At 56.5% G+C, this 135995-nt stretch overlaps 12 protein-coding genes across 20 annotated transcripts; 7 read left to right on the plus strand and 5 right to left on the minus strand.

The window, feature by feature from the left end:
- The first annotated feature begins 1881 nt into the window (after positions 1-1881).
- SBK2 (SH3 domain binding kinase family member 2) lies at positions 1882-8805 on the plus strand. Its single transcript, XM_082677120.1, has 4 exons — positions 1882-1980; positions 2794-3054; positions 5130-5332; positions 6802-8805. The coding sequence occupies exons 2-4, from the start codon at positions 2832-2834 to the stop codon at positions 7390-7392; spliced, it is 1017 nt and encodes a 338-aa protein (XP_082533246.1). The 5' UTR covers positions 1882-1980; positions 2794-2831; the 3' UTR covers positions 7393-8805.
- Positions 8806-15551: 6746 nt separating this feature from the next.
- On the minus strand, positions 15552-39608 carry SSC5D (scavenger receptor cysteine rich family member with 5 domains). Its single transcript, XM_082677312.1, has 14 exons — positions 39570-39608; positions 39090-39116; positions 38459-38767; positions 37642-37761; positions 37339-37452; positions 36685-36993; positions 34569-34886; positions 34174-34350; positions 31276-31593; positions 28505-29077; positions 28108-28422; positions 27783-27950; positions 20540-20704; positions 15552-17463 (listed from the first exon to the last, which is right to left on the minus strand). Exons 1-14 carry the CDS (start codon positions 39592-39594, stop codon positions 15641-15643), a joined length of 4761 nt encoding a protein of 1586 aa, XP_082533438.1. The 5' UTR covers positions 39595-39608; the 3' UTR covers positions 15552-15640.
- Positions 39609-40287: 679 nt separating this feature from the next.
- NAT14 (N-acetyltransferase 14 (putative)) lies at positions 40288-43211 on the minus strand. The gene is made up of 3 exons (XM_082677472.1): positions 43161-43211; positions 42650-42765; positions 40288-41772 (listed from the first exon to the last, which is right to left on the minus strand). Exons 2-3 carry the CDS (start codon positions 42719-42721, stop codon positions 41224-41226), a joined length of 621 nt encoding a protein of 206 aa, XP_082533598.1. The 5' UTR covers positions 42722-42765; positions 43161-43211; the 3' UTR covers positions 40288-41223.
- Positions 43212-44014: 803 nt separating this feature from the next.
- Positions 44015-51174, minus strand: ZNF628 (zinc finger protein 628). Its single transcript, XM_082677931.1, has 2 exons — positions 51044-51174; positions 44015-47279 (listed from the first exon to the last, which is right to left on the minus strand). Exon 2 carries the CDS (start codon positions 47272-47274, stop codon positions 44101-44103), a length of 3174 nt encoding a protein of 1057 aa, XP_082534057.1. The 5' UTR covers positions 47275-47279; positions 51044-51174; the 3' UTR covers positions 44015-44100.
- Positions 51175-62822: 11648 nt separating this feature from the next.
- Positions 62823-69434, plus strand: LOC309836341 (uncharacterized protein C19orf85; the record flags this gene model as incomplete). The annotated part of the gene is given in 5 exon segments (XM_082676307.1): positions 62823-62832; positions 62835-63022; positions 68992-69337; positions 69340-69368; positions 69372-69434. Coding segments are annotated over 5 exon segments (636 nt in total).
- Positions 69435-70886: 1452 nt separating this feature from the next.
- On the plus strand, positions 70887-77800 carry ISOC2 (isochorismatase domain containing 2). 6 transcript variants are annotated; one of them, XM_082676221.1, is made up of 7 exons: positions 70901-70990; positions 74242-74285; positions 74579-74734; positions 74857-75066; positions 75382-75452; positions 75612-75729; positions 77386-77800. In XM_082676221.1, the coding sequence occupies exons 3-7, from the start codon at positions 74600-74602 to the stop codon at positions 77464-77466; spliced, it is 615 nt and encodes a 204-aa protein (XP_082532347.1). In that variant the 5' UTR covers positions 70901-70990; positions 74242-74285; positions 74579-74599; the 3' UTR covers positions 77467-77800. The 6 variants fall into 6 exon arrangements, with proteins under 6 accessions (XP_082532345.1, XP_082532347.1, XP_082532342.1 ...); XM_082676216.1 differs by having other exon boundaries at positions 70902-70990; positions 74597-74734; positions 75359-75452; XM_082676220.1 differs by having other exon boundaries at positions 70902-70990; positions 74597-74734.
- A 5-nt stretch (positions 77801-77805) lies between these two features.
- Positions 77806-90792, plus strand: SHISA7 (shisa family member 7; the record flags this gene model as incomplete). 2 transcript variants are annotated; one of them, XM_082676214.1, is made up of 6 exons in its annotated part: positions 77806-78163; positions 84142-84851; positions 86346-86500; positions 88052-88117; positions 88573-88722; positions 90146-90792. In XM_082676214.1, the coding sequence occupies 5 exons, from the start codon at positions 84172-84174 to the stop codon at positions 90790-90792; spliced, it is 1698 nt and encodes a 565-aa protein (XP_082532340.1). The 2 variants fall into 2 exon arrangements, with proteins under 2 accessions (XP_082532340.1, XP_082532339.1); XM_082676213.1 differs by lacking the exons at positions 77806-78163; positions 88052-88117 and having other exon boundaries at positions 84172-84851.
- A 14077-nt stretch (positions 90793-104869) lies between these two features.
- On the plus strand, positions 104870-109719 carry UBE2S (ubiquitin conjugating enzyme E2 S). The gene is made up of 4 exons (XM_082676215.1): positions 104870-105080; positions 105692-105839; positions 107184-107374; positions 109258-109719. The coding sequence occupies exons 1-4, from the start codon at positions 105078-105080 to the stop codon at positions 109585-109587; spliced, it is 672 nt and encodes a 223-aa protein (XP_082532341.1). The 5' UTR covers positions 104870-105077; the 3' UTR covers positions 109588-109719.
- Positions 109720-117606: 7887 nt separating this feature from the next.
- Positions 117607-120395, minus strand: RPL28 (ribosomal protein L28). 2 transcript variants are annotated; one of them, XM_082676125.1, is made up of 5 exons: positions 120342-120395; positions 119920-120008; positions 119701-119824; positions 117952-118070; positions 117607-117738 (listed from the first exon to the last, which is right to left on the minus strand). In XM_082676125.1, exons 2-5 carry the CDS (start codon positions 119998-120000, stop codon positions 117649-117651), a joined length of 414 nt encoding a protein of 137 aa, XP_082532251.1. In that variant the 5' UTR covers positions 120001-120008; positions 120342-120395; the 3' UTR covers positions 117607-117648. The 2 variants fall into 2 exon arrangements, with proteins under 2 accessions (XP_082532251.1, XP_082532252.1); XM_082676126.1 differs by lacking the exon at positions 120342-120395 and adding an exon at positions 120174-120312.
- A 1386-nt stretch (positions 120396-121781) lies between these two features.
- TMEM238 (transmembrane protein 238) lies at positions 121782-124928 on the plus strand. The gene is made up of 2 exons (XM_082676670.1): positions 121782-122394; positions 124796-124928. The coding sequence occupies exon 1, from the start codon at positions 121851-121853 to the stop codon at positions 122385-122387; it is 537 nt and encodes a 178-aa protein (XP_082532796.1). The 5' UTR covers positions 121782-121850; the 3' UTR covers positions 122388-122394; positions 124796-124928.
- Positions 124929-125784: 856 nt separating this feature from the next.
- On the minus strand, positions 125785-127166 carry TMEM190 (transmembrane protein 190; the record flags this gene model as incomplete). 2 transcript variants are annotated; one of them, XM_082676971.1, is made up of 5 exons in its annotated part: positions 125785-126045; positions 126136-126220; positions 126301-126426; positions 126983-127018; positions 127109-127166. In XM_082676971.1, the coding sequence occupies 5 exons, from the start codon at positions 127164-127166 to the stop codon at positions 125847-125849; spliced, it is 504 nt and encodes a 167-aa protein (XP_082533097.1). In that variant the 3' UTR covers positions 125785-125846. The 2 variants fall into 2 exon arrangements, with proteins under 2 accessions (XP_082533097.1, XP_082533096.1); XM_082676970.1 differs by having other exon boundaries at positions 126983-127166.
- Positions 127167-131424: 4258 nt separating this feature from the next.
- On the plus strand, positions 131425-134875 carry IL11 (interleukin 11; the record flags this gene model as incomplete). Its single annotated transcript, XM_082677032.1, has 5 exons — positions 131425-131446; positions 132895-133067; positions 133237-133323; positions 133448-133609; positions 134595-134875. 5 exons carry the CDS (start codon positions 131425-131427, stop codon positions 134763-134765), a joined length of 615 nt encoding a protein of 204 aa, XP_082533158.1. The 3' UTR covers positions 134766-134875.
- Between the last annotated feature and the right edge of the window lie 1120 nt (positions 134876-135995).

The raw sequence follows: 135995 nt of genomic DNA on the forward strand, positions 1-135995 counted from the left end.
CCTGCAAGGCAGGGGCTGCGTGGATCCCATGCCGCATGCCCCGCACCCAGCACGGCCACGGGGGCCTGCTTCTTTCTGGGGAATCTGTCTTACGTGCTTTCTAGATTTAAAAACGTGAGTTCACTCCATACGACGGGGTGTCCTGAATTGGACCCTGGGGCAGGTAAAGGCTGTTGATGGACATGGGAAGCATCTAGCGTTTGACTGACGGTTACTGTCTACATTTGGACAAATGCACCGATGGCTGGGTGAGGGACTCACCTGGCAGAGAGCTTGGTGAGGCGACATGGGAGCTCAAAGCAGCTGTCCTGCACATCTAAAAATGATTCTGAAATAAAAAGTAAATTTAAAAAGAATCAAGTGAGTTCACATTGATCATCTCGCTCTAAACCTGAGGGGGTGGGTGCAACCCTCCGGGACCCCACCCCTGCCTCCTCCTTCAGCCCTGGGAGTCCCTGCCTGCCCCCCGCCCAACTTTGAAGTCTGCAGACTCATAACTGGGACTCCCCTCCCTTCTTCCCCTCCCTTCAGGGCCTTCACTTCCCAGTTGCTGCACCACCTGCTCCCCCTCTGCTCCGAGTCTGAGGTCATTTCTCACTGCATCATTCTGGAATCTTGTTGTCTCATCCTTTCCCCACACAGGACCCCATGTCTCCTCCCCCGGACGCCCCTTACCAAACACTTGTGTCAGACCTGTCAGTGGGGCACTAATGGGGCAGCTGGCTGGGGTCAAGGCAGGGGCAAGCTGGAGAAATGATTTCATCCTCTACAGGGGACCAGGACTCCTGGATCTGAGGGGGGAGAGGCTGGGGGCCTGGACCCCTGGATCTGAGGGGGGAGGGGCTGGGGCCCGGACCCATGGGTCTGAGGGGAGAGGGGCTGGGGGTCTGGACCCCAGTGTCTGAGGGAGGAGGGGCTGGGGATCTGGACCCCTGGGTCTGAGGGAGGAGGGGCTGGGGGTCTGGACCCCAGGGTCTGAGGGAGGAGGGGCTGGGGGCCTACACCCCAGGGTCTGAGGGAGGAGGGGCTGGGGGCCCGGACTCCTGGGTCTGAGGGGGGAGGGGCTGGGGGCCCAGACCCCTGGGTCTGAGGGAGGAGGGGCTGGGGGCCCGGACTCCTGGGTCTGAGGGAGGAGGGGCTGGGGGCCCGGACTCCTGGGTCTGAGAGGGGAGGGGCTGGGGGCCCGGACTCCTGGGTCTGAGAGGGGAGGGGCTGGGGGCCCGGACCCCTGGGTCTGAGGGAGGAGGGGCTGGGGGCCCGGACCCCTGGGTCTGAGGGAGGAGGGGCTGGGGGCCCGGACTCCTGGGTCTGAGGGGGGAGGGGCTGGGGGCCCAGACCCCTGGGTCTGAGGGAGGAGGGGCTGGGGGCCCGGACTCCTGGGTCTGAGGGAGGAGGGGCTGGGGGCCCGGACTCCTGGGTCTGAGAGGGGAGGGGCTGGGGGCCCGGACTCCTGGGTCTGAGAGGGGAGGGGCTGGGGGCCCGGACCCCTGGGTCTGAGGGAGGAGGGGCTGGGGGCCCGGACTCCTGGGTCTGAGGGAGGAGGGGCTGGGGGCTGGACCCCTGGGTCTGAGGGAGGAGGGGCTGGGGGCCCGGACTCCTGGGTCTGAGGGAGGAGGGGCTGGGGGCCCGGACCCCTGGGTCTGAGGGAGGAGGGGCTGGGGGCCCGGACTCCTGGGTCTGAGAGGGGAGGGGCTGGGGGCCCGGACCCCTGGGTCTGAGGGAGGAGGGTCTGGGGTCTGGTCTGAAGAGGGAGGACTGACTTCCTGGCCTGGGATATCTGTCTGGCCAGAGCCAGTTCTGGGAGACAACGCACGATGTCGCTCTCCCCATGAGGTTCAAGGGGCGAGGCCTGGGGCGGGGCTACGACCCCCTAGGTGGGGGCGGGGTCTTGCTGCAGGGCAGGCCTCTGCTGGCCTGGGCTCTGAGTGCTGGGCACTGACCACAGCGAGCAGCCGAAGGGTCAGGCAAGCCTTGGAGAAGGTGAGGTCCGGAGGTTGGAGCCCGGGTCAGGAGGAGGCAAGGGTCAGACCGCCTGAGGTGGGCCTGAGGGTGAAGCTGTGCAGGTGGTCAGAGTCCTGGGTTCTTTGGAGGATCAGGGGCTAATTACAGACCTTGAGACTGTGGAGTGGTTGAGTGTCAGGGACACAGAGTCTTGGGGGGGGGTCCCAAGATGTGTGAGTTACATAAGGTCGTGGCAGAGGGGTCGGCTGGGTGTCTGGACCCCTGGGTCTGAGGGAGGAGGACCTGGGGGCCTGGACCCCTGGGCTTGAGTGGGGAGGGGCTGGGGCTATTGAGTTGGACCCCAGACCACTTAAGGGCTTGGTGATCATCCCCGAGTGCTTGCTCCCACCCAGGCCCCAGGCGTCCCCCGGGCCCTGGTGTGAGCCGCCCACCCTGCACAGGCCCTGGGGGCAGAGAGCACCTGTTTACTCTTGGGAGGCTGAGGCTGCTCACCCACCCCCAGGGCCCAAGCCTGTTTGCTTTGGAAACAGGTGGGGGGTGTCTCGAGTTATCTGGTTCATCTTTCATCCTCAGGCCATCAGGTGGCGCAGGGATGTGGGGGTGGGGTGTGGGACATCTGTGCCCTCAGACTTGACCTCACCCCAACCCGAGACTGGTCTCCCCACTCCCAAGACGCCTCTAAGAAGAAGGGAAAATGAGTCACGATGGCCTGAGACAATCAGCTTCCACCCTCCTCCTCAGATCCAGGAGTCCAGGTCCCCAGCCCCTCCTGCCCTGGCCCCTGGTCTGGCAGGACCAAAGTCCTGGTCACCCTCTCTTCTGCCCTTGCAGAGACGCCTGGGAAGCCATCAGAGGAGAAACAGGTGGAAATGGAGATGGGGGCTGTGGAGAACGGTGCTGGGGAGGACCTGGGGGGCCTCACGGCAGAGGAGCTGCGGCAGGGCCAGGAAGCGGCCCTGGCACTGGAGGACATGACGGCGCTGAGCGCCCAGACCCTGGTCCAGGCCGAGGTGGATGAGCTCTACCAGCACGTGCGTCCCCTGGGCCAGGGTCGCTTTGGCCGGGTCCTGCTGGTCACCCACCGTCAGAAAGGTACAAAGGCCTGGGGACAGAGGCGGGGGGCAGTGGTGTGGGCCCAGGCAGAAGCTAGCCAAGGCTGAGGAGTCTGTAAACCTCAATCAAGTCCTGCCTCTGCCCCTTCCAGGCTGTGTGTTCTTAGTAACTCCCCTACCCTCTCCGAACCTCAGCCTCCTCCTTTGAAAACGTGGGTGATGATTCCTTCTCTGAAAGAACTGTGGGCCTCCTCCCCTCCCTGAGGAAATGTTGGTAGCTCTAGTTGCTGGGGACAATGGGGAGGAAGACAGAGCCCCCTCTCATGGCCCTCACACGTGGCCGGCTTGGTGGTCATCGTGGCAGTGACGCAGAGCCATGCTGTCTGCCAGGCACTTAGCAAGGCCAGCACACGGTGGTTGTGCACCCCAACCCCAATCTGGTCGTCCCCTTCCAAGGAGACTGGAGGGCTCAGCCCTGTCCAGGGGGCTGCTGGGCCCCCAAGGAGGAGTCTGAGCCAGCCCAGCCTTCAGGGAGCTCCCAGCACGAATGGGGAGAGGGTGTGTTAGGTTCCTATGATTGTCATAACGAAGTACCACAGACTAGGGGGGGCTCACAGTTCTGGAGGCGGGAGTCCGAGATCAAGGTGCCAGCACGGTTGGTTTCTCCTGAGGCCTCTCTCCTCGGCTTGCAGACGGCCACCTTCTCCTTGTGTCCTCACACCGTCTCCCCTGTGTGCATGTCTGTGTCCAAATTTCCTCTTCTTATAAGGACACCAGTCATACTGGACTAAGGACCACCCCAATGATCTCATTTTACCTCTTTCAAGACCCTCTCTCCAGGGAATTCCCTGGCGGTCCAGTGGTTAGGATTCTGCGCTTTCACTGCCACGGGCCTGGGTTCAATCCCTGGATGGGGTACTAAGATCCCGCAAGCCGTGTGGCGGCCAAATACAGTCATATTGTGTGATACTGCAGGGTGAGAACTTTAACATATGAATTTCGCAGTGGGGAGTGGTGGGGGGAGGGACACAAGGCAGCCCATAACAGAAAAAGATGCAAAAAGATGCAGACCTGGGTCCTCACAGAACTTGGAGGCCATAATGGGGAAGAGAGGGTTTGTAAGGGGGCCTCTTCCAGGTCCTCAAAATTGAAGGCAGTTGTGCTTGATGGTGGGAATTCAGAGCATTGTTGATAAACAGAAGAGGCACTGCTGCACCCAGTTGGGGAGGGGAGGGGAATGGTTAGCATTTTAGGTAAGGACGTGACCCTCCCCCATCACACACAGCCTCTTGGGCAAGGTTGGGCCCTGGCAGCTGGTGACTCAAAAATTGAACAAACCATATGCTATTTGTCTTTCTCTGTCTGACTTACCTCACTCAGTATGACAATCTCTAGGTCCATCCACGTTGCTGCACATGGCACGATTTCATTCTTTTTTATGGCTTGAGGAATACTCCATCCTGTGTTTATCCATTCATTTGTCAATGGGCATTTAGGTGGCTTCCATGTCTTGGCTATTGTAAATAGTTCAGCTATGAACATTGGGGTGCATGTATCTGAATGGAGTCTTTACCAGATATATGCCCAGGAGTAGGATTGCAGGATCACATGATAACTCTATTTTCAGTTTTTTAAGGACCGTAATGGAAAAGAAAAAAACAAAAATTGGAGAAACCAGAGTTTCTGCCTCCTGGGAGCTTACATTCTAGGAAGTTGTTTCCACGTGTGGCAAAATTCACAATAATTCCTTAGTGGGGTCTAATACCCAGTTCAGGGTATCTTTTCCCCAGTTGCCTCAAACATGGCTTTTTGGCATGGGTTTGCTGGAACGAGGGGCCCAATAAAATTATTGGAAGTTCTGAGTTCGGTTTTCGTGGTACCATTCTACCTGCTCCAAGACAGCAGAGTAGGAACTCACTAAATACTATTATCATTGTTATTATTATTATCATTACCACTGGTGTTGTTTCAGTGGCCACGCTGTTCTAGGGCAGGCTTGGCAGGGGGCAGGCAGTGGAGGGGGTATGGGCGGCATATGGGAGAGAGTCCAGGCTGAGGGACAGCAGGGCTGGCCCTAGGCTCATGCACCTCTCACCTCTGTCCCTGCTCCGTCAGGCACAACCTTTGCCCTGAAGCAGCTCCCGAAGGCCTCCACCACCCTCCGAGGCTTCCTGTATGAGTTCTGTGTGGGCCTCTCCCTGGGCTCGCACTCGGCCATCGTGGCGACCTACGGCATTGGCGTGGAGTCAGTCGACTCCTACAGCTTCCTGACCGAGCCTGTCCTGCATGGAGATCTCATCGCCTTCATCCAGCCCAAGGTGGGTCAGCCTCCCATGGCTCAGGGGGTGCCACGTGGATGCCCCTACCCAACCTGGGCCTCAGGAATCACACTCACTGCATGGTGACTCAGGTAGCCCTGCAGAGGCCTCATTGGGCCCGCAGGTCTTGTGGAATTGTGAGGTCTCTAAGGAGTTCATGGCCGCCACGGAACCAACACTGCACCCTACTGGGGTTCACCAGGGCCCACAGGGCTCACACCAGGGCCCACGGGGCTCACACCAGGGCCCACGGGGCTCACGCCAGGCCTCACGGGGCTCACACCAGGACCCACGGGGCTCACACCAGGCACCGTGGGGCTCACACCAGGGCCCATGGGGCTCACACCAGGCCCCATGGGGCTCACACCAGGCCTCACGGGGCTCACACCAGGCCTCACAGGGCTCACACCAGGCCTCACGGAGCTCACACAAGCCCCCACGGGGCTCACACCAGGACCCACGGGGCTCACACCAGGGCTCACACCAGGCCTCACGGGGCTCACACCAGGGCCCACGGGGCTCACACCAGGCCTCACGGGGCTCACACCAGGGCCCACTGGGCTCACGCCAGGCCTCACGGGGCTCACGCCAGGGCCCACGGGGCTCACACGAGGGCCCACGGGGCTCACGCCAGGGCCCACAGGGCTCACACCAGGCACCGTGGGGCTCACACCATGCCTCATGGGGCTCACACCAGGGCCCACGGGGTTCACACCAGGCCTCATGGGGCTCACACCAGGGCCCACGGGGCTCACACCAGGCCTCACGGGGCTCACACCAGGGCCCACGGGGCTCACACCAGGCCCACGGGGCTCACACCAGGCCTCACGGGGCTCACACCAGGGCCCACGGGGCTCACACCAGGGCCACGGGGCTCACACCAGGCCCCACGGGGCTCACACCAGGGCCCACGGGGCTCACACCGGGGCCACGGGGCTCACACCAGGCCTCACGGGGCTCACACCAGGACCCACGGGGCTAACACCAGGCCTCACGGGGCTCACACCAGGGCCCACGGGGCTCACACCAGGGCCACGGGGCTCACACCAGGCCCCACGGGGCTCACACCAGGGCCCACGGGGCTCACACCAGGCCTCACGGGGCTCACGCCAGGCCCCACGGGGCTCACGCCAGGCCTCACGGGGCTCACACCAGGGCCCACGGGGCTCACACCAGGGCTCACACCAGGCCTCACGGGGCTCACGCCAGGACCCATGGGGCTCACACGAGGGCCCACGGGGCTCACACCAGGGCCCATGGGGCTCACACCAGGGCCCATGGGGCTCACACCAGGCCTCACGGGGCTCACACCAGGCCTCACGGGGCTCATACCAGGCCTCACCAGAGCCACCCTCTTTGGGGCCCTCCATCCCCTGGGCCTGGTCCCCGGGGCCGAGGACAAGCGCTATGGCCCCGTTCCCTTCTGGCTGGCAGGCAGGGTGGTGGACCCTGACACCTGTCACCCACAGGTGGGCCTCCTGCAGCCAGCAGCCCAGCGCTGTGCGGCCCAGCTGGCCTCAGCCCTGGAGCACATCCACTCCCGCGGCCTGGTGTACCGGGACCTCAAGCCGGAGAACGTGCTGGTGTGCGACCCAGCCTGCCGGTGGGTCAAGCTGACCGACTTCGGCCACACGCGGCCCCGCGGGACCCTGCTGCGCCTGGTGGGGCCGCCCATACCCTACACGGCCCCAGAGCTCTGTGGCCCCCCGCCCCTCCCCGAGGGCCTGCCCATCCAGCCCGCCCTGGACGCTTGGGCACTGGGCGTCCTGCTCTTCTGCCTTCTCACTGGCTACTTCCCCTGGGACCAGCCCCTGGTGGAGGCCGACCCCTTCTATGAGGACTACGTCATCTGGCAGGCCTCAGGCCAGCCCCAGGCCCGTCCTCAGCCCTGGCTTGGCCTGACGCCCGTGGCAGACGCTCTCCTGTGGGGGCTGCTGGACCCTCACCCCCGAAGGAGAAGCCCCGTGAGCTCCATCCGGGACTACCTGGGGCGGCCCTGGAGGCAGCGGGAGGGGGAGGCCGAGGAGGTGCCCCAGGGGGAGAAGGGGGACCCAGAGTGAGAAGCACGGGGGCAGCCCGGGCCCAGCCCGGCCTGGGGAGGCTCCGGAAGGCAACCCCAGCCCCCATCCTGAGGTCTCCTCCGCATTCATGGGTGGCGGCTGGCTGCTCTGCTGTCTGTTGGTCTCTGTCTCATGATTTTCCCCTTTCTGTCCTTAATTCCCACGTCGGGGCATCTGTCTGCTGCCTTGGTCCGGGGGAAGGGGGTCTCCGAGAGCACCCCGTGTCTGTCCACACCTGCCCCATCTTCCCCGGGCCTTGGCACCCGCTGCTCCCTTTGCCTGCGGTGCTCTGGGTGCTTTCCCGCACCTCCTGCCAAGCTGTCTCAGCCAGGCCGCCCCTCACCACCGCAGGACACTACAGCCTGCACTCCCAGCCCCCTACTCTTGCTCCGCTCCCCTTTCCTCTGTGACACTCACTCCCTTCCAGCCGGACAATTTATCTATTCGTAGTGGTTATTCTGTGTGCCCGGCTGGAATGCGGGCTCCCGGGGGCCCAGGATCTCAGCCTGTCCTGCTCTCTGACGGATGCCACGTAGAAGGGGTCATCCTGCCCCGTGTAGGTGGTCCACAGATGCTTATTCAGTAAACGGACCCCCTGGTTTTGCACGGCCTCCCTCCGTGTATGCCTGTCTTCCTGCCCTTGTCTTTTCTGTTTTGCTGGGTTCCGCTCCCTGCCTAACTCCCTCTTCCTCCCCACATGCTGGGCCCACGCCCTCTCGATAATGTGCTTTGTCTCTCTGTCACCCCAACCGCTCTCTGCAAATAAAGTGCATCTGGCACTTAGGTCCCCGTGACGCTGTCGGTCTGGCAGTGTGGGAAAGAGAAGGCCGGCGTGTGCGTGCCTGTGTGCCCTGGAGGGCATGTTGTGGAGGAGAGACAGAGACAGAGAGAAACGGAGAGACAGACAGAGGCAGAAAGAATGGCAGACAGTGGTCCCACCGGGCGCTCCTGTGAGGTGCTGGCTCCGCGTGTGCGTTTGTGGTGTCCCTGGGAGTGTGTCAGCACTGTTTGCACCTACCCTGCACACATATGTGTGAGAAGGAGAGGGATTAGCCGCCAGAGCTGGAAAGTGTCCAGCTGTTCTCAGGTGGGTAGGAACTTGAGCGTGTATTTCTGGGTATTTGTGTGTCCATGAGTGTCTGAGCCCACGTGTGTGTGTAAACAATGGTGTGTGTTTGTGTGTGTGGGAGAGAGAGAGACATGAGGGTTTGAATGCAGATGACATGAGTGCGTGGGCTTTGTGTGTCTACAAGCGTCTGAGCCCCCGTGTGCTCATGTAATCGTGTGACTGCCTGGGTGAGGGGAGAAAATAGAGTCTGCGTGCATCTCACTGTGTGCAGTGAGATGCTTGCGTGTCTGTGAGGCCTTGGGCCTGCATGTGGTGTGTGTGTGTGTGTGTGTGTGTGTGTGTGTAGCAGGGGGAAGACAAGTCACAGGCGCGGCTGCCAGTTACCAGCTGGGCCCTCCTCTCCTTCACACCCACCCGCCCCGCCACCCGTCACCCTGGCCCCTTCTTGGCAGCCGCCCTGTTTGCAAACACTCTCTCTTCCTCTCTGTGCCCTCCTTGGCCGCCCGCCTAGAGAATGGCTACAACTCAGGGCTGGATCATATGTCATCCTCTCCCTGGCCCTGCACCCCCCAGGGCCCCTGCTGTGGCCACCAAGGTGTTGCCTGGAGGGGAGGGGTGTGGTGGAGGCAGCCTGTGTGGAGTGACCCCAAGGATCCTTTCAATCTAAGTTCAGTCCAGAGACCTGGGGACATGGGCCCCTGTCCCGGGCAATCCAGGTGAGCTTCCTGGAGTAGGGGGAGAATAAGATGGTGGGTGCAGTAGGGGGAGCACGAGCGGGACCTCCTGCCACCTCACCCGTGAATCTGAAATAACCCAAGCAATTAGGCCAAGAATGTGTCCCAAAAAAGTTGGAGGTGGCTGGGGGGTGGGGTGGGGCTGAGGGGCGGGGGAGTGGAGAGAAGTAGGGTCTGGGGGGGAAGTGCACAGAGGGTGCTAATTGGTGGCATCAGCTGGGGATACACCGGGAGGTGATAATGACCCAGCGATGGGCCCCCGCAGGAGGGCTGGAGGAAGAGACAGGAGTGGATGAGGTGGTGCTAATTTAGCGTTACTTAATGACAAGACACATAATACTAATCGTAATACTTTACTCGAGTGAAGCCGCTTACCCCTCAAGCAGCTCCCAGCAGGTGGCACGTCCTGAACTCGCTGGAAGGGGTCCCTTAGATCCTCCCCCCTTCAGGGGTGGACACAGGTGGTCCAGAGCAGCCGAGGTGCCTGCCTGAGGTCACACAGAACGTTGGGCAGAGGGAGGATTCAAATCCAGGCCAGCTCTTCAACTGTCCAAGGTCCATGCTCGATCTTCATTCCCCGACCAGAGGTCGAACCTGCGCCCCCTGCATTGGAAGTGCAGAGTCTTAACAGCTGGACCGCCAGGGGAGTCCCAAGCTCTATGCTCTTAAACTGTAGGAGTGTCCTGTGGCCGTCAGGACCTGGGGGAGGGGTCTTGAGGGGACTGGGGGCCTGAGCACACGTGTGTGAGTGTGGATGTGAGTGTGACAGAGTAAGGATGAGTGTGAGTATGTGGGTGTGTGTTGCTGAGGTGGCCACCCCTCCCTTGGAGGAGATGCGAGTTGGGACACCTACATGAAAGGAAGGTCGAAAAGCTTTTGGACCCAGGCAAGGGCCGTAGTGGAAAGGCAGACAGTAACATGTGCTGGCAAGGAGGTGGAGAAGTTGGAGCCCTCCTATGGGGCTGGTAGAATGTAAAAGATGGGGCAGTTGTTTTGGAAGACCGCCTGGCAGTTCCTCAAAATGTTAATTAACCATGGAGCTACGATATGGCCCGGCAATTCTGCTCCTAGGTAAATGCCCATGAGAAATAAAAACATGCCTCCACACAAATGTTCACGGCAACATTGCTCACAATAGCGAGAGTGGGAACAACCCAAATGTCAAGCCACTAACAAAGGGATAAAAGAAATGTGGTCTAGGGAATTCCCTGGTGGTCCAGTGGTTAGGACTCCACGCTTTCACTGCTGAGGGCCCAGGGTCAATCCCTAGTTGGGGAGCTAAGATTTCATAAGTCGCGTGGTGCAGAAAAAAAAAAGAAATGTGGTCTATCTATCCAGTGGAGTATTACTGAACCATAAAAAGGGAGGAAGCACTGACACATGCTACATCATGGATGAACCTCAAAAACCCAGAGCCAGTCACAGAAGATGACCTACTGTAGGATTCTGTGTATCCACAGAGGAAGAAAGATTAGTGATTGCCAGGGGAAATGGGGAGTGACTGACTGCTCATGGGTACAGGCTTGCTTTTTAGGGGTGGCGATAGTGGTGGAAAAGCTCTAAAATTAGATTGTGCTAAATGTTGCACAATTCTCTGAGTGCATTAAAAGTCATTGAATTGTACATGTAAAAAGGGTGAACTTTGGATGGACCTAGAGATTATCATACTAAGCGAAGTCAGAGAAAAACAAATATCATATGATATCACATACATGGAATCTAAAAACATGATAAAATGAACTTATTTACGAAACAGAAATACACTCAGACTTAGAAAACAAACTTACGATTACCAAAGGGGAAAGGGGGAGGGAGGGATAAATTAGGAGTTTGGGGTTAAAATATACACACCACTATATATAAAATAGATAACCAACAAGGTCCTACTGTATAGCACAGTGAACTATACTCAGTATCTTGTAACAACCTATAATGGAAAAGAATCAAAAAAGGATATATATATATATATATAATATATACTCTAAGAAAGAATAGATGTATGTATAACTGAATCACTTTGTTGTACACCTGAAATTAACACACTGTAAATCAACTATATTTCAATAAAATTTTTAGAAGGGTGAAATTGGCATGTAAATTTCATCTCAATGAAGCTACTTAAAAAAACCAAAACAAGCATTTCCAAGGTTCTCATGCTGTGACCTTGATTAGTTTCCTTTCCTTCTCTGAGCCTCTGAGTTCACATTAAAAAGAAAATGAAAAAGGAAAAATCCTGTCCTTTTTCTAATAGTGCTGAATTCAGGACCCACTCTTCACACAGGACCCGTTCACGTCTCTCTCCATTTTACAGACGAGACTGTCGAGGCCCCTACTTTCCAAAGACCCTAAAGTCAAAAGGTGGCTGAATCTGATTCCAAAGCCTTTGGTCTTGACTCCCCACTCACCCCCGACCCCACAAAGTGTACCTGGGCCCGTGATCACCAAGGAAGCTCTGGCTACACCCCAGCTGGGGAACCCCAAGTATACAAGCAGGACCAGTTACAAAATGTGTGGGTGTCCAGTACAAAATGAAAACGTGGGACTTCCCTGGTGGTCCAGTGGCTAAGACTCCGTGCTCCCAATGCAGGGGGCCCGGGTTGGATCCCTGGTCAGGGAACTAGATCCCGCATGCCACAACCAAGAGTCCACATGCTGCAATGAAGATCCCGCGTGCCGTGACTAAGACCCGGCGCAGCCAACTAGATAAATAACTAGATAAATATTTTAAAAGAGAAAACGTAGGGTTTCTTGTTTTTAAATAAAAGCTTTTGGGCTTCCCTGGTGGCGCAGTGGTTGAGAGTCCGCCTGCCGATGCAGGGGACGCGGGTTCGTGCCCCGGTCCGGGAAGATCCCACGTGCCGCGGAGCGGCTGGGCCCGTGAGCCATGGCCGCTGAGCCTGCGCGTCCGGAGCCTGTGCTCCGCAACGGGAGAGGCCACAACAGCGAGAGGCTCGCGTACGGCAAAAAAAAAAAAAAAAAAAAAAGCTTTTTCCCTCCCCAGCCCCCCCCTTTGCTACTGAATGTCATGTTCCCTGGGCACCAGGATAATCACTGGCAGACCCTCAAGGGGTAGGGGGTCGTGGAGCCTGCCTGAAGCTGGATAGCCAGGGGTCTGGCCACCAGAACCTATAGGGGATGTGGGGCTTTGCATGACTCCCCGCTCCCAGCGCCCAGAGAATGCTTCCTTGTCTCATTGACCTCAAAACACAGAATCATCCATTGCAAACACAAAATCAAAAATCATGATGCACAGGCCTTCCCTGGTGGTCCAGTGGTCCCAATGCAGGGGGCCCAGGTTTGATCCCTGGTTAGGGTACTAGGTCCCACATGCCACAGTGTGGCCTAAAAAACCCCAAAAATCGAAAAAATCACAATGCGCATCAGATCGACTCATGGCCGCAGAACGTTAAAGCTGTGGGGCTGCAACCAGCCCACACCCTCCTTGCAGGAAAGCGTTTACCTGGGACCCAGAAGGGCGCCAGCCTTGTAGGGCCTTAGAGACACTGTTCTCTGCATTCGTTCAGCTCAAGTACAGACATGCAAACGACTTGGGCAGCACCCACGCATCACCACCACCCCACCCTGCACCCCTAACCCCTGACCTTGTTAAAACGCAGATTCTGATCCGGTGGGTCTGGGTGGCACCCGAAATTCTGCTTTTCTAACCAGCTCCCAGGGGTGGCCGACACTTCTGGTCCATGGGTCGCACTTTGAGGTGCAAGGAATTGTGAGAACAGGATTTTAGAGTATTGATCCCACGTCCCAGCTAAACTCTCATTAATGCTAAACACTTGTCCGCTTGATTCTTTGTGGTTTTCTATGTGGTCAGTCGTATCGCCTGTGGGAAATGACAGATCTGTGCCTTCCTTTCCACGCTTTGTCTGATTAAGGATGTTCCCTCTGCTCCTACTTTGCGAAGAGTGCGTGTGTGTGCCTGTTTGTAAACCGTGAATGGGTGTTAATTTTGTCAAATGTTTTCTCTGCATCAAGATTGCTAGGCCTCTGAAGCTACTGTTTTGGGCTTGTTGCAAGCTGGCAGGCACAGGATCAGGTTCAGATGTCCTGTGGGAGGTGTCCAGGGTCAGGGCCAGCAGTAGGTGGGGGCTGGCCTCCTATCCTGGCCATGGGCCCCGAGGCCAGATGTTTGGGCTTAGCTGCCTGGCCAAGCAGGGATAGAGTGACCGGATAATTAAGCACCCGCTTCTTTAGGGCTGGCAGGAGGTGGCAGAGGGTGGAGGGACCTCGGGCCCGAGTGCCCAGTAGCTCCCCCAACCCTGGCTTGCAGAGGGGCGCCAGGAGCCTGAATCCCCAGTGGGGCCCTCTGGGGTGACCTGGAGTAGGGGTGCACCTGCTCCCACCTGGGAACAAAAAAGGGGACCTCTTGCTTCCAAGTTGGGGTGCCACACTTGGAGTCCCGACTAGCAGAGGCCCTCCCCAGGTTACTAGTCAGCAGTTATTTAAGTCTTAGGGCTTAATGAGACCCGGGGAACAGGACTCTCAGTGTGCTTCTTCATCTGTTGGCAGGGGCAGACAGTTCATCTATCAAGACCCTCGGACAATATCCTTCCCCGCCCCCAGCAAGTAACTGGACCCTGCTGGCCTTTGCAGGACTGCGGGGGCAGCAGCTCCATGACCTTCCAGGACCTCTGAGCCAGGCTCCAGTCTGGGGAGAGGTGGGGAGGAGGGAATGGTTCCCTGCCTGAAGCTGCAGCAGCCAGAATACAACTTGGGGGGTCTTCCAAGACAGCCCCCAGTTTACAAGCTGAGGCTGAGAGAGGAGGAGGCCCACCTAAGGACATTCAGCGGGGGCCCATCGTGGAAGCCTAACCTGGAACCCCAGGCCAAGTCTGACGCCGAGGAATTTGCATTGTTATTCTGAGTCCCCGCAGCTCTTCTCTGTGGACTGAGGCAAGGGGCTTGCCCTCTCTGAGCCTCAATGCCCTTTCTGAAACAGGGGTCAAGTTCCTCCGCCCAAGGGCTATAGTGAGGGTGGGATGTAGTGTATTAAGAGTCCACATTGTGTCCGGCACAGAGAAGCACGGTTAGGAGCCGTCATGGTCACTCTTGTTAACTGAGCACGTGTGCTAAGCTGTGTCCTCACCTGCACTAGCTCATCTAATCCTCACAACCACCCCAGGAGGCAGGAACGACCACTATCCCCATTATACAGGTGGAGAAACTGAGGCTGGAGAAAGGAAATTAACTGCTAGAGTCCCAGAGCCAAGAGGCAGCCTTGAATCGAGGATAATCTGATTTGGGCACGTAATATCTTCTGAGCGAGGGCCCTGGGTCAGACAGGCCTGGGTACCAATCATGACTCTACTACGCACTCCGAGTGACCTGGGGTACACAACCAAATGTCTCTGCGCCTCAGTGCCCTGATCTGTAAAATGGGGATAAATACAATAACACCTATCACATATTGAGCACTTATCAAGAGCCAGGCCCTGTGCTAAGCACTCTCACATAGGTATTAATCTATCAGCTAATCATCACAGCAGCCCCTGAGGTGCGTACTATTATTATTTTCCCTTTTAGAGATGGGGAAACTCAGACCAAGAAGTAACTGGCTCAGGGTCATGCCCTCAAAGGCTCAAACTCAGGCATTTAGGCTCCAAAGTTCACCCTCCCCCTGCTGAGCTGTGGTAAAGTACCCTCCTCAGTGGGTGTTCATGAAGGTAAAATGACATCATGCACGCAAAGCCCTCAGAACAGAGCCTGACCCATAGGAGGTGCCCAGTGAACACTAGTTATTATTATCACGCACTCATCATTCAAAAAATATTAATGGAGGGTGCAGTCGGAGTCAGGTTCTGTTCTAGGGGCTGGGCATACATCTGTGAACAAGACAAAGATTTCTGCCCTCGTGGGGCTTCATCATGGCCATTATCACTGCCATCATGATCGTCACTGCCATCATCACCCTGATCATCTTCATCACCATCATCTCCATCATCACCATTATCATCATCACCATCATTACAATAGTCATTACCATGATCTTCATGACCATCATCATCACCATCATCACCATCATCTCCACCATCATCTCCATCACCACCATCACCACCATTATCATCACCATCACTTTCATCATTATTATCACATTACCATCAGGATAGGCATCACCATGATCTTCATTACCATCACCACCATCATGGTCACCTTCATCACCACCACCATTATCATCATAATCATCCTCACCATCACCATCACCATTCTCATCTTCACCATCAAAACCACCATCATACTCATCACCACTATCACCACTGTCGTCACCATCCTCACCACCTCACATGGTGCCTGTTGTATTCACAAACAGATCTTGTGATTCCACCTCCTCTAGTCCCCCAGAAACATCATTCACATTTTGTTTTTAATTAGATACTTTGGTTTTCCTATTTGGGTTTGGGAGTGTCTTAAGTCCCTCAGACCCCAGATGAGGTCACACATCTCCCCGCAGAGGCCTTTCTTCCTCCTCTGGGGTAGTAGTGGTTGGTGCAGGTGTGCTGGGGGGCCAGGCCATCTCTGCCAGTCTCTTTACAACCTCACCCAGCTGCCCCAGACCCTGGGCAGCCTCCACCAGCTGGGTCAACCCCAGTCCCAGGGCGTGGCGCTCCTGCTGGTCCCGCTCCAGAGCCTGTGTCAGCCTCTGTAGCTGGCTACCCACATCCCTCACAGCAGCCACCAGCTCTACCAGGGCAGGCGGATCACAAGCCATGACCCTTACAGGTGGCACTGGGGCTTCACATGGGCCAAGGGGGCCAGGGCTCTGACCAGGAGTTGGCCCTAGGGTGAGGCGGTCAGGGGCAGGTTGATCCAAGGGGGGGGCCATAGGGGACAGGTGGAGGTCAGGGGTCACAGTGGGGTCAGAGGCTGAGTGTGGAGTCTGGGTAGGTGGAGAGGTTACTTTGGGGCTCAGGCTTGTGGGTGGTTTGAAGTTCTCAGTGGACAGTGTGTCTACGCTGGGGGCTGGAGAGGGCCTGCAGGGGCTGGACTCAGTTGCTGGACAGGGCTCTAGGCTCCACATCTGGGACGTGGAGGGGTGAGGGGCCCCCGTGAAGGTCAACCGGGGGTGTGGGCTGGGCTTGACTGTTGGTGCTGAAGAGGGAAAGGGAAGTTCTGTTCCCAAGGAAGTTAGAAGGGACTTGGCAGTGACCATAGGGGTTGAGGTGGGGTGAGGAGTCATGGTGGGGTAAGCAGTGGTGGTGAGGTGAGGGGTCGTGGCAGGGTAAGGGGTTGTGATGGGTTGAGCACTGGTGATGGGAGGAGGGGTTGTGGTGGGTTGCGGGGTCGTGGTGGGGTGAGGGGTTGTGGTTGAGTAAGGGGTTGTGATAGGTTGAGCACTGGTGATGGGAGGAGGGGCTGTGGTGGGGTGAGGGGTTGAGGTAGAGTGAGGGGTGGGGGTGGGGTAAGGGGTGGCGGTGGTGTGAGAGGTCATGGTGGGATAAGGGGCTGTGGTGGGGTGAGAGGTCGTGGTGGGATAAGGGGTCGTGGTGGGTTGAGGGGTTGTGGTTGAGTAAGGGGTTGTGATAGGTTGAGCAGTGGTGATGGGAGGAGGGGTCGTGGTGGGGTGAGAGGTTGTGGTAGAGTGAGGGGTGGGGGTGGGGTAAGGGGTGGCAGTGGGGTGAGAGGTCATGGTGGGATAAGGGGTTGTGGTGGGGTGAGAGGTCTTAGAGTGAGGGGTCGTGGTGGGGTAAAGGGTGGTAGTGGGGTGAGAGGTCGTGGTAGGGTGAGAGGTCATGGTGGAGTGAGGGATGGTAGTGGGGTGAGGACTTGTGGAAGGGTCTGGGAAACTAGAAGGTTCTGGAGTTGTGCTGGGGTATGGAGATGTGTCCCAGACTGGGGTTGTGTCAGACTCTGGTGTCAGCTCTGAGGTAGGGGAAAGGCGGGTCACCACCGCCGGTGCAGAGGGGTCAGAGGTCAGTTCTTTGGGCATGGTGGGTGGTGGAGTGGGTGAAAGCCCAGGGGTCAGCGCTGGAAACACGGTGGCATCAGGGGTGGACAAGGTAAGGCCAGGGGTTGTCAAGGTGTGGTGAGAGTTCATCCAGGAGGCCGGGTCTGGGCTGGGCGGCAAAGTGGCGGGAGGGTCAGAGGTCACCTCCGGCGTTGAAGCTGCTGTGGGGATGAGCTGCGGCGCGGAGTCAGAGGTCAGGACAGGGCCCGGGGGCCCCGGCGAGGCGGAGGGAGCTGGGGAAGTGGTGGGGGGCGCAGTCCTGGCCGCTGTGGGCCGCAGCCGTCGCTCGGGCCACGGTTTCCTCAGTGAACCTGTTGGAGGAAAGACGGCCGGCGGAGGTCAGTCTGCTCCGCCCATCCCGCGGCATGGTCCGCCTCCTAGGGGTGGGCTGACCAATGGGAAGGCAGAAAGCTTTGTGACGTCATGGGTCGCCGGCAGACTTCATCCGCCCTAGTGCCCCACCTCCACGCTTCCTCCATGTCTCCAGGCGCCACCTGGCGTCCTCCCCTCTGGGAGATGCGGAGATGGGCGGCAGGGGGGAGGTGGGATGTGGAGGGGTACCTGGGATGCAAGAGGGGGCCGAAAGGCAGAGATGGGATGAAGGGAGATAAAGAGGGAGAGGGGAGTGGGAGACGGTGCATAGCATGAGGGGGAATCTGAAGGGTAATCTCAGTAATCAAGACAAATCTCTTTATGCCATATTTTTAAACAATCAAAATTAATACAAAAGATCTAAAATGAACAAAAAGTCAAAATTTTAATCCAAGACAGGATCCGACCTACCTCACTGGAATCCCCCCTAAAACTGGCTCTGTCAGATCCTGGTGAGGTAGGTCAGATCCTGACTCTAGTTAAAATTTTATTTAGTTCATCGTGGATTGTTTTTGCATTCATTTGTTTTTTAACCTATGGTATTAAGATCTTATTTATCTTCATTACTAAGTGTTTGGAATGCCCCCAAATTTTAGGCCCGAGTAACATGAGAAGGCTTACCCTCTTCCAGGCCCTGCTTCCAGGTAAATGTGAATTTTAAGCACTTTTTACAGATGAGAGAAATAAGGCCAAGAGGGTAAGTAACTTGCCCGAGGTCACACACAGTTTGAAAGTTCCAGGGACAAGATCTGAACCCAAGTCCTTTACATACAGAGCCTAGGCCATTAAGTATCACTTTCTCAGTCATGGAAATGTTCGGTGCTGTCCAATATGGTAGCCACTGGTCACCTGTGGCTTCTGAGCAGTCGAAATGTAGCTAGTTCAACTAAGGAATGAATGAATGTTTCCTTTCTCAATTTTCTTTTTTTTACCTTTGAATGGGTTTCTTTTTTTAAATTTTTTAAATTGAAGTATAGTTGATTTACAATGTTGTGTTAGTTTCAGGTGTACAGCTGAGTGATTCAGATATATATACATACACACACACATATATACATATTCTGTTTCAGACTCTTTTCCCTTATAGATTATTAGAAAATATTGAGTATATTCCATGTACTATACAGTAGGTCCTTCCTTTTCCAAATTTTTGATTCACTTAAATTTAAATAGCCACCTGTGTCAGTAGCTACCATATTGAACAGCACAGCTCAACAGAATTCCACTTTTCTGCAGGGTCTTTGAGGTGCGTCGTGTCCCCCTGCAGGGTCAGAGGAGCAGTTAAGTAAAGGGCTTGGCCTCCAGCCAGGCTGCCTGGATTTAAACCCCAGCTCCATTACGTCCTAGTTGGGTAATCATGGGCAAGTTACTTACCTGCCTTGAATCTCAGTTTCTTCCCCATTTGTAAACCATAGACATCCACATACCTCCCTTGTAGAGTAATCATGAGGATTCAGAGATCGTGTGTGTGCAGGGCACTTACACAATGCCTAGCACATGATAAGCATTCTCATGATCATTTATACTGCCATAGTCATTGATGTCTGTGCCTCAATTTCTCTTATCAGTGAAATGGGAACAATTATAGCACTTACATCATTCATGAAGGGCTCATGTGGCTGCTACGAGGATTAACACATACAACTATGTTGAAGCCTAGTACATATAAAGTGCATAAAATAGTGCCTGACACATGGTATACTGCTTGATCAACGTTAACTGTGCCTAGTTATTATTTCAAGAATCTCAGCTTAGTTCGATAGAACAGGGACTCAGTAACCTAGAGTGGTATTGATTTTTAATTTTTCAGACCCAAGGTGCAGAGAGCTAAGCTACTCATACCCCACTGTATGTTGTCATTAATAGTCCCTGCGATGTCTTCTCTTGTTTCGTTTTACTTTTTCTCCTCTTTAACCCCAATCTCCATCCCCTCGTCCTCTCCCATAGGTACCTCCACTCTAGTGTGTTTCACATATGGCCTTAAACATATGTGTGATCTTAAACAATACGGAATGCATAGATGTGTTTATGTTAATATATAAGTGTATCTGTATTTCTGTGTTTGTGCTTTTAATTTCTGCAAATAATATGCTGCTGGAAATCTCATTCTGTTTGACCTTCCCCTCAGTATTATGTTTTTCATACCTATCCATGTTGCTGTGTATATAGCTCGTCATTGCTTTAGCTATTGCATAAAATTCCATCACGTGTAACCATTGCATTTCTCTTCCTTGTTACCCTGCTGTTGGACACTTAACTTGCCTCCAATTCCCTAATACATCCTCACACATATTCCCTTATAAGCCTGTGCAAGAATTTCTCTGGAATATAGATCTAGGAGCAGGATTGCTGGGTAATAACATATAATCATATTTAATTTCACTAAACACCACTAGGTTGTGTTTATCGAATTGCTACAGCCAGTGGGGATGCCTGTCTCCCCACACCCTCACCTACACTTGGTATTATCTACCTTTCAAATTTTTTTCCATGCTCGTCATTGTTTTAATTTGAATTTTCTGATTCATGATGAATGTGAGCACTTCCAGATATACTCGTTGGGCATTTGGGCTTCCTCTTCTGCAAATCACCTGTTTGTATCTTTTGCCCATTCTCTTATAGGATTTCCTATCATTTTCTTATTTGTCAGAGTGACTTACATGGTATAGGTTAGGGTTTCTCACCCTTGGCCCTGTTGACATCTGGGGCTGGATGATTCTTTGCTGTGGGGGATACCTTGTGCACCAGAGGATGTGTAACAACATCCCTGGCCTCTACCCACCAGGTACCAGTAGCCTCCCTGCTCCCAGTCATGACAACCCAAAATGTCTTCAGATGTTGCCAGTTGCCCCCAGTTGAAGACCACTGGTACAGATAATAACCCGTTGTCTCAGGATATATTTCTGCCTGGTCTTTCTAGGGTGAGAGTTGGGTCACCATGGGGAAATCTGGAGTCCACCTCTCCATCCCACCACACAAACACCCTGGCCCCCTCGCCCCAGCCACATGCCTCACCTGTATCCCCACGGACCCTTGGAACTAGAGAGGGATGGCCTGGGCTCCTGATGGTGCCAGCGGTACCAGAGGGTCCAGGTATGCCTGCGGTGGGGGTCCCCTTGGCTGGGACCTCTCCTGAAGGTGTATCCCACGTCCAGGAAGGCTCATAACCATCCTCGCCACCTTGAGAGATATGGGGAGAACTGAGTAGTAACAGTGTTGTGAAGATTTCTTTCCAAGATGCTGGGTTTTAGGAGGACTCCATCAAGAACACAAACTGAAGCTGGCTTCCTGTTAAAATGTCAGCCCACCAAGTGCAGGCGTACTCCCTGGGTCCGTGTGTACTCCAAATGTACTCTAAGATATGGCCACATTCTCATTCGTGATCCATTAGTGTGTGATCGATGAGATTTTTTAATTAAAATATACATCGAAAAAAAGGAAGCAGCATTGCAGAGTTACAGCCCTTGCGAGGCCCAGTCACATCCCTTCCCTTTGTCAGAGAAGCCTTTAGTTAATAGTTCCCAAGCATGCCTTTACACCTGAGCTATACACGTGGGACTCCCTAATGCTATATTGTTTCCACATGTGTTAGCTTCCTACAACTAGAAAGACTGCACATATACATATATACAGCAAACACCTTCTCACAGCCTGCTTTTTGGCTGCGTTCCTTCCTAGCTGGCTGAGCAAGTCACTTCACTTCTCCACGACTCTGTTTCCTCACCTGTACGAAGGGTATCGTGATGGCACCTACTCCATGGGGTCACAGGGCTGGCCAGTGATAAGCTGTCCTTTCAGTTAAATGCATATAACTCTAGTTCCTTCTTTTTTTTAACCTTGTGTAACATTCTATCGTAGGAACACACAACTGCCGATTTATTTATGCCCCTGTGGACGGGCGGTTCGGTTGTGGCCAATGTTTTGCTGCAGTGGATTCTTCATGAGTGGGAATTGCTCAACTCCTAATTGTGGGACTGCCGTGCAGAAGGCATCTCTCTAGATGTTGTCAAACTGCCCACCTTTATCCCTCATCCTTGCCGCTGAGAGACATTTTAAATTTTTGGCAATCTCATGGGGAGCTGGTGGGCAAAGAAGCTGCAGTTTCCCTACAGATGACCAAACTGAAGCCCAGAGACGGCAAGGAATTTTCCTAAGGCCACACAGCTAAGGAGCAGCACTGGGTTTCAGACCCAGCAGGTCTATCTGCTTCTGAGCGGCAACATCTTCCCTCTGGGGGTAGATCTCCTGGGTCGCACCTCACTCCTTCCCTGTTGAGCTTTTATTTAGAATTTGATTCCAAGGTCACTCCCTGCTTCCCCTTGAGGAAGTTACACCCTGCTCTGTGCTTCCTGGGTTCTTCAGAGCTAATTCTATCACAGGCTTCTTCCCAGTCTCCGTGGCTGGAGTGGTTATGAGTGTGAATTCTGCAGTTTGAATCCAAGCTCTGCCCTACGCTGTCCTGACCTCTCTGGACCTCAATTTCCCTACCTATAAAATGGGGACAAGGATAGTACTCATATCATAATGTTCCACGTGGAGGAGGTGAGTTAAACCATGGTATGCACTTTGGGGACTTCCCTGGTGGTCTAGTGGTTAGGACTCTGCACTTTCACTGCAGGGGGCCTGGGTCCGATCCCTGGTCGGGGAACTAAGATCCCACAGGCCACACGTTGCGGCCAAAAACAAACAAACACAGGATGCACTTAGATGGTGCCTGGCACACGGAGATTATTCAATGAATATTAGCTATTATTGATGCTCTTATTACCATGCAACCTCTAAATGTAATCTGGCATTTTAATTTTTTTTCCTGTACGCGGACCTCTCACTGCTGTGGCCTCTCCCGCTGCGGAGCACAGGCTCCGGATGCGCAGGCTCAGCACCCACGGCTCACGGGCCCAGCCGCTCCGCGGCATGTGGGATCTTCCCGGACCGGGGCACGAACCCGCGTCCCCTGCATCGGCAGGCAGACTCTCAACCACTGCGCCACCAGGGAAGCCTATAATCTGGCATTTAATCTTGGATGCCCTCCCCTCTGCGCAGCCATGACATACAGCGATATCCCGAGTCCATGAGTCATCCCACCTCCCCACTGGGTGTGGAAACTCCATTAGACATGGCTGTCCATCTGCATAGCCTCATCCATTCCCGCAGCTGCAAATTCCCTCCTCCCAGGCACTCCTTGGAGCTCCAGGATTGCATATCTCATATCTCCACTTGGGTGTGTCGAACGCATCACTAATGGAGCTCTTAAGATCCCCACTCTGGATCCTGTGCACCCACCCCGCAGCGTTCCCTGGTCCAGTAAAAGGCGGGTCCCCATCCCCTACCTCACTCTCTCTCCTCAACCCTCGCACCCAACGCATCACTCGAACCTACCAGCTCAACCCCCGGAATGTAGCTTGAACACCTGCACTTCTCTCAGTCTCCACTGCCACCCTTGTTGAGGCCACCGTCATGTCTGCATGGACCTTCTGGTCTCCCTGCATGCACTCTTACACCTACATCCACCCCCCTGCGGCATCCTGAGCGAATGCTTTGAAAATACACATGTGGGGGACTTCCCTGGCGGTCCAGTGGCTAGGACTTTGCTCTTCCACTGCAGGGGGCATGGGTGTGATCCCTGGTCAGAGAACAAAGATCCCACATGCCACAAGGCGCGCCCCCCCACCCCCCCAAAAAAGAAAGAAAATACACATGTGATCACATCCTCCATAACTTAAAGTGCTTAAAATGCCAAGGGTTTCTGCACATAGAATAAAACCCAGACACGGGCCTCATCCCCGATCACTCTCCCCCTGCCTGGCTCACTCCACTCCTGCCAGGCCAGCATTCTTGCCCGTCTCCCAAGGTCCCACCACAGGGCCTTTGCACATGCTGCTCCCTCTGTCTGGAAGGCTCCTTTAGCTCCCTCCAGGCTCCCCATCACAGCAGATGTCTTTACAATGGACCACAGACCTCACCTCCTGCCATCATCCCCATCAACCACTTCACTTCCGCCCCACTGACCTTACTGCTGTTTCCTGAACCAGCTAAGCACACGCCCATCTCAGGGCCTTTGCATGTGCTGTCCGCTCTCTACAGAACACTCTCCAAACAGATATCTGCATGGCTTCCCCCCTCTCCTTCTTGAGGTTGTCACTTAAATGGCACTTTCTTAGTAAGTCATCTCTTGATCATCCTATTTTAAATTATAACACTTAGCCCTCCCTTCCCCCTCCCTTGCTGTGCTCATCACTGCTATGTTCCCAGGGGTTAGTACTCATGCCTGCCACACAGCAAACATTTCAGACATGAATTAATGTCTGCGTCTCCAAATTCCATCATCCAGGAAGCCTCAAGAAATTTTGCTTCAGTGAAATGGAAAGTGAGAATTCAACCTTCATAAGCTTCCAGCTTCATCTCCTGTACACTCTCTCCAGACTTACACAGCGGTCTCTCACTGGTTCATTCATTCATTCATTCATTCAACAAGTATGTAAAAAGTCTCTACTAAGTCTCTACAACATAGATCCCGTGGTAGACAGAATAACGCTCCCCAAAGATGTCCAAGCCCTAATCCCCAGAACCTGTGAATATGTTACCTTTCCTGGCAAAAGGGACTTTGCAGATATGATTATGGCTCCAGAACTTGAAATGAAGAGATTATCCTATGTTAATCCAAGTGGACCCAATCTAATCACACAAATCCTTAAAATGAGAGAATCTAACCCGGCTGTAGTGACAAAGATGTAAAGACAAAAGAAGGACCAGAGAGATAGATGCAGCATTGCTGGCTTTGAAAATGGAGGAAGGGGCCATGCGCTAAGGAATGGAGGGGCCTCTAGAAGCTAGAAAAGGCATGGGAACGATCCTCCCCTCAAGCCTCAGAAGGAACACAGCCCTGCCCTGCTGACACTTTGATTCTAGCCAGTGATACCCATGTGGGACTTCTGATCTCCAGACCTGCAAAATAATAAGCGTGTGTTGTCTAAGCCCCTAATGTGTGGCCGTGTTATGGCAACAACAGAAACTGACATAGCCAAATACAAGACAGTTAAAAGTCTAGCAGAGACGACGTGCCCTAAACAGGCAATGCAATTTTCTCAACTCCAGCCTCTGCTCCTCTGAGAATCCCCTTCCTCCTGGTGTCTGCTGGTGAAAATGACGCCATCTCTTCTGCGAGGTCTTTCCCAATTGCTCTACTAGAAATAATCACTCCGTCCCTGGGATCCTGCAGCTGTTGCTCATTTACAGTAAATAACTTTTAACAACCAATGTTTTGCGGTTTTAAATGATTTCACACACATTTTGCTCATTGGATTGGGACCTGAGGTCACCCAGCTCGTTGTTCTAATCCCAGAGCAGCCACAGCTGGAACCCAGCGAGCTGTACTACAGAATTCACTCTTGCAATGACTTCAGTTATTCCAGAATCTTTTCCAATCCAACAAGCAAACTGTGCGTGAAATCGTTTAAAATGGATCTCAATAATGGCTCCTAAGTTAAAGTTTAATTTCTCTGAGCCTCATGTTCCCCGCACCTGAAACACAGGGGCAACACCAGGACCTATGTCACCCAGTTGGAATCATGCGAGCCTGGCACAGTGAGCTCTCCTTGACTCTTTCCAGGGTCCTTGGAGCTCCGGTTTTCGTTTTTTTCCGGAGGAAGAAACTGAGGTTCAAAGAAGCAGTCATTTTTTTCAAGGCCACCTTGCTAACGAGGATAGGAATTCCTGTCTGTCGTTTCCCCTCTCCCCACGCCACCCCGCACCTCCCTCCAAGTCTTCCCATTACTAAGGTTGTACACGTTACCCCTGAGATTTCCATCGTGCAATTCCTAGTTCTGTATTTATTTGTGCCTCGCGCCCAGCATCGGACCTCTCCGCCACGAGGGGTCGCTACGGGATAAGGGAGGTGGCGCCGGGCTGCAGAGAACAAAGCTCAGAAATCCTGGTCACACTGCCAGGTGAGGAGCATCACCTCTGGAAACTGAGCCCTAACTCACAGCTCAGGTGCCCCCCACCCCAAATCTCCGTACCTCCAATGCCTGCTCCGCGCCCCCCTACCCTCCCCGCCGGAACGAGACCAGACCGAGGCAGACGCCACTCTGTGAGGTCACCGCCCTCTTCACCCGCTTTTATTGCCGCGGCGTGGGCCAGCCGGCCAATCAGGAGGCGCACCGCGCCTGTAACGTCACAAGGCGCGGGGCGATTGAAGTCTGCCCTGCCCGCCCCTCCATCCGAGGCCCCGCCCCTCTCGCAGAGGCCCTCGGAGTGCGCATGCGTGCTGAGCGTGTGAAAAACGCGGGAAAAGGTGCGAGGGGCGGGGTCCTGCGGACATGGAGCAGAAGCGGCGACACCTGGGGGGAGAGAGCGGTCGTCGCGGGGGGACGGGGTCGGCAGAGCCGGGGGAAGAAGCCGCCACGCGGGAAATGGTAGGATGGAGAGTCAGCGAGAAGGATGAGGAGACGGAGGAAAAGCTGAGGGGAGAACCGACCCTGGGTGGGGGGGAGGTTGAGTGGGAAACGCAGCGGAGGGCGCGATGGTGAGAGTGAAAGAAAAAGGAAGACTCAAGGGAAAGGAAGAGAAACTGGCCGTGAAAAACAGGGAGAAACAGCGGTGACGGGGTGTGGACTTGGAGAAAAAATGAGAAAGATGGTGAGAGAGGCTGACGAGGCATAGAGACGAGGAGGGGCAGAGAAAGAGAAAGAAAAAAGAGACTCGGAGCTGAAAAGATAAACCGACCGTGAAAAATAGTGAGAAACAGGGCTTCCCTGGTGGTGCAGTGGTTGAGAGTCCGCCTGCCGATGCAGGGGACACGGGTTCGTGCCCCGGTCCGGGAAGATCCCACATGCCGCGGAGCGGCTGGGCCCGTGAGCCGTGGTCGCTGAGCCTGCGCGTCCGGAGCCTGTGCTCCGCAACGGGAGAGGCCACGACAGTGAGAGGCCCGCGTACCGCAAAAAAAAAAAAAAAAAAAAAAATTAAAAAAAATAAATAGTGAGAAACAGAGACAATGAGCGTGAGAAACTGAAAATGTAAATAAAAAGAGGAGGACACAGGAGAAGAGATGAAGAGAAACTGGCCATGAAGTACAGTGAGAAATAGATACGGGTTGGGGGTGGGGGAGTGAGAAATGGAAAATGAAAGAAAAAAGAGCCAGACGCAGAGGGGAAAAGATAAAGAGAAGTTGACTGTGGGGAAATAAAGAGAGAAATAGAAATGATGTGAGTATGAACTTGATAAGGAAAGAAAAAAAATTAGAAAGGTGATGAGAAAGAAATGGGCGGTGAAAAAAAAGTGTTTGAGATGAGGAGGGTGAGAAATTGAAAGGGAAAAATAAATAAATAAAAATTTTTAAATAAAATTAAAAAGTAAAATAAATTCCTTTGGGACTTCCCTGGCGGGTCTGGTGGTTAAGACTCTGCGCTTCCACTGCAGGGGGTGCGGGTTCATCCCTAGTCAGGGAACTAAGATTGCCTGTGCCACACAGGCGAGGCCAAAGAGAGAGAGAGAGAGAGAGAGAGAATGTGAGAAACAGGACCAGAGGGTGATCAAGAGAGACCCTGAGCACGGATAGGACAGAGATCTCTCACACACACACACACAATGAGGAAGGTAGAGAAATGGGCAACATCTGAGGGGGGTCAAGGCCCCGGGGGTCAAGGTCAAGGCCCCTGGCAGCAGAGATGGAAGGAGGGAAGCAGGTGACAGCGAGACAGAGGCGGAGGGGCAGAGAGGGACAGAGCTGAGGGGCTGGAGGCTGCTCCCACTGGCCAGAGGAAGGGGGTCCAGCTGAGGACAGAGCCCTCGACCTGTATGTCCCCACCCCGCCTCTGAGCCATAGCCCGACCCTGACCAGAGCGTGAGCTGGGAGAACAGGTTTGAGGGGCTGGGGTGGGGAGACAACGTGGTGACAGGGTGGGCCTCGGCTGTGAGGTCTGGGGGGATTTCCGTCGAGGCTCCGGATCGAGGGGCACGGGCTCCCAAGGCCCCGGCTGGTTTACAGGAGGACTGCGGGCCGGGGCTTTGCTGAGCCTGGTCGGATTCTCCGCAAATCACACCGCAGGGCGTGGGGATGGGTCTCCTTTAGGCTCTGGAGGACAGCGCTACTGCTGAGTCCAGGAAGGGAATGTTCTTAGAGTCTCTGGAGCCCAGGAAAACCTGTCTGGGGTCTCTGAGACCCAGGCCAGCTCATTTAGGAGGATCTTTCTGGAAGCCCGGCAGGGAGGTGCACAGAGGTTTATGGAGGGCCCCTCCCCACCCCGGCCATGCCCCTCACCTGTGCTTGGAAGGCGCCTCGTCGTTGGGGAGGGGGCCCCTGTGCTCCCAGCCATGCCCCAGGGGAGAGCGTGTGCAGGCACCGCTGCCGCGGTGGTCCCCTTGGCCAGGTCCTCTCCTGAGGTGGGGTCCCAGGTCCAGGGGGGATAGTCTTCTTCATCTGCATAGCCTTGGGAGAAATTGGGGAAGGGGACAGCCCCGACCCGGCTCAGAGGTCCTTGCTGTTGCTCCGAAGTCCCCTTCCCGAATCTCCTGGAGTGACTCTGGGTCCCCACCCCCATGCCACCCTGACTCCTTGGCCACTGAGCCCCCGCCCCCCGCCGTACCAGTGCAGGTGAGCCCCACGTCCTCCTCGTGGTCACAGTTGTGCTGTCCCCACGCCCTAGCAGGGCAGTCGCTCAGCGAGGCCTCACTTCCCTTGCAGCCCACGTCATCCAGCCAGATGGGCCCGGTGCCAGGGCCGTAGTGGGTTTTGCCCACTCGGGGCCTAACCCTTCCGCAGCCCAGCTCCCAGCAGGCCACCATGCCATCCCGCAGGTCCCAGCTGTCATCACACACTGTCCCCCAGCGTCCAGCGTGCCACACCTCCAGCCGTCCGGCGCACCGGTTGGGCCCATCAGCCAGACGAACCCGGAACAGGCCTGCTGGTAGACAGCCCAGATCAGGAGGGGTCAGCAGGGGTTAGGAGGGGTCAGCCTCACCCTCCACGTTCCTTCCTCTCACCTGATGCCCCAGTGGGGGAGGGGGCTGGGTCTTTGGAGGACTCTGGAGTACCTACTCCTGGGATCTCGGCCAATGGCTCCATGGTGGCCTCAGAGATCAGTTCTCGGGGGCCCTGGGTGGTCGGTGTTGCCAGGGTCTTAGAGGTCCGTTCCCGGGGGACCCGGGGAGTCCGCCTTTCGGTGGTGTGTGAGGTCAGCCTGTGAGGGTCCTCCGTGGTCAGCCTGGTGGTAAACGCAGAGGTCGGTCTTCGGGAGGCCTCAGTGGTCGGAGTGGTGGTGGTCAGTGAGGTCAGTTCTGGGGGACTCTGGGTGCCCGTGGCCCTGGAGTGCTTAGTGGTTGGTATCACGGCGGGCTGAGTGGTCGGTCTCTTTGCGTTTTTGGTCACCCACTTCTTTGTGCTTTTGGGTATCTTCCCTGGGGCCTTGGTGGTGGTTTTCTCAGGAACGCTGGGGGTCCGCCTCGCAGAGGGCTTGGTGGCCAGCTCCCCCGGGAGCCAGGCGTCTGGATCTCTACCCAGGCCAGGGATCCAGCTCCAACTGAAGGGGTCTGAGATGGAGTCCAGGCCGGGGGTCCCTGGCAGACAGGAGGGGAGGACAGGGGAGACAGCAGACACCGTGATTGTCCTTCTCTCTCATCTCCCCCTACAGACAACTACCAAGTTCCCATGCATTCATTCACATCATAGACGTTTACAAAGCATCTCCTACGAGCCAGGCCCTGTGCCAGACCTGGGCATACGGTGGCCAGCCACAGCCGGCACCATCCCACCTCTGGGCACTTACAATCATGATGTGACTGCCCCCCTTCACCCCGTCACACTGACCCATCCTCTCCATCTGCCCAGCCACTGCCTGGCTTCCTGTACCCTCTGACTGGTCTTCCCCCACACCCCGTGTGTGGGGGGAAGCTCTCACCGCCCCACCAGGATGGTACCAGGCCACTGCCCAGCTCAAAACCCTTCTGTGGCTCCCATGGCCCTCAGGAGGGGAGGGAAAGGGGAAAGTGCCTTAGCTTCAGGCAGAATGGTTGACTCCATCCTCCCAGCTGCCACGGCTCACCTTACATCTTTCTGATCAGCACAGGGAAGGCGGCAGACACCATGGGCAATGCCAAGGGTTACTGATGCAGGATAAGGGTTAATCTTGTCCAAAGAAAGGTTTGGCCCTTTGCCCCTGGCTGCCGGGGGGAAGGGGGAAGCTCCAAGCCCTTTCAACGTCCTGCCTGGTAAGAGTGTGTTGTTTCCCTGTGGGGCCAGGGCCACCTAAATCATCTCTGCTAACACTGTGACTTAACGGGCCACCAGTGGGCCACCAGCCACATCTCATGACTGCGCTCCTATAAACACTCTGACGCCAAGGCTGGGAGATCGTCCCTGATTGGCAATACTTCACGTGAGTTGTCCTGCGTCGTCGCTGGGAGAATTAAGTGAGGAAGCTCCACAAGGGTCTCTCCTGGACCCAGCCCCCCATGCCTCTTCCCTCAACTGACTTTTTAAATTTTTGGCTGCGTTGGGTCTTCGTTGCTGCGCTCGGGCTTTCTCTAGTTGCAGCGAGCAGGCGCTACTCTTCGTTGCGGTGCGCGGGCTTCTCATTGCGGTGGCTTCTCTTCTGGCACAGCACGGGCTGTAGGCATGTGGGCTTCAGTAGTTGTGGTTCGCGGGCTCAGCAGTTGTGGAGCGCGGGCTTAGCTGCTCCACAGCATGTGGGATCTTCCCGGACCAGGGATTGAACCCGTGTCCCCTGCATTGGCAGGCAGATTCCTAATCACTGTGCCACCAGGGAAGTCCTGATATGGACCATTTTAAAAGTCTTTTTGCGGTACGCGGGCCTCTCACTGTTGTGGCCTCTCCCGTTGCAGAGAGCACAGGCTCCGGACGCGCAGGCTCAGCGGCCATGGCTCACGGGCCCAGCCGCTCCGCGGCACGTGGGATCTTCCCGGACCGGGGCGCGAACCCGTGTCCCCTGCATCGGCAGGCGGACTCTCAACCACTGTGCCACCAGGGAAGCCCAAAAGTCTTTACTGAATTTGTTACAACATTGCTTCTGTCTTATGTTTTGGTTTTTTGCCTGCGAGGCATGTGGGATCTTAGCTCCACAACCAGGGATTGAACCTGCACCCTATGCATTGGAAGGCGAAGTCTTAACCACTGGACCGCGAGACAGCTTTTCTGATTGTGAATCCTTCTAGAAAACTATGGAACCCGAGGGTGGTCTTGGGGACCTCCCAAATGACAATGTGTCACACGGGTTTCCAGCGATTTGTCGGGGCGTCTCTTTCTCACAGTGAACTGTGAGCCTCTCAAAGGCCAGGGTTGCGTTCGTTGCATTCTGAGGACCCAATACCTAGCTCAGTGTCTGGCGCTGGATAAATAACGGCAAATGAATGAACACGGGCCAAGCCTGAGTCTACTTCAAGTGGCCCTCCCGTCACATGGGCTTCTTGCCGTCTCCCGGTGCCCCATGCCTGCTTCCTTTCCTCTTCCTTTTCAGCTTCCCTCTAGGTGGGAGACTTTCTTGATTCTTGGCGGGAAGAAGAGGAGGAAGAATCCCAGCTGTGCCGCTTAGCTGCTGTGTAATCTCTCTGTGCCTCAGTGTCTTCATCAGTAAAATGGGCATAACATCCACCAATTTGGACGCATCGTGAGGTGTGAATACGGTCACGGGCGGGGGCTTAGGAGGTGGGCGCTCAATCGATGTTAGTGCCAATGTTAGTTCCCGTTCCCTCCTCCAGGAAGCCCTCCCGGAGCCAGCGAATGGCCAGGGCCTCCTTACCAGTGCAGGTAACTCCAACGTCCTCGTTGTGAGCACAGTTGTGTTTCCCCCAGGGAGCGGCAGGGCAGTCAGCGAGGGAAGCCTCGGTCCCCACACACCTCACGTCGTCCAGCCAGATGGGGCCAGCGCCCCAGCCAAAGCGGCCGGCAGCAGGGTCTGGCTGCCGAGGTCCACCGCAGCCCAGCTCCCGGCAGACCACAGCCGAGTCCCGCAGGTCCCAGCTGTCGTCACACACGGTCCCCCAGCGCCCACCGTGCCACACCTCCAGCCGGCCTGAGCACCTGCTGGGCCCGGCCACCAGGCGCAGCTGCGGGGACCCTGGGGTGGGAGAGACCCAAAGAATTCGAGTCAGACCTTCCTCCACCTTCGCTCCATCTTCCTTCCATTCATCCACCCTTCCTTCCCAGCAGCAAGTGTTTATCCAGGCCTGTGCTGTGCCATCGTCTGCATCAGGCACAGGAATAAAGAGTCAGGGATAGGGAATTCCCTGGCGGTCCATGGTTAGGACTCCGTGCTTTCACTGCCGAGGCCCGGGTTCAATCCCTGGTTGGGGAACTAAGATCCCACCAGCCTCGCGGCACGCCAAAAAAAAAGAAAAAAAAAGTCAGGGGTAAAGGGTGGTTCCTTGGAAAGCTCAACTCAGAATTGCCATATGATCCAGAAATTCCACTCCTAGGGATATATACACCCAAGATAAGGTGAAATGGGCATTCAGTCAGATACCTGTACGCAAACATTCACAGCAGCATTATTCACAAGAGCAATAATGTGGAAACAACCCGAGCGTCCATCAATGGACGAATGGGATGGATAAGCAAAATGTTGTCCATCCATACGATGGAATACGATTCAGCCGTTACAAAGAAAGAAATTCTGACACACTCCACAATACGGATGAACTTGGAGAACATTATGCTCTGTGAAATAAGCCAGACACAAAAGGTCCAATACTATACGATTCCATTTACACGCAGTGCCTGGCTGGCAAATTCACAGAGACAGAAAATCCAATGCTGTGTGCCAGGGGCTGGGGAGATGGAGGGGAGGGCAGTGGGTGTTCAATGGGTCTGGGCTATCTGTTCGGGATGACGAAAAAGCTCTGGAGATGGTGGTGGCGATGGCTGCACAACATGATGAGTGTATTTTTCACGACTAAACTATATGCTTTAAAATGGTTAAAATGGGACTTCCCTGGCAGTCCGATAGTTAAGACTCTGCGCTTCCACTGCAGGGGGCGCAGATTTGATCCCGGTCGGGGAAGTAAGATCCGCGTGCCGTGTGGCACAGCCAGAAAAACAAAAAGTTGTTAAAATGGTCAATTTTACGTTGTGTATATTTTACCATGATTTTTAAAAAATAAAGAAAGTGGGCTGTGGAACAAATTGCCCTCATTGGAGTCCTGGCTTTCAGACTTTTTAGCTGCGTGGCCTCGTCTGTAACGTGGAAACCAGATGGTACCTACCCTGCCAGTGGCTGGTAGTTTTACCTGATGAAGGGGCTTGGAACAGCACTGGTCATGTGAGCCAGTGACAGCTGAGTCTATGGCAGCTGTTATCATTATTATTATTATTATTCAGAAAAAGGGGAAGCAGGCCTCAGCTAATAGCGATCAAGTTCCCACTTTTTCAGCCTTCGGCAACCTTGAGGAGATGGCTGTATTAATCATGGCTTTTTATTTGCGGTACCTGATGCTTTGACATCTCGGGGCCTTGCTGACACTGGAGGGATTGCTGATTCCCAGAGACAGGAAACCACTGGAGTGTGCCCTTCATATGAAACCAACCCACCCAGAGCCCTCACCCACCACCTCCTGTCAGGCTCACACACTCCAGCCATCATCCACCTGCCCCATCACCCCAGGGCATGTACCCGACAACCAGGAGCAGCGGCTACGCTCCAGAACCCGCCGAAATGATGCAAACCAGCCCATCCGGAGTCATCTCACCCTGCCTTGTCCATTCCTCCCCATGAAGCCACACTCCAGGCTTTGCCCACCGTCGCCCCTCGCTCCCTCTGCCTCCTGCTGGACCCTGGTGCTTCCCGTGTGGCCCTGCGTCATGTGCGGGCTGTGCCCCCTCCTCTTGGGAATTGTGAGAAACCAACTATCTCTGCAGTGACAGTGGTCTCACCTGTTGGCCGCACCACACAGCATGTGAGACCATAGTTCCCCAACCAGGGATCAACCTGTGGCCCCTGAAGTGGAAGCGCAGAGTCTTAACCACTGGACCACCAGGGAAGTCCCTAAAGCCTGTATTTTAAAACAACATCACTGACTAGTTCTTTCGATACTTGCGAGAAGGAGGCGGCCCTGTGAGTTTCAAGACAGCTGGAGCAGAGCATTAGACTAAGCAGGGGCCTTCTGCGTGTGGGGTCCGTCTCCTCCCCTCCACCCTTCCCTCTCCCCAAGACCTCTGAGGCAGTGAAGGAGGCACCTGGGGGCTGTGGGGAGTGGCGGAGGGGCAGGAAACAGAAGCTAAACCTCTACTCGGCGACAAAAAAGAACAAAATAATGCTGTTTGCAGCAACATGGATGGACCTAGAGATTGTCATACTGAGTGAAATAAGTCAGACACAGAAAGACAAATATCAGATGATATCACTTATATGTGGAATCTAAAAAAGGGGGTATAAATGAACTTATTTACAAAACAGGAGTAGAGTCACGGATATAGAAAACAAACATGGCTACCAGGAGATAAGGGGAAGGAGGAATAAATCGGGAGCTTGGGATGGACATGTACACGCTACTATACATAAAAGAGGTAATAAGGCCCTACTATATAGCACAGGGAGCTCTGCTCAGTACTCTGCAATGGCCTACATGGGAAAAGAATCTTAAAAAAAAAGCAGCAGCAGCTAAGCCCCACATTTGGGGTGCGGGGAGCAGGAGGGACTCACCAGCTCCCGGCCCAGGCTCCTGAGGGGCCGCAGGGGAAGCGGGCGGAGGTGCAATGCCTGCTATCCGCGCAGCCTGGCTCTCCGTGGGGGGCGGGGGCCTGGATGCAGCTTCCCTGGGCCTGGAGCTGTTGCTGCCCACTGCGGGGGCCGTGGGAGGGACGTATCCCAGAGGCATACCTGGGGCGTGAGAGGGAAGAGGTGACCACCACCCACTGCTGTGCTACAGGCACAGCACACCTGCCACCCCAGGACCCCCGGTGGAGACTGAGGTTTCACGATGAGCAAGACATGCGGCAGGTGGGCTGCTGGACGGAGGGAGTGCGGGGCCCTGGGGTACACCTCCGGAAAACACACGAGACGCCCCAGCTCTGGCCTCTCCCCCAGGGCCCCCTCACCGTCACACACGGCCCCAGCGTCCTCCCGGTGATGACAGTCATGCTGGCCCCAGGGCCGCGCAGGGCAGAAGCGCAAGGCCGTCTCGTTTCCCCGACAGCGAAGATCGTCCAGGAGGATGGGTCCAGCCCCCTCCCCGAAGAAGGCGCCTCCAGGGGCAGCCAGCGCGGCCCCGCAGCCCAGCTCGTGGCAGGCCACAGCGGCGTCCCGTAGGTCCCAGGCATCGTCACACACGGACCCCCAGCGCCCGCTGTGCCACACCTCCAGGCGGCCCGCGCACCCGTGGGGGCCGTCTGCCAGACGCAGCCTGGGGGCCGGGCCTGGACGTGGGGAGAGACGGGAACAGAGAGACGGGAAACTGTGACGGATGAGCAGCTTTAGGCCACGCATGCAGGAAACTGGGATGGACGAGCAGGTACCGAGCTATGCACGCAGGTGACTAGGATGGATGTGCAGGTACAGGCCTCATGCTCAGGTGACTAGGATGGGTGAGCAGGTACAGGCCACCTGCTCGAGTGACTAGGATGGATGTGCAGGTACAGGCCACGTGCTCAGGTGACTAGGATGGATGAGTGGATATAAGCCTCATGCTCAGGTGACTAGGATGGGTGAGCAGGTACAGGCCACATGCTCAGGTGACTAGGATGGATGAGCAGGTACAGGCTATGTGTGGTGTCCCGCTTCACGCCCAAGATGGGGCTGGAAAGCAGCCATTCCATCTTCAGTTTGCAAGTGAGGGACAGACTCTGAGCTGGGAAGTCGCTCTCCAAGAGTTCAACTCTGGTCTATCCACTGCCCCCCATGTCCCTGCCTCCCCAGGGATGAGCCCTGGGGACGCTGGCCCTGATGCCCTCCACCCACCTCCCCAGGCAGGTCCCCACTCCCCAGCTGCCTTCCCCAGCCTGTAAAGCAGGGCTTCTCAGCCTTAGCGCCCCTGACACGGGGGTCAGGGCATTCTCTGCTGTGAGGGGCCATCCTGTGCACAGTAGGATGTCCAGCAGCATCCCTGGGCTCCACCCCCCAGATGCCGGCAGCACCCCCAGTGCCCCACACAGTCATGACAACCAGAAATGTCTCCATATCACCTGGGGAGTGCGGTTGAGAACCACTAGTCTAGATGTTAACCTCTTGTTGGTTTGGGGGTACATTTCTGTTGGGTCTTTGTGGGGTGAGAGTTGGGTGACCTCTGGGGAGTGTGGAGTCCATCTCTCTAGCCTGCAGTCGGTGTCTAGAGAAAAGGACAGGCCAGAGAGGGAGAGATACTCCTGCCTGCATCACCCAGCTGTGAGTGACACGCTCCCTCATGGGGCTGCCCTGAGGAGCAGAGATGTTGGTAAGATACCAAGCCCCCGGGCCCCTCAATGGGGTTCACTTCTTCTCCCCAACAGCTTCTTCTCCCGCTGGAGACTCAACTCACCTCCTGGGAACTGGGCTTCAGAGGCCCCATTTCTGCCCCCATGTGCTTCCCACGGAGGCACCACCATCACTGCCTCTGGTCCACCAATCTGTGCCCCGACCTGTGTCCCCTTGGTCTCCATCCCCACCACACCCTACACGCTAGATACCCAGATCCATCTGTGTCGTGGGACAGACACGGCAGTCAAGTTCTGGGCCATCTGCTTTACATCTCTGAGCTTCTGTCCTGCATCCGTGAAAGGTGGGGCGAGGACATCCACCCAGGAGGCCAGGCAGGTGGGGGTGAGGCCCAGAGCTGGCTCCCAGCTTCCTCTGTAGCTCCCTCTCCCCTTTCCCATCCACCGACTGAAACATTTCCTGCCCCCTGTGCGGGTAGGCGGCAGGCTCCTCTAGTGGGTGCAGCCCTTGAACTTTCCTACCCCACACCTGTGGGCCACCCCTGCCTCCTAAAAGTCAGGAGAGTGAGAACTGGGTCTGTGCCCGGTGTGGATGGGGCTTAATGAGTGTGAAAAGAAGGAAGGAGGGAGAGAGAGAAGGAAAGGAGGAAGGGAGTAAGGAAGGGGGGGGGAGGGAGGGGGGAGGGAGGGAAGAAGAGAGGGAGGGGCGAAGGAAGGGGATTAGAGAGCTCCTTAAAGTTGAGACCTCGGTGAGCGGGGAGGGGGCGTGGCCCTGGGGGAGGGGTCTGGAGAGGCGGGCACATACCGGTGCAGACCAGTCCTGCGTCCTCGCTGTGGTCACAGTTGCTCCGGCCCCAGGGGCTTCGGGGACAGTCCCGCAGGGCCTGCTCCCCGCCTCCGCACCCTACGTCGTCCATCCACACGGGCCCTGCGCCCGGGCCGAACCGGGCCCCGCCGGGGGCGGCCAGCGCACCCCCGCAGCCCAGCTCGCGGCAGGCCACGGCGGCGTCCCGCAGGTCCCAGCCGTCGTCGCACACCGTGCCCCAGCGCCCGCCGTGCCACACCTCCAGGCGGCCGGCGCACCCGTGGGGGCCGGAGACCAGGCGCAGCCGCTCTGGCGGGCGGGCGGGGAGAGGGGCAGTCAGGGGCCTCGTGCGAGGCAGCTGGGGATACGCGGATTCAAGCCGCGGGGGTGGGGTGGGGGGGTGGTCAGTGGCCTGAGATGGGCCTGCCAGCCGGCTGTTAAGGGGAGAGCCAGGATCTGAGCAGGCCAAGGGCCTGGGTCCCGGGAGTGGACACCCGGGTCTCCTGACCGGGTGGGGAGCCTGGGCCTGACTGTGAATCCCCGGGGGATGCAGTGCCCCCGCATACCTGGGGGGGGGTCCCAGTTTGGTCCAGCGGGGCCTAGCGCCTCACCCCATCCAGATTTGTTGCAGAGGGGAGGCCTGCGCGGACTTACCCTGGCGGGGGGCTCCGGCAGTCAGCAAAGGGGCCCTAGTGGACTTGGCGGGCTTGGGCGGCCGGGGGCTCTTCTTCCGGGAGCCGCTCTGGGGGGTCCCGGCTGGGCGGGGGGCTGGGTGAGGAGACAGCAGGGAGGGAGATCGGCAGCTGCACCTCCTGGGGCCGCAGGTCAGTCCCGAGAGTCCCCAGGGGTCCGAAGGGGGCCTTGGCGGGGGCCCTCGGGATTGTGGAGGAGACGGGCCTCTGTCCCTTCTCCCTCACAGCCGAAGCTGGAGACAGGGCACATGTGGGGGGGGCTCACCAGGCATCACCGGGGCCTTCTCAGAGCCGGGGCTCAGCTCCCCAGACAGCCCCGGCCAGGGGTCCCCATCCAGGACTGAAGGTGAGTCGTCCCAATCCCTGGAGTCCGACACACGCTGACCTTCGGGAGAGCAGCGTGTGGCTGGACCGCACTGGCTCTGTTTTGTCAGCCCCATCTCAGGCCTGCGGCCCCGCCCCCTCCCCTCTTTGCCTGGCTGAGCTTTGTCCCACTCACGAGGAACACGCCCAAGCCAGAGAGGTTCCCTATCAACTTTTACCCTTGCCTTCGTCTGATACGAAAACAGGAAGGATGCCTTTTGCTGACATAGAGGATTAATGGTCCATGAGGAATGATGGTCATAAGACCCCCTGGGGGAAGGAAAACATGCTTCTCCCTTGGTACTCAGATTCTGTCTCTAGCCTTGGCCCCTTTAAATCTTCCTGCACCCTTTGCGGTGGTGTGCAGCACAGCTGCAAATAAATGGATCACTGCCCACCAGATCCATCCTGCCTGTATGAGTTCCCCACAGTAAACTTCATAGTTGTTCTTTACTGCTTTCTTTATTGGTCTCAAAGTTCCCCCTCAGTTTGGAAAATATTACTCAATATCCCCGCCATGCGATCCCCAGATGCTATAAAGAGGGCAGGCCCTGAGTGAGGCAGGAACCCTCCAAGGTAGTGGTAAGTCCTGGCTTTGCAGGGGGTGTCAGGGGTGGGGTGTCTGGACTTCTGGATTCTCAGAGTTACTGGACTGAGGACTTGTGTCCCTGGGTCGTCTCTGAAGCAATGTTCCTTGGAGGGGGTCGAGGGCCCCTTACCTGCACAGACGACGCCTGCGTCCTCCTCGTGGGAGCAGATGTGGGCCTTCCAGCCGCGGTGGGGGCAGAGGCCCAGCTGCTGCTCACCGCCCCGGCAGGCCAGCTCGCTCAGCCACACGGGCCCCGCGCCCTCCCCGAAGAAGGCGCCTCCAGGGGCAGCCAGCGCGCCCCCACAGCCCAGCTCGCGGCAGGCCACAGCAGCATCCCTCAGGTCCCAGCCATCGTCGCACACGGTGCCCCAGCGCCCGCCGTGCCACACCTCCAGGCGGCCCGCGCACCCGTGGGGGCCATCGGCCAGACGCAGCCACTCTGGGGAGGACAGAGGAAAGGCTGTGATGTCCTGGAGACCCTGGGGCCAGGGGGAGGGTACGGGCTGGGGGCTGTCCTGCAGGGCATCACCGGGAGGCCAGTGTCCTGGCCGCTAACGGGGAGCCTAACTCCTGGGTACCCAGGGGAGCAGTGGTGCCCCGTAGGAAGCAGGAGGCTGTCGCCCAGGTGGTCCTGGGGGAAGTGGTGCCCGAGGTCACAGGCGGATGGGGGCGAACAGGGTCCCATTGGAGGGTGAGGCTGGGCACGGGGTGGGCCTGCAGCTGAGTGAGGCCAGATGGAAGAAGTGTTTGGGGCCACTTACCAACAGCCTGGATCCCCATCAGAGCCACTGGAAGGGAGGTTGGAGGGGTGGACAGAGTGAGGCCTCATGCCTCTGAACCAGAAACCCCGCCGCTGGGAAGCAGGACTCTGGGTCGAGGGCCTGGCGAGGTTCAGGTCCTTGAGGTGGGCGGGGCCCCAGATGCCTCAGGGCAGGCACCCAGGCCCTTTGCACTCCCCCAGGGGCCTGACTAAAGGTCAAATGATGGGTGACCCCCCACAGGATCAGGGCTGGTGGGGCGGGGGTGGGGGGGTAGGAGGTAGGTCTCTGGGGCTCCTAAGAGGGTAGGACGGGGGTGCCAGAGGCTGGGTCCCTGGGGGATCAGGCAAGGGAGGGCCAGATGTCCTGTATCCCCCAGGCAACAGGGATGAGGCCCCGGAAGTCTGAGGCTCTCCAGTGGGTGAGCTCAGGGGTCAGAGGGTGGGGCCCAGGCCGGAGTCCCCGAGGAGAAGGGTCACTCACCGAGGAGGCAGGCCAAGACCCTCATGTCTGCAGAGTCGGGGCAGGGATGGGGTGAATGGGGAGAGGAGCAGGAGAGGGGAGGAGCTAGCGGCCAAGGGAGGGGGGGAGGGAGGGAGAGAGGGAGGCTCCTGCCAGAGGCGCCCGGGACCTGGGGAGGAGCAGGCAGGGGCTGGACGCTCTGCCAGGAGGAGGAGAGGCTGCTGAGGAGGCAGCAGGGGACGGGAGGGGGGGGCGGGGAGGGGGCTGGCCGGCGGCTGAGGCCTGGGGAGGAGGGCGGTGGCAGGCAGCAGGGAGGGTGTCCAACTGCAAACACCCACTGGGGAGCCGGCCTGGGGGCAGCAGGCTGCAGGGAAGCATCCAGGCAGGGGCGTACGCTGGGGGACAGGGGTGCACGGGTGGGGTGCCCACCCATCTGCCTCCTCTCTTGTCCAGCCAGGGAAGCGTGCTGGGACCAGAGAGCATCAAGGATGGATTCACATCAGATGCCGGGGTTGGGGACCTGGCACAAGTGGGGCTCCCGGTGCAGCAAGAGGGCTTGCAGCCAGACACCAGGAAGAACTTCCTGGATTGGGAAAAGAGACAGAGAAACTCCCCTCTCCATCCCCCCCGGTGGATCTGCACGCAAAAGTCCCCAACCTCCTGTCTGAGGGAGCCGTGGTTGAACTTGCGTGTCTCCCGAGGAAACTGGGGTCAGGGGTTGGGGAACCAAGGGTCAAGGCTTGGGTAGGGGAGGGCGACTACACACACGCACGCGCGCACACACACACACACACACACACACTCTCTCTCTCTCTCTCTCTCTCTCTCTCTCTGCACTAAGCAGCTGTGAGGCGGAAAAACTTCGGTAATGGGGAGCCTGAGTCAGAGGGCTGGCAGGGAGCAGGGCTGCCTTGAGCTCATTGCCTCCCCTGCCCCCAGTCCAGCACCCCCGCTGCCAACAATTAATGTCAACCTCGGGGAAGGAGGAGCCAGACGGAAGGGGGGCCTCGGAGACAGACTGGAAAAGGCATCAGAGAGAGGGAGACAGGCGCACAGCAGTTTCAGGCTTTATTAACAAACGGGTGTTAAAAACCAGATGGGTCTGCCTGCCCCTCTGGGCTCTCACCTTCCCGGGGAGGGGCTGGCCGGGAGGGCAGCACTGTGCCCACCACCCCCCTCCCTCCCCTGGGGCTCTCCAGGCAGACGACCCTCCCCTGCAGAGGCGCCCCTCACCCTCTCTGCCTCTGCAGCCTCACCCACTCCAAGCACAGCATCAAGCCCCACCCCATTCCCTGGGGGCCTTGTCCCGGTTTGGGGTGCCCCTGCTTAAGTCCTAACCCTGGTCGGGGTGGGGGGCAGGCTTGCTCGGCCTCCTCTCCTCCTGCCCCACGTCTCTCCCAGGCTCATAGCACAAACGGCACAGGCTTGACAGACAGGCAGATGGGGAGACTTCTCAGTGCAGACAGAATCTGAGGCAGGGGTTAGATGGGCCGACCTCTCTGAGAAGTTCAAACATTACAGACAGACGTCAGGCTGTGGTGGGGTCTCTTGCCCTCTGCAGGCCTCAGTTTCTGGGCCCTGGGTGGGCTGGGGATTCATGGAAGGACGGTGTGAAAGTGTCTGCACACCGTAGGTGCTCACTAAGCGCTGGTTTTCCTTCCTCCAGGGTCTGGCGTCATAGTTCCTTGCTGAACTCCCTCACCAGCGTGTAGCCCATGCAACCCCAGCTCCCCTCGGCCTGGTAGCCACAGCCCTCAAGCATCCCGGCCACGCCCCACGCTGCCACGGCCACCGGGACCACTAGCCGGGCCCGGGGCTCCCCCATGCCGCCCGCCCAGGCTCGAGCCCGGGATTCGGCAAAGGCCAGCAGCCGCCTGCCCACGCCTCGGCGGCGGTGCCAGCGAGACACAGAGAGGCGGGTGACCCGGGCCCCGTCTCCAGCGCTGGAGCCTGGGGCCAGGGCCAGGACCCCGCACACATCCCCTGAGCCCCGCACTGCCACCCAGGGCCCCCCCAGCCCGCCCGGCGGGGGCAGCGAGCCCCACCGGGCCCGCAGGCCCAGCTTCATGGCCGCCACGGCCAGGAACACGGGCAGGAGGAGGGCCAGGGCGAAAGAGGCCAGGACGAAGCGCAGGCCGCTGCTGGCTGCCGCCAGGAGGAGCAGGGCCGGTGGCCGCGTCAGGGCGTGGAGGGCCACGCGGTTCTCTGTGTCCTTCACACCAGCCTGCAGGCAGGAGGAGCAGTCAGAGTGGGGGGGCTCCCGTGGGCAGCAGGAACGGGGCAGGGAGGAGGCAGGCCCTGCCCAGGAGGGATCCGGGGCCAGGGTTGCCGGAGGAGAAAGGAAGGCAGTGAGCTGAGGCCTGTGGCGGAGGGTCCAGGACCACACGGCTGGCACACTGGGCTCTGAATGAGTGAGCTAGTGAATTAGGAACTGTGAGGGCTCCCACTTCAGTGGAGAGGCAGGCCTCAGGGGAGGCTGGATGGAGGAGCTGACCCAAGCAAGAGAGAAAGCTGGAGGGGCGCCTGGGGCGTCCTCGAGTGCCAGGCTGAGGCCCAAGGGCTCTACTTTGAAAAGCAGGAGGCTGGGGCGTAGGGAAGACTGGAAGTGCGGAGGATAGGGAAGGAGTTGGGGTGTCAGCCCTACAGCGGTGAAAACCCTTTTTGATCCCCAGGGTAGGGAGAAAGAACAAGAGAGAGGAGGGCCCAAGGGCCCTCTTAGGAGCAGCAAAAGACTGCTCGCCGGGGGGTCACGGCTGGCTCAGGAAGGTGACTGAAGCCACTCAAAATGCCGCCCCTGCCCCCTCCCAGGCTCCGTGGTGTGTCCCCGCCCCACCCCCATGTTCATTGGTGCCCCCTCATTCTGTCCCCGCCCCCTCCCAGGCTCACTGGTGTCCAGGCCCCCCCTCCCTGGTACCCTCCCCCAGACTCACTGGTGTCCCCGCCCCACCAGGCTCATTGGTATCCCCTCATTCTGTCCCCGCCCCCTCCCAGGCTCACAGGTGTCCCCGTCCCCTCCCAGGTTCACTGGTGTCCCGGCCCCCCCTCACTGGTACCCTCCACCCCACCCTCCCAGGCTCACTGGCGCCCCTGCCCGCTCTCACCTTCAGCATCTCCAGCACTAAGGGTTTCTCATCTTCCCTCATCTCCCGCACCGACAGGTGGCTGGGGGCCATGGCAGCCCCCAGGCTCCCGCGCCCCCAAGGGAGCAGGCGTGCACCTGGCGAAAACAAGCCGGTCAGCGTCAGGAGGGCACCTCTCGTCCCCAAAGCGCCCCAGAGCTGCGGATCACGCAACAGTATGTCCCAGGTCAGGTCCCAAGAGAGGTCCGAGACAGGACAAGCTTCCCCGTCAACCCATCGACCTTTCTAAAGTCTCTCGGGGTGCCCCCCCGGCCCCCAGTGGTGTCCAGCGATCTACGCCTAAATGCCCGGTGCACGCCAACACCTGCCAACACCGGGCTCCCTTCCAGGTTCCGGGGCGGCCCTGGGGGTGAGCGAAACTACCCCCACGGGCAGAAAATGGACCCCGCTCCCCACCCCCCAGTGCCCAGAGTCTCTCTGCCCCAATCGCCCCCGAACGGCGTCTGTCGCAGGAACAAGGACTTGCAAGCACCTCTGTGGGTCGCTTCGCTTTTGACAAGGTGCGGGGGGAGCAGGGTTGAGAAGGGGGTCGTCGGCGGAAGTGACGTCAGACTAGCGCACTCGGGGCGGGGCGGTGCCTGCTCTCGGCCTTAGCAACTGTTGCCAACCTTCTGGCAGCGGGTTGGGGGAGAGTTTGGGCGTGGGCTGGGAATGGACGAAGGCGGGGAGCGGCAACCCTGCAAGGGGAGGAGCAACAGAGAAAGGGGGCCTGTAGGACGCTGGCGGGGGAAGGGGCTGGGGATGGCAGCGGGGGACCCGGCGGGGTGGGGGCGGGGAGCGGTACTTACCGGTCGCGCGCTGAACGCACGCTTGCTTCCCGACGTCCCCTGGTTCCTAAGCAACCTGAGCGCAGGGGGTGGGGGGCGGGGCGGTGAACTCAGTGGTTCTCTTAGGTTCCAGGGCCTTCGCGGGAGGGGCCGCGTCAGCATCTTGAGCCCACTGGCTCCCAAACTGCCCCACCCCAAACCAACCCACCCCGGCTCTCAGTGACATTCGGAATGGGCATTCCCACCCACCCATTTTTCCGTGAGAGGAGGGGTGGGGTGACTTACAGAGAACAAGTGGCAGAACCAGGATTCTAGATTCCAACGCCTCCCCCATATAGTGACCGTTGCATCCCTTTTTTAAAAAGGATAAACAGAGCCCACATAGGAGAAGTGGCTGGCCCCAAGACGCAAAGCAAGTCACCTGCGAACCAGGAAGCAAGACATGAGACTCCAAGTTCCCAAGTGGTGGCTATGGCCATGACAGTGATCTCCCAAACCACAAATAAAACAGAACACAGGAGCGGAGATTCTGGTCTTTATTAGCAAGCCCAGCCTGCAGTTCCCCTCCCCCCAGCTCAGCCCAGCCCAGGCTGACAGTGAGTCGGGGTCTCTGTGTGGGGCGGGAAGGGGTACCAGTGGTTCTACTCAAAACGTGTGCACCAGCTGGACTGCGGGCAGAGTCTGGACAAACTGGATGGAGGGTAGGCCCTGTGGGGTCATGCCCCCAGGTGCAGCTCCTGCAGGGACCACTTGTACCATCTGGGAGGCAGGAGCCGCAGGGACGCCCGCGGGAGCAGAGCCTGGGCCAGGTGGTGGTGGGGCCAGAAGCTGCAGCGCAGCGGCGCCTCCCCCAACGCTGCCATTCTCCAGCAGCTCGGTGGCCGGGGCACTGCGGATAATGAGCAGTTTCTGTCCCGTTGGGCCAGGGGTTGGCGGCTCAGCCAGCCCCGAGGGTAAGGTCTCTACCTCCTGCACACACAGCTGGGTCTGCTCCCCATCAGCCCCGCTCAGCACCAGGACACTCTGCAGCCCCTCCTCCGTCTGCAGCGTCTCAAAGAGCACATCCTGGACCACACCAGTGCTGGCCTCACCGTCACCGGGCTCCCCCGGGCCGGGGTCCGCCAGCAACTCCTCCGCTGCCCCACTCTGAACCACCAGCACATTAGGCGCCTCAGTGGTGACGGCTCCCCCACTGGAATTGGACAGCTGACCCGTTACAGGCTGGAGCTGTACCGTGGTCACCTCCTGGGCCGGCTGGAGCTGTACCGTGGTCACCTCTGGGGCCGGCTGGAGCTGGACCGTGGTCACCTCCGGGGCCGGCTGGAGCTGGACCGTGGTCAGTTCCGGGGCTGGCCGAAGGGGTTGGAGCTGGACCCCGCTCACTTCCTGTGGCCCTGCCTCCCCAGCCCCCACATTCTGCAGAACTATGAGGCTCTGCGCTCCCGCGCTGGCCCCGGTGTTGCTCCCTCCCTGCACCCCTAGCCCCCCAGGGCCTGGCAGCCAGACTACTCCAGCCCCCTGCCCAGCTTTCCCCACTGCCCGTGGGCCCTGCCTTGCACCGCTGCCCCCACCACCAGTACTGGAGGAGGGCAGCAAGATGAGCTTGGGGGGGGCGGGGGGAGGCGGGGGTGTGGGGGGCTGGACGCTGCTGGGGATCAGCTGGAGGCCCTGAGCAGTCTGCACCAGGAGAAACGTCTGGGAGTTGGGGGCTGCTGGGCCAGGGGGCGGGGCCTGGGCCGTGACTCCTGCCACCTCTAGGGAGAGCGTGGCCTGGAGGTGGGGTAGAACGTGGACATCTTGGGTGGCGGACGGGGCTGGGGCGGCAGCCAGTGGGGCAGGGGGCTGGGGGCCGGCGCCGGGGGCTGCGGGGCCAGAAGCGGCATTGGCCGGGGCATGCGTCCTCAGGTGCCGCTGCAGGTAGGCGGCCATGACAAAGCTGCGGCCGCAGATGGGGCAGGCAAAGGGGCGCTCGGCCGAGTGCGTGCGCTGGTGCAGCAGCAGGTTGGACGAGTGTGTGAAGGTCTTGGGGCAGAGCGGGCAGCGGAAGGGCCGCTCGCCCGTGTGCACGCGCTGGTGCTGCCGCAGGTTGGAGGTCTGGGCGAAACTCTTGCCGCACACGCCGCAGGAGTGGGGCCGCTCGCCCGTGTGCACGTGCCGGTGGCGCCGCAAGCACGACGTGTTGCGGAAGGCTTTGCCGCACTCCCCGCAAGCGTAGGGCCGCTCGCCCGAGTGCAGCCGCAGGTGGTACTGGTAGTGCGACGACCACTTGAAGGTAAGGCCGCACTGGCCGCAGGTGAAGGCCCGTAGGCCGGTGTGCACGCGCTGGTGGATGGCCAGCAGCGACGAGCGCTTGAAGGCCTTGCCACACTCGCCGCACTGGTAGGGCCGTTCGCCCGTGTGGTCCCGCAGGTGGTAGCGCAGCCCCGATGAGCCCTTGAAGGCCTTGCCGCACTCGCCGCATTTGTAGGGTCGCTCCGCGGAAGCCGGGGCGGGCGCGGGAGCGGGCGGGGCGGGGACGGGGGCGAGCGGCTCCTGGGGACAGGTGACTTCGGCAGCCTCGGCCTGGGGGGGCGGGCGCCCGGCCGCTGCCTCCTCCACGTGGCACTGCTGGTGCGCCAGGAGGCTGGCCAGCTGCGGGAAGGCGCCGTCACAGCTGCCGCAGCGGAACGCCTGCCCGCCGGCCGCCCCGTGGCTGTGCTGGTGGCGGGAGAGGCCGGCCACCGTCCGGAAGGACTTCCCGCAGGGGAGGCAGGCGAAGCCAGGGGCAGAGGCGGCGGGAGGGGGCTGCGGCAGGGGGGACGGCGGGGACAGTGAGGGCGGCGGGGGAGGGTCGGCCTTCCGCGGCTCCGAGGGCGCGTCCGCGGGCGGGGGCGGCGCCTCCGGCCCGGGACAGGGCTGGTGCTCCAAGAGCAACTCCTCGCTACCGAAGCCTAGCTCGCAGCCGTCGCAGCGGTACACCAGCTCCACCGTGGTCTCGGCCGCGGCCAGAAAGAGCTCGGGCACCACGGGCGGGGGCGCGGGCGGCGGGGGCGCCGGCGGGCTGGGGGGTTGGAGGGGCCGCTGTAGGTAGGCCTCTGAGACCAAGACCTTGCCGCCGGGCTCCCGCGGCGGAGGGGCGGGGGCGGCGCCCGCGGCGGGGGCGGCGGCGCTGCCGTGGGTGCGCTGGTGCAGCAGCAGGTTGGACGAGTGTGTGAAGGTCTTGGGGCAGAGCGGGCAGCGGAAGGGCCGCTCGCCCGTGTGCACGCGCTGGTGCTGCCGCAGGTTGGTGCTCTGCGTGAAGCTCTTGCCGCACACGCCGCAGGTGTAGGGCCGCTCACCCGTGTGCACATGCCGGTGGCGCCGCAGGCTGGACGAGTTCTTGAAGGCCTTGGGGCAGTCTGGGCAGGGGTAGGGCCGCTCGCCCGTGTGCTGGCGCAGGTGGTACTGGTAGTGGGACGACCACTTGAAGGCCAGGCCGCACTGGCCGCAGGTGAAGGCCCGCAGGCCAGTGTGCACACTGCGGTGGATCTGCAACAGCGACGAGCGCTTGAAGGCCTTGGGGCAGTCGGGGCACTGGTAGGGCCGCTCGCCCGTGTGGCCCCGCTGGTGGTAAAGCAGGGCCGAGGAGCCCTTGAAGGCCTTGGGGCAGTCGGGGCACTTGTAGGGACGCTCGCCCGTGTGCGTGCGCTGGTGGTGCAGGAGCCGGGACGACCAGCGGAAGGACTTGCCGCACTCCCCACACTCATACTGGGCCGTGGGGGCAGGAGCTGCGGGGCCCGGCTTTTCCCCGGCCCCCTCTGCGGTAGAGGCCGGCGCCATGTCCGCGTGGGAGCCGACCATCACACCTGAGGAGGGATTCTGGGTCAGGCGAGGGCGGGTGGTCCCCCCACCTCCGCCCACACACCGGGTTATCTCAACCCCAAACCCATGGGCTGGCCCTGTAAGAGGCACGGGACACATCCCTTAGGATTACGGCTTCCTAGAGTCCAGGTCAGCTCTGGCTGGAGAGGCTTCCCACGATGGAAGGCTTTGGGTGCTAAAAGGGAAACTTATGGCAAATTGGGAAGAGCTGGTTACCCCCCCCCACCACCATGCCAGCCATCTCCTCCAGGAGGCTGGACCACTGGACGTGGCCTTTATGAGGCCAGGTGCTGCCTTTCCGGCTATGTTCAGCCCCTCTAGAGACAGGCAGTGTCTTTGAAGAAGGCTGGGGTCTCTAGCACGCGCTTTGGATCCTCTGGTCCCTCTAAAGACCTCCTCCCCATCCTGCCTCAATACCCGCTTCCGCTGCCATCCCCCAAACCTTTCACTACAGACAAAGCCTCTGTGAGCATCCGCTCTCCACCGCCACTCATCCTGCTCCGCCACTCCCTCTTGGGACCCTAACCCAGAACCCCTAGGTTCAACCATATCTACCACCCATTGATCCTGTGGGCTCTGCATCCTCCACCCCCTCATCCTCACCCTCACTGCCCCCCTTATACAGCACAGATGCTGCTGGTGCCTGGAAACTGGCTGGCCTCAGCCTCCTTTTGCATTCATGCCCAAGGATCTCAAAGCTCCCTCCCCAACACCCTGCACTGCTCCTGCTGCATTTCTCTGGTCCACTCACCCACCCCACCAGGTGATACTTGCCTCAAATCTCTCTCCTATCCCCTCTTGCTCTTAGCAGGTGACCCTGCCATTGATCTTGTCGCTGAGAAAATAAAAGCAACCAGAAGAGAACATTCCCATCTTCCAACAACTACACTGGTGGCTCTCAATGGGGCAGTGGAAGCTCCCTCGACCACCACCACCACGCCCTCCACCCCAGCAGACATGTGGCAATGCCTGGAGACTGTTCTGGTTCTCTGGCTGTCGACTGGAGGAGCAGGTGCCCCTGGCATCTAGTGGGCAGAGGCCAGGGATGCTGCTCAACGTCCTACGATGCACACTACAGCACCACCCCCAACCCCAAACAGCAAAGAACAATCAGTTCAAAATGCCAGTGGTGCTGAGGTTGAGAAACCCTGCACTACCCCCTCCCACCTGCCTACTTCTGGGCCTAAAGGCTCTGACTTCCCACCTACAGTGATTCTCCTCATCTCCTGGACCGTTCCCATCAGTGTACCCACAAGCCAGGTCTCCCATCTTTGTAACTTTTAAAAAAATTTTTTTGGCTGCGTTAGGTCTTCATTGCTGTGCACGGGCTTTCTCTAGTTGTGGCGAGCAGGGGCTACTCTTCGTTGCGGTGTGCGGTACTCTCATTGCGGTGCCTTCTCTTGTTGTGGAGCACGGGCTCTAGGCGCGTGGGCTTCAGTAGTTGTGGCACGTAGGCTCAGTAGTTGTGGCTCGCAGGCCCTAGAGCACAGGCTCAGTAGTTGTGGCACATGGGCTTAGTTGCTCCGCAGCATGTGGGATCTTCCTGGACCAGGGCTCGAACCCATGTCCCTTGCATTGGCAGGCGAATTCTTAACCACTGTGCCACCAGGGAAGCCCTCCCATCTTTAAAAAAACAAAAACCCTTCGCCCCACTTCCTCCTCCAGCTATGGCCTCATTTCTCTCTGTCTCCTTGCAGCAAAGCAACTTAAAAGTGCCATCAATACATGCTCTTTCCCATCTCAAACCCTGTCAATCAGATCCTCCCCCAGCCCCCTCCACTCATGGCCTCCTAGTTGCTAAAGCCAGTGGTCTCTGCTCAGTGGTCAATGGACGCCTTATTCTCTCTCTCCTTAAACCAGTCCCCTTGGCTTCTGGGATACCGCGCTCCTCACCTGCCACCCTTCTCAGTTTCGGGTGCTAGTCCTACTTGTGAATGTAGGAGAGTCCAGGGCTCTGTCAACCCTCCTATTCTGTATCCACACTCTCCCTGGAAGCCCCCACCCACTCCTGGGACTTCACAATCTATAAATTGGACAATTCCAAAATTGATCTCCACTTGATACCTGTCCTTTGAAACCTACACCCCTGCTAGACTATGCCATTTGGATGCCTAATGGACAACTCAAACTTAACATGCCCAAAACCTAAGTCCAGTTTTTGCTCCTGCTCTCTCCCCTCTCTGTCCCCCACAAATATCTCTTTCACTCCCAGTCTGCTCCATCTCCAAAAACACCTTTATTCTTGCTCAGGCCAAAAGTCCCAGGGCATCCTCACCTCCTCTTTTTCTCTCACTCTCTATGACCAGTCTGTCAGCCGATTCCCCTATTCGAGCAGGAGCATCCTTGGAATCTGGCCACTTCCCACCAAATCCCCCATTACCACCTTTTCCTAGGGCACCAACATCTCCCTCCTGGGCAACTGCAACAGCCTCTGACAGCTCTCCTAGTTTCCACCCTTACTCTTCCTAACCCCAGTCTGTTCCCAACACAGAGGCTGAATGGAAACTGCCAACACAGACAGACCATTTCATTCCTCTGTGCTAAAGCCTTCCACTGCTCCCATTTGAGAGCAGAAAACGAACCCCTTACAAGAACCTTCAGACTTCCCACGGCTTATGGCTTCCTTCCCTCCCTGACTGTCCTGCTAGCCTCTCCAACCCTCAGAGCACCATGGTCACAGGGCCGGGTCAGGCATGTCCACTCCCACCTGGGGGCCCACACAGGCCCCTGCCTAGTACCCTCTTTCCTCCAATATCCAGTAAGCTCCCTCCCTCACCTCCAAGTCTTTGCTGAAATGTCATCTTGGGGAATTATTCCCTGACCACCCTACCTAACTCTGCAACCCCTCCCAGCATGCCGCATTCTCTTTCCTTGACTTATTTTTTCTCTTCATAGGGCTTATCACCTTCTAACCTACTTTATAATCAGAGTTTCCCAGCATCAGCACTGTTGATATTGGAGCTGGACAGGGGGCTGTTTCCTGCATTGCAAGTTGGTTAGCAGTATCCCCGGCCTCGGTCCACTAGATGCTAGTGGCATCTTGTTCACTGTTGCATCCCAGCGCCTAGAATAATATCTGGCACTGAGTGAGTACTCAGTGAACATATCTTGAATGAAAGAAAGCTGGGCATCCCTTTGCACAAGCCGTAAAGATTCCCTTTAAAAAGATGAGCGTCCCCTTTAAAATATAAGCAAATCCTTTTAAGAGGCTATCCCAGGAAGCTGCACGTGTCTTTCAGAAGGCCGGCATTCCTTAAACAGGAGACATCCGTGCTCTGAAAGAGCCGGGACCCATCTTATCTGGTAAACAGCACCCTCTTCAAAAGGCCGGGCCACACCCTTCCAATCAGGCCCGACTTCCCCTTTAAGAGGATCCTGCTCCTGCACAACCATCTTCACCTTCTCTGAGCTAAACTAGGGACTGCTTTGAAGCCACTAGGATTCAGAAGCTTTTCTTTCAGTACCTGGGACACTGTCACCGGCCTTTAAAGAGACAATTTATTCTCGGGGGGTGGGAGGCGGGGGGGTGATGGAAGCGGGAAGCTCTTTATAAACTGCACAACCTGCCCCGCCCCTTTAAAAAGCAGCCCCTTGCCCTTTAAAGAGTCGAAGCCGGCCCGGCGGACAAAAGTCGGAGGTGAAGTAGCGCCCTTCCCTTTAAGGCATCCCTTCCGGTTTCACGTTCGCCGTTTCCCCAACGTCTCCGCCCTCCGGTCCCTCCCCCACCCCCTCCCCTCCGGTCTCTCACCTGCGGCCCCGACCGGGGAATGAGCTGGGGAGACCCAGGGCCTTCCCGCGGGGATCGATGGGAAGGCGGGGCCCCTGCAGCGGCGGTGTAGGAGTGGGGGCCGGGGAGGGGGCGGGGGCACGCTCCCTCCCAACGGCCCCCGGCGCGAGGCACCCAACCTTTATCGGCGGCCTCTCGCGCACACAAACCCCGACGTCGCCGTCAGTGCGTCAGGACGCCACGTGCGCAGAGGCCCCGCCTCCGTACCCCCCATTGGCCGCCGGCTGTGGCGGCCCTTCCTGGCGCAGGCGGCGCGAGGCATCTTGGGAGTTGTAGTACTGTCGGGACCCCGACCACTCGGGCCTTGCGGCGGTCGCGGGGGTCGGCCTAAGGCCGGGGAAAGCTGGGTTGGGACGCAGGGTCGCACGTTCCCCTTTATTAGCATCGACTCCCTCTCGTCTGTGGTAGAATCCTCTCCCGCGGCGCGGTTCCCGAGCAGGCGTCGCCCACCAGGGATGTGGTCACTCCTGGCCTGGCCCCACGACCAGGCCCTCGGGGCTCCCATTTTTTCCCCCGTTGGGGAAACTGAGGCCCGCAGTGCTTCCTGCCCCGCAAAGGTACCACGTGCTTGCGGTTCCCGGGCGTCTGTTGCATTCTCGCTAGTGCGGCTGTTGGGGAAACTGGGCCCTGCTATGCAGGGGGCTGCCCAGGGCACCAGGGACCCCTGCCTCCTTCGCAGCCTGGGGGCTTAGGGGAAAACGGGGCTGTCCTGAATCCCCTCTCCCTCCTTCCATGTTCAGCTCTCACCAGCCGCGGCCTCTAAGTCAAACTGACTTTTCTGCGAGTCATCCAACTAGTTTCTCAACCATGGCACTGGTGACATTTGGGCGGGTCTTTCTTTACTGTGGGGGCTGTCTTGTGCCTTGTAGGGTGGCTAGCAGCATAGTGGCCTAACCCTAACCCACTAGAGGCCAACAGCCCTCCTCGCCACCCGGCTCCCCTCCACCACACGTTATGACAGCCGTCTCCAGGCCTGGCTGCAGGTCCCCTGGTTGAGAACCACTATTCCAAGGCAACCCTCTTCAGCCTGACAGCTACCCTTACCGCGTCCCTTCTCAACTACCGGAAAGCCCCTATGCTAGGTGGGGTCCCATTATATGCTCAGCGGCACTCATCTCTGTTCTAGGACAGACGGATGGGGTCTGACTTTGCCACCCAGGTGTCCCCAACAACCAACAAGGGGCTTAATCAGAAGCAGACGGCACTCTGTTGAATGAGCGAATTTTTACAGCCTCCCATACAGTTTCCCAAGGCCCCCAGGCAGGCTGGGACTCAGGCGTGATCTGAGTTGTTGGACCTGTCCCTGCCCGGCAGGGTCTTTATGAAATCTGCAGTGAATTCATGCATATAAAACCCTTGGCTTCCAGCTCAGCCCAAACGTTCCTCTCACTTCAGCTTTCACCTCCCCTGCCAGAAACGAAGCTGCCAGAGGCACTGGGGGCGGCGGGGCGGGGGTGGGGTGGGGGAGGGACACCTGAGGAGAGTTCTGAGCTGTTAAGGAGTAAAGAGGGGAAAGCTAGGAAGAGGAGAGACCTGCAGGCCCTGCCCCCTGGGGTCTGTATCCAAGGCTCCGCAACACATCAGGCTCTGGTCGCTAACAGAGGCTTGGGGATGGAGGGAGGATCCCTTATGAGCAACTGGCTCCCGCTCTCGGGGCCTGGTGCCTCTTTGGGGAGGAAAACAAAAGTGCAGATTTGACAGGCTCATTTTCAAGACAGCAGTGACAGCCCTGTGGTGTGAGTGATGGGACGCTAACACCGTGTCTGGCTTTCCAGGGACACGGCCGGGAAGAGGAGTTGTTCCCCCATCCATCCCTGAGCTGGACCGCTCATGGAGCCTTGTATGTGGAGTCCTCTGCAGCTGACACAGATATCATAGAAAGTTATCAGAGGCACCCAGTCCAGATTCTGTAGTGTCCAGACTCTCAGTCCTTACCCAGGACCCTCACCAGATCTTGCCCTAGGAGCTGGGATATAGCAACGGGGGCTTGGGAGGGGGCAACAAAAGTTCGGTCCCAGTGAGTTTACAAAATCTACAGGGGGTGAAGGGTGGCAATAAACAAGACATAATAAATAACACGCATCCCATGCTATGCGCACACACAGAAAGATAGATCAATGGAACAGGATAGAAAGCCCAGAGATAAACCCACGCACATATGGACACCATATCTTTGATAAAGGTAGCAGGAATGTACAGTGGAGAAAGGACAGCCTCTTCAATAAGTGGTGCTGGGAAAACTGGACAGGTACATGTAAAAGTATGAGATTAGATCACTCCCTAACACCATACACAAAAATAAGCTCAAAATGGATTAAAGACCTAAATGTAAGGCCAGAAACTATCAAACTCTTAGAGGAAAACACAGGCAGAACACTCTATGACATAAATCACAGCAAGATCCTTTCTGACCCACCTCCTAGAGTAATGGAAATAAAAACAAAAATAAACAAATGGGACCTAATGAAACTTCAAAGCTTTTGCACAGCAAAGGAAACCATAAACAAGACAAAAAGACAACCCTCAGAATGGGAGAAAATATTTGCAAATGAAGCAACTGACAAAGGATTAATCTCCAAAATTTACAAGCAGCTCATACAGCTCAATAACAAAAAAACAAACAACCCAATCCAAAAATGGGCAGAAGACCTAAATAGACATTTCTCCAAAGAAGATATACAGACTGCCAACAAACACATGAAAGAATGCTCAACATCGTTAATCATTAGAGAAATGCAAATCAAAACTACAATGAAAAAACAACAACAACAACAACAACAAAAAACTACAATGAGATATCATCTCACACCAGTCAGAATGGCCATCATCAAAAAATCTAGAAACAATAAATGCTGGAGAGGATGTGGAGAAAAGGGAACACTCTTGCACTGCTGGTGGGAATGTGAATTGGTTCAGCCACTATGGAGAACAGTATGGAGGTTCCTTAAAAAACTACAAATAGAACTACCATATGACCCAGCAATCCCATTACTGGGCATATACCCTGAGAAGAGCAAAATTCAAAAAGAGTCATGTACCAAAATGTTCATTGCAGCTCTATTTACAATAGCCCGGAGATGGAAACAACCTAAGTGCCCATCATCGGATGAATGGATAAAGAAGATGTGGCACATATATACAATGGAATATTACTCAGCCATAAAAAGAAACGAAATTGAGCTATTTGTAATGAGGTGGATAGACCTAGAGTCTGTCATACAGAGTGAAGTAAGTCAGAAACAAAAAGACAAATACCGTATGCTAACACATATGTATGGAATTTAAGAAGAAAAAAAAATGTCATGAAGAACCTAGGGGTAAGACAGGAATAAAGACACAGACCTACTGGAGAACGGACTTGAGGATATGGGGAGGGGGAAGGGTGAGCTGTGACAGGGCGAGAGAGGGTCATGGACATATACACACTAACAAACGTAAGGTAGATAGCTAGTGGGAAGCAGCCGCATGGCACAGGGATATCGGCTCAGTGCTATGTGACCGCCTGGGCGGGTGGGATAGGGAGGGTGGGAGGGAGGGAGAAGCAAGAGGGAAGAGATATGGGATCATATGTATATGTATAGCTGATTCACTTTGTTATAAAGCAGGAACTAACACACCATTGTAAAGCAATTATACCCCAATAAAGATGTTAAAAATAAATAAATAAAATAAATAAATAACACGTATCCCATGCTATGTGCTGCTAAGCGTCTCAGAGAAAAAATACAGCAGGAGAGATGGGCGTGGGGGCATGTCTAGAGCTGGGGCAGTGGGTGAAGGCTTGATGTGGGACTAAGCAAACATCTGGACATACGCCTGTCCAGTCCCCAGGCATCCTTTTTTTTTGGCCGCACCACACAGCACGCGGGATCTTAGTTCCCTGATCGGGGATCAAACACCAGGGATTGAACCCACGCCCCCAGCAGTGGAAGCGCAGAGTCTTAACCACTGGACTGGCAGGGAAGTCCCCCCAGGCATTCTTATTTCTGGCCAACAACACCCCGCCCCAGGTACTTTTCCCAACCCCTCCCACTAGATCAGGCATCCCATCCAGCCCCAGTCCCTCTGAGCCCCCTGCCTTGCCAGCCAGGTGAACCATTCTTCCCATGGGGGACAGGGATGGGAGTGGGCACTGCAGTCTTTGAAGGTGGCCAAGACTACCTACCCAGCACTTCCCTGGGCCCAAGGTTGTCACTCACGTCCCACAAGCCCTGTGTGCACGTGGGGGTGTCTCTGCATTTACCCCCAACCCAGCCAAAAGGATTGGCAAGGTCTGCACCCCCATCCCAAGGAAGTAGTCGAAGGAGAGGAGAAACCCTGGTAGGAATTGGGGAGCCTGGCCCTTCCCTCTTCTCCACTCTCCCTCACCCATCCCTACCAGCCACACTCCAGGTAGTGGGGGACGTGTGCCAGGCTTCTGGGGCACTCCAGCTCCAAAGTGGCTCATCCAGGACCAGAGTCTGGGCCCTGCCCACTCTGATTACAGAGTGTGGAGGGGGCTCGGGTCCCACTCACCGTGCCCCCACCAGTGCTCCTGGACCCCAGACACCTGAGCCTTTCGGCCAGCCCCCCTTCCCTCTAGAAGTGGGGGTTGTCCTGCTGTGTGGACATTCGATTCTGGTTTTGGCCACTCAGTCCAACACCTTGGTGACAGCACAGCCTGCACTCACTGGAGAAGAGAGGATTGGGGTTGGGGACACCTCTCCCTGGAGCAGCCCTCACCCAACCCCCCAGAGGAGGTGGCTGGGGCAAACAGGACTCCCAAGGCCAGAGACTAAAAATAAAATATCCTACAGACGTAGAGAACAAACGTATGGATAACAAGGGGGAAAGTGGGGTGTGGTGGTGGGATGAACTGGGAGACTGGGACTGACATATACACACTACTATGTATAAAATAGAGAACTAATGAGAACCTACTGTAGAGCACAGGGAACTGTACTCAGTGCTCTGTGGTGACCTAAATGGGAAGGAAATCCAGAAAAGAGGGGATATATGTATACGTCTGGCTGATTCACTGTGCTGTACAGCAGCAACGGACACAGCAGTGTAACGCAACTCTACTCCAATAAAAAAATAAATAAAAAATAAAATAAAATATCCTTTTTCACATAAGTGGAGTAAAAAGAGCAGAGATACACTTTAAGTGTGGGGGAGGGTAGGGGGCAGGCAAGAGAAGTCCCCAAGTCACAGCTGTCAGCTGTCCCAGGAAGAAGGAAACAAGGGGCCAGGCTGTGCCTCCCACAGACTGAGGATGCTCCTTTCCAGCATCTCTAGGGGTTCTCATGGGGTGCCCGAGCCTGCCCTGCCCTGCCAGGCCTCTCCACATGGAAGGGGCATCATCCTCAGTTCACTGGGGTTGGCGGGGCAGTAAATAAAGGCTCTCTGAAGGTTCTTGGCCAGGCACAGAGCTGGAAGTGATTCCTGCAACCAGGAAGGGACTTAACTGGGGGCAAGGCCGGGGTCTCCAGCCCCAGGGTCCAGCTCCAACCAAGTCCTATCTAGCGAGTCTCACATGCACGTCAGAAGCCCATGGAGGCTGCCCAGGGCATGGGAGCCAGAGGAGACCCCTCACCCAGCCTGGGGGGAAACTAGGGCAGACTCCCTGGAGGAGGACAGTTCACAGGGTCCCATCTGTGTGGGGAAAACAGACCCCTCTGTTTGTTTTTTGTTTTTTTGGCTGCGTGGCAGGCGGGATCTTAATTCCCCAACCAGGAATGGAACCCAGGCCCTCAGCAGTGAAAGCGCGGAGTCCTAACCACTGGACCACCAGGGAATTTCCTAGATTTCTTTCTATATGTAATATATATAATCTCTCTAGATAGACTGATAGATAAATAGATAGATAAAGATAGAGCCTATTGGTTCTGTTTCTCTGGAGAACCCTGACTAATACAAGAAGATTTTCCTGGGTGGGCCTGATCAAATCAGGCAAGATCTTTAAAGCTGGGTCTAGAGGTCAGAGCAGTGGAATATCAGTGATTCTCCTGCTGGCCTTGAAGACACCAGCCTCCAAGGGTTCTACAGATGCAAGGAAATGAATTCTGCCATGCGAGCTTGGAAGAGGACCCTGACCTCAGCCTGCACCTTGATTGCAGCCTTGTGAAACCCTGAGCTAAGGACCCAGCTCAGCTGTGGTGCCTGGACTCCTGACCCACGGGGACTGTGAGAAAATTAATGCACGTTGTTTTACACCACTGTGTTTGTGGTAATTTGTTATGCAGCACAGATAACAAATACACTTCTTGTGTTGGTTTGCTTGGGCTGCCATAACAAAGTGCCACAGGCTGGGTGGCTTAAACAACGTAAAGTTATTTTCTCACTATTCTGGAGGCTGGAAGTCCAAGATCAAGGTGTTAGCAGGGTTGGTTTCTCCTGAGGCCTCTCTTCTTGGCTTGCAGATGGCCACCTTCTCCCTGTGTCCTCACATGGTCTCCCCTCTGCACCTGTCTGTGTCCAAATTTCCTCTTCTTGTAGGGACACTAGTCATATAGGAGTAGGGCTCACTCTACTGACCTCATTTTAATTTAATTACCTCTTTAAAGACCTTATCTGTGAATACAGTCACATTCTGAGGTATGGTGGTTAGGACTTCAACACATGAGTTTGGGAAGACACAATTCAGTCCATCACTCTTCTCAGAAGAAAAGATGTAAGACAAATACGACAGTGTTGGCCCCTCTGAGTTATGGGCTGGGGACACGAGGAACCTGCCACCTGTACATTTTTACAATAAATTTTATGGGGAACAAAGTCCCTCTTGGACTGGGTGAAGAGAGTGCTGCAGCATAGCAGGGTGGAGGCAAGGAGGGACAAGCCTTGTTTGGGCTCCCAGCCTGGCCCTGTCACCTCAGTTTCCCCCACACACACACTGGAGAGGGATGTAGGGGCAGGGTCAGCGAGGCCTGCAAAGGAGGTTTGGGGCAGGGCCCTGAGCTCCGGGAACTACCTCTGTCCCAAACCCTCCATGGCTCCCCATCACTCTTGCTCTCATAACCCAACTTCTGCCTAGCCTACAAAGCCCCGCGGGTCTGGCCCCCATCCACTTCTCTGACTTCACCTCCTCTCATCGCTCTCCCTCTCTCACTCCCTTCAAGCTTGCTCCTGCCTCAGGGCCGTTGCACCTGCTGTGCCCTCTGACTGGGAAGCTCCTGGCTGCTAGCTCTTCCATTAAGGTTGCAAGACAATTATAACCTTCTCAAAGAGGGCCTCTCCAACTGAAGTAGCACCCCTGCCCCATCCGGCCTCCAACTTACTGTCCAGTCTCAGCATCCTCACAGCACATCCAGAACCATAATTTCTTGTTTACAGACGTCTCCCTCCCAGACTCCTACAGGGACAGACGGTGCTTGTCTTGCTCACCACTGCATCCGCAGCTTCTGCACACAGCAGGTGCTCCATAAATGCTTTTTTTAAAAAAAAATTTATTCATTTGGCTGCGCTGGGCCTTAGTTGCGGCACGCAGGATCTTCCTTGAGCGAGCGGGATCTTTCGTTGCGGCATGTAGGATCTCTTATTTTTTTTTTAGTTGTGGCATGCGGCATCTTTTAGTTGCGGCACGCGGGATCTAGTTCCTTGACCAGGGATCTAACCCCGACCCCCTGCATTGGGAGCGCAGAGTTGTAACCGCTGGACCACCAGGGAAGTCCCCATAAATGTTTGTTGAATGATTACATGCGCCCCACCTACCCCCAATTCCAAGGGCTGGGATAGGAGAAAGGAGCCTGTGAATACCTTCTCATACCTGCAAGTGCAGGTCCTCAACAAACATCAGATGAAGCCAGCCCTGACCTGTGAGCAACTCTTATCAAGATCGAAAACAGGGGGAGAAGGGCTCAAAAGTGGGGGCCACACCTTGAGGACACTCCAGCGGGGAGTCCCAGCACCAGCCTGGGACGTTGGCGCCCCCTGGTGGAACATCCCCAGGCCAGACCCTGCCGGCCGGCCGGTGGCCCCCAGTGTATTCCAGGCTGGTCTGGCGGTGGGACAGAGCTGGCCAGCAGATGTTGCCCTTGGCTTCTGATGGCTTGGATGAGCCCACTCCTGGAGCTGGGTTAGCAAAGGTCATGCCCCAGCCATGCAGGGGTGGCCCCCTGCCTGTCCTGACCTCCAATCCTCCAGAGACCTCCCTCCTAGCCTCTTGCCAAGGGACCCTGGGCCCTCCCCTCTGGGCCTGAGAGCAACAGGACAGGAAACCTTCCATGCCAACCCACAACACTACACGTATGTCCAGGGGACACACGGTCACACACACACACACGAGTCTGCCCAGACCAAGACAGAGAGGCAGTCAAAGTCTGAGAGACACTCGAGAGGTGGTGAAAGGGACAGAGACGGTGAGAGAAGCCAGAAGCACACGAGTGGTGGGAGGCGTCATCAGAGACACAGTGAAGAGGAGAGGGCTGCAGACAACCCAGCGAGGGGCAGGAGAGCCAGGGGGCAGAGGAGGAGAGAGCAAGGGGGACGGAGAGACAACACCAGATCTGGTGAGAGTCACAGACAGACGGAGAGTCACAGGGGCCGGGGGCGGAGCACAGGGGGCCCGTCACGTCCCCACACCTGTGTCCACGCTGCCCTGTCCTCAGCTGTGGTGAGGCGCATGGGTGGTCCTTGACGTCTGGTCCACCCGCTGCTACTGGCCTCACTGATTGCAGCTCACAATACACTCCCAAGGGACTGGACCTCTGGCAACCTCTGCCTGGTGGTCCCCACCCTTAGCCCTGCACCTGGCTGGGCCTCTGCCACGGCCACTGCCCACCGGGATGCCACCGCTGTGCCGATGCTGCCTTTGGCATTGCTGAATGGTGCGCGGGTCTGGGAAGCAAAGGCCTGATCTCGGGCCTATGCTATCTCAAGTTCAGACCCCGGCCTTGCCACTTCCTCGCTGTGTGAGCTTGGAGAATTTCCCCTCTGCGCTACCTTCTTATCCCAGTTTTACCAGTGAGGTAATGGAAGATGGAATCAGGACACAGGATCTCCCAAGTGGTGGCAAGGAATTTTGTTTTGTTTTTTTTAAAATTATTCCCTAACATTACACTATATCACATTTGATAGCTCTCATTTCAAAAGGACTCCTTGGGACTTCCCTGGTGGAAGTGGCTAAATATCTGCGCTCCCAATGAAGGGGGCCCGGGTTCGATCCCTGGTCAAGGACCTAGATGCTGCATGCCGCAACTAAGACCTGGTGCAGCCAAACAAACAAACAAACAAACAAAATATATATATATATATATATAAACAAAAGGACTCCTATGTTGGGAATTCCCTGGCGGTCCAGTGATTAAGACTTCGCGCTTTCACTGCTGAGGGTGCAGGTTCAATCCCTGGTCAGGGAACTAAGATCCCACAAGCCGCCTGGCCGGGGGTGGGAGGAAGGACTCCTATGTATATTCTCTTCTTGAGCCAGAGTCTTTTATAATTTGCTGCTGATAATTTTATCAAGGTCATTTGGAGGACAAAAAGGTTATTTATAATAGATCTTAGAAATAATATACTTTAGTATTTAACAACTATGAGAGCTTTTACAAAGTTCTTAGTTTCCCTCCTAAGGGTTTTTTCCCCCATGTGGGTTAAATCCCCCAGCACAGCTGCCTGTGACTTTGGGTGACTGTGTGCCCGGACCTCAGTTTCTCCTTCGGGAAATAGGGACACTGATGCCTTCCTGTGAGTGCCCAGGGGCAGGCGGCCTCACCGAGGTGCAGCATGTCAGGCACTGGGGAACCCTGGGGGAAGCTCTCGCTGTTCTGTGTCTCTCTCCCTGCCTGCGTGCTGGGGGCGCCGGAGGCAGCCCCAGGCTCAGCCTCAGTGGCTGCAACCACTGGCCCAGTTAACGTGGCCTTGAGGGGAGCCCGGGAGGAGCCATCACTGGGGCCAAGCCTCTCCCTCTGTGCCCCGCCTCAAAGACGCCGACGTCCTAACCTGCAGAACCTGCAACTGTGCGACTTGGGGCGAAAGGGACTTTGTAGGTGTGGTGGAGTTAAGGATCTTCAGAGGGGGAGATGATCCTGGATTATGCAGTGAGTCCTTATAAGAGGGAGACAGGAGGGTCGGGGCCAGAAGGAGATGGGGCAATAGAGGCAGAGGGCAGGGCGATGCACTTTAAAGACGGAGGAGGGGGCCACAAGGCAAGGAATTTGGGAGACCTCTAGAAGCCAGAAAAGGCATGGGAACAGATTCCCTTTAGAGCTGCCAGAAGCAACACCTTGACTTTAGCCCGTGGGACCCATCTTGGACTTCTGATCCCCAGAACTGCGAGAGAGTCCCTGTGCATGGTTTTGGGGTTTTTAAAAATTTATTTATTTATTTATTTATGGCTGCACTGGGTCTTTGTTGCCGTGCGCAGGTTTTCTCTAGTTGCGGCGAGCAGGGGCTACACTTCATTGTGGTGCACAGGCTTCTCATTGCGGTGGCTTCTCTTTGCAGCGCATGGGCTCTAGGCGTGTGGGCTTCAGTAGTTGTGGCTCGTGGGCTCTAGAGCGCAGGCTCAGTAGTTGTGGCGCACAGGCAAGTGGGATCTTCCCGGACCAGGGCTCGAACCTGTTTCCCCTGCACTGGCAGCTGGATTCTTAAACACTGTGCCACCAGGGAAGACCCTGTGCATGGTTTTAAGCCACTAGGTTTGCGACAATGTGTTAGGGCATCCGCAGGACGCTCATATACCTCCCGACACAAACCCCCAATGCAGTCTTCTCAGAGCAAACACTGAGACACTCCCTCCTTCCCGCACCAGCGGAGACCAGGTTCCCCCACTCTGGCCAACACCCTCCAGAGGCAAGAGGACCCCACTCCCAGCCCCAGGAGCCAGCCCCTCCTCCCTGCCACGTCCCAGCCCCCCGGAAACACAAGGGCCCCCAAGTCCCCCAGTGAAATGCCTTGGGGGGAACCATGCCCATGTTTTCTTTTCCGCTCCTGCCACAGCCTGGCTGTCACCCATGTCACCCACCTGAGCAGCGAGGCCCATACCACAGGTGTCCCCCCCCTCCCCTGCTCACTCAGAAGCTCGGGTATGAGATGAAACGCAGGGCTTGGGGGTCAACCCTCCCCCCCCGAAGCCAGCCCCTCCTGCAGGCTGGAAGACCTCGGGCACTGGCAAGCTGCTCTCTGAGGCTGTTTCCCTGGGACGCCAGGCCTGGAGCAGAGGGAGGCAAGGAGGCACGGGCAAGTGGGTCTGGAGGTGGGTGGATGGATGTGGGATGTCTGCCCACAGCGGGGGCTCCCGGCATGCCCCCTGGGGGCCACCTCCCCTCCTTCCCAGCCAGCACCCAAGCCTCCCACCGCCCCTCCACTAGCCTGCAATCATGGCTCCTCCACGCTAATCACTGCTATCGCTGCGGTTGACTCTGCTCCTGGCCTGCTTCCCTAATGAGGGCTTTGTCCCCTTAATTGGCCATCTCCAGGAGCTTTTCTCTGGCCCCCCACCTACACTGCACTGTCCCAGATCGCAGGTCCAACTATGTGCTAATTGGGCCCTTGGGGGACACACAGAAAGACCCCTCCCCTCCCTGCCCCCTTGCCTTCCTATATCAGACCCCCACCTACAGGTGCCTCAAACCTCAGGGATGTTCTAATTGCCCAGGCCCTGCCTCTGCCAGCCCGGGGAGGGCCTTTCCCTGCAGAGCCCACCCACCCTCCCAAAGCCCATCTCTCTTCCTGTCCCCCACCCCCCAGCCCTGAACCTACAGCCCTGGCTGCTCCTTGCCCCTCAAAGATTTGGGGGGAGCTACTCCAGATCACCCTGGCCATGCACCCCGGGGCCCGTCAGCCTCTGGAATCTCCGAGCCCGGCCCCCGGGAGCTGTATGCCTTCGTGACTGGGGCAGCCGCCTATGTGCTGCGCACCCTGCACCCCCGGCAGACCCAGCCCCCCAAAAGGAGGCCCAACCATAGGAGGTTCCTTCACAACCAGATCTGCAGGGGAGGGGAGCGGGGTGGGAGGGGAGCCGTTGGTGTTGGGGAGACCAGGCCCAGACCGAACAGAGAGAAGTGGACCCCGGAGCTGGATGCAATCAACACCAGTATGCATTTACTGAGTGCCAACTGTGCGCCAGGCCCCAGAGACCCATCAGTACAAAGCAGACAAAATTCTCTGTCTTCATGGAGCTCGTGTTCCAGTGGGCAGGCCAAAATAAAGAGACGAATGATACGGTATGATGCTACCAAGTGGAGGAGCCTTGAAGACACAGTGCTGAGTGACAGGAGCCAGACACAAAAGGCAACCTGTGGTATCATTCCATTGCTGTGACATATCCAGAACGGGCAAATGCACAGAGCCAGAAGGCAGATTAGTGGGTGCCAGGGGCTGGTGGGGGGCGATGGGGAGAGACTGCTAATAGGTACCGGGTTTCCTTCCAGGGTGATGAAAAGTTCTGGAACTAATTAGAGGTGGTGGTTGCACGACATCATGAATGTACTGAATGCCAGTGAATTGCACACTTTAAAATGGTTCATTTTAAGTGATATGAATTTTACCCCGATTTTTACAAACAATATGGTGTGTTCGAAGGTGATAAGTGCTGCGGAGGGCATGCTGGGGGAGGGTTGGTATTTTAGGTAAGGTGTCAGGGAAGGCCTCACTGAGGAGGTGACATTTGAGCAGAGACCTGAGAGAGGTGAGGGAAGGAGCCCTGTGGATGTCTGAGGAAGAGCATACCAGGAAAGGGACAGCACGTGCGAAGACCCTGAGGCAGGAACATCCCTGGTGTGTTCCAGGGCAAGTAAGAAGGCTGGGGTGGCTGGAACAGAGTGAAAGGGGAAGGGAATTAGGTTCAAAAGAAACAGGGCCCTGATCGTGGAGACCTCATGGGCCTCTGGAGGGACTTGGGCTCTGGGCTGGGATGTGGTACAATCTGAAAGGATCCCTCTGGGTGTTGAGCGGAGATCAGATTGTGTAGAAGGCTACTGCAGTGATCCAGGCAAGGGATGATGGTGGCTCAGATGATGGGTGGGGGACTGGGCTGTGGAGATGGGGTCCGACTCTGGGGCTTTTTGAAGGTAGCGCCTTTCTAACCCACACACCACACTTGGCCCCTCTCCCATGGCTCCCCATCGCCCTCAGGACAAAGGCTCTGCCCTAGTAGCCCCTGTTCCCCTTGCCAGCCTCAGCTCCCCATCTAGCACTTCACCATTCAGCCTCTGGGCCTTTGCACATGCTCTTCCCTTTGTGGTACAATGCGGTTCCCTGTCTCCAGGAATGTGGATGGAGACCTCTGTTCCTTCAGGTCTCTGCTCAGCCTGTCCCCACTCTCACACCCACCCAGCACCATCCCACCTTGCCCTGTGCTCTCCCTTCACCCTCTGACAGTAACCATTTTTTGAGGTTGCTGTGTGCCAGGTACAGTGTACTAAGGCCTTGCCATACACTACATCACTTAATGCTCCCAACAAACTCACACTGTAGGTTCTGTCTTTCCCCTATATTACAGCCAAGGAAGCTCAGAGAGGTTCAATGACTTGTCCAAGGCTACACAGCTAGACAGTTGATACAACCCTAGGCAGTCTGAATCCAGAGCCCATGTTCTGGACCACTTTATAGTTCTGCCTGGATATAGCATCTCAGGGACTTGATGATGATGGTGATGAGGAGGAGGATGGTGGTGATGGTGATGGTGACAGTGATGGTGATGATGGTAGTAAGGATGATAATGGTAATGATGACAGTGATGGTGATGATAATGAGGATGATGGTGATAGTGGTGATGGTGATGGTGAGGATGATGGTGATGGTGATGGCGATGATGGTGATGATGGTGATGGTGGTGATGATGGTGAGGATGATGATGGTGATGATAGTGATGGTGATGCTGATGATGATGGCGATGGCGATGATGGTGATGGTGAGGATGATGGTGACGGTGATGATGATGGTGATGATGATGGTGATGGCAATGATGGTGATGGTGGTGATAATGGTGATGATGATGGTGATGGTGACGGTGATGATGATGATGGTGATGGTGATGATGATGGTGACGGTGATGATAGTGATGGTGATGATGATGGTGATGGCGATGATGGTGATGGTGGTGATAATGGTGATGATGATGGTGATGGTGAGGATGATGGTGACGGTGATGATGATGATGATGATGGTGATGGTGATGATGATAGTGATGGTGATGGTGATGATGATGATAAGGATGATGGTGATAGTGGTGATGGTGATGGTGAGGATGATGATGGTGATGATAGTGATGGTGATGGTGATGATGATGGTGATGATGGTAGCTAAAATTTATCTGATACTTAGTATGTGCCGAGCACTGTTCTAAGTACTTCAGTTTTAACTCCCCGTACTCACTTACAGTGAGTATGAACTCATTAATCCCTGACAGTAACCCCAGGAGGTAGGTGCTTTTATAATCCTCCTTTTTCAGATGAGGAAACTGAGGCACAGAGAGGTAAACTGACTTGCCAAAGGACCTGCTTTTCTGTAAGTAGGTGGCTCCCCCCAGCCAGCCCAGGACCGTGCCTCAGGAGGTCGTGGAACCAAATTTGAGTAAATGGGAGCCCGGTTCAGCCTAAACACTGCCCCCATACTGCAAGCCACCTTCCACCAGGATGCCCAGCTGTGGCCACACCCAGAATGCTCACCCCGCACACACACATACACCACTGAAGAGGAAAACACTCATGTCCCCAAACAGGGTCCAGCCCTGTGTTCCTGAGCTGGCCTCCCAACTCCTCTTCAGCCTCCTCTGCTCAAGGACCCCTCCCCATCTTCAGCCCTCCCCCCAATCTGGACCCTGTGATAATGCCAGCCTCTGGCCTCCCAGGCTCCCTGTCTGTCCTCCCTGCTCCCCAGGGCCAGCTTCTCTGCTAGAGCATCCCAACCTCCCCACCCCCATGCCCGGTTCTACCACGTGCTCCCCAGGGACACAGGCTGCCCACCAGTGGCCTTGAGGGCAGCCCAGGTAGCTCTGAAGCACATTCCCCTCAGCACTCAAGCTCAGCCTAGGAAGATCCAGGTCAGAGACAAGCTCTCCTCAGCATCTTCCCACCCACGCCCTCCTCCTCCCTCCAGGTCCGCTCAGGCCCTGCTCCCTCAGGAACCCCCTCCCACCCACGCTATGAAATTTTAACTTTTTGTGAACATTTTTCAAACCCACAGAAAAGTCAAGACAGTTGTCTGATGCAGCAGTTCTAAAAAGGTGGTCCCCTAGGCTTCCCTGGTGGCGCAGTGGTTGAGAGTCCGCCTGCTGATGCAGAGGACACGGGTTCGTGCCCCGGTCCGGAAAGATCCCACATGCCGCGGAGCCGCTGGGCCCGTGAGCCATGGCCGCTGAGCCTGCGCGTCGGAGCCTGTGCTCCGCAACAGTGAGAGGCCCGCGTACCGAAAAAAAATAAAAATAAAAAATAAAAAGGTGGTCCCCAGATCAGCACCACTAGCACCTAAGCATCACTTAGGAGTGTGTTAGCAATGCAAATTCTTGGACCCCACCCCAGAAACTCGGGGGCCCAGGAACCAGCATTCCCACAAGCCCTCCAGGTGTCCTTCCTGTTGTGCACTGAAGTTTAAGAGCCACTGGCCTATTGATCTCTCATGTAACATCACTTAGATTTTACTGTCCATAACATCTTAGCCTATTTCTTTCATCTATATGTTTTTAAATAAGTTTAAAAGTAAATCACAAATGTCACGACTCTTCAGCCCTAAACACCATTTATCCTTACTTTGTTCAGGTCAGGGACCATACGTGGCATGTAGTTGTTATGAAACTTAAATCAGTCCCCCGCCCCCACCCCCGCACCCCCTCTGTCATTTAACCTGACCTCCCATTACTGAAAACTTTCCCTGGGGCACTCAGAGCATAACTATCCTCCTTGGCATCAAAGACAGTGTTATAGTGGCAGCTCTCACTAAATATAGGAAAATATATATAACATTGGGCTTCCCTGGTGACGCAGTGGTTAAGGATCCGCCTGCCAAGGCGGGGGACACGGGTTCGAGCCCTAGTCCGTAAGACACCACATGCTGCGGAGCAACTAAGCCCGCGCACCACAACTACTGAACCTGTGCTCTAGAGCCCGCGAGCCACAACTACTGAGCCCATGCGCCACAACTACTGAAGCCCGCGCGCCTATATCCCGTGCTCTGCAACAAGAGAAGCCACCACAATGAGAAGCACGCGCACCGCAAGGAAGAGTAGCCCCCACTCGCTGCAACTGGAGAAAGCCCGCGTGCAGCAACGAAAACCCAATGCAGCCAAAAATAAATAAATTAAATAAATAAATATAAATGTAAATATATATATATATAATTCATCATTTTGAACATTTTAAAGTGTACAATTCAGAGGCATTTTGTATATTCATAATGTTTTGCAACCATCACCTCCACCTAGTTCTGGAACATTTTCATCAACTCCAAAGGAGAACCGGTACCCATTAGTATTCCCTCCCCATCCTCCCCTCCCCGCCAGCACCTGGTAACCACCAATCTACTCTATGTTTCCAGGGATTTGCCTATTCTGGACATTCCACATAAACAGAGTCATACAATATCAGATACTTTTTTTTTTTTTTTTTTTTTTTTTTGCGGTACGCGGGCCTCTCACTGTTGTGGCCTCTCCCGTTGCGGAGCACAAGCTCCGGACGCGCAGGCTCAGCGGCCATGGCTCACGGGCCCAGTCGCTCCGCGGCACGTGGGATCTTCCTGGACCGGGGCATGAACCCCTGTCCACTGCATCGGCAGGCGGACTCCCAACCACTGCCCCACCAGGGAAGCCCTCAGATACATTTTTAAATAAACCGTTTCCTGGAAGTTTACCATAGTACAAAAAAATGAACACATCAACCGTGTGGAGTTTAATGAATTTTCCCAAAGGGGCCCCACTGACGTAACCAACACTCAGATCCAGGAACAGGGCATTCCTTGTCCCAGAGACCCTGGTAGTACCTCCTTCCCATGAACCACACATCCTGATTTCTCTCACTGTCGATTGCGTTAGCCTGTTTTTGAACTTTATTTAAATGGCGTCACGTATCCACTTATTTTAACTCACCGCTTTTGTTCAACATTATGTTTTTGCATTAACCTGCTAGAACTTCCATAATCAAACACTACAGACTGGTGCAACAGAAATGTATTGATACTTTCTCATGATTCTGGAGGCTGAAGTCCAAGATCAAGGTGTCGGCAGGGAGAGGCCTCTCTTTGGCTTCACACGTGGTCATCCCTCTGTGCGTCCTAATCTCCTCTTGCTGGATTAGGGACCATACTGATGATGTCATTTTAATGTAATCACCTCTCTAACGACCCTGTCTCCAAATACAGTCACATTCTGAGGTCCTGGGGGTTAAAACTTCAACATATGAATTTTAGGGGGACACAGTTCAGCCCCTAACAGTTTGTGAGATCCGTCTGCATTGTTACTGAGGGGTTAGGAATACTGGGGGGAGACCCGTGCAATGGCTATTACAATCATCCAGGTGGGGGAAGCTGGGGACTCCAACCAGGGGTTAGTGGAGATACTGAGAGGGTTGGTGGAGATGCAGATTCATAACTACTTAGGCAGTAGAATCCACAGGGCATCATGTTATAGTCACATTGCCAGCCCACAGTGCACCTTTGTGTGAAAATTTTGTTAAAGGCACCCCTTCCTTAAGACATTTTTTACTTTTACATGTTGGAATATAGTCATATTAAATCTAAATGTCAAAAATGTGCGTAGTGTTGGACGAGATGTGCTGCCTTGTGCAGTGCACAAACCCCACAGCTGTTCAGAGCTTCCCTATGAATGGGGTTAAAAAGATTACATTGTCAGACTCATGAAAATGGACCCAGGGGCAGAGACATTAGCACAGAGAAGAAAAATGTGGAGGGATAGAAGGGACAAATCACTCCTGGGATGGCAGATAGGAGGGGAGTCCTTCGTGGTCACCCAGCTAATGCCTGGCTCTCTCTGCAGGCAGTTTGCCAAGATCGAAGCTGCCACCCAGCGCCTGGCCATATCCATCCTGTCCCAGGAGGCACCTCCCCAGAGACCGCCACCCCAAAGGCCACCTCCACCACCTCCATCCCCCTTCCTGGGGGTGGCCTGTGATGTGGCCCCCACTGGCCCCAGCCTAAGTCTCGCTGCCCTGGACGCCTCCACCCACAACCTCTTTGAGGACATTGTGGTCCCCCCAGAGTGTCCCTCAGCGTCATCTGACCTGTCCCACTGTGTGCTGGGCCAGGCGGACCTGAGGCAGGACCCACACTTCTATGACCCCCTGCTCCCTACCCTGCATGCCCTGGGGGGATGGGAGGGAATGAGCTCTCAGCTCCTGAGGGAGGTTGGGTGGGCAGGTGAGAGGTGTCTTGTGCCTGCCATTCTCAGAGGATCCCTGAAGGCTGGGGGACCCGCTCCCCATGACACCCAATCACAATCCAGCCCAGGCTCCCAGACAAACCAGTCTGCGCCTCCCTCCGTGACAGTTCTTCAGCCACCGCCCCCCCAGGAGCCCCTTGTCCCATCCACTACCCTCCTGGCAGCCTGTGGGAATATGAACCAAGCCCAGACTCCCACCTCTGACCACGGCCTCATGGGTCTTCTCCCAGGTCCAGTGCCCCCATCACAGCCCCTTCGGGGGGGGGGGTTCACGCTTTCCCTCCCCCACCTTCTCCCTTCTTTCTTCCCAACCCCACCTCCTTGGCAACTGTCCCTTCAGTTCCCTCTTACCCTGGTTCACCTCTGCCTAGTGTCTGGTGTCATCTTATTTATTCCCAAAGATTTGTTGAGTGCCTACTATGTGCCAGGCCCAGGTTTGGGTGCTGAGGATTCAGCAGTGAATAAAACAGATAACATCTCTGCCCTCGAGGAGTTCTCATGGCGGGGGGTAAAGTCAGGGGTACTGAAAATAAATGAGTACATCCATACATTTTTTTAAACACAAGATAAATTTCCAATTTCAGATTGGCATTAGTGCTGTGAAGAAAATAGAACAGCGACCTGATCAGGTGACTGCTTGATGTAGGGTGGTCAGGGAGGGCATTGAATGACAAGAAGGAGCTGGTACTGCAAAAGTCTGGGATTCCAGGCAGAGGAACCAGCTCGTGCAAAGGCCCTGAGGTGGGACGTTGGGGGAACAGTAAAGGAGGCCAGCATGGCTGGAGTGGAGTGAGACGAGGGAGAGTGGTAAGAGGTGAGGTTGAGAGACTGACAAAGGCACACCATGAATTGGGGGTAGCTTAGATTTTATTCCAAGCCTGATGGCAAGTTCACTCTCCATCTCTTTCAACCCCATTTCCAAACACAGTCTAAATATTACGAACACCACCGTAGGAGGCAGGTGCTGTGAGATGGGGAAACTGAGGCACAGAGAACGAACGTGCGGGGAGAGGGAGGGATTTCTTGGCTTCCTCGCGCCTTTAACCCTTTCCAGGAAAATGCTTGGGTGTCTTTGCTAAGTTTGTCTCTAAACGGAAGGGCAAGGGTTCGAACCCCAGGCCTTCCCCTGCCCTGGGCACAGCCCCTCCCTCTCTCTCTCCTTCTCTCCCTCTCGGCCCTGGGGTTCTGAACTTCACAGCCGGGCAGGTAGCGACCCACCCACTTCTCCAGCTGGAGTCCGCGTTTTCGGTACCCACCGCGCCACTCCGCCTTAAGCCCGCCACTCACACCTGTCACGACTCCCCATTGGTCAGACTGGCTGCTTTCCCGCCCCCTGACGGGCCAATCACGCTCTCAGGAAGGACAGTTGGCCCACACGCAGCCCCCCCCCCCGCCAGGGAGAAGTAGCGGCGCTTGCGGATTGGATGGGAGCGGGGGGTGGGGCTGAGCAGAGCTAGACGAGTGCCTATTGGGCGGCTCAGCCCTGGTGGGCGGGACGCGGGCGGAGCCGGGGGCGGGCCAAGTGTCTGGGCTTTGGGAAACATCTACCAGGCCTGCGACCCCGCGGGTGGGCCCGAGCGGCGGAAGTCCGGCTGCGGGAGGTAAGTGACTACAGGCCTCACCTGCGGCGGACGGGCCGGGCCGCGTCCCGGCCCCTTCCTGATAAGGCCCTTCTGGCGCTGCGGGGGGACAGACCTCCCCCCACTTGCTGGTGGAGGACAGCCGGGGAAGGACTCCTGCCTGGGCCCTCCAGAATTGGCTAGCCAGGGGCTCGAATTCTCCACGGGCCGCTTCCGCCCTCGCTACCAAGTTTCCGCGTCACCCCTGCGTGGTGGGTGGGTTTGGCTCCCATTTCCTCAATAAGGAAACTGAGGCTCAGACAGAGCTGAAACTTGCCTAAGGTCACACCGCCAGCTAGTCTCGGCTGCAGAACCGGGTTCCCCAGGCCATGGGGATCTGAACAGCCCCATTCGCTCCTCAGGTTGCCGCCCACCTCGGGCCGCTCCTCCTCCTCCGGCCTCGGGCTCCCTCCACCCCGAGCTGCGTTCTGAATTTTCATCACTTACCCAGAGTACCGCCAACTCTGTCTCCAGCCGAGACCCCCTCCCCACATTCACCCCACACACACACACACATTTTCATCTTCTCCCCCAAATCAGTTCCCCTCTCCAGGTCCCCAGTTAGTCCCTGGAACCTGCCACCCTTGGACCACTGGCAACCTGAGGATCTTCCTTCTTTCCCCTCCGACCACAGCCAGGCCCAGCTGCCGCCTCCCCGCTCTGTCCCCGCTGCCTGAACTGGAGCCCAGGCCTCACCCTTGGCCACCTGGACCGCAGTCCCCACTTTCACCCTGGCCTCCACCTCCAGTCCAGCCCCACCGCGGCCAGCGAGGCCTCCCTATTTTATTGTATATTTTGAAAACTTTTTATGGAAGTATATCACATATGTAGGAAAACAGAAATCACAGATACACAGCTCAAATAACTTCACAAAGAGAGCGCTCTGGTGTCAACAGCATCCAAATCCAGAAGCCGAACGTCCCCCACACCCCAGAAACCCCCCTTGCACCCCTCCTTCAACACTGCCGCCCAAGGATAACTGTTATCATAACTTCAATGCCACAGGTTGGTTTTGCTGGGTTCTTGCCTTATGTAAATCTTTTACTGTATTGTATTTATTCCTGACTAGACAACCTGTTACACATTGTCCAAAATTCAAAAGGAACAGACTAGTACACAGTGAAAATCAAATGTCCTTCAGTCCTTCACACTCTGCCCCTCAGAGGCCTGTCCCTGCAGAAAGAGCCTGTTCCTCATGTGCCTTCCAGAGAGAGCAGATACAGATTGGAACAGTACCTACACTTTTTTCTTCTTGCGTTTTGGCACAAATGGGAGCATTGTTATACACACTATTATGCTTTTTTTTTTTTCTTCACTGTTAACATCTCTTGGACACTTTTCCACGTTGTTACTTAAAGATCTCCCTTGTGATTCTTCCTGGCTGCAAAGAATTCCATAGTATGGATATACCATAACTTATCTAACCAGTACCCTAACCGTGGATGTTGGATTTATTTCTATTCTTTTGCTCTGGGCAGACGCCCATAATGAATAACCTTGTCCTGTAATGAATAACTTTGTGTCATTTCACAGGTATGTCTGCAGGATAAATACTTAGGATAGTTAGGAGTGAGTTCTCTGGGTCACAGGGTTTGTGCATCTGTAATTCTGAGAAATGTAGGCACATGGTTCTCCCTAGGGGTTCTTGCAGTCCCCGCTCCTACAGCCCAAAGGGAAGCTCCGCCTCACTCTAGACTCCTGTCACTGTCACAGGCTTCCGGACATTCCAGCGCCCCTGCCCCCACCTGACCCTGTCCCTCCTGTCCCGTGGAGAGCTAAGCCGGGAATGGGAGTGAGGAGAGCACTCCAGGTGGAGGGAGCTGCCTGGGCAAAGGCCCTGAAGTGGGACTTGGCCACCAAGGCTGGAAGGTCTGGGTCCAGCGCCTTGTGGGAGGAGGGTACATCGTAGTCCTGAGGACAGAGAGAAGCCATGGGGCCCTGGGGAGAGCTGAGAAATAGGGTCAGCTCTGTGTTTTCAAAAAGGTTGTTTTCTTTCCCTCTCTCTTCACTTCCTCAGAGAGAACTCTGCCAAGATGGATTAGATTCCCTAGCAATCCTAGCACTGGTCACAGTTGTAATTATGCAATTAATTAATTCAGTGTGGTTTTGTTTTTGAGGGAGTTTCCATTCCATTTGTTTTTTGAGACAAAATTCACACAGCATAAAATTCACCATTTTAGCCATCCACTAGTTTTTAAACTTTAGATATGTCACACATAGAAAACATTTTCAGTGGTAGATGTGTTCAGTTTAAAGAATAATCATAGACACCTGTGGGGACTCACCAGCCAGCAACTGAAACTTCCCCCGAGTGAGTGTCAGCCGGCTTGCCCTCCACTGGGTCCGCTGGGTCCGCAGGGTCTCCGTTTCCTAAATAAATCAACAAATAAGTGAGTAACATGCAGAGAGAGAGGGAGCTGCAGACAAAAGCCAGGACTCCCATTTGTTTAGCAACTCAGGCACCCAGGGACACAAGCCTCTGGGTACATGGGCTGGGACGTGTGAGACTTGGGGTGTCCAGGGCCCAGTGCTCACTCTGACGGGGGCAGGGAGGGGCAGTCACCCCTCTAGTCCCCACAGGACCTTGGCCTTCATGGACTCCCGTGGGCTTCAGTGTCCTCCCCTTTAAAAGGGCTGCTGGCCAGGTGGCTCTACCAGTCCCCGACCTCTTAATTTTTATATTTCTCTCTTTTTTTTTTTGGCCATACCTCGCAGCATGCGGGATCTTAGTTCCCCAACCAGGGATTGAACCCATGCCCCCTGCAGTGGAAGCACAGATTCTTAACCACTGGACTGCCAGGGAAGTCCCTTTCTTTCTTTTTCTTAAAATTGTGGTAAAATACACATAACCTAAACTTTACCATCTCGACCATTTCAAAGTGTACAATTAAGAGGCACTTAGTATATTCATGATATTGGGCAACCATCACTACTGTCTAGTTCCAGAACACTTCCATCTCCCCAGACGGAAACTCTGTACCCCTTTTCAGTCACTCCTCACGCCCCCGCACCCCACCCCACCCCCGCTGCCCTGAGGTGGAAGCACCACCAACCCTCTCCCTGTCTCTGGACGAAGCCGCTTTGGGTTTGGGGCATTCCGTGTAAATGGACCCCTGCACGTGGCCTTCTGTGACTGGCCTCTCTCACTGAGCATCGCGGTGAGGGGCCTCCGCGCTGTGGCCTGTGTCGTTGCTTCATTCCTTTTTATGGCTGGGTAATATTCCACTCCACAGGTACCCCAGCCTTTCTTTCTAAGACCTGGAAGGGGGTTCAGCTGGTGAGTTTTCCACACGGGTAAACTGCTTTTCAGAGGAGGCAGTCAGACTTGAGGGACCCCAGGCCATGAAGGAGGGAGGTGGTGCAGCTGGGAGAATGCAGCTCTTTTTGCCTCGGGGCTCAAGTCCTGCTCCCTCTGCTATGGGCAGTGGGCCCTCAGTCAGGACACTTCACTACTTAGACCTCGGTTTCCTCCTGGGGGTCGGGGGAGGATCACATTTGGAGCCTGGGGTGTAAGCATGTGGACCCTGGACATGCAGAGAAGCCTCTCCCTGCCTGATGCCACTCCCTCAGCCCCTCTGCCCACCCCAGGACATGGCAGCTGTGAGGCCCGGCCTGGGACGCATCATCCCTGGATCATCCATCCTCTTCCTGTGTGACATGCAGGAGAAGTTCCGCCATGTCTCGTTCTTCCCCCAGATCGTCTCTGTGGCTGCCCGCATGCTCAAGGTACAGCCCCTCCTCCCGCAGACCCACCAGTCCAGGGCCCCAGCCCCTCCTCCCTCAGACCTAGGAGTTGGGCCTCCGGCCCCTTCCTTGGGCTCAGACCTTTGCTCCTCACCCCAACCCAGGTGGCCCAGCTCCTGGATGTGCCAGTTGTGCTGACTGAGCAGTACCCACAAGGCCTGGGCCCCACAGTGCCCGAGCTGGGAGCTGAGAGTCTGCAGCCATGGTCCAAGACTTGCTTCAGCATGGTGCCCGCGGTGCAGCAGGAGCTGGACGCGCGGCCCCAGCTGCGCTCTGTGCTCCTCTGTGGCTTGGAGACACAAGCCTGCATCTTGGTGAGACCGCAACTGAACCTTGGGGACCTCCATTCACACCTGGGACCTCCCCAACTTAAAAAGGGTGTCTTTCCTGACCCAGAACTCTCTATCCTCCCCTTCCTGACCCATGACTCCCCTCCTGACCTGGGACTTTCACCTTCACTAAGGACCCCTCTCTTTACCTGGGGCTCCCATCCTGCCTAGGATCCCGTTGTAATCTGGGGACCTCCTGCCCTGATCCGAGCCTCCCTCATCCCCATCCTGGTTCCCCAATCACTCACCCAGGATCCCTATTCTTGTCTGGGGGTAGCCCTTACCTCTTTCTGCCCCTAGCACACAGCCCTGGACCTCCTGGACCAAGGGCTGCAGGTCCACGTGGTGGTGGACGCCTGCACCTCCCGCAGGTGAGAGGGTCCCTTCAGGGGTGGGGTGCATGTGGGATGGGTTTGGAGCACCCAGGAAGAACCAGGGGGTGGGATCCCTGCCGAGTTTGCCAGGTGTCTGGGTGTCCAGACCAAGGCACTGACACCGCATGCACACATGCACCCCCCGCCCCCCCGCAGCCAGGTGGACCGGCTGGTGGCGCTGTCCCGGATGCGCCAGAGCGGCGCCTTCCTCTCCACCAGCGAAGGGCTTATTCTGCAGCTCGTGGGTGATGCCACCCACCCCCGGTTCAAGGAGGTACTGACCCCCACGCCCCACACTCTGACCTCCCCCATCTCCTGTGCAAACGGGAAATATCTTTTCAGCACCCACCACATATTCACAGGATACATCCGGGAACACAGAAGGCTGCCGCCTCCAGGGGCGCTAAGTTCTAGTGGGGGGAAACTGCGGGTCAACACCATAAATCAATGAAAGGAGAAGCTGTCTGGCCACGAGGACTGGAGAGAGAGATAAAGCAGGAGAGGGGGCCAGGTGTGCAGAGGAGGGGTTGCCTAAGGTGGTCCAGAGGCCTCCCGGAAGAAGGTGATTTTAGAGTGAGGTAGAGATGGGAGGGAGCCAGGCAGACGGGAGAGAACAGTCCAGCAGGGGCCCTGTAGATGGGAGCCCCTTGACCCTTTCCTGCCACCCTCTCCTCCAGTCTATGGCACTGAGGTCCAGCCTCCACACCCACCACCCGAGTGGCCTTCCTAGTACCCAGGTCTGACCAGGTAGTCCCCACTGCTTCACACCACTAAGGGCCACTGCTTGGCCCTTAGGATAACGGGACATGCCCGAACTTGAGATTCCCAGCCCTCTGAGGTCTGCCCCTTCCCCTCCTCTTAGTTCTGTTGAGCATTTATTGAGCACCTACTATGTGCCAGCCACTGTGGCAGGTCCAGGGGCAATAGCAAAAGACAGTCTGTATTCAATTTCGCATTGTGGCCTGGAGCTGGGGAGGGAACATGTAGAATGTGTGAGAAATAAGATGGGGGCTGGCAGCTGGGAGGCCCCTCCTGGGGGGTGGCCTTACAGTGGAGACCTGAAAGTGCAGGAGCAGCCAGTCATCCAGAAAGTGGTCCTGGCGGAGGGGACAGCTAGGGCAAAGGCCTGGACGTGGGGCTGAACGTGACTTATTCAAGGAACGGTAGCAGGGCACGGTGAGTGCAGGCTGAGTGTGGGAGGAGGGGAGGCAGGGAGGAGCCGGAGCCTTCCCAAAGATTTTGGTGGGGGTTGGGAGGGGCAGCCATGGGGGTTTGCACAGGGGGGCTGGACACTGTCAGATCTATGTGTAGTGCCAGGTGGCTAATGGATATGTGGTAGGAAGGGGGGAAACCAGGGTGGAGGCAGCGGCGGGGATACAGGCTTTGCTTATTTTCATTTTTTAATCTCTGCAGGTTAGCATGACAGGGATTGCTGATGGGTGCAAGGTGTGAAGAGGCAGCACAGAGAGAGGATCTGGCTTGAGCGCAGTTGCTCAAGCTCTCTACTGATGGGGGTGGCGGTGGCGGCAATGAGGTTGAGAGGTCAGGTGACCACCAGCATCTAAGAGGCAGCTGGATAAGTGAGTCCAGAGTTGAGGGGCAAGGCGCAGGCTGGATTTGAGAGTTGAGGGATAAGAGAGGTGAGATTACTTAAGAAGAAGCATGTGTAGACAAGGAGCCCCAGGAAAGAGTCAGTCACGCTTAGTGGTCCAAGTCAGCAAGGTGGACCGAGATGGCAGATGATCAGGTGCTAACCCTGGTGGCTATGGTGAAAGGGAGGCCCCAAGAAAAGTTTTGAGAAGAGGCAATGGTGGGTTTGGCCAGTTGCTACTAAGGGGGCAAGGGAGATGAAAATGGAGAAGTATCCCTTGGATCTGTCATGGGGATGAGAACCCTTGACGCTTCCTGACTCCCTACCCCTACCCTACAGATCCAGAAGATCATCAAGGAGCCCGCCCCAGACAGCGGGCTGCTGGGCCTCTTCCATGGCCAGAACCCCCTCTTCCGCTGAACTCCCTACCCTGCCTTGAGGGGAGACCGACCACCTTCTCGTCCCTGGGACCTTGGAAGCGCTTCCCCCCCCCATTCTTGGATCGCAAGAGTGGTGCAGTCCACCGGGGGTACCGCCCCCTCAGCAGGGGATGTGGGTGCCGCTTTTCCATTGGACGGCAGCTCCCGGAAATGCAAATGAGACTCCTGGAAGCTGGGCGGGGGTTGGCTGAGCCGAGCTGGAGGTGGGGCTCGGCCCCCCCTCCCCGGGCCACTTCAAGGGGCGACAAGGGGAGGGGGAGGGAGTGTCACAGGCTGTGTGGGACCCGGTCTCAGAGAATAAACATTGATGTGACTGTGGACTGAACCATTCTTGGGTTTGGGGGGTATCCCGGGGGCGACTGGGGGCTGCGGGCGGTGGCGGAAGAGGGGTCCCCAGCAGGTGGGGAGGGGGAGGTGCCTCTTCTCAACTCCAAGCCGGCGCGAGGCAAAGGCGAGGGCTGGCCACTGTCACATCTGCACCGGAGCCGGCGCGCATCTGCACGGAAAAGAACTGCCGGCCCGGGGTCGCCCAACTCGCTGCCGGTCGCCCCCCCTATCAGCGCGCGCACGCCCAGCCGGGTTGGCTCGCAGACACGCGCTGGCTCTGCCTCCCCTGGCCGGCCCCCCACGTCGCCACCACCCCCGACTCCCCCAGGGTCCCGCATCCGGAAAGTGAGGTGAGCGTGACCGCACCCCGGTGCGGAGGGGGAAACTGAGGCACGAGGGACTTGGGGACGGGGAGGAAGGAAGAGACAGGCATGCGGATGAATGGATGAATGGATGGGAAGGACAGACAGCTTCAGCTGAGTGGTCCCTGCTCCCCTAAGACGCAGGAGCCCGGGGATCCACATAGGGGCTCCCAGAATTCTGCAGCCCCCTTGGAAATCTGGGAGTTGGGACTCTACGGACCCCCCAGTCAGGGCCCCTCAGCCCCTTCAGAGTCTTAGTCCTCCCCCCGCCCCCACCACATCCTTGGGTGCCCAAGAAGGCAATCTGAGTCCCCCAGGGACCCAGGCATCAGAGCTCTCAGCCAGACCGCCCCCCATTGGGGAAACAGAGCCCCCCCCGCCCCTGGATCCCAGACCCCTCCCAGAAGTCCCGGTCACCGGACCCCGCGATCAGAGCGCCCAGCACCCCCTCTCTCCGCAGGGATCTAGGAGTCCTTGCCTCCCCCCTCCTCCAGGAGCCCCTGGGACCGGGCGCCGGCGCCCCCGGCCCCCGCCTTTCGGATCCAGGTGTCCCCCCCTCCTCACCCCCCAGCCTGAAGCTTCGCGTCTCGGAGGCCGCGCTCGCGTCGCCATGGCAACAGGAGTCTATTTTGCGCTGGGAACACACAGCTCCCGCCGCAGCGCCCCCCCACCCCGCCCCTCCAACCTGAGCCTGAGCGAGAGTGGGGGGCCCGGGGAGGGAGACTGGTGGTCCAGGGTCGGGGGGAGACACAGAGACACTCAGAGGGACAGAGATTTGTAGACAGCAAACCTAGGAAAGAGACAGAGACACGGAGTCAAAGAGGTAGCGAGAGATGGGGATGTGGAAACGGGGAAGACACAGGATGTATAGAGACAGAGACTGGGCAGAGGGAAGGAGAAAATGTTGGCACACAGAGGAGACTTGGGACAGAGACTGAAAGATGCAGAGATGCGATGAGACACGTAGAGAGAGACAGGCTCAGAGAGGCCGCGCGACCCAGGGCACCTCCCGATAGAGATGAGAGATCCGCCGGCAGGCTGAGGGAGAGGCGGTGGGAGGCGACGTCCCGGGAGGAGGTAAGGACACGGAGACGCAGAGACTCCCAGAGACAGAGACATAAGAGACAGGAAGGCCTAGGGACCTGGGCGGGCCGCTGGGAGTGCGTGGGGAGGGTCCGCATCTCTCCCTCAATCCCACCTCCCACCTCCCAGGTGGCGAGCCGGAGGCGGCGCTGGATCCCTCCACCCTGCCTCCCCCGCCCGGAACTGGGATCCCCGCCCCCGCATCCAGACCCCTCCCCTTCTCCCTCCGCTTTTCCCCTCCAGCCGGGTCCGCCTCCTCCGGAACCCAGATGCCGCCTTCTTCCACATGCCTAACTCAAACCCACCCTCAACCCCAGATATTCCTAGGAGGCCGTCCCTTTGCACTCGGACACCGCCCACCCTCAGCCCCCACCCCGCTGCCACCTGCGGACCCCTCTCCAGCACCCAGTTGCTTGAGGTCAGGGCTTCTGGCTTTTTCTGGGTCTCCTCCCCTCTGCGGGTCTCTATCCTCCTCTGGTTCTCTCTTTCGAGCTCTTTCTCTCTCTCCCTCTGTCCTTCAATCTCTGATCCCCAGTCCTCTGGGTCTTTGCCCCACCCCCACCCCGTCACTGCTCGCCCTATGGGTCTCTGCCCTCCCAGGGCTCTGTCCTCTTTTCTTTGGCTATCTGTACTCCCTTCTCGTCATCTCTGTTCCTCTCTCTCTGGGCCTCTGTCCCCCTTTTTCGCCGGGTCTCTGTCCCTCTCTCTCTGGGTCTCTGTCTCCCTCTCCCTGAGTCTCTGTTCCCCTCTCCCTGGGTCTCTGTTCTTCTCTCTGGGCCTCTACCCCCAACCCCGAGGGCTCTCTCCCCCTGCCCCCCGCGCCCTATTCTAGCTCTCATTCTCTGCTGCCAGGCACCTCAGAAGGCAGTCCTTGCCCCCAGAGCCCAGCTGGCAGGGTCAGGAGAGGGGGGGGTGGGGGGGCTGTGAGGCACAGCGCTTGCAGGGGAGCGGGTGGGGGAGGGGCTTCTCTGGGAGCCCAGGACCGAGTGGGGCCTGCTCTGGGACCCCTCCTCACACTGGCTCCCCTGATCTCTGTCCTCACATCTCTGTCTCTCAGGTCCTGGGCTGGGGTGCTGGGTTCTGGCCCTGAGCTGCTAGGTGTGTGTGGTGCGGGGAGGGAGATCGGGGTTTGGGGGGCATTCCTCTCCAGCTGTGAAGGAGGAGTGTGCCTTCCGGTGTGTGCTGGGGGGCTGTCTGGGTGTGTCTGATGGAGGGCCACATGCCTGCTTCCAGACTCTCCACCACTGGGTTCTCACTGGTGTGTGTGCCTATGAGGTTGCGTGACTGTGGGTTGTGATGTGTGCCACTGCGTGCCCACGTGCAGCTGGCTGGGGCAGGTCCCTGGCCATGTTCTGGAGCTGTGTGTGGTCCCAGTGTGTCAAGGTGTCTGAGATTGTGTCTGACTCTTGTGCGCTGTGGGTGGGAATGCCCCGAAATGCATGGTTGTGTGTCCACATGGAGCTGTATTGTGTGTTTGGGGAGGAGAGAGGCTCAGGTGTGCCGCCAGGATGACATTGGGTGTCCTTGCGTGTTGTGTCTGGGACACTGTGTGGGTGTCCTGTGCTCTGTGTCACTGTGTGTATATAAGCTCTGTTGTGTGTCTGTGTATAGTTTTGTGTGAGGTAGAGGAAGAACTGGTCCTCTGTATCCTTGTGTGTGGACCAGCTGCTGTGTCTGCAGTGTGTCTCCTCCCCACCTGGAGGTGCTGCCCTGCATCAGGAGGTGTGAGACAGGGACAGGAGGCTACAGGACGCCCACTGGTCGAGGGGCTGTGCGTGTGTGTGTGTGTGTGTGTGTGTGTGTGTGTTGCTGGGTTGGAGGGGATGTAGGCTTCTGCTCCTCCTGCCTCACTCCCCAGAGTTGTCAATGGCCAAGAGTTTCGTTTCCCTGGCTCTGTGCATGTGTGCGAAGTTGGAAGGGACAATGGGACTCTGTTAGCAGAGGGAGAAATTCTGTCCATGGAGCCCAGCCAGAGGCTTGGCACAGCACAGGGACTAAGAGGGCAAACTGCTACCCCTGCGGGGCAGATGAGACAAAGGTTCCCCCAGCCCAATGCAGCTCCCTAGCATCTATGATTTAGCAGACAGATGGTACCCTTGCATGTGTTTGAAAAGGTACCCCTTCCCACAGATGGATGCAGCCCCACCAGCTGCATTCTTAGGAAGGAGAGCGCGGCTGGATTCCAGCCTCTCAGCCAGACCCTCTTGTGCAGTACACAACCTGCCCAACCATATGTGGCAGCCCTCGTATGAATGAAGGAATCCACATCGCCACACACGTGTCACTCTCAGAAGTGGTGTGTCTGTGTGCATGACAACCTATGTTTCTCTGTGTGGGATAATGCATCCATGTTCTGTGGGTGGTGGTGCCCTGAGTTCAAAGCCTAGCACCATTGCTTGGGCACTGCGACATCACCTGACCTTTGTTGGTTGGTTTTTGTTTCTTAACTGTGGTAAAATACACATAACATAAAATTTAGCATTTTAACCATTTTAAGTGTACAGTTCAATGGCATTTAATATATTCACAGTGTTGTGCGACTACCACCACTATTTAGTTCCAGAATATTTTCTTCACCCTGAAAGGAAGCCCTGCCCCCATTAAGCAGTCACTCCCCATTCCCTCCTGCCCCCAGCTCCAGGCGACCACTTATCGGCTTTTGTCTACATGGATTTGACTATTGCAGACATTTCATATAAATGGAATCATACAATATGTGACTTTTTGTGTCTGGCTTTTCTCTCTTAATGTTTTTGAGGCTCTTCATGATGTAGAATGTATTGGTGCTTCATCCCTTTTTATGGCTGAATAGTATTCCATTGAATGGACAGACCACATTTTGTTTACCCATTCATCAACCGATGGGCATTTGGGTGGTCTCCAGTCTGGAGCTGCTGTAAATCATGCTTCTAAGGACATTTGTGTTTTTGTGTTAACATGTTTTTCAATTCTTTGGGGCATATGCCTAGGAGTGGAACTGCTGGGTCATGTGGTAACCCTATGTTTAACTTTTAAGGAACTGCCGATCTGCTTTCCAGAGTGTGGGCCAAGGCACTTCTAAGATGCCCGTTAAACACCAAGTGGAGGCATCCAGCAGGCAGTCTGGAGGCGAGCTCAGGGGAGGGGCCGGAGCAGAGCTAAAAGGGAACGTTGAGGCCCCAGGTGCAGCCTCCCATAGCCCTCTCCCCATCCCAGGCCCCAGCAGTTTTCATGGTGTGGTCCCTAGATACATGTGCACTCAATGGGAAGGAATAAAGGATAAAAATAATACCAAACGACATTTATTAAACTAGTCCCACCCGCCCACCCTCTCTCCCACTTCCTTGCACTGCTTTTATTTCTTCATGGCCTCCATAATTTCTTAGTGTTTCTTCATAACAGTTTCAACGTGCATCCCATTAATTTGTGTCTGCACACTGGCTTTTTCCCCTCACCAGAAGGCAAACCCCATAAAGACAGAGGAGGAACCCTGTGGTTCATCTACTGCTGCATCCCCAGCCTCAGTAAACACTGCTGAAGGAGCCCCTCCTGCCAGCCTGTTGCCATACAAAACAGCTGGGCGCACCTGTCCCATCTGGCCCCTCCCATCCTGTTCACCCTCCTATAAGTATAGCACCTGCGCTAGGCCAGGCACTGCCCTAAACTCTCTACACATATGAAATCGGTTCGTCTTTCCAACCACCCAGTGATAGCCGTCCTTACCCCTGGTTTACAGATGGGGAAACTGAGGCACATGGGGACTTAGGTGTATCCAGTATCAGGCACCTGGCACATGGTGGAGTTGGGGGATGAACCACTACTACCCTGACTCTCCAGCTGTGCAAGGAGACACGTCAGACCTGAAACTGTGAGCATGGGTGTGTGTGTGTGCGTGAAAGAGAGACAGACCACAGAGAGAGACAGAGACAGAGAGAGAGACTGAGGCTCAAGATCCCTTGATTATCGGACGTAAATACAAGAGAGAAATAAGCACTGGGGAAACTGAGGGCCACGTGGGTCTAAGGCAGCAGTTCTAACTGGGGGCAAACGTGCCCCCCGGGGGGATATTTGGCAATGCCTGGAGGCATCTTATGTTAACACGATGCGGGGGAATGTGAATGCTCCTGGCGTCCAGCAGATACTGCTGAACACCCTACAATGCACAGGATGGGCCCCCACAAGCAAGTACATTCTGTGCCCAGATGACAGTAGCGCCCAGGGTGAGAAACCCTGCACTCCCTCTTTCCACCTCCTGGTCTATAAACTCAGGTTCTCAACTCCAATCTCTCTCTCTCCTTCTCTCCTCCCCATCTGCTCTTCTTTCTCTCTCCTTCCCCATCTACCCGACTCCTCCCATCTCGCCCACCCCACCATGTGTCTCCCTTCATTGCCTCCCTTGGTCCCCCACTGACCCATCCCAACCTCCTCCCCACTCTGCCCACCTCTCACTCTGCCCACCTCTGCCCTCCCTCACCTGCATCTCACCTCTGGCTTTCCCCTCTGCCCTCTCTCCCTCACCTGCCTCCATGGTTTCTTCTCCCTCCATCACATCTTTCCTCTGGTTTCTGTCCACCTCTCTTATTTCTTCGCACCCCCGATGCCACTGTCGACTTTCCCATTCTTTCCTCCACCACTCATCACTCACTCTGATCTTTCTCTGCCATTATCATTTCCGTTCTCCTTCCGCGGTGTCTGGACATCCTCCTGTTGCTCCCCCATCACCGTGCACTGTCCCGTGGGACTGCCAACTTTGGGTCCATACATGTCCCCTCCATCTTTTCTGTTTCTTGGTTTGTGCCTCTCCGTCCTTCTACCTTCCCTTGGCCCTGCCTTCCTCATCATCTCCGGCCCCCATCTCCACATTTCTCCACCTCTGGCCACCTTTCTCCCGCCCGCCGTTCCAGCCTCGGTTCTCCCCCCAGCCTGGCTGCCCCATGCCGGCCCTCCTGCTCCTCGGGACCCTCCTGCTCCTGGCCTCGACTACCGGCCAAGCTGGGGCGCGCCCGTCCAACGCCACAAGCACCGAACCCCCGGGCCCGCTGCCCGCCCTGCTGGCGCACCTGCGGCGCCTGACCGGGGCGCTGACCGGCGGCGGGGGCGCGGCGGGCCCAGGGGCCAACGGAACCAGGACCAGCACCCCGAGTTCGGCCGGCGCGGCGGCACGGGCGCCCCCTCCTGCCGAGCTCTGCCACGGCTACTACGATGTCATGGGCCAGTACGACGCCACCTTCAACTGCAGCACTGGCTCCTACCGCTTCTGCTGCGGCACCTGCCACTACCGCTTCTGCTGCGAGCACCGCCACATGCGCCTGGCGCAGGCCTCCTGCTCCAACTACGACACGCCGCGCTGGGCCACCACGCCGCCGCCACTGGCCGGGGGCGCCGGGGGCGCCGGGGGTGCGGGCGGGGGACTCGGGCCCGGCCAGGCCGGGTGGATGGAAGGGGGCCGGGCGGGTGGCGCCGGGGGGCGTGGGGGCGAGGGCCCAGGGGGCAGCACGGCCTACGTGGTGTGCGGGGTCATCAGCTTCGCCCTGGCCGTGGGCGTCGGCGCCAAAGTGGCCTTCAGCAAGGCGTCCCGTGCGCCCAGGGCGCACCGGGAGATCAATGTACCCAGGTGTGTGTGCTCTGGGGCCGGAGGGTGGGAAACCTGGGGGCGGGGGCGGGGCCACGGGAGGCGGAGCCATCAGGGAGTGGGGCCGGTGGAGCGGGGGGCCGGCAGGGTGCAGGGAGTATGGCCAGAGACTGAGGCAGCCACCAGGAGCGCAGAAGCCAATGCCTTGGAGAGATGGACGGGACATGAGAATATATGTGACTTAAGTGGCAGTCTATGGAGTGACCGGGTAGGCTCGGGCCTTCATTCATTCAAACAAATATTTCTTGAGCACTTTCTGTGAGCCAGGAGCTGGGAACACAGCAGTGAACAAAACAAAGTCCCTGCACTGAGGAGTAAACCTGGTTTCCAATCCCAGGTCAGCTGCCTGCAGGCTGTGTGACCCTGGGGGATTTGCTTAAACCTCTCTATGCCTCAGTTTCCTCGTCTGTACAATGGGCCTAATAATTGTTCCCCACCTATTCAGACTGTAATGAAGATTACCTGGGTTAATTCATGTTGAGTCCTGGTACCTGGTAAGCCCTCAGTAAATGCTGGCTACCGTTATCATTAAGACAGTAAGCAAGGAAACACATGTGCAATATACTTTTAGATCCTGATAACTGCTGTGAAGAAAATAAAGTAGCATAACGAGTTGTGAATGGGAGGGACAGTGTTGTTTTACACGAAGTGGTCAGGAAAGGCCTCTCTGAGCAGAGACTTGAAGGAAAAGAGAGAACCAAGCAGATATCTGTGGGAAGGGCATTCCAGGCAGAGAGGAAGCCATAAGTGCAATGGCCCTAAGGTGGAGTGTTTGCAGGACAGCGAAGCGGCCCATGCAGCTGGAGTGCAGTGGGTGAGGAGGAGGTGGACAGAAGTAGGCAGAGGCCACGTCTATCCTAAGTGTGATGGGGGAGCCCTGAGCTCCGTGTGTCACCATCTGATCCCTGGGCTGTGCGTGTGAAACTGCAAGGGATAAGGGCAGAAATGGGGAGACCAATTGGAGACTGTGGCAATAATGGTGAGAGATGGGGCTGGTAGAAGCAGAGGTGGTGACAAGTGCTCCGAGTTGGGATACATTTTGGAGGGCGAATCCACAGGATTGCTAAGGGCCGTGCAGGAAAGAAAAAGAAGAGTCAAGGGTGATTCTAGGGTTTGGGGTCCACATAGCACCCTTTATTGCCATGGGGAAGGCAGCAAAAGGAACAGGAGTGAGGTCCCAGGTTCAGGGTGGGGCAGGGCCACAGAGAGGACGATGTGGGAGGGACCGCAGAAGGGGTAGGGTCCAAATACATAGGGGAAGGGGCGCTTCAAGCAGGAAGTGTGGTCCGAGGGACCTTGGGGCAGGCGGTGCTCAGATTGATATTAGCAAGGGGCGTGGCCAAAGGCTAGAAGCCGAGCTGAGCTAATGGATACACCCAAAGGTGAGAACGGAGAGGGGAAAGAGGCCTGCGCCCTCCCTCTCCCCACCCCCAGCCCCAGTCCCCAGGCCACTGACCATCCCTCTGCCACTTCTAGGGCTCTGGTGGACATTCTGAGGCATCAGGCGGGGCCTGGGACCCGCCCGGACCGGGCACGAAGCAGCTCCCTAACCCCGGGGGTCGGGGGTCCCGACAGCATGCCCCCGAGGACGCCCAAGAACCTCTACAACACCGTGAAGCCCACCAATCTCGGTGAGTGAGAAGTGGGGCTTCGGCTGCCGCCTCTGCTGCCTCTGCATCTGCCCCCACCCCTCATCCCTGTAGCTCCGCCCTCTACGGATGGCTCCATCTCCCATTGCCCAGGCCCTGCCCCTAGCCACAGCCTGCTGTCTCTGCCTTCCCTGAACCGTTATGGCCGACACCTGTTTTGGGCAATGCACTGGACTTTGCAGTGAGCCAGACCTCCTCCCTGACCTCCTGTGGGCACCCTGGGTGGGAACCCTGGGTGCTACGATGGATGATTTAGATTTAGACATTCTCAACCCCTGCACTTGAGAAACTCATGTCAGACCACCCAACAGCCAGTGACACACAAGGACTCATTTGGTAACTGAATTAGAATTTGTTGGGAGCCAGACGCCTGGATTCAAATCCTGGCTCTACCACTGTGACCTACGGCAAGTGACTTCGCTTCTCTGGGCCTCAGTTTGCTCATCCATAAAATGAGAATCATAACAGTACTCACTTCATATTATTGTTATTCTTATAGTTTATGATGAGTGCATCAGTGGAGAAGTCCAGGTAGCTGGAAGAGGGTTTGAAAAGGGTCTCATTTGGTGTGAGGGGGAGGAGTTCCCTCAGAACATGATGTTTGAGCAGTGGCCAGGAGGGTGAGGGGAGTTTCTTGGGCAGGGGGATCTCTGAGTGGCTGGAGCACAGCTTGTGAGGTGGCCAGAGCTGAGGCTGAGGAGAGGGTGGGCAGATACCTCAGGAAGGGCCTTGAGTACCAGGCTGAGCTGAGTGGCTCTGCCTTTGTCCTGAGGGCAATGGGGAGCCATGGAGGAGTTTAGAGCAAGGGAGAAGCAAAGTCAGAAGTGGGTGGAAGAACTATGTCTCTGGAACCCATATGAAGGAAGATTGATGAGAGGAAGAAGGCTCCAGAGGAGGCTTGCATGATGATCCAGGCAGTAAAGGACAAGGCTTGATCTGGGATCAGGAACGGAGGGGAGGAGATGGGTTTGAATAGTAGTGATAAGGAAGAAACATTTGACCTGGATCTTGAGGGGTGAGTAGGAGGTCTTCAGGCAAAGAAGGAGAGGAAGGGATTCAAGGCCGAGAGAACAGCATGACAGCATGTGCAAAGGCCCTGTGGCAGAACTGAGCTGGACCATTTGGGCATCAGAGAGAAGTATGGCTTGAGGGGAGGGATGGGAGATGAGGCTGCAGATGTCTGTTGGGGACAAGTCACACAGGCCTCAAATGCCATCCCCAGCTTAGACTGTGTCCCATGGGTGATGGTGAGACATGGGAAGAGTTTCGAGCAGCAGAGGGACAGGGGCAGGTGTACATGTCAGAAGTACTGCAGTGGGGCTGATCTTGGAGATGGGCTGGCCATTTCGCCAGAAGGCTGGTTTGATGATCCAGGAGGGAGAAGCAAGTCAGGGCAAAGATTCAGTAAGCAGGAGGGACCAGAGCTGGGGACCAAGTGGACATGGGTGGGAATCCTTCCACAAGACCAGGACAGCGGTGCCAGCTGGGAGCAGGCAATGGCAGTGATGCCACCTCCCCTCTTGGTCCCCACAGATAATCTGCACCACAACTACCTGCACCTCAACGTCAACAGCCCCAAACACCACGCTGCCACTCTGGGTATGGACCAGGGCGGGGCTGCGGGGAGGGCAGGGCTCCTTCCCTTCCCACCCTTGTATTGAGCCGGAGCCAGGTGCCCAGCATAGGGCAGGTGTGAGACCCTGGGAGCCTGTCCGCACAGTCCAGCCAGGTAACCCAGTGAGGCTCAGTTTCCTCATTTCTATGCCAGAAGTGGTCTGTGGGAAGCTGCATGGAGTGCGTCCCTTCTAGCCTGGGGCAGGGCACACAACGAGTGCTGAGCAAACGCCAGTTGCCCCTCCTCCTCCTCCTTCCCCAGCAAAGAGCACCCGAGGTTTGGGGGGAGTGAGCACAGGGAGTGTGCTCCCTGTGGACTGCTGCAGCTCTGAGGGGCTGGGATTCCAGATTTCTAATGCTCTAAGGGGGCTGGGGGCCAGAACTGCTGGGTCTGAGGGAGGAGGGCCTGGACTGACCCCAGCCATGCCCCTCTGCCCCAGACTGGCGGGCCATTCCGCCGCCCAGCCCCTCCTTGCACTACTCCACGCTGTCCTGCTCTCGGTCCTTCCACAACCTCTCGCATCTGCCCCCGTCCTACGAGGCCGCTGTGAAATCTGAACTCAACCGCTACTCCTCCCTCAAGAGGCTGGGTGAGTCCCGGGAAGGGGAGCTACCTGGGCGATGGGGCGGGGTCAGGGCCTGGGTTCAGGACAATGGACAGTGACCCGATAGCCTTCTAAAGCTTTAGATACCCCGCCCCCGCCTTAGATTTTTCTCCAAGTTTGTTCCAGAATTACCTGAGGTAATTTTGTATCACAATTACTTGGGGTGCTTTTTGAAAATGCAAACCCATGGTCCTCTCCCCAAGATCTGTTGCATTCATCAGGACTTGTATTTGCAATGAACAGAAATACAACTTAAAAAAAAAAAAAGGTGACTATGCTGGCTTGATAACAGAAAGTCTATGTGCCACAAGCTTCAGGTGTGGCTGAACCCAGGTGCTCAAAAGCTGTCTCCAGGATTCTACATCTCTCAGCTCTGCTGAACAGTGGGCTGGCTTCATTTTCAGATAGAATCTCCCCTTGTGATGGCAAAGACTGTCCTGAGAATTTTCAGGGCACTTCTACCAGAAGAGTCTCTCCCAATGATTCCAGCAAAATTCCCAAGCCTGGATCCCACTGGCCAAAAAGGGTCACACGCTTGTCCCAAAACCAATCACTGTGACTCTGATTGGACATTTCTGGGTCAGTGGCCGCTCCCTGGCAGTGGAGTAGCCTTCAAACACTTTAAACGGAGATCCACAGTAAGAGAGGATTTTTATATTGTGTCCCATGAGACCCACATACACTGGCACATTTCTAAATTATAGTAAAGTTTTGAAACTTGTTATTATGGACATTTTCAAACACACTCGAGAGTAGAGGGATTGTACAATGAGCCCCATGTTCCTTTCACCCAGCTTTAACAATGGGCAACATTTTGTTAATCTCTCCTCCCTCCACCCCATCTTTTGGTGGATTATTTCAAAACAAATCCCAGATATCATGTCACTTTATCCGTTAATATATCAATAACACACACAACTGAAATAAAAATTTTGTGAATGGTATTCACCCTTATTCTCTTATTATGGGACACTTTCTGATAATTTTCTATTCTATTTCATTTTGCCAAATGCTGGTCCCTACCCACAAAATTGACTTTTCAACCCATGAATGGGTCGAATCTCCAAGTTTGAAAAATACGTGCTACAGGATGAAAGGGAAGGGAAAGTGGTTCCTCAAAAGCAAGAGTTGGGTTCTACTCCCAAAAGAAGGGATGTTCCCAGGCAATTAAAAAAAAAAAAGGTCCCCCCTCATCTATGATCGCAGCATTGCAAGCTGGGCCTGGGAATCTGCATTCTGCTAGCTTGACTGTTCTGACTGGTTAAAATTGTGCCCCTGCCCAGGCTAATGACCAGGAAGTTCCAGGTAATGTCTGGGGTCTTCCTGGGGTGGGGGGTGCCCTAGGGAAGGGAGCACGTTCTGGGCTGGCTGAGGACCCACCTCTGTGGTTTCTTCCCTTCTCCCCCAGCCGAGAAGGATCTGGACGAGGCCTATCTGAAGCGCCGGCACCTGGCAGAGATGCCCCGCGGGACGCTGCCCCTGCATGCGCTGCGGCGACCTGGCACAGGGGGCGGCTATCGCATGGAAGGCTGGGGTGGCCCCGAGGAGCTGGGCCTGGCGCCCGCGCCCAACCCACGGCGCGTCATGTCCCAGGAGCACCTGCTGGGCGACGGGGGCCGGGCACGCTATGAGTTCACACTGCCACGCGCGCGCCTCGTGTCACAGGAGCACCTGCTCCTGTCGTCCCCCGAGGCCCTGCGCCAGAGCCGCGAGCACTTGCTGTCACCCCCCCGCAGCCCCGTGCTGCCCCCCGAGCCCGCCGCCCGCGCCAGCCTGGCCGCCTCCCACTCCAACCTGCTGCTGGGGCCCGGGGGGCCCCCTACACCGCTGCACGGGCTGCCCCCGCCGCCCGGCCTGCATGCGCACCACCACCACCACGGCCTGCACGGCTCGCCGCAGCCCGCCTGGATGTCAGACACCGGCGGAGGTGGGGGCACGCTGTCTCGCAGGCCGCCCTTCCAGCGCCAGGGCACGCTGGAGCAGCTGCAGTTCATCCCCGGCCATCACCTGCCCCAACACCTCCGCACTGCCAGCAAGAATGAGGTGACTGTCTGACTGTCTGAGGTCGGGCCAGGGGCTTGGGGGCTGCAGCCTGGGGCCCCCATCCCGGCCTGCATCCCCCAACACACGCCAGGGGCCTGGGACCAGATCTGCGGTGGCCGGGAGGGCTGCCTCCAAGGACACTGTTTTGGATGAAATCATCACCTGACACAAAGCTTCCTTCTGCGATGTCACGGCAGATGAGACCCCTCCTCCTATGTCACAGTTTGAGGCAGGACCTCCTTCCCATGACGTCATCACAGAGGAAGAGGCCTGTATGTGAGGTCATCACTAGCGAAAATGTCTTTGTTCACCACAGGGACAAAACCTCCTTCCCATGAGGTCATCACAGAGGAAAAGGCCCACCCTTAAGGTCATCACTAGAGGCATCTATGCTCCATGGTGTCATCACAAAGACTTCCCTCCTGTGATGTCATAAGAGGAACAATGCCTTGTCCTATGACATCATCCCTAGAGACAGAGTCCTTCCTATGATGTCACTGCATAGATAAATCTCATCCTTATGATGTCATCTCTGGCACCAAAAGGCCTCTTTTGACATCATCATCACCAGGAAAATATTTTCTTCCAAAGAAGATGCCTTTGTCACCACTACAGACAAAGCCATCTTCCTGGGACACATCACAGGGGAAAGAGCCTCACCAGCTGTGTCCTCACTAGACATAAGGCCTCCTTTCTACGACATCATCACAGGGACTCTGCTTCCTTCCTGTGATGCCATCGCCAGAGAAGGTGCCTTGCCCTATGATGTCATCAGAGGGACTGTGCCTTTTCCGTGATGTCATCAGCAGAGATGGCAGCCCACTCTGGGGACATCTCCAAGACGAGGCCCCTTCTGCAATGTCACAACCAGACTCTGCCTGCTCCGAGATTACATACGCCATGAGACACCTCCACTGCTGCTGCCAAGTCCCGGAACGGCAGGGCACACCCAGAGTCCATGACTATCCTGGGGGGGGTCACCAGAGAAAGTGCCCTGTCCTGAGGTGTCATCTAGGGGTGTCCTCACTGGGGAGGCTGCCCCAGCAGAGAGGTCTCTGCCACAGATGACAATCCATCTGTGGATTGTTGGCAGTGGCCCTGCCCCAGCTGAGGCTCTGCCCCACTGCTGTGATGTCATCACCAGAGACACTGCCTGCTCTGGAAGGCCATTACTTGTAATGGTATCACCAGAGTTTCTGCCTTGTCCCACCATGACTTGGCTTGGTCACTCCTTCCCCTGACCCTAGAGACATGCCCTGTGGGATTTCCACCAGAACCTCACCTAAAGGGTGGTTGGGCCACGGGTCCTGTGTGACTCCTGGAGGATAGCACTCCCAGACTGGCTTCTGCTCCCACGGAGGCCACTCTGGCCCACCAGGCTCCTGGAGTCCTGGGACTCACAGGTGGCGCTACTTCTCTCTGCTGTAACTACAGACATCACCACCTCTGTAAACAAAGTCCTGGCCTCCTGTTGGGGGGTGGGGAGAGGTGGGAGTATGCCTGCTATTTATCTAGCTGATGACATCATCAGCACCACAAGACTTCCACCACTCCTGGTGGTAAGTTGCACCTGGGGTCCAGTGTTAACCATGCCTGATGATGACATCATTTCCCAGGATTCCCTTTGACCTATGGTGTATTCATCTCCCAGGATCCACCATAACTAGGATATCATTCTCTTCCAGGATTTACCATAACTATAGTGTCACCTTCTCCCAAGGTTCCCTATAGCCAATGGTGTCATCATCTCCCATGATTCTGCACAACCATGATGTCATCATCTCCCATGATTCTCCACAACCATGGTGTCATCATCTCCCAAGATTCACCACAGCTGATGACGTCATCATCTCCCAGAACCCGCCATGACCAACGGTGTCATTACCTTCCAGAATCCACTAGAGCTGATGGTAACATCTTCTACCAGGATCCACTAAAACTGATGATGCCACAATCTCCCATAGTCCCCCATAATTGTGGTGTCATCATCTCCCAGGATCCACTTCAACCATGATGTCTGCATGCCCCAGGATCCACCACAGACTTGGTGTCATCACCTCCCAGGATTCAACTCAGCAGTGATGTCACCACCTCCCAGCATCCATGAGTCAATGGTGTCCCAGAACACATGACACCCAATTAGTGTCATCATCTCCCAGGATCCATTTCAACCATGGTATCACCATCTACTGGAATCCACCATAACCATGGCATCATCATCTCCCAGGATCCAGGACACCCAATGATGTCATTTAGCAGGATCCACTTCAACCATGTATCATCACCTTCCAGGATCCATCATCTTGGGAGCCAAGTATTACGACAGCTGTATTTCAATTGTCTTCTGGGGTCACCTACAGTTGTTCCCTTAAGAGGAACCAGCACAATACACATCATTTTCCCGTTCCCTCAAAAATGGAGTGGGATGGGGTCCCCTCTGATGACATCATCATACTCTGGTCCATCCTGATGATGTCACTGCCATGCTCCTGACTTAGGCTGACGCCTGCCTGCATCAACAACACCACAGACTTGGCCTTGGTCAGTCCTCCATCTCCCCCTGATGAGGGTATCCAGGTCCCTCCTGATAACTGCCCTTCACCCAGCCATCTGATCGGTGACAGGGTCAACAAAGAGACCTCTTATCATCACCAGAGGAGGGGCTTTACAGTCCTCAGGTGATATCACTGTCCCTTGCCCAATCCCTGTTACCTGGATCCCCACCCAGAGCTGCACTCCATTGGCTTGGGCCAAACTCTCCTTAGAGACCCCCCTGGGCTGGGCCAACACCTGCCGACCTCCCTGAGGCCTTCAATGGTTTTCTCTGCTGCCCTGGTCGTGGGGCAGGCACATCTGGAGAGCCACGGCCACTGCCAGTGCCACCTGTAGGGGTGGGAGGTGGTGCTCTGCATCATCCCAAGATGGCAGAGAAGCAGCATTCTCTCCTTCATCTCCCCCTCACACACTGGGGAGCCTCTGGGGTTTCGGGGATTCCCCAACACCCTACGCACAATTTGCCCCCAATTCTCTCTGTATATAGCCATGTTCTGGGGCGGCCATTCCCCCACTCTTAAAGGGCTACATGCCCCCTCTCCCAGCCCCCAGGGCGAGGTGAGGGGGCCTCTTCTCCCTCCCCTGGGCCGTCCCCCTCCCTTTCCTCTCTCCCCACAAATCCTGGCACCTCAGCTCATCCCTTTTCATCAGGAGCCTGGGGCAGATAACTGACCCTCAGCTCCCACCACACTGAGGAAACTGAGGGGTTACCCCCAATCTACCAGTGCCAGTTTGCCAATTTTTCAACTCCATGCTTACAGCTGCTCCTTTGGGTTCCTCCAATCCCCTTGAGGGCCTCACCACACCCAGTATCCCTATGGCAGACTGTGACTTCCCCCAAAAGGAGCCAGCTTGGGCGCCTGCCCCTCCCAGACCCCTCCCCTCTGCTCACCACCCTCAAGGAGCCCTCAGCTTTCTCCAGCCCCCAGAATTGGGGGATTCGGGGCCTTTCAGCTTTTGTATGCCCCCCTCAACTTGCTCTTTCCCGGCCTGGATTCCAGGTATCTTGCCCCCTCCCCACACTCACTTGACACAGGCTGCCTGACCCTGGGGCCTTGACCTCTTATCTCAAATAAGCCATAGTAGGGAGAGGTCTCGAGGTGGGTGAGGAAGTGGGCATGTCCTGCCAGATCCCCTTGATGCTTCCAGAGATGGGACCTCGCCATCTGAGTCTTCCCTCACCAGCCCCCACCACCTCATAAATGCATACACAGGCTTGTGCGTACACACACACACACACACACACACACACACACACACACACACACACACTCCCATTCCAGTGAGGGGGCAGTGGAGGGCGGTACAGAAAGAAGATCAATTCTGGACCAAAAGAACTTCCAAAGCTCTGCCTGCTTCCTTATCCCTACCCACCCTATTCCTCCCCCCAACACCTGACTCTTGCCCCAGTTCCCTGGTGAGGACAGCCAGCCGAGCTGCAACTTGGTATTTTTTTGAATAAACAGATGTTTTCCTGATCCCTGGTCTCAAGTATACTGTCGGGAAAGGATGGGTTTCCATCTCCGCATTTGCAGGTCACTGGGGAGTCCCCTTTGTGGCCAAGGAAGGCGGGCATCTAAGTGTCTTTACAGGTAGGTGGTCAGGGCTGCTCCAGCTGTCACCAAGAGAGGAGTCAGGCATGGGGAGATGCACTGTAAGATGCCTTCAAATCCTTAGTTTCTTCCTAAGAAAGCTTCTTCCCTCTAAGCAGGTAAGCATTTGTTTGCAGATTCTATTTGTTTGCGCCTCCTTATATTTGAATTCTTTGCCTGAACATCATTGAAGTGTGTGTGTGTGGGGGGGTGTGCATCTGCATTAGTTTCCTGGGGCTGCAGTAACAAAGTACCATACAACTGGCAGCTTAAACAGAAATGTATTCTCTCTCAGTGCTGGAGGCTGAGAGTCTGAGACGGAGGTGTCGGCAGGGCTGAGTCCTTCTGAGGCTGTGTGGGAGAATCTGTCTGTGCCTCCCTCCTAGCTTCTGGTGGCTTGCTGGCAATGCTGGCATTCCTCGACACATCATCTTCCCTCTGTATGCGTGTCTCCTTGGCAAAATGTCTCATTTTATAAGAACACCAGTCATCATGGATTAGGGCCCACCCCAATGATTTCATCTGCAAAGACCCTGTTTCCAAACAAGGTCACATTCACAAGTCCTGGAGTTTAGGACTTCAACATCTTTGTGGGCAGGGAGCAAAATTCAACCCATAACGGGGTGTGACAGAATAGTCTAAATGTCAGTTTTTATGATAACTGAAAATCATTTTCCACACCTCTCTCCTCCCACCCAGTGCACTAAAATATTTCCATAGTGATGACCAAAATTGCCCCCTCCTTCTGTCTCAAGAAGTGCCTCTGAGGCTTGGTTTTATGAACTTTAGGACAGCTCACCTCTAGGAGCATCTAAGTGTTTGTTTACTAATATCAGACTCATATTACATCAAAGCATTAGTTTGCTCGTACCTCTGGGTTGTGTGTGCAGGGCATTTCAGCATTGATTTTATCATTAAGAAAACCCCTTCCTCTCTAGTGTATTTAAGTGTTTGCTTCTCAGATATTAGACTTTATTCCATATCAGTCAGGGTTCTCCAGAGAAACAGAACCAATGTGTGTGTGTGTGTGTGTGTGTGTATTCCTGTTAAGGAACTGGCTCATGTGACCATGGGGGTTGGCAAATCCAAAGTCTGTAAGGCAGCTGGAAACTCGGGCAGGCTTTCGAGGCTGCAGTCTTGAGGCAGGATTCGTTCTTTTCCAGGAAACCTCAGTTTCCGCTCTAAGGCCTTCGAATGATTGAACGTGGCCCACCATATGATCTAGGATAATCTCCTTTACTCAAAGTCAACTGACTGTAGGTGTTCATCTTGTCTACAAAATACCATCACAGCAACACCTGGGCTGTGTTTGAACCAACAGCTGGGCACTGTAGCCGACCAAGTGGACACATGAAACCTAACCATCCTCACAGGATAGTGCTTGCTGGAAGGAGTGTGATCTGTGGTTGAGAAAGCCTGCCCCCCTTCGGTGCAGTTAAGTGTTCACCACCGGCTAGATTTCACCTGCTGAGGTCCATCTGTTTGACCGTAGGTTAGTGGGGTGGGAGGGGGTGATGCCTTCAAGTACTGGTATTGGATCCCTGGTGAAATGCCCCACGTGGTGTGTGTAAGGGTTGTTCGACCGTTCTTAGAAATCGCCTCTTTGTGCTGGCGATTTGTCTATAGAAAATTGGGGGTGGGGGTGGGGAGGGAGGGTGGTGATGTAGTGTGTCGAAGTATGGGATCACTGAGCACTCAGAGAGTCTCCTCCTGGGCACAGACTAGGGCCGTACTTCCCTGCCTCCCAGATGTTAGATGTGCCAGATACAAACCCTTGTTGCTTTAACAACTGGGGCTTTGGGGCTGCTTGTTACTGCAGGACAGTGCAGCCTACTCCAGCCAATGTGCCTTGCCTGTGGAGAGGGGAACTGGGTGGCTTTTTTGCTGTACACTCTTGCACTTCTGAATTTTTTGTAGGTGCGTTACCTACTTTTAAAAAAATAAAGTCTAAATGTAAACGTCAATGGTGCCGGCTTTGACTGCCATTCCCCTAACTGAGCAGATGCCCAGGGCGAGCTTAACACAGGAGACTAGAGTCTCATTCCCCTCCCATGCAAGTGATTAGCTTCCACTCTGAGTTGTAACGCCAAGGCTTAAACGTATGTATTTTTCATTCAACATGGCCTCTATGTGCCTGTCAACTACTTCATTTCTGTTCAGCCAAGAAGAAAGCAATCTGATCCACATGTACCGTGCTTTAGTTGAGCAAGTCAACGATAAGATCTGGCATAAGCATTTTCGCCTTTGTAACCTAACATTTGCTCAATTTGCAACTCCACTGTGTTGATAAATACAGCCTCTGAGCAGCTATTCTTAACCGGCATTTGAGGGGGCGGGCTTGCAAACTTCTGAAATCTATACCAGATGTTGTGTGCATGTGCCTTTCTTTTTTCTTTTCATTTCTTTTCAACTTTATATTTTGAAACAGTTTCAAACGTGCAGAAGTTACAAGAATAAGTCCAAGAACTCATGTACAGCTTTTGTCAATTCACTAATTGCTAACATTTCATCACACTGCTTTATGGTTTTCCTCCCATATAAATATTTCTTTTCAGAGACACTTGAGAGTAAGTTGCCCCCTAAGGGACATTTCTGAAGGACAAGGACATTCTCTTACACAGCCACAGTATAGTTATCACAAGCAAGGACTTAACACTGATGAAGTCCATGTTCCAGTTTCACCAACTGTCCCAGTATTGTCCCTTGGAGCAGTTCTCTTTTCAGTCCCTGGTACCCCGGGATTAGGTGTCGAATCTGGTTATTGTGCCTCTCGAGGCTCCTTGGACTTGAACAGTTCTTCAGTCTCTTTCATGACACACGTTTCTGGAGTCCAGGCAGCAGCATAATTTTTATTCCAGTCCCTACCACCAGACGTTTAGGGTTTTCCCATTTCTCAATACTATGAACAATACTTTGAGGAATATCTTTTTGCACACCATGGGGAGCATTCACTTGCTTTTCCCTGGGAAGACCTCCCAGGAGGGTGAACTTCTGGGTCGGAGGGAGGTGCGTTTTTAAGACTTTTGCTGCACAACGCCAAGATGCAGTTCCGAGAGCCTTGCCAAGTCCACGTATGTGAGAACGTCCATTTGCTCCCACCCTTGCCGGCATCAGGCATTATTCTGTTTAATCTTGATGTGCATCAGAGGTGTCTGTTTTACGGCCGTTATAGGAAGCCCCTAGTTACTATTGTGTTTTTTTTTGTTTTGTTTTGTGTTTTTTTTTGCGGTACGCGGGCCTCTCACTGTCGTGGCCTCTCCCGTTGCGGAGCACACGCTCCGGACGCGCAGGCTCAGCGGCCATGGCTCACGGGCCCAGCCACTCCGCGGCATGTGGGACCCTTCCGGACCGGGGCACGTACCCGTGTCCCCTGCATCGGCAGGCGGACTCCCAACCACTGCGCCACCAGGGAAACCCCTAAAGTTTGTTTTTGTCCAACATGAAAGTCTGTGCTCTGCCGTCTAGGGTTTTTGGAGCGGGATAAGAGCAACGCGTTTCATTGCTGCTGTCTGTCACTAGAGGGAGCACCTGATCCACTGCAGGCATATTTAGCAATTAATGCGGGCCCCTCCCACTGGCGTAGAGCTCTAACCTCTGTTCAGGGGCACAAAGGAAAGTGGTTCTTGCTAATTACCTACCACAGCCTTACAGTCAACTTGCTTAAAAATATTAAGGCCACTAAGGGGCAGAGAACACATCAGCAACCACAGACTGTGAACTCAGAAATAAAGATGGAGGCATTTACTCATGAAAAGATGCTCAGCCTCACTGGGAAGAAAGGAAATGCCGATGAAAGATGAGGCACATTTGACCATGACTGGCACATATTTTGAAGCCTGCTAATACTCGGGCTCATTTCTGCAACAAAACATTGACATCGGCTGCTTCCTCTGCCTGGAACAGTCTTTCTCCTCTGGATAAGCACAAACCTTGCTCCCTCGCTTCCTTTAAATATTTGTTTCCTTCTCGATGAAGATCTACCCTGACTCCCCGCATCTAAAATTCTCCCTCCTCCCCCCAGTGTTCCCAAACCTCCTTACCTTAACTGCTCTAATTTTTATAGTAATATTTTTTTATACTACCAGCTTTTCTTACCCACTAGCCCAGGACTTTCCCAGTGCTGGCACTCAATGAAAGTCCAGCATCTTGGGCAACCCCGTACAGTTGGCCACCCTGGGTTTAGTGCTTACTGTTTATCTGTCTCCCCACCAGAATGGAAGCCCCAGGAAGGTGGTGTCTTGCTTCCTGTCTTGGTCACTGATATATCCCAAGCACACAGAAACACAGCCTGGCAAATAGTTGGTTCTAAATGAATTACTGAATGAATGGATCAGAGCCTAATGGTGAGGATCTAAATAAGTAGAACCCTGCCAAGGGCTACTTGGCAGAATTGCAAACACATGCCTTTTTGATCCTGAGATTCCACTTCTAGGAATTTCTCCTTCAGGAAAGCTCACACCTTTTTTTTTTTTTTTTTTTTTTTTTGGTGGTACGCGGGCCTCTCACTGTTGTGGCCTCTCCCGTTGCGGAGCACACGCTCCGGACGTGCCGTGGCTCACGGGCCCAGGTGCTCCGCGCCATGTGGGATCTTCCCAGACCGGGGTACGAACCCGTGTCCCCTGCATTGGCAGGCGGACTCTCAACCACTGCACTACCAGGGAAGCCCGAAAGCTCACACCTTTGCCCAAAGATAAACGTTTGAGGATGCTCACTGCAGCTTCTAGCCACAGACTGGACCGGCATAAACACCCTGGAGAATGCTAGAAACTCCCGTGTTCTTATCAAGGACCGCTGTGCATGCTGCCGAGGGAGGATGTGTGGGAATGTAAACGTCCAAGTAGTGTGGGGAAGAAGACACACAGATATTAACAGCGGGTACCTGAGGGGGTGGGATTGCGAATGTGGGAGTGGAAGGAGAGCTGGAGAGCTGCACCTCCTACTTTTACCTCTTGCACTGCAGTAACTGTGTGAATTTCCCTCCAAGCATGTATTTCTTTAGTGATTTAATACAGATGAACAGAAGAAATGAAGATTAATTTCTGAAGCTAGAATTCAAGCCGAAGGGACAATTTGGGTTTCACTGAGCAAAAGTAAGTTTCCAGGTCTCCAATATTTAGGAAAGTAAGGACAGCCCTCCCCTAGCCCATCCCCTGCAGATTCCAGTCTCCCAAACTAACACAAAAGGCCCATCACTAGGCCATCTCCTGAGTCATTCTCAGATCCGCCCACTTCTCGGCCATAGCCACCACACTAGCCCAACCCATGACCAGCTCCCTGCTGGAGTTCCTGCTTCCACTCTGGCTCCTCCAATCTAGTCTCTACCCAGCAGCCCTGAGCCAGAATCTCAACATCAGTACCAAATCCACTCACACGTCCCGGTGAGAATTCCTCATTGGCTCCCTAGGGCTCTACCAAGCCTAGCCCCTCCATACCTACCTCTACTGGCTCAGAACATTCTTCCTTCAGACCTCTCTCTCCCTCTTTCTCCACCCCTCTGGCCTTCTTTCAGTTCCTCCCATCTCAGTATTTTTTAAAAATTCTTTTTAGAAAAATAACATCTTTATTCTGACATATAACTCACATGCCATACATAAAACCCACCAATTTAAAGTGTTCTGGTATATTCATAGAGCTGTGCATCTATACCATCACAATTTTAGAATATTTTCATTGCCCCAAGAAGAAAATCTACCCATTAGCTATCAACTCTCCATCCCCCAGTCCTAGGCAATCACTAATCCACTTTCTGTCTGCACGCATTTGACTGTTCTTGACATTTCATATAAATGGAATCATACAACATGTAGTCCTTTGTGACTGGCTTCTTTCCCTTAGCGTAGCGCTTTGGAGGTTCATCCATTTTGTAGCAGATAACAGTACTTCACTCCTTTCTATGGTTGTATAATATTTCATTGTAAGTAAATACCAGTTAGTTTATCCATTCACCAGTTGCTGAACATGTGGGTTGTTCCCACTTTTGGCTATTAGAAATAACGCTGCTATGAATATCTGTGTATGCCTTTTCACGTGGACATGTTTCCATTTCTCTGGTATATACCTAGCAGTGGAATTGCTGGGTCATATGGTAACCCTAGATTTAATCATCTGAGGAACTGCCTGACTGTTTTCCAAATCAGCTGCACCATTTTTCATTCCCACCAGCTGTGTGAGGGTTCCTATCTTCCACATCCTCCCTGACACTTATTATCTCACTTTTTGATTATAGCCACCCTGGTGGTGTAATGCGGTAGCTCACTGTGGTTTTGATGTGCATTTCCCTGATGGCTGATGATGCTGAGCATCTTGTCATGTGCTTATTGGCCATTTATATATCTTCTTTGATGACCAGCACCATCTCTTCTCGGGGTTATTGCAACAGCCTCCTCCCCGGCCTCCCTGCTTCCGCCCTCATCCCCCTTCATTCTCTTCTCCATCCAGCAGTCAGAGTGAGACCCCAGCATTCCGCTGCTCAAAACCCTGCCATTGCTCCCTGTTCCCCCGGAGACAAGACCAGAGTCCTAGCCACGGCCTTCAAGGCCCTGAATGATACCGGCTCCCCAACTCCATCCACACATACATCTCTCTAACTTCAGCTCCCCACACCCTCCCCCTTGCCCACTCTGTTCCAACCAAACCAGCCTCCTTGCAGTTCCTTGCACGTGCTAGGCCTTTGTTCCAGCTGTTCCCACTGGCTGGAATGCTCTTCCCTGATAAGCACATAGCTCACTTCCTCCCTTCCTTCAAACTTGTGTTCACATGATACCTGCTTGCTAAGGCCTCCCTGGCCACCTGGCTTAAAATTCACAACCTGGCACACCCTGAGCCCCTCCCTTGCTCTACTTCTCTCTTTTTCCACAGCACTTGCTCCCTTCTAACATACCATGTATTTTATTTATTTATTACATTTCACTTCTGTGTCTGTCTTCTCTCACCACAGTAAGCCCCACAAGGGCAAAGATCTTTGTTTGCCTACGTATCCCAATCACCCAGAACAGTGCCTGGCACACAGTAGGTGCTCAATAAATACTTGCTGAACAAACACCTTGATCTGTCAGGCACTCTGCTAGAGTCTAAGAACAGGGTCCCTGTGCTCCTGGGGCTGTACTCATCGGGGGACAGAGACAAACACGTAAGCAAACAAATAATAAATTCTTATGGACCAGGAAGATCAAAGAGGGTGAAGTAAACAGAGCATGGGAGTGGAGGTGAGGAAGCTGCTCTGAGAGGTGACTTTTTTTTTTTCCAGCCGTGCTGCACAGGTTGTGGGATCTTAGCTCCCCGACCAGGGACTGACCTCAGTTCCTTGGCAGTGAGAGCGAGGAGTCCTAACCACTGGACTGCCAGGGAAGTCCCATGAGAGGTGACATTTTAAGGTGAGCCTAGGCCATGAGGAGGACAGAGGAGGAGGAAAGCCCTCCTGGCACAGGGGACTCCCGTGTAAACTTCTTCAGGTCAGGCAGAGATTGGCTTATAGCAGGGAGACAGACAGAAAGAGGCCAAGGGGGCCTCAGGGAGAGTGTACTTACAGATCTCATGGGAGTTTGGGATTTACTTGAAACGCAGTGTGTTGAGGGCTCTTGAAAAGTTCTTAGCAGGGGTGGGGCCTGTTGGGATTTCAGGGGTCAGTAAAGAGCAGCCTCCCTGAGGTCCAACCCCTGCCACTGCCTGTTTCTGTAAACAAAGGCTGATGGGAACACAGCCAGCCCCTACATCTGCACATGGGCTTGGCTACTCTGGGGCTATAGCAGCAGAACTGGGTACGCTGGGACAGAGACTGATGGCCCGCAAAATCAAAAACCTTTACTGAGGTTTGCTGACCCCAATTTTAAGATGCAGGCGATTCCTTCCTTCTCCCTCAGGTCCTGTCGACGTCACCGATCCCCATCACGTCTCCCATCCCCACTGCCACCATCCTGTTCGCCTCCCTCTCTATTAGCGCCCACGGCCCTGTCAACGCCTCCAATGGCTCCCTAGGGCTTGAAGACAACACACCGCCCACCCGGCAGAGGCGAGAGACGTAACCGCTGCCCCCCTTACCTCTCGGACTTAAAGCACCTCCCTCCGACCTACCCTCACTGGCTTCCTGGTGGCGCCCCAAACACACCAAGCGCGATCCCCTCGCCTCGCCTTTGCATGGGCTGTTCCCTTTTCTGGAATGCTTTTCCCCTAGACCTTCCCGCATGGAGCCCAAGTGATCCTTCCTCAGGGCAAAGAGCAACCCCCACCCCTCCCTTTGTAGGCCCTTGGCCCTGATTGTTCCTCTACGTCTTTATCACTCGCTGACATCATAGGATATACTTACTTTACTGTCTGGCTTCCCCACGAAGACGTCAGCTCCTGAGTGCGCAGGGATTTTGTCCCTTTTATGCTCAGCCATATCCCCAGAGTATCCTGCCTACCACATGATAGGTGCTCAAAAATAAAAGCGTACTGAACGACTGAGAGTGTCCCGAGGGGAATCATAACATCCACCTGACAGGACTGTGGCAAGGATTCAATGAGATGAAGCATGCAAAGAAACTAGAACAGTGCCCTGCCCAGCGAGCACCGGATCGATCACCACCACTCTCGTGACCATCGTCAGTTACGTCTGTTGAGTGGACTTCTGAGATACAGCTCAGTCTGCCCACCACCTCCGCCATGGCCCAAGTGGGGGGCGGGGGGGCCCTGGGCAAGTCACTCGACCCCTCTCTTCCTTCAGGGTTCTTGGGTGTTAACTGGGCCGGACTCCTCTGCACCCGGTGGGATAACACCCAAGGCGAGGCGCGTGGGATGCCCGCGTGCGGCCAATCTGCCACGAACTAGTCATGGCTACGGCGGTGGGCGTCTCTGCACGTTCCTGGCCCCTGTTCCAGAGGCTGGGGCCCCCTGAAGAGTCTTTTCGGGACCAGGGCAGAGAGGGCCTGACGGGGGCGCCGCGGCCGCACCGCACAGGAGCCGAGGAGGCGGGTCAGCTCCCGGGCCTCCCGCTCTCAGGGCGCCGACACTGGGCCGCCCGGGGCGCTCTGCGCCGGTTCACCAGACAGGGAAAGGGAGACCCGGCGAGGCCTGGCTGGCGGGAGACCGCTGTCAGTCACAGGCAGGGCCAGGCCCTCAACAAGGCCTGGGGGCTCTTCCTTCTTTCTCGGGCACAGTCCTCACAGGAGGAGACTGAAGCCTGGCTGGGGCCAGAGGTCACACACTGGACGGCCAGGCGTCTAAGCCTTCAGCGCCGGGTTGACACACCACGCAGGTCACAGGTCATTCTTAGCACAAAATGGCGCCTCGGAGAAAAACGTACAACGATTCCCAGCGCCCACCCCCACTCCCGGCTGAGGAAGGGGCGCGGGCATCCGCGCACACTCATTTGCATACATAAAAATCAACGAACTTCATTGGCTGCAAGCGCCTGGGTCCGCGCTAGGCAAGGCTCCCATTGGTCGCTCTCCATTTCCCTCGCCCCCCCAACCCCCGTACTGCCTTCTCCGTCAAGGATTGGCCCGCGCGCGTCTCGTGACGCCACTCCACGACTGCGCGCCCCTATTGGCCGGCGCGCCTTCTATCGTCCTTTTAAACCGCCAGAGTCCCACCTCCCTTCGCCCTGCCCAGGCTCCACGGCCGACCGTTAGTCGCGTGAGTGATCTCCTGGGCGTCGGGGCACGCGCGTGCGCCAGCGTCTCATTCAAATGGGCCAATCAGCGGTCGCGTCGCCCTTCACGTCCTCTCCCGCTCTACTTCCCTTTCTCCGCCACTCCATCCTCCCGGATCCCTCCCCGACCACCGCGTACCCCCATTGGCCGGCCCGCCGAGCGCCCCCTCCCCAACTTCGGCCTGCAGCTTGCTGGAAGGGAGCGAGCTCGTCGAACGCCGAGGGCCGTGCGCGCTGACGTCACGGGTCGAGGCACGGCGAGAGGGGCCCGCGAGGGGGCGCGGCCTGTGGGCGGATATAAAAGGGCGGCGGTGCGCGCGCGACAGGCTTAGTGCGGCCGGGCACTGGGGGCGGGTGGAGGTGCGGTGCGGTTCGCGGCGGGCGTCGGAGGCAGCGGGGAGCAGAGCGGGGCCGCCGGGGCCTCGCTAGGGCCGCAGCGGCAGCAGTTGGGCCCCCCGCCCCGGCCGGCGGCCGGAGAGCGCAGGAAGGGGGCCGGGGGGACCCGCCCCCGGCCGGCAGCAGTCATGGTGAGCTAGGCGTCCAGGCCCGGGAGGGGTGGTTGGGCCCCCCCCCCCCCAGAGGAGGAGGCGGGGTCTCAGGAGCCTCTCGCGGGCGGCTTGGGGGATTGGAGGGCCCACCTGGGTATCCCGGGCCTGAGATGGGCCCAGGGGCCTTCCTGTAGGCGGGGCGGGGCGGGAGGGGAGGGCCCGGCCGAGCTCCGGGCTTTTTGGCCCGCCCGTGGGTGTTTCGGGAACAACGACGCTCCGCCGCCGTCTCCAGGCTCGAGTTGGGGTTTCCAGGGTGGTCTTAACCAAGATTAGGTGGGGAAGGGGGACCGGCATAGGCCTCGGGCCTGCCCGGAATCATTCGGGGACCTTGCGGAGCTACGAGCGGGCTTTGGGGTCTTCTGGGGAAGGTGGAGTCATCCGCAAGCCCTCGGCAATCCGCCCTATTTCTAGTGGGAGATCAGCTTGGGGCGGTCGCCTGAAGCATCCTGGGTTGGGGGTTCTGGGAGCTCGGGGTGATTGACAGCCTGGGACTGCAGGAGTAAGACTAGGGTGCCACTGCATCCTAGATCCTGCAGGAGGCACCAGGCCCTGGCTCTGCCCGTGGCTCACCCCCTTGTCTCCATACCTAGAACTCCAACGTGGAGAACCTGCCCCCCCATATCATCCGCCTGGTGTACAAGGAGGTGACGACACTGACAGCTGACCCACCTGATGGTATCAAGGTCTTTCCCAATGAGGAGGACCTCACTGACCTGCAGGTCACCATCGAGGGCCCTGGTGAGTGTGGGAATGAGAGGGAGGGGTGCACTTCCTAGATCTCCGTCAATCTTAGAGCAAGGATAGGAGGCTCCCACTGTAAGGTGGACTGCCAGACCCTGAGGACGCAAGGGTAGACATGACAGACACACCTGTTACACATGGTGCTCACAGTATGCAGGGCAGGACACTAGAAATGACAAGTAATTGTATATACTTTCCCCGTAAGTGTTGTGAGAAAAATTCTGGGGGCCAGGAGAGCATATAATGGGGCCTTACCTGGGTTTGGGTGTTTCCTCCATCCTGAAGTATGGGTAGGAATTAAGTGGGATTGGGAAGAGGATGCCAGGTGGGGAGAAGTGTCAGCAAAGGCCTGGAGGGAAGGCTGGATCATCTCAAACTCCTTCCTGCCGCCAGTGTTAGGCTCTCTGGGGACCAAGCAGAGAACAAATGCAGGCTTTCAGGGAGATAACAGTAATAACCAAATAACTACAGGGGACCGTTTGATCTTGCATAGTGGCTTAGCAGGTTGTTTCACGTGCACTACATTTAAGTTATTAGTTGAATTTTTATAAGTGAAGAGTGTGATGAAGGACCTAGTCTGGAGTTGAACTTGTGGGGAGGGGGTCAGGGAAGACTTCCTGAGGAACAGAAGAAAAAAGACTTGTGAAGCTTATAGGGAACAGATCTTTTAGGGCTTGTAGACCTCTTTTAAAGGAGTTTGGAAAGGAAGCCTTTGGAAGGTTTAAAGCCGGGCCAGTGGGTCGCTTCAGACTTCACTTTGACTTCAGTGAGGGTGGGGATACAATCTGGAGGCCGGTCAGGAAGCCGCTGACCATGGGCATCCATCAGGTGAGAGAAGTGGTTCCGCTGGACTTGGAGGTGGGCTCAGATTCAGGAGTGGACCTGGAGGTCAGCTGCCCAGGCTATGATGGGTGGGACGTGGGGGCTGGGGCATGAGGAACAGCCATGGGTCTGGAACAACTCCCAGTGTTTGCTGCGGCAGGGAAGACCACGGAGTGGACAGAACTGTCCTGACATTTGCCTGAGAAGCTTCCAAATAGATGTTTTTCCTAGGAGCTGAGTGGGCACGTGTGTCTGTGCCTCTTGGGAAGGGTGTGCTGTGCCTTCACTTGGGAGTGAAGAGGGATCCGTGGGTGGGGACCACCAGTCAGGGGGTTTACTCTGAGGTGGGGGTGGTGCCTGTGGCCCCCTGGGAACCTGGGCCTGTCTTCCTCTCGAGAACCCCCCGTCTGGTGGAGGAGGCGGTGGGGCACTTGCCTCGCAGCCAGACCGTCTAGACTGGTTTTGGGGGTGCCTGGAAGGCCTGCGCCTCCTGACACTGTCCCCCTCCCTGCATTCCAGAGGGGACCCCATACGCCGGAGGCCTCTTCCGCATGAAACTCCTGCTGGGGAAGGACTTTCCTGCCTCCCCGCCCAAGGGCTACTTCCTGACCAAGATCTTCCACCCAAATGTGGGCGCCAATGGTGAGATCTGCGTCAACGTGCTCAAGAGGGACTGGACAGCTGAGCTGGGCATCCGGCACGTGCTGCTGGTGAGTTCTGCCTGGGCCTGGGCCTGGGCCTCCCTCCTGGACGCATCCCAGTGATGTCCAAGCCACGGAGCCTTGTTTCTCTTCTAAAGTCAGCACTGAACTGGTTGGGGCTTCTACATAAGAATCCAGATTTCCAGCTTTTCTGGAAGGGTTGGCAGTGCCCAGCTACCTTTGCTGTGGAACAAGTGATGGTTTGTGTAGCAGGACGGTGTTCTGACAGGTACAAGTCAAGCGTCTGGTTAGGGCGAAGATAGACTGTCCAGTATCCTACAGCGTACAGTTCATTGGTGTTTCAGTAGTCACAGCTTGTACAACCATCACCATTGTCATTCCATCGTTCCTCAACCAGGGGTGGTTTTGTTCCATTGGGGACATTTTTAATTGTCACACCTGGGGGTGCTACCAGCACCTACTGGGTGGAGACAGGGAAGCTGCTGCACATCGTGCAGCAGGGACCACCCCGTGGAGAACCATCCAGGCCCACCTCAGCCAAGCTGAGGTGGAGACAGCCAGACTACTCTGGTGCTCCAGGGTCCCCATAGGCCACTTAAAGCATGTAGGTCACCTGATGCCTCTCCACCCCTCCCACAAGGTGAAATTTAAAAAAACAAACACTGAATTTCTAATGAGCCCCTGGGGCAGTTGGTAGGGAGGACTGGGAATTAGGGTTTCCTGCAGGGCCCGGGGGAGGATTGAGCACCAAGGTAAACAGACCCCAAACCTTTTCCTCCTCTCCCTGGAGTGTCAGTGGTGGCTGCCAGCAACACCAGAGATGAGCTCACAGAATAACTCCCAAGTGTCCCCAACAATCCCTAGGGCCTGCAGTGCGGGGCCCAGGCCAGGCTCAGCCATGGGAGGGCAGCTGTGGGAAAGGCGGGCAGTCAGGCCTCTGGTTGTGGGGTGCAGTTGTCAGAATTAGGGTGTGATGCTGGTCCCTCATGATTATCAGTGATGTGTGTTGGGCCAGGTGCTTTGGGGAGTACTTGTTACTGCCCCCATTTACACGTGAGAGCATTTCACCTGCTCAAGGCCAGACAAGTTCTGGGTTCCTGGGGTGCTCTGCGTTCCCTTTTAGAATCAAAGTGGAGGTAAAACAAACACGGCTTAGGGGCCACAGCTGTCTGGGTAGACTCCTCTTAGAACGGTCCATTGGTGGCTGGCTGGTCACACCTTTCGGCCTCGATTTACTCTGCAGTTAAAATGGGCAGATTAAGGAATATTGAAGACTCACTTCCTTCCTGGACCACTCTCGACTGTCCTCGGGCATCAGTCTCTGTTTATGCCCTGGTGCCTTTCTCTTGGGTATTAACAGCTTGCCCAGCCAGGATTTGTGCCTCTGCCCTTGAGATTCCTGTTAAAGCCAGCGATAGCTGTAGCTTTAAGCATCTTCCTGTAGTGTAATATAGAGCTAGTTGTCTAGTTGCTAGTTTCTAAGTTGTCCCCCTCGCTTCCTTTTTTTTTTTTTTGGCTGCATTGCGTCTTCATTGCTGTGCACGGGCTTTTGTCTAGTTGCAGCCAGCAGGTGCTACTCTTCGTTGTGGTGCGCAGGCTTCTCATTGCAGTGGCTTCTCTTGTTGCAGAGCACGGGCTCTACAGCGCAGGCTCAGTAGTTGTGGCGCACGGGCTTAGCTGCTCCACGGCATATGGGATCTTCCCGGACCAGGGCTCGAACCCATGTCCCCTGCATTGGCAGGTGGATTCTTAATGACTGTGCCACCAGGGAAGTCCCCCCTCACTTCCTGAATGACCTGGGGCGAGTCACTGATCACGGTGCCTGCACACATGTGCCATCTGGGGGAGCGGTGTTGGGAGTTGAGGCCACAAGGCCGGACGTGTGAGGCTTGGGGGACCGGCCCCCCCTGACCCTGGCGCTCTCCCCACAGACCATCAAGTGCCTGCTGATCCACCCTAACCCCGAGTCTGCCCTCAACGAGGAGGCGGGCCGCCTGCTCTTGGAGAACTACGAGGAGTACGCCGCCCGCGCACGCCTGCTCACAGAGATCCACGGGGGCGCAGGTGGGCCCAGCAGCGGCAGGGCCGAGGCCAGCCGGTCCCTGGCCAGCGGGGCTGTGGCCTCCACCGCTGACCCCATGGCCCCTGGGGGCCCAGGAGGGGTCGAGGGGCCCATGGCCAAGAAGCACGCGGGTGAGCGTGATAAGAAGCTGGCAGCCAAGAAAAAGACGGACAAGAAGCGGGCGCTGCGGCGGCTGTAGTGGGCTCTCCTCCCTCCCTCTCCCACCCGCCACCCACCTGCCCCCAACTCTGTCTCTAAGTTATTTAAGTTATGGCTGGGGTGGGGGAGGGCACGGGGGCACTCGGACCTGGATTTGTTTTTCTAAATAAAGTTGGAAAAGCAGCTGTTGTTGCCTCCACCACCCTGGCTTTGAGCAGTGGGCGCCCCAGCCCGAGACTTCACGTGGGCTGAGCACAGGTCTCTCAGCTCAGCGGGCCTCCTGTTGGAGTCAGAGACGCCCTCTGTCTGAGGGGTGCAGTGCCAGGCACGGGCCTGCTGCTGATCTCTCCTGCCCTTGTTCTCCTGAAATGGGCATAGTGGCCGGGCAGTGGGTGTGGGAGCTCCGTCTGTCTGCTGTGCGCTGGGGCACTTGATCCCGCTCTAGCCAACAGAACATGTTCCTGTGGATTTCTGTATCATATATCACAAATCCCAGGCCTGAGGAGACACCTGTCTTACAATTTGTGTTGGTTGGAAGTTGGTGTGACGGGCTGGTCGCTGCTCGGGTTTCAGAAGTGAAGTTGAGGATCCACTGGGCACGTTCCTTTCTCGGGTCCTCTTCAAACTCAAAGCTGGCGGGATTCAGTTTCTTGGGGTCATAGGGCCTGGGGCTATCCCCAGCTCCTAGAAGCTGCCAGGGTTCTCGCCCCACAGCCCCCTTTTGTGGGACCCAGTTGATTAGATGAAGCTGATGAGCCCCGGGTGATAACTTGACTGCAGGAACATGTCCCAGCGTGGTCACAGGTTCTGCCCTCACTCCAGGGGTGGGGGCGGGAGACCCGGCGGCCCAGGTCAGCTTCCTGCATGCACCCTTGCGGCATGGCCCTTCTCCCTGCCCTGTTCCTTCATCTGCAGGAGGGCAGACCTGCTGGTCGTCGTACCTCTTGGACTGTTATGGAGGGTCAGGTAAGGGCCGCAGACCCGGACAAGTGTCGGGGTTCTCGGCTGGTGGGAGAGTAGGGAGTGGTCGGCCTTGGCAGAAACCAGCAAAGGCACAGATGGGGAGGCCAAAGATTTTGTCGCCCTCTGTCAGGCTCTGTGCCGGGCCTTAGGACACAGTGTCAAAAATGATCATAAAATACAGAGAAAAGAAAGCCTGGTATGCCAGTTTTCACAGTTGCTTCCTTTGTAATCAGCAAAGCCTGTAAATATAACCCACATGTTCACCAATGGATGAATGAGTAAAGGAATTGTGAATTCACACAGTGGAATACTACTTAGCTAAACACTGATACACAAAATAACATGCTGAGTGAAGCCATATACGCAAGAGTACAAAATACTTGATTCCATTTCTATGAAATTCTAGAACAGGCAAAGTTAGTCACTAAGGGCCAAAAGCAGATCACTGGCTGTCTGAGATAAGTAGGATAAAGTGTACAGGGGTGTGGGAAGGCTTTGGGTGTGATGAGTACATTCCAGATCCCAATTATGGTGGGGGTCACATGGGTGCATAATTATGTCAAAACTTATAAAGTATATACTTAAAATAGGTGTATTTTACTTTGTGTAAAGTATATCTAAGAGAAGTTGATTTAACTTTTTAAATCAAGGACTTCTGTTTATCTAAAGGAGAATGAAAGACAAGTCAGTGGGACAAGTCAGTGGGGTTGTATGCAATCGAAATGGACAAATCCAAACATGTATAAAGAGCTCCTACAAATCAGTAAGAAACAACACAAAAGTTGGCAAAAGCATTTGCACGAATGCTTCACAAAGGGGGAAATCCCAACGACTACCAAGCACATGCAAAGATTCCCGTCATCACTAGTGATGGGGAAAGTGCAGTGTAAACCCAAGTTGAGACCACTATGCTCCCGTGAAACTTGCCACAATGATAAGATCTGACAACGCCACATGCAGAGCCACGGATACTCTCCTGGTCCACAGGGCGACCCTGGCAGGAGCGTGAAATGGTAAAAGTCACGTGGGGACGCAGTAGTATCTCATTACTCAGCCTTCTTGCACATGTACCTTAGGCTGCAAAACCACATTTGTCCTAATTGCAAGCAGTATAAACATGCTTGTATATTCAAGGAGCAATACTATACAACACAAAAGTAGTGGACCATCACTACTTCCAGCAGCGTGGAAAACAACATCAGCCTAACAAGCAAGTCACAGGAGACCCATAGTCTGAATGCCTTCGCACACAATTCCAAAACCGTCAAAACCAAGCTGTGCTGCTAAACACACATACCTTGGCGGTAAAGCTGTAAAAGCAAGAAGATTGTTTCCCTACAGCTCAGGATACTGGTTACCTCAAGCCAGTAGGGAGCCCATGAGGGAAGTGTATAAATGTGTTTTGTGTGCTTTTCTCTGTGTCTGCTATATTTCAGAATTTTAACAACATGAAGAAGCTCATTGAGATATGGACCAATCTCCAAAATATGTCAGAAAGAGCAACATGCAAATGCTGTACAAGATACGCTACCATTTCTGTTCTTTTTTGTTTGTTTTAATTTTGTTTTAAATAGGATGTGGGACTTCCCTGGTGGCGCAGTGGTTAAGAATCTGCCTGCCAATGCAGAGGACACGTGTTCGAGCCCTGGTCCGGGAAGGTCCCACATGCCACGGAGCAACTAAGCCTGTGCGCCACAACTACTGAGCCTGCGCTCTAGAGCCTGCAAGCCACAACTACTGAGCCCACATGCCACAACTACTGAAGCCCTCCCACCTAGAGTCTGTGCTCCACAACAAGAGAAGCCACCATAATGAGAAGCCTGTGCACCGCAACGAAGCCCCAACGCAGACAAAAATAAATAAGTAAATAGGATGTGTATTTGCTTGCATATTCATCGAATGCCTCCAGAAGGTTACATTAGCACCTGCAAATACTGTCCCAAGAAAGGAGAGCTTGGAATACCATGTGCATGTTACCCATTCAAAAAACAGACTTAAGAAAAAAAAAGGCAAGCAAAGACTTGGCTTGTTTTAATTTTAAAGTTAACAAGAGCTTCTTCAGTGAAACGGCTCCCTCTCATTCCCATCTCCCCACACCCAATTCCCTTAATCAGGGACAACCAGTGTCGGCAGGTTCCTGTGTATTTTTCTGGGGAAATTCTATGCAAACGTAAGCAAATTTAAACATATGTTCTTTTCATTTTTATTTTTTGGCCACACCATGCTGCTTGTGGGATCTTAGTTCCACGACCAGTGATTGAACCCGCTCCCTCGGCAGTGAAAGCGTGGAGTCCTAACTGCTGGACCGGCAGGGAATTCCCATAAACCATATTCTTTTACGTCCAGCGTTTCATCCGTGTATAACACAGCACGTCGCACCTGAGTTTTTTGACTTAGCACATCTTGGCCATCTGTCCTGCAGCACTCACAGCCCTTCCCTGCCCTCAGCTGTGCCCTAATGTATGTCACACTGAGCTGGAAAGAATGACCTTTGTGCATGGATCCCACGGCACACAAGGAACAGAGTCAACCTTTTCAAGTGACATCCCCGTGCCAGAGGGCACATTCATTTGTAATTCTGTACAGACATGGCCAAACTGTTCCCCGTGGGTTTGTACCAACTGACGCTGTCAGTGACGTAAGTGTGCCCATCCCCCCCACAATGGCCTTAATAAGTGCACTTTGATTTTTACCCAACTTCTGGGTGTTTCTCAACCTGAGAGGTGAACACTATCTTAGTCTATCTTTAAAAGACTTTTTTTACAACAGTTTTGGGGTTACACAGAAATCGTGAAGACAAGAGTGTCCCCCCCCCCCACCCTTGGGTGCATCTCCTCCATAAATGCTACACTAAGCGAAGGTACTGAAACAAACGTGCTGGTTTTGCTGTGAGAACCTGGCCAAGGGCCACGGGGGTGACATACAGTCAGGGTGAACTCAGCAGGCCTGGGGTGCTCAAGGCCCACAGGTGGATGATTGTGAACAGTTTTCAAGATGAAACACAAGGGACTTCCCTGGCGGTCCAGTGGTGAGGACTCTGCACTTCCACCGCAGGGGGCACCCGTTCAATATCTGGGCAGGGAACTAAGATCCCACATGCCAGGCGGCATCGTCGGATCCGGGGCTGGGATCCTGGGCTCCTTGCATGTCTCCAAACCACGTGCTCATGTCATTTTCATAATTAAAGACTTTAAAGAATAGATTTTATTACAGCAAATGACTACAAGAGAAACAAAGAGATTTTTAAAATTCCTGGACTGGGAAGAAACAGCCTGGAGGGAATGCAGCAGAGGACACAGCGGTGTATTCACAGAACTCATGTAGACTGGGAGACACGGGCACTAGCGTTTGTGGATTTGTCCTCAAAGTGCTCGGAAAAACACGAGCATTGTTTTGTGTGCAAATAGTTATAGACATGGGAAGACATTTGTGATTGTTTTGAGTCCATCTGCTCAAGATAATTTATAATAAACTGTTCATTCATGCAAGGAAGATTTGTGGGCTTGTCCCGGCCGGCCATGTTACAAGTTTTCTGCACATTTAACCACAAGGACCTTAGGAAGTAAGGTCTATTCATATGCACGTGTCACAGGCACAGAGGTTGAGAAGTGATGGAGCCCTGATGTATCTGAGGTATCCGTGAAGATGGAACTATAATCAAGGCCAGTCCTTCCCACGAACAGAGCACGTCTCAGCCCTGAGTTTCCACTGCTCAGAGTGACCTTGTGCGGGGTAGCTGCCAAGGGTGCGCCCTACACTCTCTGCAGACATTCCCCGGATTAGTACTGGAGACAACAGCAGCAAACTAAACCAAGATCTCTGCATCGCGGAGCCCTGAGGAATCAGACGCTTGAAACAACCTTATTGTTTCATCTGTAGGGAAACTGAGGTGCAGAGATAGCGACTCACGCAAGCGTAGGAACTGGCAGATGTGGAACTGGAGGGGGATGCTGTGGGTGGTGGGGACGGGAAGGGTGCGGGCATCTCTCTGGGCACTTGCCTGTAATCTCACTGCCTCCTGGCCCCACTGTTCCTGTCGAGAAGCCAGCAGTTAGTCTTACTGCAGTTCCCTCGCACGTGAGGTGCTCTTCTCACGCTTTCCAGATTCAGTGTTTTTACTATGATGTGTCTGGGTATTTATGATTTTTTAAATCTTGTATTCTTTATTTGCTTTTCCAATTTCCACGCCAACATACATCACTTGCGAGAAAACAAAGTGTGCATAGATGGCCCCCCACACAAACCACACCTGCCGCCAAGCTCTCCTCCCCCAGGAGGGAGATGGGCAGCTGAGACCTGCTCCCTCCCAGCAGCCCTCTCCTGGTCCCCCTCACCGAAGTGCCACCCAGACCCCTGGCGTGGCGTCCCCAGCCCAGCCACCCTTGATGGCCTGGCCACCCGCAGGGCTAGAGGTCCAGAGACCGAGTGAGGCTGTGTTATGAGGAAGAAACTGAGGCCCCAGAGGGAGGTAGTTATCTTGGGGGTTCAGGTGACCAGCCGGACTCCACATGGGCTAAGGGCTTAGAGGAGCAGGGCTCTGGGGCAGACAAGGAAAGGGACACCATCTGACGACCGGCCGCCACGTGGGTGAGCAGATGCTCAGCTGTGTGCATGTGGTGTGCTGGGGTGCCAGGCTAAGTACTGCCTCACAGGACACACCCGCTAGACGGACTTCAGTGCTGTGGAGAAAAATGAAGCCGGTGTGGGGGTGGGTTTTGATTTTTAAGAGTGGCCAAAAGAGGAACTTCCCTGGCAGTCCGAAGTTTAAGACTTGGTGCTTCCACTGCAGGGGGCGCGGGTTCGATCCCTGGTCAGGGAACTAAGAACCTGGATGGTGGCCAAAGGGGACAAGTGGTCAGGAGAGACCTCACTGCCCAGCAACATGTGAGAGTAAGAGGCCCTGGCTCCCTGTGGGGAAGCACCTTCCAGACAAAGGAACAGCTAGTGCAGATGCTCCCAGGCAGAACCGCGTTCTGTGGGGGACAGCAAGGGGCTGGGCATCTGAGTGAAGATGGGCCCGACTAGCCAAGGCTAGGGGGCTGCCTTTCACTCGGAGTGGGATGGGAACCGTGGGAGGGTTTTGAGCAGATGTTAAGTCGCCTAAGTTCCACCTGGAACTAAGGATACCACTCCCCCTGGGTTGAGGACAGACCCCAGTGGGGTGAAGGTGGATGCTCCAGGGGAGGAAGAGGGTTTGGCAGGAAGCGATCACGTTCACAGCCACTGAGGAAGGCTGGAGCGGGCAGCAGGGTGGGAAGGGGGTCAGGAACTGTCCAGGTGTGTGGAGCTCCTGGGCCCCAGCACAGAGCTGTGAAGTGGGGGCAGGGTTGTCGTCTCTGCACAGGGTCCTCAGGATGGCAGAGACCTGAATCCTTGGCCCATGGCATAATGGCTGGCACATAATAGGTGCACAGGAAACACACCAGGAGCAATGATGTGGGTGACCTTTACCCATCTGAGCCTCGGTTTCTACATCTGTAAGGCGGGGATGACACCTGCTTCATGGCACATCTGGGGTAGTCAGAGAAAACAGCCACTCCTCAAGTGTACATGTATGTACGTGTGTACACACGCACGCCACAGGCCCATCTGAATAGTTAGAGACGCCATCCAGCTTGTCATAGGCTTAAAACGCTACACCAACAGCTAATTACCACACTTACCTGCATTCTTTAACCCAGGGGTCCTCAAACCCCGGGCCGTGGACCAATACTGGTCCGCAGCCTGTTAGAACTGGGCTGCACAGCAGATGAGAGGCAGAAAGCAAAGCTTCATCTGCTGCTCCCCATGGCTCGCGTTACTGCCCGAACCATATTTCCCTCCCCCAGTCCCTGGAAAAATGGATTTCCATAAAACCAGTCCCTGGTGCCAAAGAGGTTTGGGACCGCTGCTTTAGCCCACTTAATTCTGACAAGAGGCAGAGCTCCAGTTACTTGCCCAAGGCCACACAGCTAGCAGCTGAGCTGGCAGAAGGACCCAGGCAGGTGCCCAGTGGCAGTGCCTACAAGGACCACGTCTCAGTTGTAATAAACACAAGGAAGCAACTAGGAGAACCGACGTTAGACCCAGCGGTCAGAAAAGACCTCTGAGGAGACAGAGCTGTGCAGCCTGGGGTAGGGCTGGAGAGAGGCTGCGCTGGAGCAGTCAGGAGCAGCTGAGGGCAGTGGGGAGGGCAGTCACCCGCTGAGAACAGGAAGCAGGTGAGGGACGGTGCTGCAGGGACGCTGGGCTCACCCCCAGTGCAGGAGGCAGAAACACTTGGCCAGGTGGGCTCCTCGCCAATAAACGGCTGTTTAAGGACATGCCTGCTGGCAGGAAGCCTGAGGCTGCCACCTTCCTCCTGGGTGGCGGGTGCAGCTTATGTCCCCCTCTCCCAGGTGTGGACAGAGTCCCACAGGCTTCTGGACTCAGGAGCTGCACTGGTGCCCGTGAGTGCAGTTCTGGGCCCAGACCAAAGGCCAAGGCATGCTGAAGGCCCTGTCCACCCCCAAGTCCTAGGATGCTCACTTCACACCTGCAGAGCCCCCTGGAGAGGCCGAGCTGCCCCAGGACCCACAGTGGGAGGGGAGGGCCAGCCTGCCTCAGGCTGGAAGAGGCTGGGGTCCCAGACAGCAAAGACCCAGACTGTAAATGCTTCCTCCTTCAAAGGCCACACTGCCAACACTGCTGTGACACAGGCCACAGAACTATACAAAACAGAAGGTGCGCTGACCCTTGGTCTAGATGCCCACCCCTCAGGAACCTTAAACTAAATGTTAAAAAAATAAAAAATTTCCACTTAATGTCTCTCTTGAAGCTTTGTCATGCATCAGCAGAGTATGAGATCATGCTGATTCTAGATTTTACTTAACCTGCAGTTCCTTTTTTTGCGGTACTGGACAATCACCTCTGAGCGTCGAATGTAAAAATTCACACCAACGCCAGCCCTCCGTGATGGGGAGAAACGATGGGCCAAGGACACACACAAAAGCTGGGGCTCAGCTCCCCCACCTGGACCTGGTCCCTCCAGACTCAAGACACTGGGACGACTGTGTGCTGCCGGCTGGTAGGGGAGCCCCTGGGGACATGGCCTGGAAGGCAAGGAGGTTGCGGCAAGTCAGCTGACAGCTTTATTGCATTAGGGAAGGGGACAGATTGCTCAGGAGCTCTTGGTGGGGCGGGTCCGCTTCCTCTTCACCATCACAGGCTTCTGGCTGCGCAGGATGGCGCTGGCTCTGCGGATGGCAGCCTGGGAGGCGAGGCGGCCTCAGGTCACCCACCCCACCAGCTGTGCCCCCCACCCCCACATGCCTCCCAGATGGGCAACGTTCCCTCTTCCCCAGAGCGCAGGTCCAGCTCCAGTCACCAGAGGGCCGTCCTTCACAGCACTGGCCAGGCTCCCTGGGTCCCCACTGTGTAGTTGCCTCCACCACCTGGCATCAGCTCTCCAGCCCCCACTCACCATACGCAAATCCGGGCGGTACTTGTTCTTTCGGATCATGTGCCGGATGCTGCTGAGGGTGGCCCGGGCATTCTTGTTGATGGTGGTCCGCACATAAGAAGTGGCCGGCTTTCGCTGGCCTGGTGGGGTGGGGAGATGAGGAGCCCCAGGGGTCAGACGGTCTGGACCTTTGGTGCCCACCCCCGGGGTGAGGGCACAATCCCACCCAGAGAACCTGAGTGCCCTGACTGTGTGAGCCTGGGAGGCAGCCCCATCTCCAGGCATCAACTTACAGGACAATGACGAGGACGACCACAGGCCAGGCCCTGCACCTGTATAGGCGTCTCCTCCCCAGCCTGTCCCTGAGACACAACACTGTTCATCTCACTGGACAGAAGTGGAAGCAGACGCAAAAGGACCAGGACTCCCTTGCCCAAGGTCCCATGCACAGTTGTGTGACTCCAAGGAGAGCCTGGGCGAGGTGGGCACTTGGCACCATGCTGACCAGGTGGCGAGCGCTCCCCAGAAAGCAGCTCTGGCTCCTCTCCCTTCCGCACCCTCCAAGGCCCTAGCTACCCGCTCAGCAACAAGTGTCTAAAACGCCAAGCTGTGAGGCTGGGGTGATGTGGAGCCACAGGAGGACCAGGGTAAGAAGAGTCCTGGGGAAAACACCTGCCCATCACCTGTGCACAGGTAGAGTTGGACTCCCCTGCCCAGGATAAAAAGGAAAACACCCCCTTTATTGTGCCAAAGAGCTGATGGGGTCCCGGCTAGGATCCTGTGCTCCTGGGTTTCCCCCCAGATGCCAAGGTCCCTGTACCATACTGGGGATTTGATGTTAGCCTTCTGAGCCCAGAGAAGAGCCCATGTTACCTCCTCAGGTCAACCAGATTCCTGACAGCCGAGGAAAAGCCACCCAACAATCCAAGAAGGGAAAGCAAAGTTTTTGGGACCCAGCGCACCAGACAGGGTTCTCAAGAGTGTGGGAACCTGAGAAGCCCAAAAGCATAAACAACTGGTTGCTCCCGGGTCTGTGCTTCTGGGAAGGGAGGTTAACCGCCTTCCTCCTGAGAACAGAAAGCAGCAGATGTGGCTGCTGCTGTCAGTGAACAGGACACAGGGCTCAGAACCCAAAGAGAAACCGGTCCTAATCAGGGATCCGGGAAAAAGCTCATTCCTATCTGTTAAAACCCACTGCCCATCTACAAACAAAAGTGTTGCGGGTGTGGTACCATGACTCAGCTATTACCAAGACACACCCCTGCCTCCCCTTGACCTCCTCTAAGAGTCTAAAAGAGCCTGTCTGTGCCTGAGACACAGGGAAGTGGGATGCTGAGCGCCCCATTTTGAGTCCTTGAAGCCAGAATGGGAGCCAAACTACTGCTTCAGACCCAAGCTGTCACTTCCTATGCGGGAGCCAGAAGGCGGCTCCCCATCTGTTTACCTGAATTTTCCCACCGGTGGAGACAGACTTCCACCTGCTTCAAGGATTTATTCTGAAAACATCATCAAACCGTGCAACCCTGTAATTTAACCCTGACAAGCACCCAGCGGACTTCAGGTGCTTTTTATTTCTCCACTTTTTAGATGATAAGCTCACATACCTGGTGGGCTAGCTTGGAGAGGAACCAGCCCCCCAGGTAAACGTCCTGACCCCAGGAATCCTCCATTCAATAGCAGAATCACTCCCGCGGCCCGACAGTAAAAAACTACAGCCCCCTGCCCCGGATGGGGGTCTGTTGCCTGGGCCCAACCAGGGCAAATGCTCACCGGATCTCCGCTTCATGACCACCACGACCCCTTTGCCGTCCGCCGCCGGCTCCACGCCCACAGTCTTGCGGTGAATGAGCCCGTTGTAGCGAAAAGAGTTGCGGGCCTTCAGGTTATTGGGTTCCTGGGAAGAAGGACGCAACGCGGTCGTTAAGAGGAAGGGGGCACAACAATCGTAAAGGTCCCTCCCTCCGACCCAGCCGTCGGGGCCCCGCTTACGGTGCTGTACGTCTGCTTATTCCTCTTGATCAAGAAGCTGGAGCAGTTCCGCACGACCATCCACTGCAGATGCGCGGACATGGCGGCAGCTGCGGAGAAAGGGGCGCGGGAAAACGTCAGGGGCGCAGCAGGCCGACGCCGGACAACAGAGGAAGGCTGCATTTGGGGACCTGGCGAATGGGAGCACCGCGTGGGCCGAGGGCGCCTAGAAATTTGCCAGGCGGGGCTGGGCGGCCTAAGGTGGCGGCGCTAACCTGGGCGGCCGAGACTAACTGCGGGGGACGAGAGATGAGAATCCACAGCGACCTAAGGCGGCAGGGCCGGGGTGAAGCCAAGAGCGCGAGAGGCGCAGTGAGAGAGGCAGGCAGGGGCACAGACACCCGATGGCAGGCGCGAGAGGCGATCACGCGGACGCAACTCACCTCCTCTCGCGGCGGCAGCCGGATACGGAAAGAGGCAGGCGGGGGGCGGGGCGACACCTTTAAAAGCAACACGCATTTCCGCTTCCTCTCAGGGTACGCGCGCGCCGTCGCCTGTCCCCGCCTCCTTCCGCCCGCCTCCGAGGCAGCTCGTTCGGCTATTTCCTCCAGTCAGTCTCAAACCGTTCGGGGACTTTCGGAACTCTTCGGCTGCGGACCCGAGGGCGTGTTCTCGACGCGGAGTTGGTACAGTTCCGAGGGCCCTTCGTGTGTTTTCGGAACTCCACGGCTGGATTTCCGGGTGTGTCCCTTTCCAGAAGTCCCAAGTCCCCTTCCTCAACGGCTTCTCTCCAATATTGCCACTCAGAGCTTGGCACAGGATGGGTGCTCAATAAACATTTGTTTTATGAGTGAACTTGTTAGTGCGTGAACTATTTAAACCACACAGGGACTTCGGGTGCTTCCAGGTTCTTCGTAGACCCTCGGCTATTCCCGACGAAGGCAGCAGGCTCGGTCGGACATTTTCGGAACTCTCCTGAAACACTCTTCCGAAGGGCGGCCGGCTTCCCTCTTATTGGCCCATGCCCGCTTCGAATCTCTTCGGAAACACTCGGTCTCCATTCGGCCACGTTCGGAAACCTTCGGCTAACCCCGGGAGCTCCCTCTCAATTCGCCCTCCCCAGTGTCCTCTTAAGCTCCTGCACTATTTCGAGTCTAGAGAGAAGCCGGGCGGACCCTTCTCGCAGACTGCCACCCATTTCCTCTAAGGGCGAGGTGTGTTTGGAGGAAAAGAGATTTGCCTGGGAAAGGTCTTGGTTTCTTTAGGGCCTGCATACCTGTTCGCCCAGCTTATTTCCTGTGCCTCGCGGACTCCGGCCCTATTCTCCCCCTCCATTCCGCCCTATGTCACACCCGTTACACTTTAGGGAAGTTTATTTTCTGTTGTCAGGGTCCTCTTTAAGGGGCAGGAGCCTCGCCTGATATACCTCTGAGTCCTCAGCCTCACCAGCACAGGGCCTGGAGAGACTCCAAGTGAACAGAAGGAATGACGGTGCTTTATGTCACCTCCATTAGGGCACCTTGAGTTGTGATTACGTCCAGAAACTCCTTGAGGGCAGGGGCCTTGTCTGGCCCATCTCTGTGCCCTTGGACTTCGCCGTAACGAGTCCTGACAGTCCAGAGGCCCCAGGAGAAATCTGAGCAAACAGGAATGTTGGGGTTTGCCCTGCTGCCTCTATTAGAGCCCCCCGGATTTTCACCATGCGCTGCTTCAGGCTCCTTACGATGCAGGGGCCCTGGGCCGCACTAATCTGTGCGCCCAGCTGCCCCCAGCCTCGGCTTCTGAGGGCCAGGGCGCCCTCGGGCCGGGCCCGTCCGCACCCAGCCCAGCTCAGGTGACCAGGCGGGTGCCGGGCACACCTGGCGCAGTCCCCTGACCCCGCCCCGGACCGGGCCGCACCCGGAACGCGCAACGCTCTCCGTCGGAGCCAGCCGCTGCGGCGGAGCAGGTCCATGGCGGCGGTGTCGGCGGTGTGCGCCTCGCAGGGGCCCCCGCCGGGCGCACCGTCCCCGCCGGCGGGCGCGCCTGTGCCCGCGTCCGGCCTGGGCCGCTGCCGGTTGGCGCTGCTGCTGGCCGTGGCGATGGACGTGGCGGGCATGGCGGCGCTGCTGACCGGCGTGTTCGCGCAGTTGCAGGTGCGCGGCCGTGACTTCGGCGACCTGCTCATCTACTCGGGCGCGTTGCTCGTCTTCCTAAGCCTGCTCGGCTGGATCCTCTGGTACACCGGCAACATCGAGATCTCGCGCCAGGAACTAGAGCGCGACTACGGCCTGCGGCCCTCGGCGCTCGCCCGCCTCGCGCGAAAGCTCTCCCGCCGCTGGTCGGCGCCGGCTTCCTCCTCCGCCGGCCGGCGCGCCGCGCCCAGCTCCTGGGGAGCGCGCCCCGCCGCCCGCACGCCCCAGCCGCCCGCCACCGGCTCCCGCCGCGTGCGCCTGCAGCTCGCCGCGCTCGAGGCCGGGCCTGGGGCGGCGTGTGCGAGCAAAGAGTGAGCCCGAGGTGAGGGGCGGGGAGGCGGGGAGCGGGGCGGGGCAGAGGGGAGAGGTGGAGGGACCGAGGGACAGGGGGGAGATGGAGGGACAGCGGGAGAGATTGAAGGACAGTGGGAGAGATGAAGAGACAGACGGAGAGCTGGAGAGGTAGTGCGAGGGAGGGAGGGAGGGAGGGAAGGACAGAGGGGAGAGATGGAGAGACATCAAGGAGAGATGGAAATGGAGAGGGAAAGGTGCAGAGACAGAGACAATGGGGCGAGAGAGACAGGTAGAGGTCAAGATTGGAAGGCAGAGAAGCAAAGACTAGCAGAGACCCAGAGGATGAAGACCTAGAGACAGTTGGCATGGGTGCAGACTGAGGAGAGACAAATGAGACCCTGCCCTCAGACGTGCGTGAGGGCTGGAGAGTCACCTTTAGCTCCACCAACACTTGGAGATTATTCGTCCCTGTGCTCCAGTCCTCAGGTGCACCGAGTCCTACTTCCCATTTAATCCTCCAAGTGTAACAGAGTCTCTGAGGTCTGGAGCACGGGGAGGACACTGAGGCCCCAAAAGGTGCCACCTCTTGCCAAAGGGGAGGTACCTGTTGCACTCTCCAGAGTGCACTCCTCCGCCAGAGACCTGCTGTGGCTCCCTGTTGCCCTCTGGTCAAATGCAAGCCACTCGCTATGTGTGTGTTTGCCACATCTCAGCCCCACATCTCCTGCCTTCTCTGCAGTTAGAATGACCTCCCTCAGCCCACGATGGCCAGGCTGTCTCACACCAACTGGCCTCTGTCCATGCCTTCACCTACAGTGGGGGTGCCCTTGTTGTCTGCACTCCACTCAGAAAACTTACCAGGTGTCTTCAGATCCAACTGAACTTCAGTGCCTTTCTCTGGGTCTTCACATTGTCTGAGTGACCCTTGTTATTGCTTGTATCACTGTGTGTTGTATGTGTGTGTGCTGATACTTCTCTCCCACCCAACAGGGAGCCCCTGGAGGGTAAGACCTGGGTCCCTGGTGTCTTTGTTCTTAGCATGCCCCAGCAAAGAGTGAACTCAGGAAGTCAGAGGTTGAGGATCCGGTGGGTGGATGGATGGATGGATGGATGGATTGGGTTGATGAATGAGTGGATGGATAGATTGATGGATGGATGGATGGGTGGATGGAGTTGTGGGTGGAGAGGTGGATGGGTGAGTGGATAGAGGGATAAATGGATGAATTGCTTGATGGATAAATAGGTGGTGGATGGGTGGCTGTAGTTGGATTGATGGATGGATAGATGAGGGTTAGATGGTTGGATAAATTGGTTGATGGATGGGTGGGTGGATGGATGGATATGGTGGGATTGATGCTGGTAGATGGGTGAATGTGGGGTTGTATGGATGTTTGGACAGATGGGTAAGTAGATAGATGAGAGGATAGATGGGTTGGTGGGTGGGTGGATGGATAAGTGAAACAATGGATGGATGAGTGACTGAATCAGTTTCTCAAATGGAGGTTACATAAAAGAATTAAATTCTAATGCCCTAAGACATTCTTTATAGGTGACGAATTAACTTTCCTTCTATGCATCCAGAAGGACAGTAATATACCCTTTTTTTGTGAGAATTTTGAAAATAGTCCAATCATATGCTATGTTCTGTGGTTCAGATGAGGAAACAGTTTATGCATAGATGAAGCATGAGCTAACACAAAATTTGGCATACAATGCAGAAATAACCACCTGTGGTTAAAATTACCCCTGGGAACACTTTACCTTGCCCAGAAGTCTAACACAGCTGGGTAGACCTCTGCTGCTAGAACCACTTGCCAGAAACTGGCCAAGCTGACCGGCCTGTAGGCCGCTCTTAGAAGGAAAACGGGCCTGTCCAAACACAGGACTCCATAATGGCAGGGTGAGGTGATTCCAGCCCATGAGAGACAGAGAACTGGAATTTTAACAGAGGGTCCTGTAGCTCCTGGCTCTGGTCACTTCTCTCTGCCTCTGGGACCAAAATTAGTTGAGAAGATGTGCAGAGCCAAACCCATCCTATGTCATTTCTCCCCCCATTTCATCTTCTCTGTCTCTGCCTGTCTTTCTCTTTGTCCCTGTGTCTGTTTGTCTTTTTTTATCTTTGTGCCTCTATCCTTCCCTCGACATATTTGTCTCCCCCTCTCTCTTTTTTGTGTGTAAGTCTCTCCGTCTCTGCCTTTCCTTGCCTCTCATTCCCCACCTTGTACCACTGAGTTCCGGTGAGTTAAAGGCACAGTCGCTGCCGCAAGTCAGGGCACGGAGTAATGAAGGAGCCAATGAGCAAGTGCGTCAGTCAATTGTGAGGGACTGAAGCAGGAGGAAAGGGCTCCTTCTCCTGGGTGGTGGTCCTGGGATGCAGGGATACACGCAGGGGTCCTGAGCAGCCACTAACCCCATCCTCCCTCCTACAGACGAACGCATGGCCACACCTGTCAGGACACGATGGAGATGTGCAGCTGCCCCATCGCCATCTGGCTGCCAGGATGCCTACCTGTCCTCCATCTATCCTCCCCTGGATAAAGGGCTCTGCCTCACTGTGCTTCATATCTGTCTGGAGAGGGACGGCACTGGGGCAGGGGTGAGGGAGGGGCTGCCCAAGCCCTTGGGGACCTAGGAGCCTAGCTTCACGCTGTCGCCTCATGGAGGGGGACAGGAGTGGGGGGCAAGGATCTCAAGCCCAGACCCACCCCCTGAGTCCAGACCTCCCTCAGCCCAGGTTCCTCTGTTAGTTTGAGGTCCCCAGAGATGCAGACAGAGGGATGAAGACTTGCAAGATATTTGTTGGGGACATACTTATGGAGGGTAGGTTGGAGTAGCTCTGTTACCTGAGAAAGGAGGGGCGGAGGAAAGAGGACTGAGCACGATGAGTCTTCAACTGTAATGAAGTTCCAGGAAAATTTCCGTGCCACCACTAGGGAGTCTGAGAGCTATAGTCGTCCGGCGTTCGTGGGAAGCAAGGCAAATGCCTGCTGGCCCAAGGGCGGCAGGATCCCAAGGGCAGGCAGCAGAGGCTGTCAGGCAGCGGCAGAAGGACAGCTGAGGGGCACGGTGGTCCATGTCCCCCCAGCCCAGCTGCAGTCCCAGCCCAGGCCACCCACAACTCACCCCAAGCCCCTCAGTCCAGACCCCCCATAATCACAGCCCAGGACCTACACTCAACTCAGGACCCCCATCAGCTCAGGCCTCCCCCGATCAGCCCAAGTCCCTCTCAGCTCGGATCCTCCCCACTTACCCCTGGACCCCAGATGCCCGTCAGCTCACACCCTCCATGATCACAGCCCAGGCACCCCCCAAAACACACACACACACACACACACTCTCTCTCTCTCTCTCTCTCTGCCTCCGGGTCTTATCCGTCCCCTGCTTCATGTTTCTCAGAAAAGAGACCATGCATCTCTGCTATATCTGTATTGAGGGATCCCTCCAGGGGTGCCCCTAATCTTCCTCCTCCCCTGCTTCCGTTTATTCGCCCCCTTCCGTGCCCTCCTCATCAGTGCCCCCTGAGATGTCCAGGGCCCCCTCTGTGGGCATGCTGCCAATGGATGCCATCTTCTTTTCGCTCGGTGTCCGGTCCTTGGGTAACAGAGAGACGGTCTGGGACAGGTTGCACTTGCCCTTCATGAACCACGGCAGCCGCAGCATATCCCGTCGCTTGGCCCACCTGGCAGGGAGGGGACACCCTCAGCTGTGCCGTCCACCTGGCCCCGCCCGCCAGGGCAGGGGAGCCCCCCCGAGCCCCGACCCCACTCACCAGAACAGGCAGATGCTGGAGATCAGGAAGAGGAGGCCTCCGCACATCCAGCCGAGTGCCCACATGTGCTTCCTCTGCATGTTTTCTGCACAAAGCAGGGAGCCATGAGACCGAGGGGTCCCTGCCACCAGCCCCCCCCAGGGGCCCCGGCTCCCCGGCACACACCATCCGGCCGCTGGTGGTAGCAGACCCCGTTGCGGTAGCAGCATCGTAGACGCAGACAGAGATTCGGGTTCTCAATTGCCACCTGGCCCCCACAGCTCTCCCGTTCCCAGACATCTCCCTCACAGCCTGGGGACCAACGCGAGAAGCAGCTTCCTCACAGAGCCTGACCCCAAACCAGGCTCTGGGGCTGCCGGCCTAGTGCTTACTTCGTGCTGGACCCTGGACTCCAGGCCCCCAGCCCGTCCCCCCTCAGACCCAGGGGTCTGGGCCCCCAGCCCCTCCCCCCTCAGACCCAGGGGTCCAGGCCCCCAGCTCCTCCTTCCTCAGACCCAGGGGTCCGGGTGCCCAGGCCCTCCTCCCTCAGACCCAGGGGTCCAGCCCCCAGCCCCTCCTTCCTCAGACCCAGGGGTCCAGGCCCCCAGCCCCTCCTCCCTCAGACCCCGGGGTCTGGGTCCCCAGCCCCTCCTCACTCAGACCCAGGGGTCCGGGTCCCCAGCCCCTCCTCCCTCAGACCCAGGGGTCCAGGTCCCCAGCCCCTCCTCCCTCAGACCCAGGAGCCAGGCCCCCAGGCCCTCCTCCCTCAGACCAGGGGTCCAGACCCCAGCCCCTCCTCCCTTTAGACCCAAGAGTCTAGTCTGGGCTCCTTATCCCCAGGGGACCCAGGGTTTCCTCCACTGCTCACTCCATGGATAGAAGAATCCCTGGATTCCATTCCCATCTGTGAAAGAAAAGAGCGGTGTTGGGAGGCTGTATGGAGGGTGAGGAGGGCCTCTGCTCAGCTCTCTGACCCTCTCATCAGCCCCCTCACCTACTGAGCCCTGCATTAGCAGGAAGAGGCCCAAAGCAGGGATCCCAGACCCCACCATGTCGCCTCCCCAGACTCCTGGGGCCTCTGTGGGGAGAGACCTTGAAGGCCATCACCCCAGCAACCGGCTCGCCCCACCCGCCTGCCCGGCTGGCCCCCAAAATTCTAAGTTCTATTTCTAGGGAGCCCCCTTAGCAATTGGGAAGAAAGAAGGGGGGGTCACACTGGCCTGGTCACACCTGGTTGCTAGGGAGTTGCTTCCTTAGCAACCAGGTGGAAGGGGCCTTGTGGGTGGGATGGGGCCCTGGCATTAGAAGAGCCTCCTTAGCAACCTGCGTAGAAAGCAGGTGGGAGTCAAAGAAGTCTCCTCCCAGCCAACCAGGGGACCCAAGGAGTGGGCACCCCGAGACCTTCTTGCCAGGGAATCCCTCTGCTTAGTGAACATTCCTGAAAGGCAGCTCCAGGTGACCCAAAGGTTCCTGAGACCTGGTTGCCAGGGAGTCTTCACCCTAGCAACCAGGGGCAGGGGGCCTGAGGCCCAGAAGACCTCACTGAGCCCCATTGTTAGGGAGGCCCCCTAGCAACCAGGAGACCTAAGAGGGCGATGAGAAAATGGGGGTCAGGCCATAGGCCAGAGCTCTTGCTCCAGAGTCCCCTGGTCCCAAAGGCATCCAGGCCTCCTGATGGGGAGGGCCAGGATCCGAGAGGTCTGAGGCCCCAGGTGGTGGAGAGGGGACTCATGGGAAGGGAGCCCCTTCTAGCTCGGTCTGTTTCCCCCTCTGCAAACAGGGAAATGGGTCCGACTGGGATCCCCAAGCTTCTGGTTTGGTCCACCCCAGTGGTGGGGGAGGAGGTCAACTTGGGGGCTGGGGTGGGAACATGATCCCTCACTCTCCCCTGAACCTCCACTCAGCTTTCCAGCCAGTGAGGAGGGGACTCAGCTCTCCTGGGGCGGTGTGTCTTTGTGCCCAGATCCTGAGTCTGAGGGAAGAGGGGCTGGGGGTCTGGACACTTGGATCAGAGGGAAGAGAGCATTTGGGGTCAGGACTCCCAGGTCTGAGGGAGGAGGGGCTGGGCATCTGGACCCCGGGGTCTGAGGGAGGAGGGGGAAGGGGACTAGGTCTGAGGGCAGCTGTCCAGGAGTCCAGACCCCATTTCTCAAGAAGCCCTTTGAGGCTGCCTCCCGTCCTACCCATCTCCCGTAAACATCCTGGTGGGTGCTGAGTGGGCCCAGGGTTGCCTTCGTCAGAGATGACACAGGTCCGAGGGGCTCGGCAGGGGGCCGGGGGTGGGGGTCAGAGGGGTTGTGGGGCTGAGGCCGGGCAGCTGCTGACCGTTTCCTGTGTCAACATCATCTGGACCCACTTCCCAATTCCCGGGATTCCTCAGGGATCAAGGAGGGGGTGGGGGGGCGGGGCCGCAGGGCCCTGGACCGCGGCTTGGGGCTGGGGGGGCCGCCGTCACGGCCCTCACCACTAATGACAGGTTTGGGCCGCCTCTGCGGCCCGCCTGCCCCGTCACCCCCCAGGGGCCAGACAGGACCCCCCAGGGACAGACAGACGGACACACACAGACTCGGACCTGCTGACCTCACACCAGCCAGCTCCACCTCACCCAGGGGCCAGCACATGAGCAAGGACCCCCTGGGGTCCCCCGTCATATCCCAGTGGCATCTCCCCCCACGGCTGTCACCCCTCAGAGTCTCAGCTCCGTGTCACCCTCAGTCTTTGTCTCTGAACCCCTGAGCTTGTCTCTGCGTCTGTATGGGTCACAATTTTTTTTTTTTTGCATCTCTGTCTCTCACTCTGGCCTCTGTGCTCCTGTCTCTTTCTGTTTGTCACAGTCATCTCCTGTCATTGTTTGTGAGTCTCCTACCCTGCCTCTCCATCTCTTTACTCATGTCTCTGTCTTTGTCTCTCCTTCTTGCTCTCCTTTCCACAGAAGTAGTCTGAGTGTCCCCAACCCTGGGGAAGACCCAGGAGTCCTGAGTAACCCCCACCCTCCTGTCCTGCACCCACCGGCCTCCTGCTGCCACAGTGAGGAAAGATGACCCCGCATCCCCGGGGTGAGAGGGCCGAAGCAGGCCGAGGGGACTGTCACTAGTCGGGGACTGATGACCCATGCCTAGACCCCTGACCTTCCCCAACAGAGCACTCCCCAAATTGCAGAATGGCCACAAGTTTTCTCTACCTTTCTTGAAACAAGGGTTTCGGACCTGGACACCTGCCACTTGGCTCTGAGGGAGGAGGGGGCTGAGAGCTGGACCCCTGGATCTGAGGAAGTAGGCGGCTGGGGGTCTGGACTCCTGAGTCTGAGGGAGGAGGGGCTGGGCTCTTGGACTCCTAGGTTAAAGCAATGGGGTTGGGGCCGGCAGCCCCAGTTCCCCCGGAGGTGGAAGGGGCTGCCATCACCAGATCCCTACTGTGGCTCTCAGGCTGGCCCCAGGCTCAGTCCCCCATCCCCTCAGGCCAGTCCATCTCCCAGACTGGTGGCCTGAGTCACCTTGGCTGGCCCCACCGGTCTTGGGGGGGGGCTACGTCAGTTCTCCCCTCACTGACGCAGCCTTGGGCCCCCCCACGCTGACTCAGCCGGAAACAGGCCCCCTGAGGGGCGGAGACCCAGTGGTCAGAGGCCTGGGTCCCAGCATGAGTAGGGGCTGGGGAGGGCCCCTGGGGGGCCCTGGCAGGGGTGGCCATGACAGAGAGGCAGAGGGAGCTCTTACCTGAGGCGATGAGGTCATGTCCCACCATGGGGGGGCTGTGACCTCACCTCCCTGGGGACCTGAGCAGTTGCCCCCCCAAGTGGTGGGGGATGGGAGGGGGAGGACTTCAGCCAGCATTCATCCTCAGAGCCCCCCTGCCAGCTCAGCAGTCTCAGGGGCGGGGAGGGGGAGGGGTGTCTGCGGGGAGACCTTTGGAAGTCCTTGTCACCTTCTGTCTTCTCACTACCCTCCACCCTTCTCTGCCACCCTTATCCTGGGGGTTGGGGTGCTCCTGGGGACTTGGGTTCCTGTCATGGTCCCTCACTCTTCTGCCGTGAATCCCCGGGGCCACCTCTGCTCCATGTGCCTGGTACTCCCTGTGTGCGTCTGTGTTGGCACCACCGTCCCCCTGAGTCTGTGTCTCCCACCCCTGCTCCCACCCCTCTCCGCATCTCCACCTCTCCACCTCTCCGCGTGGTGTCCTCCCTGCCATGTCCTGGTCTCCAGCTCCCCCCACCCATCCCAGCTGCTCTCTCCGTGTCTCACCATCTCCATCTCTCCCAGGGGCTCCCTCTTTTCCTCCGTCTCCCTGGATATGTTAATAAAAATCAACCGTGAGAACAGCAATAGTTCGCATTTACTGAGAGCTGGTTGTGTGCTTTACAGGCGTGAACTCACTGTAACCTCACACAGGCTTTTGGGAGGGGGTCGTGCCCGGGGTATCCCTATTTCACAGATGGAGAAACCAAGGCACAGTGAGGTGAAGCCATGTGCCCGAGGTCTCACCTCTACTGGGTGCCTCGATGCCTCTTTCTCTTGGTCCCTGTCTCTCTGCCTCTGGTCCTCTCTCAACATGTTCCAACGTGTCTCTTGGAGAAAGGCCCCCCCTCTCTCAGTCCCCACTGCTGAGTCCTCGTCATCTCAGCATCGGCATCTCTCAGAGGATCTCTGCCCCTTGGGACTTCTCCATCTCTGTCACCCTGCCTTGTGTATCTCTTTTCTGCCGCCTGCCTCCCCTCTTTCTGGCATGCCTGTCTCTGTCCCTTTTCCTTTTGGGGGTCTCTCTGGGTCTCTCCAGACGTCTCCTGCTGTTTTCATCGTGCCCCTCAAACCTCACTTTGCTCTCCTGTTTCTCTGCCTCTGCAGCGTGTCTCCTTGGCTGTCTCCATCTCTGCACCTCAGACTCTCCACCTCTGTCCCATGTCCCCATTTCTCTGTGTGTCTCTACCTCCTTGCCTGGGTCTCGGCCTCTCCATCTCTCTCTGTCCCTGGGAGTCTCTCTCTGTCTCACCTCCAACCCCCCAGGCCTGCGTCTTGTGGTCCCGTTGCCACCTCTACCCCATCCGCATCACCCCCTGCCTCTCCATCTCTCTGCCTGTCCTGGTCCAGCCGGACCCCCACCCTGCAGCCAGGCCCCAGCTCTTGAGCTGCGCGTGTCTGCCCCGGCGGCGGCGGCGGCGGCGGCCGGCCGAGGAGGTGGAGGGAGGGGACGCCAATGACCTCACCAGCCCCTCTCCGACCACCCCCCCTTTCCCTTTTCAACTTTTCCAACTTTTCCTTCCGTGCCCTCCTCCGAGCGCGGCGGCGTGAGCCCTGCGAGGCAGCCGGCTCCGTCGGAATGGAAAAGGCAGGCAGGGAGGGTGAGTCAGGATGTGTCAGGCCGCCCTCCCCTGCCGCCTGCCCCCCGCCCGCCCGCCCCGGCCCCCTATATAACCCCCCAGGCGCACACACTCCCTCACTGCCGCGGCCCTCGCTGCTCACACGCACATGCCTCCCCTCCCCAGGCCGAGGCCCAGCTGACCCCCAGGGCTCCCACGGCAGCGGACAGGGAAGGGTTAAAGGCCCCCAGCCCCCTGCCCCCTGCCCTGGGGAACCCCTGCCCTGTGGGGACATGAACAGTAAGTTGGTTCAAGCTCCTGGAGGGGGAACAGGGAGGAAGGAGGGAGGGACCGTCGGCGGGAAGGGTGGGGAGCAGACAGACAGCGGAATCGGACCGAGAGACGGAGGAGAGCGAGGGAGCAATGGGGAGGCGGAGACGGAGCGAGCGGGAAGGAGATTCAGAGAAAGCAGGAGGCCTAGAGAAGGGACGGGCAGAGCGAGACATGAAAGGACGGATCAGAGACGCGGAGACACCGGCAGGGCAGCGCGAGGCAGAGAGAAATGGAGACTCACAGAGACAGACGAAGGCCAGGGGGTGATCCCAAAGGGCCCGGGACCCCCAGGGAGTCAGCGGGGACCGAGAGACGCAGACTCCCAGGGACCTCAACAGAGAGGCTCCGGGAGGGAAACTGAGGCAGAGAGGCCAAGGAGGTGAGAGCAAGCCCAGAACACCGACCCCAGCTACGGGGAGGAAAGACAGAGGGAGACACAGGGGTGCAGACAGAAACAGGAGAGCCAGACGGATGCGGACGGACAGGCGGACAGACCGCGGCCTGGGAGGGCCCAGGGGGCGGGCTGGGGGTGTGCTGCGGGAGCGAGGCGGCCCGGGGGTCGCTGATTGGCTGGCGGGCGGGGTGGGCGGGGCCGCTGGGGGATGGGCGGCCGCGGAGGGAGCGGGCCGGAGCCCCCGCGCTGAGCACCGCCGGGTCCCTCTCTCCCCGCCGTGAGCCCGGCGCGCCCGCGTCTCTGCCTCTCTCCGCCCAGGTGTGCTGTGGGGTATCCCCGGCGCTGCGGCCCGGCCTTCCGCGGTCCACTCTGGTGGCGCCTACGCGGGGGTCTCTCGGGGAGGGGTCAAGGCACCCGGACCTCTGTCCAGGTCTCCTTCCCCTGCTCTCAGTCCGGTTCGGGCTCCTGAGCCTCGGGAGGGGGCAGGTTCTGGCCTGTGTCTCCCCCCTCCTGCCCCGCCCCGGGGCCCAGATTCCGGCGTCCGGGGGCGGACGGGAGACGCCCGGCCCGTCTACCCGCCCCGGGGCGCGTCTGCTCCGACGGGCGGGGCGACCAGAGCCAGAGAGGGAGAGGGAAACCCGCCCAGGCCCTGCGACGTGCCCTGGGCGCTCCGTCCTGGGACTCAGGACCCCCACCCCAGCCCCTCCTCCCTCAGACCCCCCGGTCGGACCTGAGCCTCCTTTCTGTCCTCTCCCTCCCTCAGGTGTTTGCTGCCTGGTCCTGGTCGCGCTGAGCCTGTGGCCAGGTAGAGCTGCTGCCCCGGGGCCACCTCCTGGCCCCCCACGGGCCTCCCCAGACCCTCGGGCTGAGCTGGACAGCGCCGTCCTCCTGACCCGCTCTCTCCTGGCGGACACTCGGCAGCTGGCCGCACAGCTGGTAGGAGAGCCTGGAGGGGATGGGCTGGGGCCAAGACCGAGAACGGGGAGGGCGTCTGGGCTACCACGGTGGCAGAGACGGGGGAGAAAGGAGTCCGGGGCTCGTGGTGGGGGATGAAGCGACCCCCGGAGCTGGGCAGGGTCCCTCTCACGGCTTCTTTCCCCCCAAGAGAGACAAATTCCCAGCTGACGGAGACCACAACCTGGATTCCCTCCCCACCTTGGCCATGAGTGCGGGGGCGCTGGGAGCCCTGCAGGTAAGGGCAGGGGATGGGTCAAAGGTGGGAGTTGGGCGGTGAAGGGGGTGCAGGGGGTTAGGGGCTGGAGTGGGCAGGTGCCAGGTGCTCCTTGACGCCACCCCCCACTCCGCCCGTCCCCCAGCTCCCGGGAGTGCTGACACGGCTGCGGGCAGACCTGTTCTCCTACCTGAGGCATGTGCAGTGGCTGCGCCGGGCAGGAGGCCCTTCCCTGCGGACCCTGGAGCCCGATCTAGGCGCCCTGCAGGCCCGGTTGGACCGGCTGCTGCGCCGGCTGCAGCTCCTGGTACGATCACCTGGCTCTGAGACCCCAGGACCCCAGACCCCAGGCCTACTCCGAGACCCTCACCCTGTGTCCCTGAGACCCCAGACTCCAAAATCCTGCCTGGAAACTCTAAACTCTCACCCTGAGACTCGGAAACCCCATGGTCTTGTGACTCCAAGACTCCCATCCTGAAGCCCTGAGGTTTGAGAATCCAAACCCTCACCCCAAGACCTGGAGACTCCGGTCCCAAAACAGGAGGAATCCAGACCCCAAGCCCAGGATATTCTGAGCCTCCAGAGCCTGAGACCCACCCATATCCTGGCCCCGAGATCCTGACACATCAAGACCCCAGACCCTCAGATGATGCACTGTGACTTAAAGCCAGACTGCAGACCCTGGCTCTGCAGACCTCAGATCTCAAGGACTTGGACCCTGAGATCTCAGACTAGAAGACCCCAGACCCTGAGCCCTGGGTCCCCAAGAGCTCAGATCTAGGCTGTGAGCCCTAAAGACCCCAAGACCCTGACTTTTAAAACCCCAGACTCAAGACCCTGAGATTGTAAGACTTCAGACCCCGGTTCCTGGTCCTGGTGACCCCAAAGACCCTGGAACTCAAATTCCAACTCTCAGCTCTGAGACCCCAGACTTGAGACCCCACCTCTCACACATGAGTCCCTGAGCTTGATCCTACAATGAGACCCCACATCTAAGACCTCGGCCCCAGGATCCTGGCCCTGCTGCTACAGACCTCACCTCCAGCCCTCTGAACTTGGCCCTAGAACCCCAGCCTTAAAACCCCCACCTTTTGGCCCCAGCCTGAATTTTCTGAACCCAACGTCCTGAAGAACTCCCAACCCAGACACCCCACCTCACAGGCCAGAGACACAGTGGAAATATGCAAGCTGGACCTCCCCAACCCTGATTCAGTACGGGCTCCAAATTCCCGCTTCCCCGGACCCTAACTGCACCCCTGGCCTGACATTAACCCTCTGTCCTCTCCTGACAGATGTCCCGCCTGGCCCTGCCCCAGGCGCCCCCAGACCCACCGGCACCCGCCCTGGCTCCCCCGGCCTCACCCTGGGGAGGCGTCCGGGCGGCCCATGCCATCCTTGGGGGGCTGCACCTGACGCTCGACTGGGCTGTGCGGGGCTTGCTACTGCTGAAGACTCGGCTGTGACCCGCCACGCGCCACCGAGAGCCACCAGCGCCCTTCAAAGCCAGACCTTATTTATTTATTTATTTCGGGACTGGGGGCGTGGCAGCCAGAGGACTCCGCCCTCACCATTGTCTCCCTCTAGTTAGAGACGATCCCTCCAGGAGACCTGGGCATGGGGGCATCTGTGCCTTATTTATACTTATTTATTTAAGGGGGTGGGTGGGAGGCAGGTGGACTCGGGGGTCCCTGAGGAGGAGGGAACTGGGGTCCCGGATTCTTGGATCTCTAAGAAGTCTGGCCACAATGTCTCCCTGACCCCCACCCCTCTCGGCTTGGGCAGGAGCATCTATTATTTATTAAACAATTACTTTCTGTGTTGGGGTGGGGAGGGAGGGGAAAAGGAGGCCTGGGTTTTTGTTCAAAAATGTGAGAACCTTTGTGAGATAGAGAAGAGGGAATTAAATTTGTCATACACATCCACTTAGAGGTGATTTCTCTGGGGGCCAGGGGCTGGATGCTGGGGTCCTTGGGGGGCCCTCCGTGGACAGGGAAGTAGAGGAACCATCAGTCCCCCAGAGACTGTGAGTTCTTAGTCTCACAGTCAATAAATAAATATTTAATGGATAGTTACAGAAGGTTACCCTGTGACCAACAGTACTAGTACAGGACAAGGCTGCAGGCTCAAGGTTGTTCATTACGGCAGTGTTTACAACAGCAAATTGGAGACAACCTAGATGTCCAACAGTAGGCGATGGTCATATACATGACAGTGCATCCACGTGATGGAATACACCAGCCATGAAGAGGGATGCTACAGAGCCTGCTTTAGGCATAGAAGAAGCGGGCCACAAGGCTACAAACCACTGTGTGATCCCCATTTTGTATAGATACGTATAATCCATGGATTATTTAAAAATCCTAGAAGGAAATACACCAAAGTGTTGACTATGGCCACCTCAGGGTACAAGGTGGGGGTGGGATTGTGGGTGACTTCCGTTATTTGTGCTTCTCTGTATTTTCCAGAATTTTTACAATGACCATGTATTTTGCATGACACATGAAAAAATAATAACCACTATATTTAGAATGACAGAACATCAGCACCCCCCGCCCCGAAAGCCCTCAGAAGGCGACAGGAATGGCCATTCACTGTGCGCCTGCTCTGCGCCATGCCTTAAGTGTGGGGTTTTACTTACAGGATCCCGTGCATCCTCCAGTACCCCCCAATTTTACAGATGGGGGAAGCTGAGG

This window comes from Grampus griseus (genome assembly GCF_964374135.1).
Source record: "Grampus griseus genome assembly, chromosome: 19".
Classification (NCBI taxonomy): Eukaryota; Metazoa; Chordata; class Mammalia; order Artiodactyla; family Delphinidae; genus Grampus; species Grampus griseus.

Excerpts from the sequence above, each read along its gene's own strand:
- ZNF628 (XM_082677931.1), bottom strand. The coding sequence starts at position 47,274 with ATGGTCGGCTCCCACGCGGACATGGCGCCGGCCTCTACCGCAGAGGGG.
- ISOC2 (XM_082676219.1), top strand. The coding sequence starts at position 74,600 with ATGGCAGCTGTGAGGCCCGGCCTGGGACGCATCATCCCTGGATCATCC. Across the intron at positions 75,067-75,358 it reads AGACACAAGCCTGCATCTTG|CCCTTACCTCTTTCTGCCCC; the intron begins GTGAGACCGCAA and ends GTCTGGGGGTAG. Across the intron at positions 75,453-75,611 it reads GACGCCTGCACCTCCCGCAG|CCAGGTGGACCGGCTGGTGG; the intron begins GTGAGAGGGTCC and ends GCCCCCCCGCAG.
- UBE2S (XM_082676215.1), top strand. Across the intron at positions 105,840-107,183 it reads GGTCACCATCGAGGGCCCTG|AGGGGACCCCATACGCCGGA; the intron begins GTGAGTGTGGGA and ends CCTGCATTCCAG. Across the intron at positions 107,375-109,257 it reads GCATCCGGCACGTGCTGCTG|ACCATCAAGTGCCTGCTGAT; the intron begins GTGAGTTCTGCC and ends CTCTCCCCACAG.
- TMEM238 (XM_082676670.1), top strand. The coding sequence starts at position 121,851 with ATGGCGGCGGTGTCGGCGGTGTGCGCCTCGCAGGGGCCCCCGCCGGGC.
- RPL28 (XM_082676125.1), bottom strand. The coding sequence starts at position 120,000 with ATGTCCGCGCATCTGCAGTGGATGGTCGTGCGGAACTGCTCCAGCTTC. Across the intron at positions 119,825-119,919 it reads ATAAGCAGACGTACAGCACC|GAACCCAATAACCTGAAGGC; the intron begins GTAAGCGGGGCC and ends CCTTCTTCCCAG. Across the intron at positions 117,739-117,951 it reads ACCGCCCGGATTTGCGTATG|GCTGCCATCCGCAGAGCCAG; the intron begins GTGAGTGGGGGC and ends CTCGCCTCCCAG.
- NAT14 (XM_082677472.1), bottom strand. The coding sequence starts at position 42,721 with ATGGCCCCCAGCCACCTGTCGGTGCGGGAGATGAGGGAAGATGAGAAA. Across the intron at positions 41,773-42,649 it reads TAGTGCTGGAGATGCTGAAG|GCTGGTGTGAAGGACACAGA; the intron begins GTGAGAGCGGGC and ends TCCTGCCTGCAG.
- SBK2 (XM_082677120.1), top strand. The coding sequence starts at position 2,832 with ATGGAGATGGGGGCTGTGGAGAACGGTGCTGGGGAGGACCTGGGGGGC. Across the intron at positions 3,055-5,129 it reads GGTCACCCACCGTCAGAAAG|GCACAACCTTTGCCCTGAAG; the intron begins GTACAAAGGCCT and ends CTGCTCCGTCAG. Across the intron at positions 5,333-6,801 it reads TCGCCTTCATCCAGCCCAAG|GTGGGCCTCCTGCAGCCAGC; the intron begins GTGGGTCAGCCT and ends TGTCACCCACAG.
- SSC5D (XM_082677312.1), bottom strand. The coding sequence starts at position 39,594 with ATGAGGGTCTTGGCCTGCCTCCTCG. Across the intron at positions 34,887-36,684 it reads CGCAGGACTGGTCTGCACCG|GCCCGGCCCCCAGGCTGCGT; the intron begins GTATGTGCCCGC and ends CCCCACGTCCAG. Across the intron at positions 27,951-28,107 it reads CGTGGGGCTCACCTGCACTG|GCTATGCAGATGAAGAAGAC; the intron begins GTACGGCGGGGG and ends ATTTCTCCCAAG.